Below are 144,179 nucleotides of genomic sequence, written 5' to 3'. Positions count from 1 at the left end.
CCAGAGAAAGGAAAGGAAAGACAGATTCCCATTAGAGAAAAAGCTTAAAAGGCTAAAAGAATCCAGACAAAATTCTCAAGGATTCTAAAATGACATAAAGGTACAAACACACATTTGGTTCTCACTATATACCAACCTAAGATTGTGATTTAACTAATTATCCTGACATTTCTAATATGGACAATTATTTCAAAAATTTTTGTAGAGTGTGGGCATTTAATGAAGCTTCCTTGAAACGTCTCCCAATTAGAAAGGTACCTGCTCCAGATGGATTATTTTTAATCAAATGACAACTGGTGGTTGGGAGCTGAATGTACAGTGAGCACTCAGCTGGTCACAGATAGGTGTTCTCTTTTCACAAGAAATACTCTTTCAGTATTAATGAATTTCGATTGCTTTTTAGTTGTAATTTAACATTTTAAGTTTGTTTTTGCACAAAATAACATCTAAATTGGTGTTCTACTACATGCTGTGAACAATCGTTCATGAAGACCAGCACCAAGGGCCACTCACACTGTTTCCTGCAACTGTGATTGTTTTTAACTTTTTTCTCTTCTACTGAAATAGCATATTGCTTATTTTTTTTTTAAGATTTTATTTATTTTATTTGAGAGAGGGAGTGAGAGAGAGGACAGGAGAAGGAGGGAGAGGGAGAAGCAGACTTCCTGCTGAACAGGGAGCCCGACACAGGGCTCGATCCCAGGACCCTGAGGTCACAACCTGAGCCAAAGGCAGACGCTTAACAGACTGAGCCACCCAGGCGCCCCGCATATTGCTTATTTCTAATGGCATTGGCTAATATATACTGAGGGCCGGTTATGTGCCAAGATCTTTAGATATATTATCTCTAATCCTCACAAGGTAGTATTATTGTCCTTAATTTTACAGAGGACAAAGCTGAGGCTTGGGGAACTAGTAGGGAGCTGTGTTGGGATTCGGTCCCATCTGGTCACAAAACTCATGCTCACTCTTCTATTCCACTCTGCCTACATGAAGAACGTTTTTTAACTCAATCAGGCCTTTAAAGAAAGGGAAGTAGAATGGTGCCAAAGATTACATTTCCCTATGCTTATCTGCAAAGAACTTCAGAGTTAGCCAGTTTTTTCATCCCTTTTGCGAAGTCCAAATGAATTCTTGCAGCAAGCAGGTGACAACACAAACATACATATAAATATACACATTTACACACATCTCCACAGAAGTAAGTTTTCAGAAGTAATAAATAACTAGGTCAATAGATGTGTGATAGCACGGGCATTTAAGGAAAAAGCGATTTTCAAGTACATATGAAGTACTCAGTACTGTGCTAGGTATTATGGCAATTAAAAACAGATGTAGACATCACAATGTGAAACTGATAACATTGACAGGGACACACAAAAAATCAAAGGACGTGCAGCCACATATGCAACTTTATCTTGAGCAAATGCTAATCTTAAAGAAAGCACAAACTCACAGGGCACATGAATTGTGTCGTATTAGTAATGGATGCAATGTGAATCACAGATGCTGCATATTTAAACTTTGTGGAGCAATTAAAAAAAAAAAATCACATTCTTTCCAGGTATGTGGGAAAGACTTGGAGAGAGGGGTATACTATTCAAGTGTTCTTTAAATGGGAGGAGAGCCGTACTCTGGCACAGAAAGGGAGGCAGGTAGAAAGTACGTTCTGAATGAAGACACTGAAGTTTGTGCGTTGAACAGACAAAGTGGGTGGTGAGGAAGTCTGCTTGTTAAGAAGTGGAGGAGGCATTTATTATAAGCAAAGGATATGTCAAAATTACCCTTTTTAAATAGATGAATTAATGTTTAAACCCATAAAGGATCCAATTTACTGAAAATTATTGAGTCCCGTATGGAAAGCCCATAGTGATTACAGCGGAGAGAGCGGTCGTTCTCTAGCCTGGTACATATGTGCCATATGTGTTTATCTTTTCCACTAGCCTACTTACATGCGATAATACTCCAGCAGCTCTCAAGATGAACATTTGACAAGCCAGCTCTCCGCCGACTGACACCTCCATTTCAGCTGGCCTGACATATATAAAAAGAAATCGAATGTTTATCCGTGTGCTTTCCGGATTTGACATATGTGCCATGTAAGAGTCACAGAAGGAAACTTCAGAAAAGAAATTAAGGAATGTACTTGTCGGTTTATTAATCAAAGTTTACCTGCTTCCCATTACACAGAGACAAATTAAGCTGGCTACTATGGTACTTCGAAAACATCTGCTAACATAGTCAGAAGTAATGATAAACAAACGAGTTCCCTTTGTGGTTGATTTTCATCCAGCTGCATTTAATTATAATAACGCTATCAAAGAAAGCTCCCCATTAGCTGCTAATTCAGAATGACTTCAGAAGAAACTCCCAGAGCCTCCAGTGATAGCCTTCCAACTCCAGCAACTTCCTAATCTCTGCCAGTGTTTGTGAAGAGCCATATTAAAGAAGTTTGGTTATCAGTTCCGGCTGTTGCTGACTGCCAAGGTAGTGGGCGCACTTTTTTTCCCAAGACTACCTCTGTAATAATGTGACCAATTAAACCTTAAAAATGACAAAATTTATGACATCCATATTTTGTTCCAGCTTCAGAATAAGATAACGAACTACCACAACACAGGAAGGGGGAAAAGATCTTCTTTTAATGCATATTTCAAGCAAAATGCAACCTCAGCCATGTTATTATTTATGGACCTATAGCCACGACAGCTAAAACTAAAAGTGACACTGGTTTTTCAGACTCCGTTAAATTGGTGTTTGAATAAAGAAGTATCCAAGGACTCTCAGGAGAACACTATTTCTATCCAACTCAGCAAGGAATCACCGTCAAACCTGACTTGTTGATCGGCCCTGGTTCTTACACATTCCCAGGTATATATACTTCCTTTGAAAGTTCCTAGCCTGAAAGCTCCACCCAGGCAGGAGGGTGGAAATACCAACACAGCACTGCTCTTTCTCAGGCTTTTCGAGTACAGATATGAGGGATTCCTCGCCCAAATCTGTCTTCTGCATGGCCAGGAAGCAAACACAAAATCAAAAGCTTGCATGTGCAAACAATGCACAGCGGTCTATGTGCTTTGCCTCCCCAACCTGAAAGCACACTGCATCTCATTTTTTTGTCTTGGGGTGACCTGGTGAGGTACAAGTTAAAAGTGAAAATGTGTAACTTGGGCAATGAATCCACATTCATCCAGTACTAACCTCTTTCACAAAGCACCAAGCCACAAGTAGAGAAGTTTCATGAAGAAAATCATAAATGTGAAGTAGCCCCGATTGGGAATGGTAGGCATTTGCCAGGGTTGGATCTGGCCAACCTCCAAGGACCCATGTCATAATATATTTTCCTAACACCTGCAAGAATTTATTCCATCATGGAAGGTGCATGAGACTGGGAGAGAATGGAAGAAATTTCTGTTCGCTGAAAATGTTGATACATTTGGAGGGTTTTGTTTGTGTGTTTGTCTCTTTGTTTTTCAAGGAAGAAAAAAATATCTCTAAATTAAACTAATTTTTAAACTTCTGAGCCTCCTTTGCTATTTCAAATCTTCAAGAAGCCAGTATTGTTTATGAGAGTTTCTTGACTTATCAGAAGGAGAAATGGAAGTGAGAGAGGACACCACTGCTTTTAAGTGTGCTCGGTGGAAACTTAACTTCCAGTCATCCATCGGAGTAAGCATATGACATTAATTTCATCCTTGGCACAAAGATCAAATGATGTTGCCAATGTCATTGTTCTGTTTATAACAATATTTGTGATGACTTGAACACTGCCCTCCTCTAGTTGGCTTGAGAACAAGCATTATTCTTCTGTGCTTGGTTTCACAAAGCTGGGGTATGTCCTATTTCAAAAAGAATGTGCAGGAAGGAACATGGATTTTGGTGGTAGTCGATCAAAACTAAGGATTTTCCAAATGTTGTTTTGCCGGAAGCGCATCAATGTCTACGACCGTTCTTCTACTCTAAAATTCTCCAGGCGGAGAGCCGGAGCAAATGCAGGCATGGGACAATCTTTTAGAATCAGACTTCTCGTATCTCTTTCCCTTTCTTTTAGATAACTTGACAAATGTTGCAGTGAATAAACATTTTGGGGCATGGAAGACCCTGTAGTATAAATCTTACTACCTTCTAGTGTAAAGGGTCTTCCAAGTAAGCTAGCACGTCAGTTCAATTTCTCTATCAAATTCACTGTCTTAATTTAAAGAGTATTTGGTACTGGAACTCATATTCTCCTCTATAGTGTAGATTTACCCACAGGTCTTGGCTATTCTTATAGCTTATATAAACCCCTGAGTATGCAAATATACTCATAAGGGATTTCCATTTTAGAACATTAATAAAGTCCCTAAGATTTCACCATTATATAAATACATAACTAAACTAAAAAAAAAAATGTTCACAAAATTTTCAGAAAGCTCCAGCAGGCAAACAAAAACAAAAGAAAAACAAAACAAAACAAACCTTAAGTACAAGTACATTCGCAGATCCAGGATGATGAGTGGGCCAGCTTATGTCCCTGACCTTTCTGTGCCTCAGGTTCTTTATCTTTAGCTCAGGAATTACACTTGCCTAAATCTCATTCTTGTTGTTTTTTAATATTAAGTGAGAAAATGGATTGAAAAATACATTTTACTCTTGGCAAATAAGGAATTGGCCATTGTAAAACATAGACTCTGAATACAGAAACAAATAGAATAGGTGGTCCATAGCAGAAGCCTTCTACTTGTATTATGTGGATCCGTAAATGTCTAGAGTCAGTGGCAAGTGCTTCAAGGAAGCAGAAATTGCAGCCCAGTATCCCTGAGGTTCAATGCCGCATTCAGCCACAGCAGCTCCAGTTTTATCTCTTTTTTTCTATTGCAATTCTGAATGATAATTTATTTGGGAAAAAATGTTTACTGCTAAAAAAAAAATAAAGTCTACTCATCCAGTTATACTCTCAGGGAAAAAAAAGGAAACTCAGACGTAAATGACTTGCCTATATTCAGTATTTACCAGCAAGAACTAGAACATGAAAAAAATTAGTATGTCTTCTGTCTGCGAGTTCAATGCCACCTGTTTTGTGGTAGCTAAAAAGAAAGAAAGAATTTCTTATTATATTTGACCCCACAACTAAATTGTATTACTGCCTATCATCTGATCTTTCTCTAATTGTTGGGCACCGTCAACCATCCTGCTCTTCTTGTAAATTATCTTCTCGACTTCACAGCATTCCACATGTATTTCTAGTCAATCTGTTTCCGGACCTCACAAAATCGTAAGGTTGCAAGTTGCTCTCAGAGAATGGAGAACAATTCCTTTAACTTATTCGGCATGCTGCTCCTCACATCAATATGTAAATGCGATTGCTTAATAAATACCACTTATTGATGTTGACTTCATCTGCAACTTCCTTTGCAGTTTAAAAATCAGGCTTAAAATTATTCTAAGTTGTGAATTTATTTTCACAGTAATATTCACCCAACAAATACTTCCTAAATTCTTCCTGTGTATAAGTAACTGCTAACCCTCCTGATTTTCACATGGCACATGGGAAATATAGGGGCACAATTATATGTAAGTGTAAATATCAATATGTTATTGGCGTCCAAGGGAAAAGAGCTAATTTCCAGCTAGGGAATATGGGAAGAGGCAGGTAAGCATATTTTGTAGAGGTAGTGACTTTATAACTATCCCAGAAGACTGGGTAGGAATTTCAATGCCAGAAATAGAAAGTTTTCCAGGTGGTGTCTAAGATGGGTCAGCGATCTTAACAGCTAAGGCTGTTGGACTCAGTGTAAAATGTGTCTGCAGAAATGTTCCAGGAACCAAAACATCTCAATGTTCCATCTCCCATCCTTTCTTTGAAACCTATGCAAGATCTGGTGTTCTCGTCTCTCATCCTATTGGCCTCTACTTGGACTCTGTCTCCCTCCCTTTTGTATTGATGCCTCATCTAGACTGAGTATCAGGCTTTAAATTTTAGTTCCACTCATAGACATGGTCTGCCAAATCACCCTGAGTCTGGGTTCCTCTGGCTGTAGGCCAGCCTAGACCCCATTCATGTCAAGCCCAGGTCCTTCAGCCCATCTTTCTAGTGCCCTGTTCTTCAAATATTGTGGGAGAAAGACAAATGAAATAGACAAATGTATTCAGGAATGGTCTCAATGAGAAAATTCTTTATTTTTCCGTTAATCACACCATCTAACCACACTTGGTAATCTTTCTTTCTTTGTCCTCTGAAGAAAAATCCCCTAGACTTCTGATTCCTTTCAGTATTCAAAATATAGTCTAGATCCAAATATTAATTTAATATCCAAGTTAAAGTACCTCTTGCCTCCTATCTGAATCTTGGCTTGTGATGAGATTTCTGCAACAGTGAAGGACAGCATAGTTTTCTTTTTCACTCCTCCCCCCACCTTTTTTTTTTTTTTTTTTTTGGATTTTCACTGCTTCTTTGCCTTTCTGCTATTTCTGATTTCTCTTGCATCTCAACATTATTGGGCTGTCAAAGGGGATACATGTGAGGTGAAAGTGTGAGGGGCAGTTATCCAAATGCTGATCCTTGAAGTTTTTGTGGGTTCCTCAGGGCTGCCATCTCCCAGAAGTTTCCTAAGATGGATGATGCATTCTACGGCTGACTTCTGTTCGCTCTCATCTCCTGCTCCTGGCTGTCTGCCCAGCAGTTTCTTACGGGTGCAGTTCCCATGACACAGGAGGGTCATGGGATACTCACACACTCTTATCATACAAAACACTGATGGTACAGGCTTCCCTCATGCTTCTGTCTCTTCTTCCTCTGTGTTACAGATGCTCTAACTATTTCTGTCTCAGAATTCTCTGTTTGCATAACTTCAAGCAAACTCCTCTAGATACATGTGAAGCTCCCTTTCAGAACTTTTACCTTTATCAGAGTGGAGAACTTTGATGTCTGTACCAGCAATGGCCTCATGAACTTCTAGGACTCAGCAAGCTTTCATCAGGAGAGGAAGATGTCAATCTTTCTTTTGGTAGATACTCCAATGCCTATGAGCAATTTTCTCATAGTCCTCAACAGGCTTGGAAGAAGAGGGAGGTGAGAAATCAAAATGTTCTCCCTCTGTGCCTATAGCTTACCACTCACTCAATGCATTCCAATATCTACTCATCTGCTTACATCAGTTGGATGAAGAGGGGAGCATGCCCTCTTTTGGAATATAGAGCCACTTGCTGCCTCTTCTTTTCAGCTTTGGCTCCCCATACAAAACTCTGAAGCAGCAGAAGAAATTCCATTCAACGTTGTTTACAATAATATTTGTGTAGGAGGATAGGGACACAAAGGCTGCAGGGAGGTGCCAGTTTCTATGGAGATGGAATTTTATTCAAGAGGCTATGAAATAGAAACAAAGTTTTTCTGAGTAAGGCAATGCTATCATTACACTACAAAGTTTAGTCTTTCATGCTTTACTTAAATATGTAGATTCTTAAAGTTGAAAAATCATTTTAATAGTTGTTTTAAAAATTAAAAATTATTTTGCTTTCTTATAAATATGTAGTCATTTTTGCCATTCACCAAATATTCCCAGTCTCTTTCTCAGCAGAAGGTAGAATTGGATTTTTCTGCCACCTTCAAGATAATATAGCCACACAACATACTTTAAACTATAAAATCTTAATGCCAGCTTAATCATACTTAATGGTGAGAAACTTCAAGGTTCTCCACTAAGATTAGGCACAAAGCAAGGATGTGCTTCTTTTCAACATTGTACTAGAAGTTCTAGCTAATGTAATAGAACAAGAAAATGAAATAAAAGGGTATTCAGACTGAGAAGAAAGAAATAAAACTGCCCTTGTTCACAGATGATGTGCTCATCTTGTAAAAAATGCAGAATAAAAAAAAAAGGTAAAAAAAATTCTGGAGCCATTAAAGGATTGTAGCAAAGTTGTAGGATACAAGGCTAATATGCAAAAATCAATCACTTTCCTATATATCAGCAATGAATAACTGAAATTTGAAATTAAAACACAGTACCATTTACATTAGCACTCAAAAGAAATTGAAATATTTAGATACAACAAAATATGTACAAAATCTATATGAGGAAAACTACAAAACTGTTGAACAAAATAAAAAACTATATAAATTGGAGAAATACTCCACATTTGTGGATAGAAATATTAGATATTGTCAAGAACTCAGTTCTCCCCAACTTGATCTATAGATTCAAAACAATCTAAACCAAAATCTCAGTGAATTTTTTAATGAATACTGATAAATTCATTTTAATTTAATTTATTTGGAAGGGCAAAAGACCCATAATAGCCAATGCAATATTAAAGAACAAAATTGGAGGTCTCACATTACCCAACTTCAGGGCTTATTATAAAGCTACAGTAATCAAGACAATGTGGTATTGGTGAAAGAATAGATAAATAGATCAATGAAACAGAATAGAGAGGCCAGAAATAGACCCACATAAATATAGTCAACTGATCTTTGACAAAGGAATAAAAGCAATGCAATGGAGCAAAGATAGTCTTTTCAACAAATGGTGCTGGAACCATTAAGCATAGACATGCAAAATGAACCTAGACACAGAGTTTACCTCCGTCACAAAAATTAACTCAAAATGAGTCACACACCTAAACATAAAATACAAAGCTATAAAACTCCCAGAAAATAACATGGGAGAAAACCTAGATTACTTTGACTATGGTGATGAATTTTTAGATATAACACCAAAGGCACAATTTATGAAAAAAAAAAAAATAGATGGGGCACCTGACTAGCTCAGTCAATAGAGTATCTGACTCTTGATCTCAGGGTCCTGAGTTGGAGCTCCACATTGGGTACAGAGATTACAAAAGAAAGAAAGAAAAGAAAGAAAAGAAAAAGAAGAAAGAAAGAAAGAGAGGGAGGGAGGGAGGGAGGGATGGAGAGAGAAAGAAAGAAAGAAAGAAAGAAAGAAAGAAAGAAAGAAAGAAAGAAAGAAAGAAAGAAAGAAAGAAAGAAAGAAAGAAAGAAAAGAAAGAAAGAAAGAAAGAAAGAAAGAAAGAAAGAAAGAAAGAAAGAAAGAGAAAGAAAGAAAGAAAGAATTGATAAGAATTGATAAACTGGAAGGTGGACTCCATTAAAATTTAAAACTTTTGCTCTGTGGAAGACAATGTCAAGAGAGTGAGAAGAAAAACCACAGACTGAGAGAAAATATTTACAAAGCACACATCTAATAAAGGACTGTTATCCAAAATATACAAAGCATTCTTAAAATTCAACAATAAAAAAAATACCCAATTATAAAATTAGCCAAATATCATAACAGACACCTTACCAAAGAAGATCTACAGGTGGAAAATAAGTATATGAAAAGCATATGCAACAAATAAGAGATACTACATAATATGTCATTAGGGAAAGGCAAATTAAGATAATAATGAGATACCACTACAAAACTATTAGGCAAAATGGTGCAGTCACTTTGGAAGACTGTTTAGCAGTTTCTTATGAAAATAAAAATATTCATACCATACTGTCCAGCAATTGTGCTCATTGGTATTTACTAAAATTAGTTCAAAACTTACGTCTCCAAAAAAAACTTGCACAGATATTAATAGAAGCTTTATGCATAATTGCCAAAGATTGGAAGCAAACCAGGATGTCCTTCAGTAGGTGAATGGATAAACAAACTGTGGTCCATCCATTTACTTAGTGCTAAAAATAAATGAATTATCGAGCCATGAAAAAACATGGAAGAACTTTAAATACATATTCTTAAGTGAAAGAAGCCAATCTGAAAAGGGTACATACTGTATGCTTCCAACAATATGACATTTTGGAAAAGGCGAAACTATGGAGACTGCAAAAAAATCTGTGGTCACAGGATTCAGAGGAGGAGGAATAAATGGGTGGAACACAGAAGATCTTTAGGGCAGTGAAAATAATGGATAAATGTCATAATACATTTCTCCAAACTCAGAATGTAAAGCACCAAGAGTGAACTGTAATGTAAACTATGGACTTTGGGCGATTATGATGTGTCAGTGTAGGTTGATCTATTGTAACAAATATACAATTCTGGTGGGGGATGTTATAATGGGAGGGGTTACTTATGTTGGGGCAAGGACTATATGGTAAATCTCTGTACCTTCCCCTTTGCTGTGAACCTAAAACTGCTCTAAAAAAATGTAAGTCTTTAAAAAATAAAATTTAAAAAAATGTGTTCTTTATGTATTTAGGATATTAACCCCTTATTGGATATGTCATTTACAAAAATCTTTTCCATTCAGTAGATTGCCTTTTCATTTTGTTAATGGCTTCCTTTGATGTGCAAAAGTTTTTTAGCATGGTGTAGTCCCAATAGTTTGGTTTTGCTTGTCTCCCTAGCCTGAGGAGACATATACAGAAAAATGTTACTAAGGCTGATGTCCAAGAGATTACTGCCTATATTTATGTTTAGGAGTTTTATGGCTTCAGGTCTTACATTCAGGTCTTTAATCCAACATCAAAATAATCACCACCACCATCATCATTATCATCAGCAACATCTCACTAAAAAAATGGGCAGAGGACCTAAAGAGACATTTTTCCAAAGACACAGAGATGGCCAACAGACACACGAAAAGATGTTCAACATCACTAATCATCAGGGAAATGTAAACTGAAACTGCCATGAGATATCTCTGCACATCAGTCAGAATGGCCAGTATCAAAAAGATAAGAAATAACAAGTATTAGTGAATGTGTGGAGAAAAGTGAACTCATGCACTATTGGTAGAAATCTAAATTGGTGCAATCACTGTGGAAAACAGTATGGAGGTTCCTCAAAAACTTAAAAAATAGAAATGCCATATAATCTAGTAACTCCGCTACTGACTATTTACTCAGAGAACACAAAAGCACTTATTCAAAAAGATATATGCACCCCTATGTTTACTGTAGCATTATTTACAATATCCAATATGAAAGCAATGAAAGTGCCATCAATAGATGAATTGATAATGAAGATGTGGTATAAAGATGTGGTATGTATACACAATGGACTATTACTCAGCCACAAAAAGAATAAAATCTTGCCATTTGTGACAACATGGACTTACCTGAAGTTTATGATGCTAAGTAAAAAAAGTCAGACAGACAAAAACAAATACTATATGATTTCATGTATATGTGGAATCTAAAAAACAAAACAAACAAACACACAAAAAAACAGAAACAGACTCATATACACAGAGAACAAACTCGTGGTTGCCAGAGGGAAGGTGGTGGGGTATGAGTGCAATAGGTGATGGGGATTAAGAGGTACAAATATCCAGTTATAAAATAAGTCATGGAGATGAAAAGTACAGCATAGGACATATAGTTAATAATATTGTAATAATATTGCAGGGTGACAGATGATATCTACATTTATCGTGGTGAGCCCTGTATAATGTATAGAATTATTGAATCTCTATGTTGTAGACCTGAAACTAATATAACATTGTATATCAGTTATACTTCAAATAATTTTTAAAAGGACAAATAAATAAAATGCAAAAAAAAAAAAAAATGTGAGTGGATGTGACCCATGGATGCTTTAAGAGCCAGCGTACGATGTGTAATGAGCTCTCTGCTTTTATGCCTCAGTAACCAGAGTGTTCCAGAGAATGGCTGCTTATTCTGATGCTATAGACTGAATGTTTGTGTCCCTCCAAAATTCATATGTTGAAACCTAATCCCTAATGTAACCCTATTTGGTGGTGAGGCCTTAGGGTGGTGATTAGGTCCTGACAGTGGAGCTCTCATGAATGAGATTAATGCTCTTGTAAAAGAGATCCCATAGTATTCCCTTACCATGTTAGGACACAGCAAGAAGACAGCTATCTATGAACTAGGAGCAGGTTCTCACCAGACACTGAATCTGTTAATGTCTTGATCTTGACTCCAGACCCCAGAACTGTGAGAAATAAATTCTTGTTTCAGCCACCCAGTCCATGGTATTTTTGTTATAGCAGCCAGATTAAGACCAAAGCAAAGACCACACAAAGCAGAATCTCCACCCACCCTATAATTCATAGTCAGCAGGAATGAGAAAGAAACCATGCCATTTCAACCACTGAAATTTGGGGACCATCTATTACTGTAGTAGCACTCACCTTTTCTTGCTGATGTAATGAATATATAAATATTAGTGCACTATGGCTAAATTCTCCAAATTCCTTAAACTTCTCTACACTATTTCCAGCCCTATACTGCTCAGAAAAAATAGATCTCTCTCTGTCTATCCTATCAACTGTTTAAAATCATGCTGTAAATTAGTCTCAGTTTTCAGCTATATGTCTCATATAACTAATGTCTATTTTTTTAAAATTTTACTTATTTATTTTATTTGAGAGTGTGTACGCACGTGCACACTAGAGTTGGGGGGAGAGGCAAAGGGAAAGGGAGAGAATCTCAAGCAGACTCTGTGCTCAGTGTGGAGCCCATCAGAGCCCACTGAAGGGCTTGATCTCATGACCCCAAGTCATGACCTGAACAAAAACCAAGAGTCAGACGCCCAACCGAGTGAGCCACTCAGGTGCCCCACAACTAATGTCCTAATTGTATTTATCATTATGTCTTAATGTCAATTAATGTCATATACAAATGTTTGGTTTTCCTTAAGAATAGGATCTTTAAGAGACTAGTTATGGTAGAAAGGTAGAGCAGATGTTGGACTCTAAATTCATAGATCTTGCAGGACATGAACAAGGAATGAGCATAATAAAGAAATTAGCATTGGAAGGGGTAATATTCAACTACTTTTTTGAGATAGGATATAAAGAGAACAAACTAAAGGGATCTGAAAACAAATATGTACAGAATAGGACAATAAATATTTAGGTAATAATCTCAGTTAAATTAGAAGCAATCTCATCTCTTGTGAGTCTTAGATGGGGACAAATGTTTTAAGAGGTATCCTCAATTATACCTATAATTAGTGAGTAGTGTTAATGATTGTAGGCCTATTGAGAATTAAATTATGTCTAAGTCAGTCCCTCCTTAATAGGAGGGAACATCTTCCAGAATGGAATATAGTAAAGAGAATAACCATACAGTAAGTACATCAAGAGTAACTCACCTCCTAGAACTCAGTTTAAGTGTGAGAGATAGACAACTTTTAAAAAGTAAAGGTAGGTCTGTATGATTAAAATGAAACATTTTATAACAAGAATAATATGAAGACCATGATGTATTAGTACTCCAATCAAGGGTATCTATTTTTAAACTCAGTGAATTTCAAAGCAACACACATTTCTGGAAAAGCTGCTATGTGTAACTTGCTGTGCCAGGCCTTGTTTCAAAATGCTTGTCATCATCTCAAATACCATTTACTCCCCACTTTATTCACCAATTTAGAGAAATTTGTTACTTAAAAAATCTTAAGCCTAGCCTTCAACACTGTGTGGCAGATGAATCCTTCATGCCTCTCTATATTCAACTATTATTATTTTACAGTGTGTTTTCCATACACTAATCAGAACAATTGTGGCCCTCCCAATAAATTATCTGATGAACTCTACTTCTATGCCTCAGCTGTTGCTGGCCTCTGCTTAGCTTCACCTGAAAAACCTTCTTACTATTTTCTTTTCCCTCCACTAATCTTTTTCCCTAATATACTTCAAAACCATGTCCCAAACACGTGTCTACTGGGATGTCTTGCTTAATTAACCCAAGCCAACTCTGGTCACTGTTTCATTCTGGATTGCATCACTACTTACAGAATTATCCAATTTTGTTGCTACAAAGACATTTTGTAGGTGAAGAAACTGAAGCCTAGAGATGTGAAGAATTTTGCCTAAGATCAAAGTTATTTAAGGGAAAGTCAGGTTTCAAATCTGCATCCCATGTTTCCATCCTACCAATGACATACTTTTGTACTCTTGATTGACTATAAGTTTGATATTTTTCTCAAGTTGATTTATAGAGTAATTTTTTTCTTCTAACATAGAATATAGTAATTTCAGATGTATTTTTAAAATAATAGTAGTAAGAACTATCATTTATTAGGAAATGTATATTAGGGACGCCTGGGTAGCTCAGTCGTTAAGCGTCTGTCTTCAGTTCAGGTCATGATCCCAGGGTCCTGGGATCGAGCCCCATATCAGGCTCCCTGCTCTGCGGGAGGCCTGCTTCTCCCTCTCCCACTCCCCCTGCTTGTGTTCCCTCTCTCACTGTGTCTCTCTCTGTCAAATAAATAAATAAAATCTTAAAAAAAAAAAAAAGGAAATGTATATTAACACATGTGGTCCTCAAACAATCCAATAAAACAGGTATAATTATAATTATTATTTTATAAAAGGAAATTTTGAAAAAGAAGGGGCTTAAATAACTTTTCCAAGACCACACAGAGGCTAACCTGGGATTCAAGTGCAGGTGGTCAAGCTCCAAAGCCTATGCTCATAACCACATTGCTATAGAGAGATATTTTGTACCCAAATAAACCAGAATATATCTATCCAAATAAGTGTAGACTCTTTCAAGTCATTCAACTTGGAATATTACACATTTATGTCAACGATACTGTTATTTTCCCAGAATATTTTCAGAGCTGAGCTTCTGGAATTAACATGAAAATATTTTGTGCTCTCATTTTGAATATTGTCAACAAGAGCAAACCCTTTTCCTTGTGTAGACAAATGCTATTCTGGAACTAGTCAAAAGTCAGTCACAGCAGAGCTAACAAGTGTGATGGCTAATTAAGTTTTATAAAATCTTATTCAATAAAAAATGTACTGGGAATATAGAATAATAAGACTATTTTTGGAGGAATGATTGCTTCATAAGCTTTCCATACTAAGACAAGAGTTCCAGAAATATCTTGAGTAAAGTTAGCATCCCATAGTGCCCAAACAGACTCTCATAGTAAACATTTGTTTTATTAGCATATACTTCCTTCTTCTTCCAGCAACAGTCCCTATTCTCTTTGGAAACTTCATGCAGTCTTGCTGATGCTCTTTGCTGGAATCCACCAACGGGCATGGGACCCAGCATTAGGGGAGGTAAGCAGTCACTCAGTGGCACAGCAATTGGTTCAGAGGTGGACACGCGACTGAAGCTTACATAGCTAGGGTGGCTCTTAGCCTCGGGGTTCTTGCAACTGCTTGCAACATGGAGTTGTGAGGCAGTGAAATTGTGGCCGGAGGAGCCAGCCTGCTCCAAAATGAAACCTGAGCATGAAACCAAAACATAGAGAGGAGCAGGGTCCAACTAAGGAATTAGGAGAGACCAAGTCCTTAGAACTTGGTTTGAGCCCCTGTACAAAACTAAGCTTGAAACAAACTGTACCTCTGGACTTTGGGGTCATGACGGTGAATAGATTCTATTTTCTGGCACTTGCAGAAAGTTTTAACTAATGTATATCTCAAGGTGACTACATAAAAAAATACCATTCACTGGCTGTTTCTATGACACCTCATCACTCTGTAGTCACCCCTAGTGGCTATAGTATCATTTTTATGCACAGTAGAGATTTAGTATAAGTCTATTATAATGTAATTCTGGAAAATTTTTATACCAAGGTATTCTATTTTCACTCAAATGCCTGAAAAAACATCTGACTTTCAGGAGTTTAATCTCAAAGTCATATCCACATAGCATTACCTTTGTTCTTATAAGACAAAAGAGGCAGAGGAAGAGCAGAAAATAGGCAGAATCTTAGCCGTAAGATATTTTTCTGAACTATACACTAATAAATTAAGCTTGAATACAGGGATGCGATCACAATGCCTTTTTAAAACTATCTTTAAGTTTATAAGTGAGAGCTGTAACTGAAATACTCAAATATCACAATTGTTGATTTTGCAAGTCAATTCATCTGGGTAGTCGGAGACATACTTAAGCATCTTCATCTGATTTTATGGATGTGATTTGAAAGTCATCCACAACTGAGGCTGATCATTTGTATCTTGCAAGACAAAATTATATGCAACCAGTCATTTTAAAGAAACACCAATCAAAATTAAGTAAGGCAGATAACATACAATAACTAGAATTATTATTATATTATGTGACATAAAATTTAAAATGTCAAAATACCCACCATATCTCTGAGAAGGCTAGAAATATCACCCAATTGCTGCCCAACATATACCAAATTTACCTAAGTATACTCTTGTTTCTTTTTTAAACTGAGCACTCCAACTTTTGTAGATGTCTTCATCCACCATCACATTTCTTCACCACCTCTAGTGATGAAAATTGCACTGCCCTGTGGTATTTAAGCTACATTAAATTTAATTTTCACACATCCACTTGAGTTGTATTAACATAGATTTTTTTCTGAATTTGGTTTCTATTTCTTTAAAAGAATGCATTGAGGACAGTAGCTTTCAAATGAGAAACAATTTGATCAAAGAACAAACTGATATGAATGATTTAAAACTATGTTAATAAAGTGATACACTTTAGAATTGAGAATATCTGTGTATGTGAATATAATATAATACATATAATATGAAGCAGTAAGTAGAATTATCAGCAAAAATAGGAAACTGAGATAAAAAATTTCACTAAGAGATATAATTTTCCTTGCCATTAATGTGATATTCTTTTTAAGTAAAAAAAAAAAGAAAAAAAAGAATATAGGACAGGTAATTTTGGATATTCTGAATAAGTTAACTTTCCCTTTATATGTAAAACTTTTGCTTCTAGCCTCTGAATTAAAATGATTAAACAACTTCTTTTCTCTTTACTAACAGAACCAAAATCTTCCAGTCATACCCATTGAGCACTATCATCCCAATCCAAATTTCTAGTGAGGGGCCTTGAGTAACCTGAGCCCAGCAGTAGAACTAAGTGGACTGTCATTGCTTGCCACAGGTTGGGCTCAAGAAGGTTGATATAACCAAGTCTAGGCCACTCGTGGATGCATGCTTCCCTGATCACCATAACCCGTTCATCGGGGACAGGTGACTTAAATTGGTTCAATCAGAATACACTTGAGATTTCTGTCCAAGGTTCACAAAAGACAAACACTTCTCTTCCTAGACTTGAACAAGAAAACTGGAATTTCTTTTCCCCAAATACTGTATCCACACAAGTTTACCAAATGCTGCACTGATTGGGATTTTGCTAGTATCTATACGGAAACCAGCAAAGTGAGCGTTTGCTACTTCAAAGTGAATTTAAAAACATAGATAGCCAACCCAAATAATTAAATCTTAGTGAAATTTAAAAAAAAAATAATTTGTTCTCTACATGTCTTAGGACTGTGTTACAGAGATCCAGTCAAAGCATCAGAAAGACCCTTACTAGTCAAACCTGTAACAATTACAAAATTAAAAATGTCTTTCTGGTACTAAATATTTAAATAATTTGTTATGTTTGTAAACAATCTTGTGTCTTCGTTTTAATACAGTAGAAAGCATATCCCATGCAACCATAGGCACATATTAGGTACTGTGAATATTCACAAGTTCTGTGAAGATCCCTGACAAGTCTTGAAACACATGAATTCCAGTTCTATTACTATTAAGTGAAATCCCTGGCTATCATAGGGTGGGACACAGTTTACAAAAGTAAACATTTCCTGGCAAAGATAGCACTTAAAAAATAAAGCCATCAAGGTAACTGTCAAATATGTTGTTTGGCAACAACGAGAATATTGGAAGGTGTACGATTTCAGATGCTCTGCTCTCAATACCCTAGATTTTCGCTCACTTTGTATAAGATATACCACTCACATCAGAACAATATTTTAGGTCTCCTTGATTTTTTCAAGATTATTCAACCACCTTTAATATCACCTCTCCATCTCACAAAGCACAAAACCTATTAGCTTTTCCCCCAGACCTCTCTCATTTCTAGAATAATCTGTACTCTTGACAGATACAAACTACTTGAGAGTTTGTGTTAATAGGCACCTGACATCATTTCCATAAGGGTTTTTTATTTTTTTTTTGACACTATCTTTTAATTAACAGGATGGAGACTGAATAAGCCTGTCGGATGTTTCAACAAAATAAAAAGGAATATATTATAAACCCACAAAAGTGCATTGATTGTGTCTACGAAGATATATAATTAAAAAGTATAAATCAAGGGCTGCTATTTTACACTTGACTTCAGTTATTTTGAACATTTGTGGTCTAGTAGTGCTCATTGTTAACGATATGATTTTATGTGTTTAGAGTAAATCTGCAGTAAGCAATTTTATAGTTTAATGAAAATAATTACAGTTTGAGTGTAGTATGAAGTGTATCTGATGCTACTTTCCCCAAAATAAAGCTCTGATATAAATAATCATGATTTATTATGGTTATTCTTCCAGTTATGTTTGGAGTAGATTCTAGCAAGTAATGATGATTCTAAAATTGCAAAAAAAAAAAAAAAAAAAAAAAAAGCATTTCAAGCTATTTTTCTCAGATTTCATCTTTAATTTCTCTATAAAATGGATACGATTCGCACTGTGACACAGTACGTGCCACTGTGAAACTGGCATTAATGTGCTGTCAATTTGACGGCTTACTTTAACTTACACCATTTGGTGAAAGAATACATTTTTAAATCTTTTTTAATATATCATATGCCACTATTGCTACTTGCTCTTAATTTTTTAGACTATCAAACACTAATGCTGTGCTCTAATGTAAAGCTATGCATGTCCCTGCTTACACTCTTCCCAGCGGCTTCAACTTTAGTCTCCCTTTTAGGTATGTTTTTAACTTTGTATCAAATCAGAGTAATTGATAATTTTCTTTTCTTTTTAAATTTAAAGTGTTTTTAGCCCTGCCCATAATTTACATGCACTTGAATCCACCCAAGTGCTCCTTTGAGAGATAAAAAGGGTTTTGATAGCTCATAGTCATTCCGTGAGCCACCAGATGATTGGAAGTAAGGCTCGTATCACTCTACACAAAGTCAGGAATCTGATTAGAAAAATCATGGCTCGGTTCCACACTTTAAGCTCTTCATTCCACTAATCCCATCAATTCATTCTTCCAACAGACACTTACTGGGAACCAACCAGATGTCTGACCCTGCACTAGACACTGGTGAAAATGACCCGGCCGTGACAGAAGATGTACAATTAGACTGACAATGATACTAGAACATAATGAGTGCTACAAGAGAGCAATGCGCAAGATCCTACCGCGGCTCGAGGAAGGACGTCTGACACACGACGTCTGGGAAGTTGAAATCCCAATGCCACAAACCAAGTATTTGCCGAAATAGATTCAAAATGTCCCAAAGACTAAACATTGATAAAAAACATATACATTTTCATATAACAAAACTGGCAATATCACTCCTTCTCCTTGCTTGGAGAATGTTCTGCTCTTTGAATTTCATTTTTAGAGCAAAGTAGGTCTATATTGTCTTAAGGTTATAGAAATATTGCAGGTCATTTGGATACCTCTCTCCTATTTTTTCCTAAATTTGACTCCAAGGCTTACCTGAAGGTTTAAATTGTTGCTCCTTAAGGACTTGCCCAACCGTTATTTTCAGTACCTTATTAAAGGAGTCAGATATTCTTCAATACAGAAGTCTGTCTTGGTTTACTGTGATGATCCCATTCATTATAAGCACATGAAAATTATGAGCAGGAGTATACAGAGCCTCTCAAACCCAACTGCTTAGAGAAAATATATTTTTTAAAGATTTTATTTTTTTATTTGGCAGAGAGAGAGAGCACAAGCAGGCAGAGCGGCAGGCAGAGGGAGAGGGAGAGGGAGAAGCAGGCTCCCAGCTGAGCAGAGAGCCCAAGGTGGGGCTCGATCCCAGGATGCGGGGATCATGACCCAAGCCCAAGGCAGAGGCTTAACCGACTGAGCCACCCAGGCGCCCTGAGAAAAATTTTTTTAAAGCAACTTCATTTTCTTACTAATCAGAGTTCATATGTAACAGAAAAAAATGGTTTTTTGTTTCTTAAAATGAATACTTAACCAAAAAAAATTTTTTTGAAGATTTTATCTATTATTTACTTGTTTGAAAGAGAGAGAGAGTGGGAGGAGGAGCAGAGGGAGAGGGACAAGCAGACTCCATGCCAAGCGCACAGGACCTGAGATCATGACCTGAGCTGAAACCAAGAGTCGGGCATTCTAACCAACTGAGCCACCCAGGCGCCCCCCCATTTTTTTTTTTTTTTTAATTTTTGTCTGTCACTGATTATTGCCAGGAGTAGTGTTTGTCAGGGTATTGATGCTCACTAATTGTATGAGCAGAAGTTTAGAGTTACATACACCTGGATTCTACTTCAGTTCCCATTACTTTACCCGCTATGTGATTGCAACTAAGTTATTTAACCATCTGAGGTTTTGGTTTCCTAATTTGTAAAATAGAGGCAATATTTCCCACACGAAAGATTGTTGTGAGGATTAATTATATAGCAAAGAGCCTAGAAATTGCTCTGTATCATTAACAAGTCGTTCATAACATTTGATACTATTGGATACCAAGTACCAAACAGGGGATAAGAAAAAGTCATTTTCTAGGTAAGTCATGGCCAGGGAAGGTCTATTTAGCTAACTATATACCAAAGGGGAAACAATACTGTTTTTCTTTTATTATGTCAACATTTTCTAATTACTAACATTAGCATCAGTTTTGCCACCCATTGGTAACTTGATTCACTACACACAGCGAATGATAATGATATCATTAGGATTAATGGGAAGCTTTTAAGGAACTCAGGTTCCTGGGTCTCGTCTTAAACCAACCAAATCAAAATCTTCTGAGGTGAGGCTAAGAAATCTATGTTTGAAATTGCTCCGCAGGTGATTCTGATGCTCAGCTAAGTTTAGGAAACACTGCAATAAATGACCCAAGTCAAGGTTAAGTACAGTAATACAAAAAATACCTTCCTGTTTAACCTACTTCTACGATTTCGGTACAAAAGACTGACCTCGATCTAGCTGAAGAGCAATTAACTCCTATCTGTCTTTATTCATCCATATAAAAAAGGGCAGCGAAAGATAACACTGGGTCAGTTAAGCACCCTTTTCATAAAGCTCTTCTTAATGTGCTATTTTTATGTCAATTTGCCATCATCTAAAACCTTAGAAGCATTTTTCTAAAAAAAAAAAAAAAAAAAATTAGGATATGGAATTTAAACCTACCCGAGGTCAGAGGTTCCCTGCCTTTTTTACATGCTGCTACCATGGAGTGGAGGGGAGGGAGAGGGTGGTTAAAATACCGATGTCTGGAACCCACCTTGAGCCAATTCTCATTTAATTGGTCTGGGTGCTCTCTGGGTATCCAGATGTTTACAGTTCCCTGGTGACTCTAGTGTAGGGTTCCGACAAACATCACTGCTGTTGTGAGTAACTGCTCATCCTGAGAATGAATGGTTTCACCAGCAGTACTCATCCTCTATCCACCAGTGTGGCTTCCAAACTCCACCGGTCCTCAGATTCACTGGGGAACTTTATAAACACTAGCAGTTCCCAAGAGGCCAATTCAGTTGCTATGAAATAGAGTCAAGGAAAGTGTATTATTTAACATTTCCCCAGGTAACTTTAATAATAATAATAATTACAATAATATCCACTGAGCACTTAAATGCTAGGGAATGTTCTAATCCCTTTGCATATATTAACTAAAATCTTCAATAAAACCAGTGAGTAGAGGGTCATTGTCCTCCTTTCACACTTGATATTCCTGAGGAATTGAGAGAGTAACTTGCCCCACATCACAGAGATCAAGGTTTGAGCCCAAGCTGTGAGATATGAGGTATGCTTTTAATTCATATATTTTTTAATGAGATAGATGCACATTAACCTCATTTTATTGGTGAGGAAATCCACATAGAAAAAGCAATTATTTGAACAGAACTTCAAACCAAACCTATACTTAAATTATTAGTAGAACTACCGATTAATTTCTGTAGCCATAAAACACCTATATCTTCTAAAAAGGTGAACTCATTTCACTGGGAATCCCTCTTGTCAGACTCTAAAATCTTTCCTGCCACAAAAGCCAATTGTTCATAGTTGGACTTGGTCATTTTTTTTTTTTTTTAAGATTTTATTTATTTATTTGAGAGAGAGAGAAAAACAGCATGAGAGGGGAGAGGGTCAGAGAGAGAAGCAGGCTCTCCACTGAGCCGGGAGCCCAATGTGGGACTTGATCCAAGGACTCCGGGATCATGACCTGAGCCAAAGGCAGTCGCTTAACTAACTGAGCCACCCAGGCGCCCGCCCGGACCTGGTCATTTTCTAGATCAACTTTTTTATTGTTTTCCTTTTCTTTGCTGCACTGGTTGCCTTTTATATACACACATAATATATTCGGCATTGAGCGAGCTGGGATTGCTGGTTCTTCAGTCCCTTTGAATATCTGTCAGTGTCCAGGTTTTTTTTTTTACTTGAGTATAATTGACACACAATGTTACATTAGTTTCAGGTGTACAATATAATGATTGGACAAGTTTATATTATGCTCACCGCAAGTGCAGCTACCAATCTGTCACCATGCAACACTATTATAATGCCATTCAGTACATTCCCTATGCTGTACCTTTTATTCCTGTGACTTATTTATTCAACATCTGCAGGCCCGTATCTCCTGCTCCCCTTCACTCATTTAGTCTATTCCCCAACCTCCTCCCTTCTGGCAACCATTAGTTTGTTCTCTGAACTTATAATTTCTCTGTACCTATTAAGTCTGATTCTACATTTTGTTTATTTGTTAATTCATTTGTTTTGTTTTTTAGATTCCACATATGAGTGAGATCATATGGCATTTGTCTTTCTCTGACTTATTTCACTTAGCATAATACCTTCTAGGTCAGGCCATGTTATTGCAAATGGCAAGATCTCATCTTTTTTATGGCTGAGTAATCTTCCAGTGTGTGTGTGTGTGTGTGTGTGTGTGTGTGTGTGTGTGTATACACTACATCTTCTTTATCCATTCATCTATTGATAGATGCTTGGGGTGTTTCCATATCTTGACCATTATAAATAAAAAATAACGATAATCCTGCAGTAAACGTAGAGTGCATATATCTTTTCAATTTAGTGTTTTCATTTTCCTTGGGTAAATACCCAGTAGTGTTGATGCCCAGTTTTAAAAAAACTTGTCTTTCTCTCTTTGAACATACATGTGGGCGTATCATGGACCAATGGACTCCACAGACACCATATTTGTGCTTTTATTTCTGAGTATATAATGCAGTTCAGAGACAGTAGCACGTAACAATATTTGTTTATTGCAAATAAAATTATGAAGCCAGGAAACCATATCTCCTTAGCTTCACCAACCAACAGATTTGAACATCCCTTCTATGCTACCCTGTGCTCTAATTTATCTAAGTAACATATTCCCTTACGGCACTTATGTTCTTCCCTAATGAAACTGCCCCTTCACTACATGACCGAAAATTAACGTACGTCAGTAGGACCATTTTCTTTGGAATTCCTGGCCATTTTAATTACACTGGTTACTAGCCAATCAATCACAATTCTGTGTGTGCTACTTTTGGATTCCCAAGGACTCTAAAGCTATGCTGTCCCATATGGTAGCCACTAGTTACATAGAGCTCCTGAGCACCTCACACGTGACTAGCTTGAAAAGAGATGTGCTCTAATTGAAAACACATACGGAAATTGGACAGTATGAATAAAATAAAGTAACTTACATCAATAGTAATTTTAATTATTGTATTTCGAAATAAAAATGGATACATTTAATAAAATACTTTATTGAAATTAATTCCACCTGTTTCCTTTTATTCTTTTGAATGTGACTAGAAAACATAAAAGGCTTGCATCTGTGGTTCACATACATCTATTGGAAGGCATTTCTCTACAATACCAATGATTCTTCTGTCAGCTCCTATACTGTGACTGGACCACTTACATAGTTGGGTGACCTTAAACACACTCCCTAGTTTCTCCATTCCACAGTTACCTAACATGCCCAATAATACTATTTGCTAGACTTTTCTATAGGAATGACATGCCATTATACTTTCAAATTCCCAATATAGAACCAGGCTTCTCAGTGATCTTTTCATACTACCACCCTCTCACCTACCTAGCCCCAAATGTAGCCACAATTTGACAGCCAAGAACAATGCATTCTTCTCCGTTAGAAAAGGGACAACTCACTGTCGGTGAAACTGCATTTGAAAAATGTTAATTTTTCAACTTTTCCTGCCCACTTTCTACAGGGACCGTTTATAAACCACTTACAAACTCCTTCAAAGATAAAAATTGGATATATGCCAGTTTACTCAAATTTCTAGTTAATAACTAGCCAGTGATCAGGTGATTCAATCAAAATGATTGAACCAAGTGTGTTGAAGAAGCATATGTTAAACTGAAATCAATCAATCAATCAATTCCTTACAGCATCTTTAGGTGGTGGAATTTAAAAGATACAAATGAAAATTAAATTATCACTCTAAAATTGTTAACTTCAAATTCTAAATAAACTTTCACCATCTTATAGTGTTTCATGTTAAACTTATAGCAGCAAAGATGTCATTATTTTTAATCAATTGACAGAACTAATTTTAGGATAAAATACCGAGCACCTGACAAAAATAACTTAAATTTATTTATGATCTTATTCATGTGACGATTTTCTCTTTACCAGAAGTTTTCTCATCTGTATTACTCAAAGAATTTCATACTTTTGATAGGTGTTGTCATTTATAATGTTTGATATTAAAATCCAGAATGGAAATGTGTGAAATTCTACATTTTTATAGATTTTTTCTACATCAACAAAAAATTAAATTAACATAAGCACACATACATACTAAATGTTTCTTTAGAAAACGCCTGAAAAATAGGACCCATATGTCCATAATCTTTTAAAATAGATTCAGGTAAAATATCCCTTAGTAGTAAAACTTGGTCATTGGTTGCCAGGTTATATGGTGAGAAGTGGGGGACAGTGGTGCAGGGTAGGGACTGGTGCTAAGAAACAGTCATCTTGGAAATTTACTCATGTTATTAGTAAGTAATAACATGAGTAAACATTAGTAAGTAATTTTGTTTATTTTTTTTTTTAAGACTTTATTTAGCAAGAGCAGGAACACAAGCAGGGGGAGTGGGAGGGGGAGAAGCAGGCTTCCCGCGGAGCAGGATCGATCCCAGGACCCTAGGATCATGACCTGAGCTGAAGGCAGACGCTTAATGACTGAGCCACCCAGGCGCCCCTATTAGTAAGTAATTTTAAACGAAGACATTTATGCATGAGGAAATAATAAGGTAAGTGTGTACCTGCTCTTTGCATTCTCCGCAAATAAGTATCTAAACTCTTCTACGTTGTAGGATCTTAACACTCTCATTTCAGTACTTGGTGCACAATGTGCTCACATGCTGGAAAGAAGAATTAATTGACTGGCATAGCTTTATAATGAAATAATGCAAAGACGATTTAGCAAACTCAGTTATTTCTATATTTATCAAAGATGGTCTCCATGTGTTATTCAGTTGCAGGCAATTATTACAGAAACAATAATTCATGTACCAAAACTGTCTGTCTGTTTAATTCAGAAAGGCAGCTATTTGGACTTTGTTTAAAAAAGACACCTATGAACTTTTTAGGAACTGCATTTTGATAAATATTTAATGGAAATGTGGTTTGCATGTGGCTAAAGAGCAAAGAACGATCCCCATATAAGACTCTAGGGCAAAAATGAATACCTAAAACATCAGATTAGCTTGAAAAATACCAACAAGGCTACCAAATTACTGACCAAAAAAGGAAACAGACAAGAAAGATCTATATTTTCATTTTCTTTACATACAGGTAAAATAACCTGATCTGCTTATTCAATGACTTTTGAATTGCCAATTTATTTTCTAATATGTATGTGATGACATTTTGAGAGCTATAAATTGCTTTTCTGGTAACTGAAAGATCAAGACATGTCCGCCTAAATCTCATACACTATAGGGCATGTATACCTGCTAATTTCACAGGTTATTAGTGTGCAAATAGAAATAATTAAAAGAACATTCTAAACCCACAAATCTCTGAACAAAAACTGAGAGGAGGATATGAGTATAAGGGATAGTTCAGGGGTTTGGGATAACGAAAGAACATATCAAAACTTGTCCCTGCCTTAAAGAGTGTGGTTAATACTACTGAAAGCACATTGGGCCCCTCTGTATTGCCTGATATCAATCATGAAATCCCCAAATACTCCAAAGACTCTTCTAGCAGCACTTTCAGCCCATCAGAAACTACCAAGTAATGGACTTTTCTGAAAAAGCCTGTCTTCATGTGATTTCCAACTCTGTTTCAATACCAAATAGAACTGAATGCTTATCAGATCTAATCCAAACTGCCACAAGCTCAGAATTGTGCCCATCTGTCACTAGGTTATTGGTTCAAGACAATATTAAGACAAAGAACAAGAGACAAAAATCAGTTGGAAAAAATTTTTTTCAACTTTCTACCCTTTTCTTTATTGTCTTTTGAACAGCAAGCTATGTGCTTCCAAACTGACTTGAAGTTGAATCCGAAGTTTCACATCCACCAGCTTGCCTCCGAAATGAGTTACCACACACAAAAAGAGGCTGAACTACTTTGGGATATTCACTCAACTCTCTCCTTTTTTCTCCCTTCTCCTATCTTCTCCCCTCCCCCCGCCCCCAACACTTTTCCTCCTATCCCATGACTTTGGTGTGAAAGAAGTGCCAAAAAGAAACATAAGGGAACGCGCAGGAGTCTAAGATCTCTCCCGATGTAGACTGTTTCACGGAAGGAAAAAGACAGGGAATTTACATAAAGTTAAAACAAAGTTTTATATGAAGTGTGCCGTTGTATTTGCAGAATTAAAGGACTTCTTTATTATAATGTTCTTTTCTATCACTTTGTGTCATTAAAATATAGGACACCAGCAATGAAACAGAGTAAATGTGCACATCTCCTTATCCAAGTAGGGAAGCAATAAATCTCCCTCCCTGAGAGTAGCTGTACTATAGCTATCATTTGAATAGTGCAGCTGCTACACCAATATCACATTTTATAGCTAAAAAGCAGTCAAAACTTTAATGTTACAGTGGAGGTAGATATATATTGCACTATAAATAAGCATTCTCTCATGAAGAAATGAAGCATGTTTATTTTTTTTTCCTAGACATACCATTGAATAACATATATCTCACCTACTGCGATCTGTCATAATAGAACTCATTATACTTGAACATCTATAATGCAAAACTGATTTATACTAATTAGGTTGGCTTTCATTGAGACATATGAGAACTTGAAAACACTTGGCCTGAGAGGCAAACTTTACTTCTTTCTTTATATATATATATATATATATATATTTTTTTTTTTTTTTTTCCACTTCTTGCTTCAAAATGCAAGCCTAATGGATCTTTGGAAGGAATTGGTGCTCTTCTCCTTCCATATATTTTAAACTTGTGGGTTTGATTGACAGAGGTGAGAGTTACATGTCGTTTGGGGAAACTCAATTTGGCAAATGCTTAAACCTAAAATGACTAGCTGTACAGCAGGCTTATTCAGAGCACTGTGATCTCAATCTAAAGATGGCATCACGAGGATTCTCTGATCTCTCCCCAAGTGCCTTGTGGGATGTAGTTTTTGAGCTGGTCACTAAGCTGCCAGTACAAAAGGTTAGCTCTCCACACACATTTTGATGAGATCAGCTTCCTCTGAGGGAGTAAAAAGGGATGTGGATAAATATACAGTAGTCCCCCAGCCCCATATCCACAGGGACTATGTTCCAAGTCCCCCCGTGGATGCCTGAAGCTGTGGATAGTATTGAACTCTCTCTATATGTATATACTGTTTTTTCCTATACATATGTACCTATGATAACATTTAATTTACAAATTAGGCACAATAAAAGAGTAACAAAATAATTAATAATAAAATAGAACAATTACAGCAATCTACTGTAATAAAAGTGATATGAATGTGGTCACTCTCTCCCAAAACATCCTATTGTACTATACTCACCCTTCTTGTGATATGAGACAATTAAATGCTCAGGTGATGAGATGAAGTGAGGTGAATGACACATGGTGTTAGGCTACTGTTGACCTTCTGATGATTCCTCAGGAGGAGGATCGGTCAGTTGATATCAACTAGGCTGCTTAAGTAAGTATGGAGAAAAACACGAAACTCTGCAACTCATCTTTTGGAATGTATCAGATCTATCCATTAATAAGCAAGGACAGTGTGTCCTAGCCAGTCTTAAAATTCTGATAAAGGAGCCCACCGCACCTTTGGAAGTCTTGTATTTTACAACTCTTTTGGGGGCCTGTCACATCACGTGCATTTATATGTGGCCACACCACAGGGACCTACCTTAAAGGGGAGCACTCCCCTCTTCTGTGCCACAATGGGGACACTGGGCATCAGAGAAGCCACTTGAAGGGCAGTGCCCCTCGCACCATGGAGGTTGACCCTTTGGCCCATGGCATTGCTGTCTGAGGTGCAGCAACCCGGCACCAAGACTGCTACAAAGGAAGCTGTCAGTGTACAATCTGCAAGCTCCAGGAAAGCCGGTAAATGAAGTTCCGTGTCTAGGCTTTCGTCAACTTGCCAACTGGACTGTGGTGCTGTGAAAACATCATGCAAACCGAAACATGTTGTTGGTGTATTTCATATAGCAGCCCTCTTTGACAGAGTCTGCCCAAAGGTGGAAACTAGAAGCACTGACTGTGTAGGACATGTTGCAGTAAGAATAAACTTGGTGAATGGAACTAATTTCAAATTCAATTTGGTAGTGGTCCAAATGATCCAAGAATATATACTGGGACATTTGGCACATTGATAATTTGGGACAGGCCATTTTAACAAATATTTTTGAAATTTCCACTAAGTCTAGAGCCCTGAATGTAAGTATTATATATTTATATAGATATAAATAATGCTCAGTGTTTCCATAAGACCTACAAGGTATAGAAAAAGATTATGCATATGGATGCATAATCAGAGGCTGAGTATTTTAAGTACAACATGTTTCTGGTTCTCAGAGAAGAAGTAATAATTAAAGAACACCACGACATTTTACTAGACAGTATCACACACACTCGCTCTCAGTGATTGTCGTAACTGCCACAAAAAGGGGATGCTATAAATTCCCCATTTCGCACATGGAAAACTGAGGCTCATTTCTGCTACTTGGATTGGAGAAAGACTTGAAGATGAGTGGGTTCTCAATACTCCAGGAGAGTGAAAGTGATTTCAGTCTTAGAGATCATCACAAGCAGAAGTCTGTAGTCATGAAAACCTCTGGGTCCTGGTGCATAGCAAATGTGTGAGCAGTAGGTGCCGAGACACAGGGTAAGTGCAGCAGAAGAACAGTGCAATAGACTAAAGCCCGAGGCTGCTACTTCATCTGTCTATCAATCCATTTGGAAATGGAGCCATGGTCTAAAGGGAAAATAAATACAATTGAGGTCGGGGGAATGTTTCAGTCGGTTAAGGCTGCTATCTCGCACCACAGACTGGGTGGTTTGAAGAACAAACATTTATTGCTCACATTTCTGGAAGCTGGAAGCCTAAGATCAAGTTCTGGTGAGAGCCCTCTTCCTGGCTTGTAGATGTCTGCCTTCTCACTGTTCCTTCACGCGGTGGAAAGAGAGATCATCTCTCACGTATCTCTTCTTATAATCCCACTTAGGAGGGCTCCACCCTCGTGAACTAATTACTTCCCAAGGCCCTACCTCCAAACACCATCATGTTGGGGATTAGGGCTTCAGGATATGGATTCTGGGAGGATGCAAACATTCAGTCCATCGCAGGGAGAAAGTAAGTACGAGATGTTAGGATCTATAGCTCAATAAATTTCAAAATACTTCTTTCCCTTCTGTCTTATTCCTGAGATACTGTTTCTACTTCTGCATATAAATTACTAGGTACAGCTGCATTTTCTATGAAGTGAGCTATTTGAAAAGGAAATGCTAATGTATACATTAATGTATGCATATAATGTGTGTGTGTGTGTGTGTGTGTGTGTGTGTGTGTGTGTATTTTCTGTTATCTTAACTCTAGGGTAGGAGTGGCCCTTCTGAACCAGAGCATACTATCCCACAAAGAATAAACTCAGAAATGAATGACTGTATGTGTTTCTGTACCATCCTAAGATAATAAGCACCTTTGAAGGAGCATTCATATTTTTTTCAGACCCCAGAGACCCCATGTACTGCCAATAATATTCCCATTTATCCCCAGGATACCTGGGAGAATCTGACTCACTATGCAAAAATATCGTAGAGAGCTTTAGATAAAAAGGAGTAATAAACAACAAATCTATAGAGGAGACAGCTCTCTGCAACCTCACAAGCAAGAAAGACTCTGGCACAGGAAACAATTTGCTTTCTGTATTTTGATAATTTAACAGTCAACGAGGTCACAATTTTGAAATTAGTCTGATTTTCCATGGACTGAAATGCTCATCTGTAAACAGGGAGTCTCAGAGAGAACTTGATGGAGATAAGAATGAGATACGCTGGGGACACACCTCATTCTGGCCAGTAGGGGGGCTGTTTCTAACTTCAAGGAAATCGTCCAATTAGAATTTTAAAAATTCAGGCCCATTGTCAGAGAGCCTGATGTGATAAGTCTTTTCATTCCTCAACGTACTTTCATGGGAAATACCATGGCAAAGAGCAAATATATCCAATAAGCTTTGCCAGATAATGACAGATCTCCACCCCCTTTTGTCACATTACAGTCTAGGTTGCTAGTTTCATATTTACAAGCAAATTGTTACCTCAAAGTATGAAACGTTGGCATTTGGAGAAATACAGAAATTACTCACTTCCCTGGAATCCTGCATGACAAATGAGTACTATGCTTTAACTCTAATAAATGTAGCTGTAACAGTTTTCATAAACATTCTTGAGATGTTCTTCTGGAGTAGCTTTATTTTGGCACCCTACTTTTCCTGCTTAAACAAATGAAAAGGTTGGCTGATATTGTCAAAATACAGCACTTCTGGTGAACCAAGAGCCATTTATTAAAATAATGTATTGATGCAGTGTCATAAAATACAAAATCATATTTCTGCAGGAAAAACCTATTACCCTAAGCCAAGATTATTTTATTTTAAAAGAAAAATTATTGGAGTTGTGGATTCTGAAAGTAACATGACGTGGTTCAGACCTTGGCCTTTCATGGTGGTTTTGAATGCACCATGATACGTTATGTAAAAAAAGATATTTGTATAATTAACAAGTCTTGTCTTTGTTGAAATGCATCAACTGAAAGTAGATTCTGAATATCTTATGACTTGAAATTACTAACTTCAGAACACAATATGATTTTCTCTAGTTGTAATTTAAACTAAAACATAGGCAAGTATAACAACAACCAAAATATAAACACACACACTCCTCTTGCAAGTGTAACAACAACCAAAATACACACACACACACACATACACATGCACACGCACCCCTCTTGGAGGGTCAGGGTTCTCCAGAGCTGACCATTTTCCTGATATCATTTTAATCTTGTCCTTTGTCACAGCACTGCACTTTTTGCTCTAAAGGTTTCAGCACTAAAAAGTGGGGAGGTGAAGACATAGTTCAATTCAATTTATTTTTATATTGCCTTTCATACAAAGTCTCTCAAAACGCTTTACAGTAAGAGATAAAATAATCATATAACACTTGCCCATATTCGAGACAGCAGCGATCACCCAGACAGCAAGGGGGAAAGCCGTGCACAGTCATGGGTCAAAGTCCCTGGTGAAACACCCCTCGTTTAGAAGCCATATAAATGAACATTTCAGCAAAGTGACTTGGCTATATAATACCACTCACCGGGCCCCACATTCTCAAGGGAGAAGTAAGAGGCTTCATTTTTCTTTTTTTTTTTTTTTTTTTTTTTTTATTTATTTGAGAGAGAGAGAATGAGAGACAGAGAGCATGAGAGGGAGGAGGGTCAGAGGGAGAAGCAGACTCCCTGCCGAGCAGGGAGCCTGATGCGGGACTCGATCCCGGGACTCCAGGATCATGACCTGAGCCGAAGGCAGTCGCTTAACCAACTGAGCCACCCAGGCGTCCCGAGGCTTCATTTTTCTATTCAAATGAAGCATTATCTCTCCTAAACCTGTGGTGATCTCAACTAGTTGACCAGTTTCCCCTCGTATGCAAAACTAAGAGCCAAAGCACAGGAACATGCTTTCTCTCTATTGTTGCCAATTACTTTAATCACACATGATTTATGGCTTCCTGGAAAGTAGTTGTTCTGGGGCACCTCTTTTCCTAGTCTGTGTCCCATATTTTGGCCCCAAGAGGTAAAGGAGAAAGGCTGGTGGAAAGACTAAAATGGGTGGTCTTTCTTTTAGTCAACCTAGAGCACACATGCACACACACGCACACACAAAGGAAATGCTTACACTTGAGACTTGAAAACTCAGAATGAATCAGTGACAGTCTGGAGCAGGAAGGAGGAATAAGGGAGGATGATGGAGAAAGAATTTTTGCTAGATAAGGCAGCCCAAATTAAATAATAATTCCCACTGGAAAAAAAAAAGCCAAAACGAATGTCTGGAAATGATAATGAAAAAGCCAATCCTGGCAAAAGGAAATTAGGTCAAATCGATATATCAAGTTTGTGTAGCACTTTTAATTTACAGAAGGGTTATTCTGGACTTGATGTAAGGAAATTGGAGATGTTACTATTCTCTGAGAGTGATAGAGTTACCTAGCATGGGAAGAAAAGACAGTCAGCAGTTGAAAGCTACCATATTTACAAAGATGTTCTGTTACAGAGCAAATAGCAGTTTGAAATTACCAGACCAAGTGAAAGTAATTCTCAAAAAAGAAGCTTCTCTTCCAACCCCCACCCCCACCCCCATCACATAGTTTTTCAAGTAGGGAGACACGTGCTCTCTATCAAAAGCATCTTTTTTTTTTTTTTTTTTTTTTCCAAAAAGTGCAAAAATCAAAAGAAGCCTCTGGCTTTAGGAGAATTTGCAGTATTCATATCAGTAAATAATCCAAAATTTGTTTAGGAAGCATGTTTCTGGAAGGATATGAACCTTTTCTATCCTCTACTTCTTTAATGGAGTCACATCTTTATAATACATAATAACAAACAGAATATATTGTAACTCATTTCTTGACCTTTTAATATTTCTGTCACTGATTGTCAGAGTTGAGAACTACTCTATATCCTGAGGTGATGGATTATTTAATTAACCATTGACCTTTTCCCAACATTTGTTGACAATGAGCACAGTCCCATGAAAGCTGCCTGCTTTGGATATTGGTCAATTCTGTGTTGTTTATCAATAGGGGAATGCCATTTTTCATAACTTAGATCAAATAACTGGAATTACTTTTTGCCATTTATTTGTCCAAACCTATTTTCAAATGGATTTATGTCTCTTTCCTTTTAACTATCTATTAGAAAAGAACAATAGGTTTATTATACCTTTTCGACACAAATCCCATGTCAACAAGCAAGCATGTCTGATGGAATTTAATTCAGTCAACCTACAAAAAAATCATGTTTTCTAGTTATGAATCTTTTGGAAGAAGTTGCAGGGATTCATTGTTAATGATATACACCTCTCCAGGTTCCCAGTTTCTTCTAGAAAATAAGATCTCCCAGGGGAGTAAGGCAGACCCTTTGGAAAATTCATATAATTGTTTATAAATTCCATTCATTAGTAAGGGAAATGTCCCTGCATTTTTCCAAGGCTATTTTTCTTCATAGAAGGTCAAAAATTTTGTGGAAGATTTTGGCTAATTAAATATTAAAATTAGAATCTTTCATTTGGATGACTGGCTTGTTTCTGTACTTGTAGTAAATAGCATCTTCCTGGACCCCTTCCAACAGTCCCACACTTACCCACTTTTCTTCTAGAAAGGCTTTATATCTTGGATGCAGGGCTGAAGAGAGAACATTGCAAGCCCAGGCCAGAGTTTTCATGGAGAAAGTTTCATTTCTGCAGACATCTGTACTCCCAAGATCAAGTAATGGGATAGGAAAGGGAAAGTTTTCAGAGGGTCCGGATTGGCCGTTTTCTCTGTTGGCATTATTACTATGTATTCAGCTCTCAAAGATTAGTTTGAGTCCTAGAAGTTTGATTGAGGGCATAACATAGTGCAAAGGAGTCTGTAGCCAGATAGTCCTGAGCTTAAAATTTTCGTTCTTTCCCTTTCCGGGTAATATTGTGCACCTCATTTATTTTCTCGGTGCCTCCACTTCCGCATCTGTAAAATGGGAATAAACATAGCCACCTCCTTCACTTACTGTAAAATTGAATGAGATAATATATGCAAAGCTTTTGGCAAACAGTAAAAACCCAATAAAACAAGGCTGTTCTAATGTAATACTGAATTTTCCAGTTTGTCATGTAGACATGGCCATTATCTCTGCAGAGTGGAATACAATATATTAGAGATGTTTCAGCAACAATTGAAGTCCATTTTCATCTCCCTGGAGTCTACAGTGTTTAAAGACTTGACATTATGGAAGTATATTGTCTTCATTAATTTATGTTAATTTTTAATGTTAGTGTGGCAGTACGGTATAATATATAGAAAAGCCTGGATGTATGTGTGTGTTTGCTTATATATACGAGCACATAGGCACATGCACAGACATTGCAGGGTGAAAGAGTTCTGACCCTAAGAAAGCAGATTTTCATTAAAGCCTAAACCTAGGACATAATATAAAGCAACTATTTTTTTGGCCTGACAAGAGTCAGAATTTTTAAAATGAAAGATGTTTTGAAATTAGCAAAAACGTAGTGTGTCTATTGATCATCTTTTATGAAAATGTTACCCAGAATTAAACTGTAGAGCTTATAACTACGTCCAAGGAAACAGCGCACGCAAGCTACATTTGCGTTGCTTTCTTACATATCTGTTAATTGTGTTATTTCCCTCTGGCATCTATCAATTTCCCTTCGACGCCAAGAGCTTATCTCCCATTAGAACAGAACTCCATGGGCCTATCATCGGATATCTAGATGGCTAAGTTGTACGTTTGATACATGGGTGACGTTAATGTAATATTATGATGGATATCTATTAGCATGTACATCACCGAAATACAGACTCTCTAACGTCTTTGACAGCGGCTGCCCTTTCCACGTCAGCGTCAATCCACGCCAGAATCACAGGAATGAACAAATGTGACAGGAGAGGCTGTACCAATTATAGATGAAGGGATACTATCTACTCCCACCATTTGATGTGATTTATTTGGTGGTCCTTCTGCATTTGTAGGCAGCAGATTGGAGCTGTTTATGAAGTGACAAATTGTACTCCATGACACTGAATGACTCCTCTAATCAATTTGACTTGTCTAAAAAGTGGTCATGAATCGTACTATAGGTTGAATGTTAGTGGATACAGAAGAGTTTGAATTTTTTGCCCTAAAAACATATATTCCAAATATATACACAGAAGAGTGAAAGAAAGAAGTAACGAAATCAGTTTTTTGTACTAATTTCTTTCAAAGAAGTTTAAAAAAAATAAAACACGTTTTATAAGTTTTTTCATCAAGGATTTTCTCTCAGAGAAGCGGTATTTTTTATTAATTTGAGAGAGATGCTCTTTATGTTGGTCAGTTTTATTTTGGGGAAGGGGTAGCACCCGGTTATCTGCATAAACGCATAACTCTCTGGTGGAAAGGTAACACAATTTAACTAGGGTTGTCAGTGAAATAATTGAGGCCGCTAATATATAAAAAGCCTTTGGGCCTATGAGTCCAGATATTGACTAAAGTTTTCAATTATTATTTAGCCCTTTTGAACAAAACTATTTTGGTCTAAGTGATTTCATTGACGAATTTATTGAATTAATTACAAAATTAAAAAAAATAATTACCTCTTCCGCACGGGTTTGATCGTACAGGCAGAAGTCATTTCCTTCAAACACGTGAGAAATACAGAGATACATACGCTTTTCAACTCACACGGGCTTTTGTCCCGCACATAGAGCTAGTATAATGGAATCAAGTCAGAGGCCCGGCTAACCTCACCCAAGTGTATTTACATATTTATTTCAGTTTATTAGACATAGGTAGTCTTTTACATACTTAATTCAAACCACTACTGCTCTAAGCCAAGAATGATTTTTTCCTATCTCTCTATTATTCAAATTTATTAAACAATATTTCACATTTGTTTGACACCATGTCAAACTCAGGACTCCTAAAGCACGGCTGCAGCTTTGGAACTGTTATGCTTTCTCGGACTTTAATCATTTTTGGCAAGGCTCCACTTCCTGTCAGAAAGTGAAACAGCTTTGGAATGTCATTTTCACGAAAGAAAACAGAGAGAATCCGAGAGGAAGTTCTCCTCCACTCCAGATCCCCTAAGATACTCAAACACGCTCGCAGGAGGGCTGGAATACATCAAACATGAGCGGAGGGAAAAGGACACAATTTTCCCACATTAAAAATACATGGATAAAGTTGAACTTCTGCTAAAAATAGTTCCCATGACTAATCCTATTAAGTTTAAAAAATTGGGCAATATCTTCCTTGAAGCAGAATTACGCTCTACCACCACACTCTGCTGCTGCCTGAACCCCCAGAGCCAGCACCCCTCAGTGTTAGGCCCTCGTCGTCCCCTTTGTAATCACATTAGGGGAAGAAGGGAGAGAGAAAGAGATCGGACGGTGCCTTTTATTCAGGTCTCAGATATCAAAGGAAACCAAGAAGGAGATATACAGATCAAAATTATCTCGAGATACCAAAACTTCTGAAGAGCAATAGACTGTCCTTCTACATCTGCAATGTTTTCCCACTCAGTCTTGGACGCCCTCAGTGTCCCCCGGGACCAATGAGATTGCAGAAAGCAAATTAAGATTGCTCTGAATTATGCCACTGCGAGGCCTAGGCAATGTTGGATGCGGGAATTGAGCAGCAACCGGTGAAAAGGCTGTACGATTTTGGACACGCAAGCCCCTGATTTTAGCCTCATGTGGCAAGCACGTCCACGAGATAGGGAAGAGGAGAGGGCGAACACGGATCACGGAAAATGCCTGACAAAGCTGCAGGATTCTAAACCGAGCGTGAGAGAGGAAGCCATCAATGCTCCCACCGTCCCGCAGTTCACACTGATAATCAGGGCTACTTTGGTGTTTTAGAGGGGAGGTATGGGAATACGAAGTAGTCGCTGCAGAAGGAGTCATTAGGTGCCATGATATTGGCATATGCTAGCTAAGTGATTAGCAATGGTGAGGTTCAGCTGCAATGAAACCTAAACCCAGCTGATGCCATTAACACGGTGGATCTAATGAACCCCACAGACCACATTAAAGCAGAGAAAGCAAAACGACAATTGGAGAATGGCTTTTAATGAAATCATCAATCCAAAAAAGGAAGGGGGGGGATAGATGTCATTTAAGAAGCCTTTGTGGAACCACTGGACAATCACTTACTCAAGCATTGGTTTTAAAGGCTGGCAGGTAACCTATCCCTGATTGTTCAGGAGATACTTTGGAAATCTTTTTTTAAAACAATCGGTTCAGGCGCCTGGGTGGCTCAGTCGTTAAGCATCTGCCTTCGGCTCAGGTCATGATCCCAGGGTCCTGGGATCGAGTCCCACATCGGGCTCCCTGCTCGGCGGGAGGCCTGCTTCTCCCTCTCCCACTCCCCCTGCTTGTGTTCCTGCTCTCGCTACCTCTCTCTCTGTCAAATAAATAAATAAAATCTTTAAAAAAAAAAAAAAAAAGAAAGGCAGGCTGGTGTCCTGTATTCATTTAAAAAAAAAAAAAAAAAACAATCGGTCCATCTTTTTAGCTTTGTGTTCGCATGCAGAAAATGAATTGCCCAGCTGATTTAGATTTTCCCACATTGTTGCCATAATGTACAAATGTCTATAGCTGCATAAGTCATAAAGAGAAGATCCTTTGTTATAAGTTCCTAATTGCATTGTACGTGTGTAAGCTCATCCATAACTCACAGCCACTTAAACATCGGCTATTTCCCTTTATAGATGCACTTCTTTAAAAACCAGGACTTACAACTCCATCTATGTGTAGTTCTGTCCAGAAAGGATTCATTCACCTTCAAGCTATCCATTTTTCAGTTTGCCTCACACGTATAAAAGGTTCTAGCATAATAATTACCAAAGCAATTAAGAGGGAAACTTTTGTGAAGTTTCCCAAAGGAAAGTAACTGTCAGGCTAACAAGCAGCACAGTGAGTAGTAGAGAACATGGGTGCCAGAGCCACGCGGCCTGGATTGCACTCTCAGCTCTGCTACTTACTAATTTTAAAGTTGCAATTTCTGGGGCAATGTTGGGCCAGCAGAAAAAGGAAAAAGATACATAAGGAATTAAGACAGACAAGGAACAACTGAAAGTAGCAAAAAGTGGTTTTTCTTCCTCTTTTGAGCATCAACCCTGTAATTTCCACAATGCTGAACTTAATATCGTTAGTTACTTACTTACTTAGTGAGTTTATGAGTTAACGAGTTTTAACCACGGCCTTCTATGGATATCCATGGTTTGTCCTCTGCCTGAACCATCTAACAACAAATCTGCATCACTCTCCCCCTGGGGACCAGCAAGATCCAGAAGGCTATGAATTCAAACTTTCAGAAACTGTGTACAAAGCTTGTATGTCAACAAACAGCAACAATTAGCAAAGATTAACCATTATGCTTTAAAGCAGAAACATTCCACATCTAGAAAGGTTGCAATTTTATAAGCCATTTATTAAGTTTCAGGGCAGCATGACCCAAGCTCAGAGAACTCCAGGTTCCTATTTAAGGAGCCAAGTAACAATAGATATTTTAATTTTAAAATTTTAAATAGGCAAAGGAATTGTCATTTTGCAACAAAGAGTATAAGCCCAAATCTCAGCATGTGTGGCTTAAAGGTTTCTCTGTGCCATGTGAAAATATAAGCCTATTTCTCTAGCCTTAGGGGTTCAAGCTGTGATTCAGATTCTTATGTTCTAATTCTATTTGGCCACTAACTATGTAGCTACTTAGTTAATCTCTCTCTGCTTCAGTTTTTTTTTTTTCCCCCATGTAAAATCAGGACAGTAATCATGGCTACCTCATGAAGTTATCGTAAGAACCAAATGAGATCATACACATTGAGCATGTAAAACACTGCCTCCTACACACAAAACCCACAATAAACTTCAGCTGTTGTAATTTGTTGTGCTAGATATTATTGTACATGTTTATCATGTTATGTGAAACACTCTCAATTCCAGATTCCCGGGAATCAATTCTCCTTCCTTTGTGCCTATATGCACATCGGCTAACCTCTGTTGCAAATTCCAGCATGAAAGATTCTTCTCCCGGGACGCTTCTCAATTCCTCCACATCAGTAAGGGCCCTGAATCTTAGGAATCCAGTGAAACCATCATCTCTTGTTCTTCTCTTTGCTGCTTGCTCTGGCCTGCTTCTCTCCTAATTGCTTTGATGACTGTGAGTCTTGGTGGTCCCTAAACTCAACAGTCAGGCCTTGCAACCTAGGAGAACCTTTCCCACAGGATAAACATATCTAGCTTTTTTGGCCAGCTGAATTCACCAACAGATGATTCCAGTCGTACCCTTACTTTTCATGGTTGCTTTTGTGTTGGCTTCTCTGCAAGCCCAGTACCATGGCCTAATCCCAGATTGCTGAAGAATGCCTGTAGGGGAATAGTCACCAAAGATGGCTCTGATGAACAGCTTGCGGCAGCTCTAATGGTGAGACATATAAAATGCATCATACATTAAATTTAATGTTGCCTCATTAGTCTTAATTAGATTCCTACATTACACCAGGATTATGGTTGCTCCGTGTTTATGCTTTCTCCTAAAAATGAATCTACCCCAGATAATACTTCAGTGTACTTTTTAAACCTTTGAATAAAAATGTCCAATAATGGATTAATATCAATAATACTCTTGATCTTATAAACATAATATCAAAAGAAAGGCAAACTAAATTATTATAGGTCTTACTAAGGAGTTTCACGTCATTCATAAAGCCTATAAAAGAAGTCTTATAACTCAGGAATAAACCTAAAAACTGCAAACATTTGTTCACTAAGAAAAGTAATTGGTCTATTATTTCTTTATTCCCCTTTCTATCATTATGCATAATATGGAATATGTTTTTTTCAATAAAAGAATAGTTGTCTCCCTCTTCCTCTTCCCCCATTTCATGGTTTAGCTTCTCCTTTTATTGGTATCTACTGTGAAGACATAGCACACTCGGTGTCATCATATAGCTATTAAAGAAGAAAGGGACCTGAGAAACCACAGAGTGCAACCATTTTTAATAATAAAGAAGTCACAGCCTCGAAGTTTTGGACACTTGTGGTGGCAGAGAGATAATGGCAAATCCATGACCAGAAGTCAGGTTTCCCAGCCCACAATTCATCATATTTGTGATCAGCTCCATAATGCATCTAAGAATACATTCTGCTGCCATGGTTCAGTGCAGGCCTCCCAATTCCTGACTCTGAGTTCACATGTTCATGTAACTGCACACCTGAATAGACTCTGAAATACCTGTTGTTTGGCTGCATCTTTACCAGTAATCACACACACATGAGATGAAAAACCAAGGGAAATACAATGTAAATCAGGTCTGTCAAGAATTCTTCAGTTCTCTGTCACTGGATAGTGAAATGTTGGTGGTATGGAAGTCTTGAAAGACTACATCTCATTCGCATCTGCATGTGAGTAAATTAAGGATTTTAACCGACATTAAACAATGGATTAAGAAATTCAATCCTGCTGTAGTTTTGCTTCCTGTTGGACATGGACATCATTATGTCTCATCTTGTTCTCATCCTTGTGTCTTTGGGTTACCCACTACCCTCCAGCAATTGCTGAGATCTAGTCAATGCCACTGCACAGTAAAGTTTCATCTGGGAAGAAAATATCAAGCAAGGAAAGTATTAAGATTCAGGGGCTGAAGGAAACAAGAGAGTGAAGAGAAGAATTAAGAACCAAACAATAGGGGCACCTGGGTGGCTCAGTTGGTTAAGCGTCTGCCTTCAGCTCAGGTCATAATCCCAGTCCTGGGATCGAGCCCCACATCGGGCTCCCTGTTCAGTGCGGAGTCTGCTTCTCCCTCTCCCTCTGCTTCTCTCCCCAGCTTATACTCTCTCTCTCAAATAAATAAATAAAATCTTAAAAAAAAAAAGAACCAAACAATATTCTTGTACAGCTTGAAAACACTCAGTTTAGCATGGAAAATATTTAAAGTTTGCTAGTCCCTTGAAGCTGTGAGCATGAGTAACAGATAGCCATGGGGAGAGCTGGGAGGCTTGGAAAGAACCAGTGAGCATAAGAGATCAAAGCACATTTTAGGCCAGATAGCTTTCAGACCACATCTTTATATTCATTTCTGTAATCTACAAAATTTGGAAATAAAGACCTATTTGCAAAACTAGCCAAGTTACCTATATGTTTGTCCAGGAATTATACCTGACCATCATGAGTCACTTTCCACCATTTTATGCTAACTGGTTGTTAATTTAATGACCCTTATAATAGCCCCCTGGATACATATTCTAAATCCTGGAGTTCCTTAAAGTTTTTTTTTAAAGATTTTTGATTGATTTATTTAACAGAAAGAGAGAGAGATCTCAAGCAGGGGAGCAGTAGACAGAGGGAGAAGCAGACTCCCCACTGAGCAAGGAGCCCAATGCAGGACTCAATCCCAGGACCCTGGGATCATGACCTGAGCTGAAGGCAGACACTTAACCGACTGAGTCACCCAGGTGCCCCAATCCTGGAGTTCCTAAAAAGATTTTAAAACTACTTCCAAATCAATGTCAACATTTGCAAATTAAATAAACCAATTGTATTTTGGTGAATAAAACTGCTGATAGTGGAATATGTAGGTAAAGGATATCTGAAATTTTTCTGAAATATAGAAAGAAATTTAAAGAAGACATGTGGTAACTGCTCATGATTTAAAATCATATAATTCATTATATAGTCATAGCACTTTTATTGTTCATATTCTATAAGAATACAATTAAAAGGTTAATTGTTAAATACTCAGGAAAAAATGTCTCATGAACTTTGAACAAATTTATACTGGGAGAGCTAATTCTATAGTCATGTAATGAAATGGACAGTAGCTTTGCTATTAAACTTTTGGTTTAGTAGCAAGCTATCAAACCACCCACAAAATGTCAAAATATTCTATACACCTCAGAGTTAGAGATGTCTAACTCTCTATGATTTATGGAAACATTATTTAAAATGTATTTTCTGTTCCTTTCTGTCTAGTGCTGCACCTTTTATAAACCTACTGATTAATATCAAACAGTGAACAAATCTGACAAGCAGGATTACCAATCTAACAAAACTGTTTATAGTGTGAATGAAAAAAGCACACCATTTCCAGGCAGTGTACTTAATAATAAAATCCTGTTGTACTTAAGTGGTGAAGGGATTACTTAACTGTCACAGTTCCTTTAACTGTTAAGAGTTGCCACATTAAAAACATGCTATTCAAAAGCACCAGAAGAATATTTCATGCCAGTTTATTCATCATTATCATATTTTTATATTTACATATAAAATAATTGATGTGTATAAAAATAAAATAAATTCAACTCTTTGAAATTAAATTAGCTTCCCCTAAGGGCATTTTTTATGGTAGAGAATAAACAAAGAATTATTTTCTTATACAGATTTAAACTCACTTTTTATAAATATTATATAATTTTGTCAAATAGTACGATATCAATATATATTATGGTTTATGTTTGAACACTTTTCTTTTAAAAAGGAGCTTTTATATCATAAACCTCATAACTTCTGTGAGATATTTCACAAAACCCTTTCTTAAATTTTGAAAAACATTCTAGTCTACTTCTTTAGTTACTTAGATAGAATTAGAGAACTGCAGTTTATAGAAAGAAAGTAAAGTTTTTAACTCAATAATCATTAAGAACTATTGGTACATCAGCAACAAATAATTTGTATGACTAAAATCAATTATCAGAAACAAACAAGTCTGATAGATAAATGAAGAGTTTAATGATACTAGCCTAAAACTCTTTAAGACTATAATATTCCCAAGATAACAAGAAGAAAATCATCACCCAAAGGTTTATTCCTGCGATAATTTCAAATTTTGTTTTTGTTAGGATAAGACCGGACATTTTTAAATCTCATTTTAACATGACAATTTCTGTTAAATTATTTTTAATGAGCTTAAATGTTAAGTCTATAGCAGCAAATGAAGCTATAGAAGCTTTACAGAGTCCAAAGCATTAACCATTATTTTGCATCTACATTTGGATCTTGAGCCTATGTACATGGAAATCATAAGAGAAAAGATTTCTGTAAACTGCTACAGTGGGAAACAAAAAGGATGTGAGGAAGTAAAATCCCAGGGCCTAATTCATTTTCCCTCAAAGTGAATAAAATAATAGCTGTCAAGGAGAAACATTGCTAAAAATGGTGGAGTAAAGAACTCCATAGATCCATCCCCCTGTGGAAGCAGCCATTAAGCTGGCAAAAACTTTTAAGAATTAAATCTTTGGAACTCTGAATACCAATACAAAATCTTACAACAATCAGGGAATGCTTAATGAACACAGAAGTTGCTAAATTTTGGCATTTAAGGAAATCGCTGTTAGGTCACTGACTGATTGCTGAGATAATGGGAGAAAGATTTCAATTACCATACATGACAAAGGATACAGTCTTGCAAGAGTAATTTGGAAATGTTACTAAACAAATGGACAACTGTAGTCCACAACAAGTCATAATAGCAAACTCTGGGGAGAGACTAAAATCTGATTTCCAGAGTTTCCATGTTTTAATATGCAAAATGTTCAGTTTTAAGCCAAAAGTTATGAAACATGCAAAGAAGTAGGCAAGTATGGCTTACTCACAGGATAAAAAGAATTATGCAGAAATCATACTTGAAGAAGCCCGAAGATTAAACATACTAGACAGACTCCAAATCAACTGTCTTCAATATGCTCAAGGAGTTAAAGAAGCCCATGGACAAACAACCAAAGGAAACCAGGAGAACGATGTCTCAACACATAGGAAATATCAACAAAGAAATAAACATAAATAGAATTCAAATAGAAATTCTGAAACTGTGAAGTATAGTAGCTGAAATATAAAATTTACTAGAGGGATTCAACACAGATTTGAGCAAGCAGAAGAATCAATGAACTTGAAAATACATCAATTAAAATGTTCTAGTCTGGGGGCGCCTGGGTGGCTCAGTCATTGAGCGTCTGCCTTCGGCTCAGGTCATGATCCCAGGGTCCTGGGATCGAGCCCCGCATCGGGCTCCCTGCTCAGTGGGAGCCTGCTTCTCCCTCTCCTACTCCCCCTGCTTGTGCTCCTGCTCTTGCTATCTCTCTCTCAAATAAATAAATAAAATCTTTAAAAAAAAAAAAAAAAAAAAAATGTTCTAGTCTGATGAACAGAAAAAAAAAGAATGAAGAAATACCAGTGGGCTGTCAACAAGTACATCAATATACACAATATGGGGTTCCCAGAAGGAGAAGAGAGAGAGAAAGGGGCAGAAAAAATATTTGAAGAAATAATAGTTGAAAACAGCCCCAATTTGATGAAAGATGTAAATCTATACATCTAAGAAACTCTACCAATCCTAAGTAGGATAAAAAAAAGGAGATCCACACAGGAACACTTTACAGTCAAGCTGCTGAAAGGCAAAGAGAGACTTTTGAAAGCATTAAGGGAGGGATATGACTTGTCATGTACAAGAGATCCTCAGGAGTCTAGGAGCCAATTTCTCATCAGAAACCATGGTGGCCAGAAGGCAGAGGAATGACAATTAAAGGGCTGAAAGGAAAAAAATAAAAACAAAAAACCTGCCAATCAAGAATTCTATGCCTGGCAAAACTATACTTAAAAAATGAAGGAGAAATTAAGACATTCCCAGTTAAACAGAAGTCAAGATGGTTTATCACTAGTAAATGTTCCCTGTAAGAAATGTTAAAGGGAGATTTTCAGGCTGAAATTAAAAATCATTAGATAGTAACTGAAAGCCATAGGAAGAAATTTTTTACAAACATCAGTAAATGTAACAACACAGGAAAATATAAAAGCCAGCATTATTATATATTTGGTTTGCAATGCCCTTTTTTCTATATGATTTAAAAGACAAATACATAGAATAATAATTTCAAATCCATGTGAATGGGCACACTATGTAAAAAAACTTAATTTGTGACAGTAACAACATAAAATGATAGGGAATAGAACTATAAAGGAGCAGAGTTTTTGTATGCCATTGAAGCTAAGTTGGTATTAATGCAAACTAAATTGTTACATATTTAAGATATTAAATGAATTCTCAAGAGTAATCACTAAGAAAGTGACAAAAAGAAACACAGAAAAGAAAGTGAGAAGAAAATCAAAACAGGACACTAGAAAAAAAATCAACTAAACAGGAAAGAAGGCAATAATAGAGATATTGAGGAACAAAGAACATATAAAACATGTAAAAATCAACTTAAAAGTGGCAGAAATAAGTCCTTCCTTATAAGTAATCACTTTAAATGTAAATGGATGAAACTCATCACTTAAAAGGCAGAGATCAGCATAATGAATGTTTTTAAAAAGGAAGCATGATCCAACTATCTGCATTTACAACAGACTTTAAATACAAAGAGACAAATATTTTGAAAGCAAAAGGATAGAAAAAGATATCCCATACAAACAGTAACCAAAAGAGAGCAGGAAGGGCTATATCAATATCAGACAAAATAGATTTTAAGTCACATATTGTTACAAGAGACAAAGAAGGACTTTACATACTCATAAAAATTCTAATACATCAAGAAGATAAAACAACTGTGGGCATTGCTACAAGATAGCAGAATTTATGAGACCCACATTTCTCTATTTAAAATGCAATATTAGCTACCATTTTCTTGATGGTAGCCCCTAAACTGCCAATGTAAACCACTTAAGAACATTTTTCTATTTGTGTTGATCTGAAAGAGGAAGATCATATATAGAAGCAGCATTTCTCTGTTTTCTTTTGTTTTTTCTTTTTGTTTCTCAAGCCTTATACCACAATTTACTCCCAGAGGTATCACCCAGCCCCACATAATCCTCTAGCCTGGAATTTCTCGGTAAATCCACCCAAAGAGAAGACTGATTTTGACAATTGAGGTTTTCTTTAATTTATTTCATGATTTTTAAAAAATCGTTCTACTTGAGAAATAGACCATAATATTTGTCATATTTACTAATAGTGATCTTTGTACTTATGCATTGATAACCATAGAACTAACCTACATACAATTTTTAGCATAATTTGTCTAGTAAGTCATTTTATATTTATTAGTAGAATATTCACAAGTGGATTAATCTGAATCAAATAGAGGATGTAATTAAGTTATTGATGAAATATTCCATCTCAGTGGAATTGCCAATTAAAAGAATAACTAAGTAATTTTACTTTTAGTGAAGTTTACCTTCAGTTAAATTTGAATTTTGCTTCATTGTTCCTTGTCATTTTGTAATAGATTCATAAACATTATATCACTTGATTTCCTCAAATTTCTTGGACAAGTTGCCTGACATTTTGTTTCATTTTTTCTTTTCTTTGAGCATACTCATTAAAAGCTCTTGTAGATGACTAAAGAAAAATAAAATCAATCCTCCCCAAAAAAGAATCATATTACTTTAGGAAATATTATAATTTAAATTTGAAAGAAAGCTTAAATTTTTCAGTTTTAATTCTGAAATGTTTGGACTCCTTCTCCACTTCGATGGAATACATACATGGCATTTATAGTTTGCCAGGTTCAGGGGTTGGCAAATAATATATTTTGATTAGTTCTTATGCTTGTCTTAAATAAGCTCAATTTTATAATTTTGAACACCTCAGTATATAGACTATCCTACTCAATAATATATACACAGTAATATACAGTAGCCAAAACCACTTGAAAATCATATCATGCAAGTTAGGATTAGAGAGAGAAGCTGGGAAGAAGGTATGTCATGCAGCTTTGTTGTGGTCTTTCTCCAGCTGTAATCAAACTACTTCTCCAGAGCCCAGGAGCTTCTGGGTCTGGCAGGCATGTTGCTTCTGCAGGTATAAGAGATCTGTGGACCACAGAGAGAAGAATTGGTTATGGCAAGATGGTTGCCCAGAACTAAGAGAAACCAAGAGTTGCTAAACTTAGTTCTCTATACCACTGAGACTACAAGTCCAAACTTCTGCTATAGAGAAGACTAAAAATGGAGAAGCTTCCTTTGCTGCCCTAAAGGAGACCAGAATTCACCAAAAATACACCACAAGCTTGCAGATGTGAACTACACACCCCACCATCATGTGTAGGATTGTCACTGTACAAGGCAGCCAGAAGTCAAGCTGGCACCAAAGGATGAGGAGAATAATAACCTCGCAAAGAAAAGTTACAGTGTTTCTCAGAGACCACCAGCTATAGGGAGAGAACAAACAGAGCAACCAGAGTAGGCAGCTCTTAGTAAAGCAGAATTACAAAGGAGACTGATGTCTTTATCCACCACTAAACAAACTGTAAGTGTACACAAAATGATTCAATTACATTAGGAAAAAAAACAACCCAACTAGGAAACAAGGTTATTGAATTTTAAAATTCAACACGAAAACTGAAGGTTGGTATGTTACTGAAATTTGAAAAACTGTCTTGGGAGATTAAGTACAGGAAATATCTCAAAACACAGAACAAAAATCAAAGACATGGAAATCCTAAAGAAAAAGTTAGCAAACTCAGTGGATTTCCCCAGGAAATATAACATACAGATAATGCTATATAAAATACATTCCATATGAATTAGAGATTTAAGTGTAAATATAAAACAATAAAAGTCATAGAAAAAATTTAGAATGCTATTTTACATAATGTTAGGCCAAATGGTTAAAAGGGGGGGGGGTATTTGACTATGCAAACTTATCTTAGGTTACATAGCAAAAGATAGCATAAATAAAGCCAATATTCATATGTTAAAGTCGGAAAACTATCTGCAAAGAATATGAAAGTTTATAAATAACCATAATGTAGCAGTTGTAAACTGATGAGAAAAATGTAAGAACCCTATATGTAGCAGTTATTTGTTGCTGCATAACAAATTGCCCCCAAAATTTAACTTAAAATAACATTCATTTTTTGTTTTTGTGGGTCAAGCATCAAGGAGTGCCTTAGCTGGATTCCTCTTGCTCTAGGTCTCTCATAAAGTTGCAATAAAGCTGTCGACCATTACAGGCTCATGAAGTCTCAGTTAGGGAGGAGAGCTCTGCTTTCAAGCTCATTCACATGGTTTTTGGCAGGTTTCATTCCCTTGTGACATGGGCCACTCCATAGGGCTGCCCCATGGCATTCCAGCTGACTTCCCACAGGGTAAAAAATACAAAGTGAGCAAGAGAGAGCACTCAGAAAGAAGACTGCAGCCTTTTTGTAACCCAATCTCAGACATCCCATTGCTTCTTCTGTATTCTATTTTTTAGAAGCTAATAACTAAATCCAACCTGTACTTAAAGTGTGAAGTTTACACGAGGGTGTAAATATCATGAGGCAGGAATCATGGAGGCCATTGTAGAGGATACCTCCCATGCTGTAGAAAGATGGGCAAAGGAGTCATGGGCAATTTACAGAAAAGTGAATCCAAATTGGAAAAAAAAAAAAAAGTAATAAATATATATATAAAGATTTTCAAAGTACTAATTGAAGAAATGCATATTAAAGTATTTAATAACGAGGGCGCCTGGGTGGCTCAGTCGTTAAGCATCTGCCTTCGGCTCAGGTCATGATCCCAGGGTCCTGGGATCGAGTCCCATATCGGGCTCCCTGCTCCGCGGGAGGCCTGCTTCTCCCTCTCCTACTCCCCCTGCTTGTGTTCCTGCTCTCACTATGTCTCTCTCTGTCAAATAAATAAATAAAATCTTTAAAAAAAAAAAAGTATTTAATAACGAGTTATCATTTTACACCCATAAAATGGCAAACTTTTTAAAAAGGAAGTATAGTTCCTACTAGAAATTTGAGTTTTAGAGGAGTATGTGCAAAGACATCATTTGTAATATCTCAAACCTGAGGTTGGTTGGGAGTGGGGTAAATGATTATTTATAGGAGCAATGGCTAAATAAATTATGATTCATCTTTTTCATAGAATATTAAGTAGCTTTCTAAAATAATTAGTTAAGGGGCGTCTGGGTGGCTCAGTCGGTTAAGTGTTCTACTCTTGCTTTCGGCTCGGGTCATGATTTCAGGGTTGTGAATTCAAGCCCTGTGTCAGGCTCCATGCTCAGCAGGGAATCTGCCTGAGATTCTATCTCTCCCTCTTCCTCTGCCCCTCTCCCCTCTCTAAAATAATAAATAAATAAATAAATAAATAAATAAAATAATAATAGTTAGATATGCCAGTTGTCTTGGAGGGATGTTCTGATAAAATGATTTCATTGTTATAAAATAAATGCAATAATATCTATTATCATATAATTATATAAAATCAGACATATAATTATATAACTATGCTATATATAAATTATATAATATATAATTGCATTATTATATAATTATATATATATATAATTGCATGTATTCTTATATATATTTATTATATGAAAAGGAAGAAATGTATGGAGGGATAAATACTAGGTTGTTTACATTGGTAACTCCTGGCAAAAAGGAAAAAAAAAGGTTGATTTGGAAAAGAGAGTGGGGTAAAGCCAAAAAATAGCTGTATTTCACATATATATTTCATCAACAGAAATTTTATATGCATGTAAGTATATATATATTTAACAGTATATATTTAAAGTTAACAGAAATTTCTTAAAGTGTGTCTGTGATTACATTTATATAAAAAGAGAGAGACACAGATAGATAGATGTCTATGTATCTATGCATATATTTGAATGTGTACGTGAACATAGAGAAACAGATGAAAGGATGGACAAAAATAAGAACATGTCACTCTTACAAGCTCCTTAGAACCTAAAAAAGAAAAAAGCAAGAAAAGTTGCTGTGTCTACCACACTGTCAGTCCAGCAGCCCTTCTTTGTGACAAGCACCTTAAGCAGGGGAGTTCAACCATAAATCACATGTGCACACGCCATCAGAGCTAGTACTTATTGAGTGGGCAAATCATATCCGAGTAATGTGGCTGAGAGACCTGCAGCACAGATCTGAGCACATTGCCCTTTTACCAGATGATAGTTCCCCACAGTTTTCTGCATTCTTTTATGCGAAATCACGCCAGTGTGTTTTGGCTTATGAGCTGATTGATGATACGATTTTTAGAGTAAACCACACTTGATAAACAGGAAAATTGTAACAGCTAGGAAAGGTATGATTGTATTAGGCAAGCGAGAAAAGAAAATACAAAACAAAGATATTTCAAATCCATATTGTTGCTTTTTCTCTGGAGAAGTGAAAGTGTTTTTTTAAATCACATGTAAGAGGAACCAAGGTTATCCACACTATATAGCATAGATCCTCATAGCCCAGCCATAAGTAAAAAAGACCTAATATCTTGTGCTTCATGTTAATTAGCAAATAAACTTAAGCCACTTAAGGGATAATTTCAAAAATTTATTTACAAAGCATGTGAAAGCTTAAAATAAATAAGGAAAGGTAAAAAGATATTTCTAAATAGAAATCTAACCTCAGAAAAGTTTCCCTGAACATGTCACATTCAGATTATCTTAGCCATCTTTGGAGAGAGGCTTTGAAAACCACAATGCTTTGTAAAACGCCAAGAAGTAAATAATATTTTAGCATCCAGCTAGCCATTAAAAAAGAAGATTTCCATCTTAACATATTTCAAACTCCCATTGACTCAAATGAAAAGGGCCTTTTTACTGGTGCTATTGTGGAAGCAATTCCCCAGTCTCAATTCATTCTTGAGCAGTCTGCTCTTAAATGCTTCTACATTATGCTATCTTCTTTCAACATGGCCTATTTGCAACAGAAACAGAGTATGGTAACCAATTCCTGGATCTTTCTCAGAGACAAAACATTCTCTCTACACAGCTTCCCCTACACTTGACACTACATCATGCAGCCACCATTAATGACGGGTCACACCTAACTCTTTCCCATAGACCACAGTTCCCCTTGAATTACTGTTACTTCACACTGCAGATGAATGGAACAGCTAAAACTTATATGCATTCTAGACACCACTTCCTATGCATCCATTCTTCAGGAAGGTTTTCAGAGTTGTTAAGGAAGAGTAAAATGAGTAAGTATTGGCCACGTAAAAAACTTCATTACATAGGTCATGCACTAATAAAAGTTCTAGGAGATAAGTGTAACCCCCCCCCAAAAAAAATTTCCTAAGTAAATGGAAAGATGAGTAGTTCCTAAAGACCTTGCAAACTCAGAAAACTATCCATCAATGATTAGGAGATTTAGAAGCAAAGCCTAAGTAATAGAGAGGGAAAAACTGTAAATTTTAAATTTACAAAAGTATGGTTAAGCACAAGTATTAATAGGAAAAAGGATTTGTGGTACCTCAGAATGGAAGATGAACTTGTAAATAATATTTTATTTATAACATTATCTAGATTTTTAACACAACAAAAATACAAGATATAAAAAATTATAAAATATACAGAGAAAATTCCTTGTTGAGAAAAAAACTATAGAATGTTAATTCTTAGGTTTGAAGAAATCCTGGGACGTGCTGAGAATTGAGCCTTGGAAATGATAAAAGTATTAAATATGTCATACAGGTAGCAAATCACAGAACTAAGATTCAAATCTGGCTCTGCATTCCATGCTCTTAACCACTCTTTCACCTTGCTCTGACCTTTGGGTCCTGCCAACAAATAACTTGCAATATAGTAGGAAGATAAAATATGGCTATTGATTTGGATTTATTAATTTGAATTTCTCAATAAAGGAGGAATAGTAGTTTAGGAGAATTTTAAGATTTTGAGCCCGGATGAGTGGGAGAATTTTAACTCCATGAAAGGATAATAGAGAAAAAGAAGTGATTTGAGTAAAATGACCAACTGCTTTTTTTCCCTCACTTTGCATAGGCCCTCTGCTCCCTCAAATACTGGCAATCACTTTTATACATTCCATGCAGGAGAATAGAAGTTATCTCTCTGGGAAATATACCAACTCAGAAGAAGACTTGAAGATTCTGATATTGTGTTCCCCAAAGAAATGTCCCAGCCAGATAAGCTTATAGAAGGAACCAGAGTCAACAAACACCATCCACATACTCAGAGCTTTCTAGAAACCATTTAGTGCCACATTCTTAAATATTAGCAGATAATTAAAAATATCTGAGCATCTAAAGAAATAGTCTTACATGAGAGAGACTGAAATAATAACAGAGAAGAAAAGTGGAAGCACTTGAGATTTTATGCAAAAGGAATTTTTTTTTTAAATTTTTAATCAATATTCTCAAAGAGATAGGAGATACTGCATTCATGAAACAATAATAAATAGCTATTGAAAAGGAACATTAAAAAGGGATATTCAGATTAAAAAGTGCTCTTGAAAATTAAAAATGTGATAGTAGAAATTAAACAAAAAGGTGTAGAAAACAGTTAAAGAAATCTCTCAGGAAATAGAAAAGGACAGAAAGTAGGGGAGAAAAGTAAGAAAACTAGAGGGTCAGTCCAAGTGATCCACTATCCAAATCATTGGAGTTCCAGGAAAAAAGAGAACAAAAGGAAGAAATCATCTTCAAGAAAATATTCTTAAATAGAAGACACGAGTTTCCAGATTGAAAAGACCTACTACATGCCCACCATTATAGATGCCATTAAATGCACAGCAAGGCAAACCACTACACTGCAATGGGAACCAAGGTAACGTTCTAATGCACCCACTTAAAAATTTTATCATTAAACTCCTCATTGAATTTTCTGCCCTGAAACTGCATACGATGGGGTAACGAATTGCTTGGTTAAACTAATAGCACAAAAAATGAAATACAAGCCCAGTTTATAACCACTTCAACTTATATGAGCCTCAAAACAAAAGCCTTGAGGAGTCAAAAGCCCTCCAATACTTAAGAAACTGTAACTGGTATGATTTGAACATAATTTTTATTTTAAAACATTCTAGGAAATAGTAACAGCACTATTTCAAGAGGGTAATTAGAAATACATAATAAAATGTTATTTATTTGACTAAAAAAGAAATGTATGCTCTTAACATTACTCAAAATGCTTTTATAAACTGTTGATGGATTCTAAAGGCAGTCCTCTAAGATAGGGGATGTAAGACAAACATTGCCCTGCCCACTTATGGATGGTTTTCCCTCTTTGCCTGAGGTCCTGGGCTAGTCATAAGAGCCAGAAGAAGAACCAATGGCCTGATTTCCAGCCCAGAGCTTCTACCTCTGGTTGGAAAATAGACTTTTCTCCAAATCTCCAACCAAGATGCTTTCTCTATTCTTCAAAATATGCTATAAATTTGGAAAACAGAAATATAAAATGCATGTGGAGGGCACCAATTTTATTTTATGAAAAGCTATTATAATACTAATACAATAATAATAAATATTTAATAAAATAAACAGAAAATAGAAATTAATAAATAACTGTGTAGTATACAGTGATTCCATTCTGAGTGATATCATAGAAATACAAAGAACACAAAAGATACAGATTAAGTGGGCTCAATATTTTATACATGCATTTAGTAAAGTCATGAGAGTTTAAATACATCCAAAACTAATATTCTCCACTTTTGTAACTATTGAATCTCAGAATAACCTATTTTTTTCTGGATAATAAATCTTTATATGGAGAACAGCATTATTTTAAAGAAACTTAGTATTATGTGTAAAGATAGAAAACCACCAAAAAGCCGTATATCACTGATTTAAGTATATTTGTGTCTTTCAGGGAAACTATAATTCACTATAACCTTCTTTAACTCAAAGTGGTTTAGTATTCTTTACTTTAGCATATGCTTTTTTTGAATTAGTAAAGTGAAAGCATAAGAAAAAGAGATTGAGATGGTTAAGTATTTTGAAAGTAATAGTATGCATCATTTTAGCAATTAATAACCTACATTTCAATTTATACTATCATATCGTGCTTTCCAGAAACAACTCAAGCTCTAGAGACTTAGAATGTAAAGGACATTGAGGAATTAATCTATAGTATAAAACCAAAAATATTTCAAGAGTACATTTAAAATGTGTTTGAGGGGTTTGATAACTAATCAATACTGTTAATTCCCCACATTAGGAATTTCCCACACACACACACACACATGCCTACTCGTTTTCGATAAGTCTTTACTATGATTATTGCACAATAGAAATTGTAAGAAACAAAACAGTAATATCAGTGAGAGAGAATTTCACAGAAAATACTGATTACATTTGATATGGTTTGAAAACTGGCTTTGAGTGAGTATCTGCTTAGAGAAATGCTTGGAGAAAGAATGTCCTTGGGAACAATCATAAACAGAAAACTCTATAGACTGGATTTACAAAGAAATAAATATATACATAGTCTATAAAGGCAATGTCTTGAGAGCTATGCTGGCAATTTTCCAAGAGCCCTGGGAACATGCCTAATTTCCATCTAAATTTGCACACATCTTTATTGCAATCTCATACCCTGTGAAGATTTACTCACTCTCATGTCCTTTGGCACAAGGGGAGAAATGAGATGTTTCTCTCCCTTTCTTTCTCTCTCTCCCTCTCTCTCTCTCTCAGAACAGTCAAATCAGTGATGTCCTTGTAGACCATCAGGAGTCTAAATTGCATTCCTTAAGACCTCTCCTTGGCATCACTGATATTTAAAAAATGGAAAAAATGCAGTCACTGCACAACTGGGAATAACAGCAAATAATCTCCATGCTGGGAATTGAAATGTGCAAGTGAATCACTGAATGAGGCTACACCCATTGTAATCTCTCTGTAACTCATCCCACCTGTGCATGAAAAAACCCATATTATCAAATAATTTTGTTATGAGATTGCTAAAGTTGACATCCTTTCAAAAGGACCACTTCTTCCATGTCCATTTGAAAGCGCATTCCACTCAGTTATTCCTATCTTCTCTTCTACTGTGGCCTCCTTCCTCTCAGAGTCAAATGCTCAATTCTAGAAAAACCCTCTTGGATTAATCGCCATTGCCTCAAGCCCTCTACTCTCACATTTACTGCTAAGTTTTTGAGAAATACTTCACGGTTTCTTTCTCTACTTCTTTGACTCCTCCCACCCTCTTATAATCTGTTCCTGTCCATAAAGGATGGAAACTACTTACTTAAATGTCACCAAAAACTTATGAGTCATCATTCCAAGTGTGTCCTTCAACTCTTATCAACAATGGTGATGGTGAAGATCATGCTGATGCTGATCACAATGATACTGATGGCTGACCTCAGTGAACAGGAACTGAACGCCTGGCACTCAGCATTTTCCATGTGTTAGCACATTCGTTCCCACGATAACCTTTCCTTTAACAACATTTTTTTAAACAGCATCTTGAAAAAAATTGTACCTTCGAGAAATGGACTGATTTTCCCTGGGGTTGCCCAGTGAGTAAGTACTTGACTGCTTTGCAGCATTTTGTATAGTTTCCATTTTCATGAAAAATTCATAGTTTCTTCCTTGTCACATTCCAACCTCTCGCCCTGTCCTGCCTGGCTATCCTCCTGGCTCATTCTCCTTCTGTTAGTTCCCTTCTTCCATGCATCCTTCTTATGTAGCCTCATCCTCTCCATGATATAATCATTTCATACCATATCAATCATCTCCTACTAAGGAAGAGTTCCAGGTTTTGGGTTCTGGCCAAGACTTTCCTCCTATTTGGGGGCATATGGGACAATGATGCCCTTTTTCTTTTCCCTACCTGTCCACAGATCTCTTGCTCTCTCTCACTGTTCCCAGCCAGCCAATCTTGGAAACACACAGTTTCTGTATAAACACACAGTTTATACTATGTCTTACATCATCTACCTTCCTTTTCATTTTAGTTGTCCAAGTGAAGAATCACATTACCTTTCACCTGATTAATAGCAGTTCCCATATGATGGAAAAAAACTTAAAACCAAGAACTTAGAAAGTCCTAAATATGAACCACAGCTTGGGCACTTACTGTATGTTCTTGAACAAATTATTTTACCTTTCTATATCTTAGTTTTCCCCTTGGTAAAATGCAAATAATACAGTGTTGTTGTGTGGATTAAATGAAATCATAGATGTAGCACAATATAATGATTCTGAAAAAAAAGCCTTTATTATATTAATAACCTCAATTCTTGACCCCAGGTTATTCCCCAACCCACTTGTCACAAAGCAATTCAAAAAATTTTCATGACTTCTTTCATGACTAACTTCCCTTTAAGCTTTCATGATTTTATCCCAAGCCTTCTTCTCTAGATTTACTTTCCATTATACTGCCTCTCATTTCTCTGTCCCACCAGCAGCGCTTAATCCCTATGGCTCATTTGACACGACTTCTCTTATCCCTCCCAGCCTTTTCTTAAATATTTCTCTCCCCTCAATAGTTCTTTCAATATACTTTGACCTTAATATTTACAAATCAAAATTCAATCCTTCCTTTATGATAGAGATAAGATTTCAGACAATCGAAATTACTGTTTCCTGGAATCACCCAGCTAAGATGAATTTGTCCTTCTGTGTCCACATATCAGCCTAAGTTCTATTTATTAAAATCTGCCTTTTATTGGTATTACTTATTTAAGTGTCCATCTCTCCACAGACAGGAGTACACAGACATTGCTGGTCTTGTTTCTGTTCTCTCATTTTACCTATCCAGTGCTCTGCACAGAGTAAGCACTTGATAAATATTAGATATATTTAAATAAGTTAAATCTTTTCAGACTTAATATCTTCTACAAGAAATGACAGGGAAAAAAATTCAATTTTCTTAATATCAGAATCTCCTCCAAGAAGACTTTGGTCTTTCTGGAAGGTCTACTTTGCTGTGCTTATTGGGATGAGGCATCCATACAAGGAGTGCAAGACACATAAGGGGGCATATTTGGAAAAACCAACAGATGGTCTAAAAACTGCTTTCTAAGGATAGTTGGTTAGGCTAATTGCAGCCTTTGTCAGTGATTGGGGCATATGAACTTGAAAAAGGAGCTGAATTTCTTATGACAACAGAGTAGATTTGACGGAAAGAGGATTTGATGTTGAGGGAAGACAAGGAATCTCTCTCTCTGGGAAGAACAGAGATGTCTAATGGGCATTTTTTCCACATGTTGCCTGGTGCAGTCAAATATAAATTACCTTTCCAACATGCCCCCCGACCCACCCACCATGAAATTGTCAATAAAATTCCACATTGCCTCCAAAGCACTGTAAAGTTCAAACTGGTTCAGGAAGTATGTGTTGATGAACTGAGGTCTTCTTCAAAATGGACACAGGATAAGAACTTGAATGGATCAACCATATAGGGATGATATTTATATAATGTTCTATAAATATACTGTGTTTCCAGGAGATGGGGATATAATAATTTAGTGTGATGACCATCGTCTGGTTTCTTTTTTTACTTTATGCCCCAAATCCTATATTTGCCTGAGTAAGTATCACCACCTAATCAAACATTTATGGAGAGCCAGCAGAAGATAGTATTCTATAAAGTAGAAAAAAAAATCCTACTATTTTTACCAATAATATCTTCCACTGACAATATGCCAGGTACTTTTCTAAAAGTTTATTATCTCATTTAATCCTACCTGTAACTCAATATTACTAGTATTCCCATTTTACAGGCTTAGAGGCTTAGAGAGGTTGAGTAATTTGCCCATAATCCCACAGCGAGTAAGAAATGGGGTTAGGGGTTAAGTCTATTTTCATCTACTTTAATGCCGATGTTTTCAACCACAGTATTTACTGCTATTAAGGGGTCCCAAAGGTGTATAATGTATAAACCCTACCACCAAAATGGTTACAACTTATTTAGGGGGATTAAATAAATACTCCTTGAATGATAATCCAGAATATTTGGATTTGAGTTCCTAATTTCAATTTTCAGAAATAAAAAATAGACACTTGAGACTTAAAAATTCTAATTGTCTCAAAGTCCAAAGGTAGCAAGTATTTTCAACGAAGCATGGTGGGCCTGACCATCTTTAGACAAAAGGTATGCCAGATTGACCACTGTGCTGAACAGCACTAAATAAACCAAATAGATTTGTTGCTGTGGTGAACCATGTAAAGGCAACCCAAACAGATACCCATAAATGTTACTAAAAAACATTCTTTGGATCTTTAAAAATTGCTACCTTATATCCTTGGCCTTCTAGTAGCCTTTTAATAAATATCTTACTAGATTTAGAATACTTTTTCCCCCATTGCCCACAAGTAAATACACTATATAGTCTAATATAATTTTTAATTTCCTCGTCTGTTTTGGGTTAAATGGCTATTATATTTTCACAATTTCATTTCGAGGTAGTCCTAAATTGTAAGCCAGTAAATTGTTGTGTTTCTACATTGTGAATTTCCTAAGACAAACATCATAATTGTGTTTCTTTTCCTACTAAAAAAAATCACAGTTTATTCTTGGGAATCATTTAGATGAAAGAAAATCCCTAGGAATTATGCAGAAGTGAAGTTAAAGTTGATGTTGTTCAAGCAAAGGAAAATCAGAAATTTTTATTGGAAATTAGCACAAGAATTGCTCTCTCAACAGAGACTTATAAATAATATAAATAAATAAATATTAATTTAAATAAAGATCAGAGTTCTATGAGAACACATAACAAGAAGTTCAAAGTTAATGTAGACATTAAATATTGCTTCAGGAATAAAACAAAGGCCAAATGATCTGAGATAAAGGAATGCCAGTCACATACTGAATTTTTAAAACTAATAATGTCCTCTTATTCAATCTGTACCAACCCTAATTACATAATAGGATTTAAATTTATGTGACAGACATAAGTGAATTCACATTTTTTTTTTACCTTGTCACTTTATTCCATAAGTTACTATGGTTTCACCTGAAGGAAAGAAAGTTACCAGAACGTACTTTTGGAGAATGCAGTCCTTTACATGAGAAATCTTAGTGGTTTATATTAGGTTCTCAATATGTTGGTATAGAATATAATTACATGATTAGGTAGGTTTGTTTCTTAATCCTCTTTTACGTGCCCAGTAGACCAGAATGTCTCTTTTGGAGGTTAAGATACAAATTACCTAATTAAGACTTACATTCAGTGTAATAAAATCACATATATGAAATTTATGCAGTACATAGATGGTTATCCTAAGTATTCCATTGTTTTGTTTTTTATAGAAGGAACAATAAAGTAACATTTTGAGAGATACTCTACCAAATTGTGCTTTTTATTTTGAATTTTAATCTAGTTTACTTAAAAATATATACTTTTATGTAGGAGACATGCACCTTAAATATATATTACATATGAGAATATCTCAAGAACATTTGTGTGAGTGCTAAATATGTAAGGAGAATGTTTATATGGGTATGAAGAATTAAGAAAAAATGATTTGCTTTATGTTACCATGAAAATTTTCTTTCCTCCTTTATTTGAAGGAGAGAAGTAAATACTTTATAAAGATGATGTTTTAATTGTAATCTGCTTCTGAAAAACAGTCTAGCTCTTTATCCCAGTCTCTCACCCTACTCTCTTCATCATACCCTCTCCATTTATTTCCTTTTCCAAAACTCTATCAAATAGCCTTATGTCTAAACTTTGAGCCAAGCATATCAGCTATTGTCCTTTTGCTTGGTGAGGTATTTTGTTTCCACAATTCTGTCATAAATGAATCTATTTAACAGAAGTCATTATTCCTTTCAGTTACTTATAGCACAAATAAAAGCACAGCTGCTATGTATCAGATTCGTTCTAGGTTCTAGAGAGACAGCAATGCATATCAGATAGAAAGATCCTTGCTGTCACCCATCTTGGTTTCTCACTGGCAATTGTGTCCTTTGAGATGGTCAAATAAGCGAAACCTGCGTCTGCACTCCCAGTTCTAGCTCTCTGAGTGGGCCTCATGGATTCTGGTGGAGAATTGATTCTGACACAGAGAGAGAACTGAGAGCTCCTCATGGGCCGGCCCCGATAGTATGGAGTTTTGCCCTGGGAAACAATGACCAAGGATATACATGTGTGTGAAGTCAGACAAGGAATGTTCTCGAATCCCACCATGTGGCACCACTGTGGGCTTTGCAGGGACCTCGACAAATGGGGCCTAACTAGAGGGCAGGTAGAAGCCTCAGACTTTTCACTTCTCTCAGCAAAACTTTGGGAAGCGGGACACCGAATCCACACCACTTTTCTATCAGCCAAGCCCCTGGGGTTCTTGAACAATTCAGAAGGTAGGAGGAGGCCTCTCCCTACAGTAGACTTCCTGCTAATAAGCATGTGTGGGGGTGGAGTGATGTACTGAAATAAGGAAATTATTACCAGACTTGTACTTTGGGATATTGAAAAAGTACATTCAGGTTGCATTAAGTTAATATCTAATTAGTATTTGTAATTTGTTTGACATTCTTTATATTTGCCCTTTATACTGAGGATGAGAAAAGTTTAAACAACAACAAAAAGATGCTTAAATTCTGAATTTGAAAGGGAACATCCAATTTGAAATGGAAGGTTTATAACAACTCTTCTCCCTGACCCTATAAATATAAGCCAAGACAGAAAAAGTTGAAAAAAAAAATGTGCTGCTTCCTGGCTCTACTCAACTTTCTGCTGCATTTTACATCTACTCCCCACTGTGCTATCCTCAGAGGAGATAAAGGAGAGCTGTTTATTACCAGACTTTTCCCAACCTCCATCTTCTTATTCCCTTGGGTCCATATACTTGAAGATTGTAATTGTGTCTTAACTGAAATAAATCTTATACAGAATATCTAAGTTCAATAAGGAAGCTAAAACACCACCACCCTGCTTTTTGATAGAGGAGACAAAATAACTTCTGCCTCTGAGGACTTCTAAATGGCAAATGGGTAAGAGTATCTAAGACAACAAACTCATTAACACTGCTTTCAAGGTCCTGCAGGATCAGGTCCCTACCCACCTGCACTCTATCTCACTCCATTTTCCTGCACATCCTTGACTTGAGGTCCTTGTACACATTATGCTGCTATATGCCACAAAAACTTTCTCCACGGTCACCTCTACACAGAAACTTCTCCCTTCACCTTTTTCACTAGTTAACTCATCTTTCAGAGCTCAAAGCAATTGTCCTATTTTAGAGACAGATCAAACCCCCTACTGCATGTTCTTATGGTAGGAGAGGCTTCCGTCACAGTTACTATTTTGCATTATGATTATATTTTAATCCCCTCTCCTCCCTCAAGATTGGAAGTTCCAACAGAGCTGCTAAGATCCTTATTTTCTTGTTCTCCATTGTATATCTATGCCTTGTACAAAGTAGTTATTTAATTAGTATTTACTTAATGACCAAATGAATGGAGGAAGTGAAGATCTCAATAACCTGTAATAATAGTGTCAGCTATAGCAAAATCAAGTGTTAAATGAGTAAATTCAAATTCCAACATTTATATCCATAGATCCAACAACACAGGCATGGAAGGGAGAGCATGAAACATAAGGGTAGCTCATATAAAGATATGTTTCAGTGTTCTAGTTAATTACAATTTTCCTATGAATCAACAGTATGATGAACAAAATCACTAGGAGTATAATGCCCAAAATCATAGGAGATTTTCCCTTTATACTCCAAATTGATTTGCATGTATCAAGAAAACTGCAGAATGATATTTTTATAGGAATGCCAATAAATTGGAGCATATTCAGAGAAAAGAAATTGCCATGAGGAGAGATGGGAAGCCATTGCAGTCACTGAAAAGAACTATCTTGTTTTTGTTTATACATTCGTTCACTCATTGAATTCATTCAATGAACATGATTGAGGGTATCATACCTGGCACAAATCTGGACAGTTGGATATATCAGCAAGCAAAGTAGACAATGATCTCTGCCCCATGTAGCTTGCATCCTTTAAGGAATGACAGACAGTAAATATAATAAACAAGGGAAGTAGAAAGTTGAATAATTAAAGGGATCTGGTGTGCAAGGGTGGGAAAAGGATGGGGTGACAGGTTAAAGCATTAATACTGTGATGACGGTTGGCCCTATTGAGAGGTGATATTTGATCAAAGAGTGGAAGGAAGGAAGAGAGTCAACCACAGGGATATTTGGGGAAGAATGTTTTAGCCAAAGGAAACATCAAGTGAATGTCCTACTTCAAGATGGAGATTGCCTGGCATGTTGGAGGGGCAATCACAAGGCCAGTGTGGCTGAGGCAAGAGCAAGTCAGTGGGGAGAGTGCAGGAGAGGCTGCCCGAGAAGTAGCGGGAGGCCAGATCACAGAAGACCATGTAGGCCATTGCATGGTATAAGTGTTTACTGTGAGATGAATCACCCAATGAGACTGGGTAAAAATCTATGTAAAATGTAACTCTACTTTAAAAGCATCACTAAGAATTAACATCATGAAAAATAGAATGGACTATCTCACCATGGGCCAAATTATTATTTTTTAATTCATAACTTTAATAAAATGGATCTTGAATGTACATCTTTTAATCCATGTCCAACTTATTTATGGAAAAATGGAGGCAAAAGACAAGAAATACAAATGGAATGAGATTTCAGGACCTCATAAATTCTATGTAATTTTTCATTTTATCATATTCCAATGCAGATATTCCCTCGTGGTCCATCAGAATTTAAGGGAAAAGTCCCCAAATAACAGAATTTTAGTGCAGGTAATGTCTTTTAAATAACACATAATACTATATTTTAAATATTATGCGGGGCACCTGGGTGGCTCAGTCGTTAAGCGTCTGCCTTCGGCTCAGGTCATGATCCCAGGGTCCTGGGATCGAGCCCCGCATCGGGCTCCCTGCTCGGCGGGAAGCCTGCTTCTCTCTCTCCCACTCCCCCTGCTTGTGTTCCCTCTCTCACTGTGTCTCTCTCTGTCAAATAAATAAATAAAATCTTTAAAAAAAAAAAATATTATGCTAAAATATATAATTATATGATTATAACAGGAATATATACACTCTATATGAACATATAAAAATAGATATATTACATAAATATTAAATACTGTAATATTAGTATATAATATCATAAACACTGTATCACAAATGTGAATATATGTCATTTAAGACTGAGCATGATTTGCTTTTTACCATTTTTATCCTCCTGGAGCAGGTCTTGTTATATAATGAAAGCAGTAAGATTTCCTTTCTCATTCAGAAGATTTTAAAAAGTTGAGATTTTGAAAATATATCTTCTGAAAAATTTTTAAATTATTTCTAAGTGTTACATAGTTTCTATTTGTTATCCTAGTTGAAAATAACTAGAAGAATTTAAGTTGACAAAAATGCACCTCAATACACCATTCAGCCTTTTAAAAATAAAGCTACTTCCTATATTTAAGCAGTGTAACCATACTGTGAATTCTTTATGAGGGAAAAAATATACAAAAGAACACGCACGCGCATGCACGCGCACACACACTACACACACGTGCCTGCGCACCCCCACACACACATTTTCTTAAAAAGGTTTCCATTGCTCCTCAGAAGTCACCAAGTAGCAAACCTGTATGATTAGACTAACTCATCCAGTTCACTAGTCAATTTAGAAAGAGGAGGTCTTCGGAGTGAAGTAAGTGGACAGATTGAAGAACAAGGAGGGGGGTAATGTTTTCTGGAAGTAGCTCTTAGAAATCCTGTTCACAGCCTGGAACTGCATAAATTTTCTCTGCATATGTTATTGCTACCTTGGGGGCCATGATAGCATATGCATTTTGGTTTTTTCAAAAAATAGATATATGTACATGAATATGTGTTTAATGCATAAATATTATGATGATTTTTCTTTCATGGGACTCTGTAGTCCCTTCAGACTGTACTATAGTATATACAGTAAATAAACAGTAATCCATTGAGAATGCGTATATTTTTTAAGAAACTACAATGTAGGGTTGAAAGGGGGCTGAATATTATTGCCCAATTTAGAGTATCTCAGAAGTGAAAAATTATCAAGCGAAACAAACTCAGCAAGACAATACAGACATTTGGTGGCAACAGTGACTCCAGCAGAAGAATAAATATGAATATATAAACTGGAACACACAATCTTGGAAAAGCAGGAAAAACCACACTTATGCACTAGTGTAACAGCTAGGAAAGTTAAAAAAGCAAACTAACGTATTGTTACAATGTATTATGTAATATGCTTAGAAGAAAATATAACTGCTGGTCAGGTGACTTTAATAAAACCAGTAAGTTTAGTTTCTTGAACACCTGTAGGTTATTATTGTAAAATGAATGTTATTATTTGAATAAAAATTTAGTCCTTGATGTATTTTGTTTTTTCACAAAAGGTATATGTTCAACGTACTTAGTCTTACCATTCTTTGTATACATGATAGAACAAGATGATAAAAGCAAATGATTGTAATATATTTGGTTTTTCAGTAAGTTTCCTCAAACACAGACTGACAAATCTAATATGAATCCCCAGAAATTCAGTTACTTCTAAGCTTCGGTACTCTGGAATACATAAAATAAATATATGATCAATGAAATGAAATATGACAAAATGTTTCATATTGATGTTTTCTTCTTTCAAAAAATGCCTTTTTGGTTAATGCCCCAAGTCACTTTTTCCATACATTTTCTTTTTCACAATGTATAGATTTCCTAGTTCTGATCTCAAGTTCAGGGAGCCTGGGGAGAAGTGGGAGATTTCTTCAAACCAGGGCTGTTCCTCAGCCTTTCACATGAGAAAATTGTTAGGAGCATTAAAGTATTTCTGACTATGCTGCATTCCTTTGTTCAGAGTGAGTTTTGGGAACACATCCTTTTCTCATTATATTTCCATAAAATATATTTGATCTATTCTATTCTTAGAATACCTCTGATGTGGTCTGTGAGTGGAGCACAGTATAAAAATATTTCTTTTTTATATGAGACAAAATGTTTCCATTTCTTAGACACATAAAAAAAAAATTCACTATATAGCACTCTAAGAAAGTAAAACTTGTCCGATACATTTTCGTAGTGCTCAAAACAGACCACAGAGGCCCCCTCTTCTCTCTTGTTCAGAATCTCACCCAAGGCATGGAGCCCTCTGCAGAACAAAAGGAAATTGGGAAGAAAAGAGGAGCCAGGAGAACCGGGAAAGATCCTGGATAATCCGACTAAGAAAGCAAGTTTATATTTAGAAGAAATGAAATAAGTTAACCCTCTTCCTTTAAGACTAAATGAGCTCAACTAAATTTGTATTAGGAACTAAAACACTGTCAAAAATTTTAAGTTTAATGTGAACAGTTAACATTTCCAACTGGCGATGAATAGTTGAAATGTTTGCTTGGTTAATTCAATTTAGAAACCACTGGAAGCCAAACAAGTCTTTCTTGCAGTTTTCTACCACAAGCCCTGGGTACACAGCGCCAGGCCACACATCTACAACATGGCCTGATTAGGGCTGTTGATCATTCCAGGAGCAAGCAATTCTTTTTGAGAACATTTTCTTCAAATACGTCTTTGGCATTCCCTTCTAAGAGAACAGCTATCTAAATCTAGTTTGTCAGGGTCCATTTGAAACTAAACGTTAATCCTGAAGGACTGCCACCCACAAACTCACTCCAAAACCAAAGACACAAGAAATCTACCGCTAACTCTCTTTGATTACTCATGTGATTGCGCATTTACAATATTGATGGTAAATATAAAGGTCTATGAGGGCAAGACTTTGGTGTCTCTTACCACAATATCCAGCACGTGTAGATCAGTGCATGATACATAGTAGTTACTCAATAAATCCTTGCCAAAAATATGAATAAGTGAATGAGTTGGGAAACTGAACCTCATTCTCTAGTCCCTTAATTGCTGAAAGGAAAATATACAAAGTGACAATAATTGGTCCAGTTAAACTGAGAACTTGCTGTTATCCAAGAAGACCTTATGCTTCCCAGATGAGATGATTGACTATGTATTTGAGAAACAATGGCTCCTTGCAAAAGATACTAAAATTGCAAAAGTTACAGACATGTCTGAATTCTTTTTATAGGAGATAAGTGCAATGTTTCAAAAATTCTAAATATTTCTGTACTGTAATAAAATAGTGAATACTGCTACAGTGTTAAGCTTTCATATAACCTCCACGGTATCATAGATTTAACATCACTGGTATTATTGCTATAATGTCTGTATAAACAGACATATGTACAGTGAGTTCTGCTAAGTTGAGATAGATGCAAAATCATGAAATAAAACAACAGACTCATGAGGAAAATGGTGTTGGGGCACAACACCCAAAAAGTTTATCAGGGATTCAGAAATCTAATGAAAATGGTAGCATAGTTTTACACATGATCAACGGTTAAGAAATGCATAAATACTATAACAAATGTCAATGTACCTTGAAAAAGACCTGAAGTTCGCTTGTGGAAGTGAGTCTCAGAAGGGTTTAGCTCATGTCTTATTGGGAGGAGGTGAAAGAAGGGGTACATGAAATGAGACAGAAGGGTGTGGTTCCTATTACATGAAGCAAACAAGGTGGCCAGTAGGCATGTGAGATGTGTGTGTGTTTTTGTGTGTGTTATGTGTATTCCTAAGCAGCTTGATTCTACTGCTTGTGGTTTTCTATGTTTACTCACCTTGTATTTCTCATAGACAAAACTGTGCATAAGCAAGAGCGACATTTGCATTATGCAAATTGTTCCCTAATATATTAATCACATTGGAACGAATTCATGTTTTCAAAATGAATGTTACAGCAGAGTTGCCTCTACCATATTCCAACAGAATGAAAAGAGAAACTCTGACATAAATCTCAGCCTAATCAATACCGGATTATTCCAGCACAGTTTGCATTTGACTCTTACACCCTAAATAAAATCTATTTTATCTAGATTTTAAACTCTTTAAGAGCAACAGATATTCAGTCATATAGCCAAGAGATCTTTCTCCAACTACATTTAATATACTTAGATTCAATAAAATATTGTTCGGTGAAAAAGCCAGAAAAATCATTGCAATATACTACTCCAATCTGACTACAAAGGTAGCAGAGGTAAAGTGTAGAAATTATAGTATAAAACAAAGGCAATTTAAGGTCATCGTGGTTTTAAATGGAGTTTGGCCCTTGAGACCTCAAAACTGATATGCACACATATGTATTTAATAAATGACACCCCAGCTATGGATCCAATAAGAAAATAGGTGATGTTAAGTTCCCACCATTCTACATAATATTGAAATTTACTGAATCTTAACTTTGAAATTCTTTTGAAAGTTGATTAACCTAAACTGATACTTTCCTTCCCTGCTTGCTATAAGTTAAATGGATGTATAGATCTTGACATACAGTTTCACATTCTGATTGAATATTCTGACTATTTAAACATGGGTCTGCAGAAGGGATTGCCCAAGAATTAACCATTTATTGAAACCTCCAGTATGTGAATCATTGTTCAAAATCATACCCAGTATATTGTTTCAAAACCTGCTCCTCCTTTTATGTTACCTATTTTTGTTAATTAAGCCATTCTCCACTATTATTGAAAAGATGAAAGTCATCTTCTTTCTTCTACCTTAACCACTGTTTCTTCCATTTTCACTGAAAATATATTTACTAATTTAAATAGAAAGCATCTGACTGTCCCTCACCCTCATCAAGTTGACAAAAAGAAAGATGCTATCTAATTGAGACAAAATAAATTTTATCTACATGCATACAAAAGAAATGTCAACTGAAAACAATATTCAGAGACTTCAAATTAAAGATGCAAGAATAGGAAAGGTACTTGTAATCAGAAATCCCAATATTTCATAGAAAATACTCTTGAAATCAGTTTATGCAAGCATTGTTTAAATAGATCATTAAATCTGAAAGTATGGACAAAGTTCAAATGAGGTCATGGAAGGTCAGTAAAATTGTGGATGTTTTCTTTTTTCTTTATATTCAGAGACTTTTTCTCTAGTTATACATGATAGTCTTTAAGTATGAGAAACTGTGTATTTTTGCCCAATTCAGAGCTTACCAGATTCTTTTTACTACATGTTAAAGAAGTATGTTTTGCTAACACAATTGTATAGAAATTAATAGAATAAATAAATATTTAATTCTTCAGAATTTCTATTTTTTTACAAAAAGGGAGGAAATAGAGTTGGTTCTTCAACATGGTAAAATTTGTTTCCCCAACTTCAGTCATTTTTACCTTCCCTTGTGTGTTTTACTTCAAACCCACAGACCACTGTGTATTATTTTCACAAATGTTTTCATATCTTCACATCACCCACCTTGTTATTTACTTAATGTTTTTCTTTAACTATTGGTTCTTAAATAGATTCTAAAAGTAAACTTCACATGACTGTGACAATGGAAAACCAGAATCATATTTCATATAAAGGGAATCACTGTAAAATTTGCCTCAATGAAACCAAAAAATTTTATTAAGTTCCATCTAGAAGTGGTGACCAACTAAAAAGGCTTAGTGCCTGAGTACTGATTGCTTGTTCACTATTTTCTTTCAAAAAGGATATTTGCAATTGCCAGACAGGAGTTAAAAATACACAGTTAAAGACACAGTAGCACCAAATAGAGAATTTTTCTTCTGTAATCAAAAGGAATGAAAGAGAATTGAAAAGAGATTAATTTTCTCTCCATGTGATTCATTAGCGTTTAAGGTAATACATCACACCTAAAATCACCTCATGATTGCCATTGGTACACATTCCAGATTTGGGAAATCACTGGTATAGTGGAAAGAATATACTACTCCAGGCACCAGATATGGACTCTGGAATCAACTCCGTCTACCTAATTTGAGACTACATGCAAACACTATGATTTCCATGGGCCTCATATTTCTCAATAAAATTAGGAATTTGGATTTCGTACCAAATGGGGTGGGCTAGGCTATGCAATGATGACAAACCACCACCCGATCTCACTGGCTATATTGGTATTTGTTGGTTGTATTTGTAGTTGTTGTTCAAACAGCAAATTTAGTTTTCCCTCCGTCCTCTAGTTCTGTGCAAGTCAGCAGGGTCACTTTCCTACCACTATCTGGAATAGCACTGGTTACAAGAAAATCATGCACAGCCTCTTAAAGTTTTTGTCCCGGAATAACATTTGTTACTCTGCTCACTTTTCATTGGCAAACACATATCATGTGGCCACACTGAGTTCGAAGTCCATAGGGAATTTGACCTTCTACTATGGTCTGAGAAGTAGAAAGTGCCAAAATATTTGTGAATAGTCATAGCAAAGTCCATCAACTTAATGTTTTCTACAGTTCTTTGTATTGATTAAATTCTATACTTATTAAAAAAAAAGGCAATGTATGAGATTTCTGAAATTTGTCAGATTATTTAGTTTGGAAGTTTTTTTAAACATAAAATTGATATTATAGCAATGGACCACATTTTATTCTTCAAAGATCCACTATTAATCACATTAAAACTTTCAGGAGATTAAAATCTGATAGAAACTATCCAACCAGGATTTTAATGGTTAAAAGTGAAGAAAAGATTTTTTGTTTTGTTTTGGTCTTGAGTGCTACTTAGATAACACAAAAACACATGACCAAAATCAGTTTGATGCTAGTAGGAATTGTGCAGAATAAAAGAAAATAAATGTGTTTAAAAACATGTAAAGGTTAAGAAAGTTTTATAATCATTAAATAGCTGTCTGAGGTTAGCAGAAAAGCATGGTATGATCTCCATTAACGTGCCCTCGTTCTAAACGTACAGGCTCACATGTCAGCCATGGGCTTGCCATGCCTGGTTTGATTTGTCTTCTTCAGTTACCACTCAGTTACTAACATAACCAGGCTCAGTGCCTCCTCCCCAGCATGGCTTGGCCGTCACATGTAAAAGTGATCTGGTTTGTTTAAACAGAATATTTTCTTACTGTTCTCCTTGTTATTATATATCATAGCAGAAAGCTTTCAGTTAATAAACCACTGCCCACATGTCAAAATAGGTCACAGAACCTTCAAGGGAACATCAAATCAGAAGATCGATAATATCACCATAGTTTGTGCCATACACTCTGGAATGTGACCACTCTGCCTTTTGGTCCATTGCCAATATATTCCGTCTTCTATGAGTCTCATATTCTTGGAGTATTAGTCTTCTCTCTCCCACTTGATTAAAAACTTCTTGAGCACAGAAACCAAGCCGTGCGCTTCTTTTGGGTCAACCACAATACCTAAAACAGCGTTGAGCACATAGTTAAAGTCCCCAAAGCTTTTTTTTATTTTCCTGGTGACACCTACGGGGAAGACAGAAGACTTTTATTTCTTCATTTGAAAAAATATGTTTGAGCAGCAACCACATAGCCTGGACTGTGTAAAGTTTGGGTAAACAACAGAAAACAAGCCACAAACCCTTGTACAAATCCAGTCAGGGTCAGTTTTGTCTCCTACGGGACACTTGGCAATGTCTGGACATAGTTTTGCTGGTCACAACTGAGGTGGGGGTACTGCTGGCATCTGGTGGGCAGGGGCAAAGGATATTGCTAAACAGCTTCCAGAGCACAGGAAAACCCCTACACCAAACCAGTTCCCCAGCCCAGGATGGCGACTGTAGCCAAGGGGAAAACAATTTTAATACAAGCTTACTAATAATGGTACTGCCTTTCCCCCCAAAGCTCGTAGTGGCAGTAATTTCAATATTTGTATCTCATTAAATAATGTGACACTGAGAAGGACAACTCTGGATGCGGCCACTTGACGAAACCTGCATAAAGGAGTCACTAAGATGACTTGGTTATTGAGAAGACTTTTGTGGATGGAGATAGAAATAGTTGTTTCCAGTATTGCCTTAGCATAGAATTAGAATCTAACTCATTAACAGAAAAAAAGATAATAGTAGGTGAGGTGAAGTTTAGAAAAGCTATATTTATATTACAGTTGTATTTCTGAATCCCTGATAAGTACTGTGGCTACTCCACAGCTTGAGCTGTAGTTAATGGTCTAAGACTCAAATTCTCTTTGCTCAAGGGTCTTGAGAAGAAAAATAATTTCCTATGTAACAGTAAATACATAATGCAATAACAACATTTCAAATGGATAAGCAATATCCAGTTCACATACAAGGATTTTTTTTTAACCAGATAAAGACAAATCATCATAAAGCAGAATCATTGGAATTTTGCAGCCTCACCTTCTTGCCAGTACTCCAAAGTTTAGTTCCAAAATCCTGGGCTCAGTAGTTTAATGCAAACTCACATTTGTTTGACAGTAAAATCTCCACCAGGACAGGGCTAGCTTAGAGTTGAGGAATGTCCTGTGTGTGACCTAATTGTATCTAACCTGGGGGCAAGTGCCAGAAGGCAATGCCCCATTTATGTCTATTACCGCAAAACTTCAATAAAATGTTAACCCTTGCCCATCAGAGCTCCAAAGAATTATAGCAATAAAAAGTTTCAAGGATATCCATCATACCTTCTTTCCTACATGAGAGCTTCTAGGAAACCTATTTTTCTTTGCAGGTTAGGGTCTGTTTCTTTTCTCACTCTCTCTCTCCCTTACTTTCTCTCTCTCGCTCTCTCTCTCTCTCTCTCTCTCCTCTCACCTCTCTTTTTTCAAATGTCTTGTAGAATATAGTCAGATGGCATAATCTGCTCTTTGTATCTCTTTTTCTTTTCTACCTCACCTAGAGTAGAATTAGAAAACTCCTCATATCTCTGTCTTTATATTTGTTGATCTGTTACTGCATTTTACCCTTTTTTTGTTCTTTAGCTATATGTCTTTTTCATTCAATTGACCTTTCTTAAGAACTAAACAGATGCCTTCCTTGTTTTAGTAACTGAATTGTTTTCCATTTTAAAAGTTCATGCATTTATTCACCCAATTCTTTAACATATAATTATTGAATACTTAATTATATTCCTGGTTCATGTTAGGAACTAAGAATATGATAATTAAAATATACACTGCTTCTTTTTTTTTTTTTTTTCATTGCTTCTACCCTCACATGTCTTATAGTCTTTGGAGAAGATAGACAAGCAACCTGGCAATGATACCACAGTGTGATAAGCTCTTTGATAGCGTAAGTAGAGTTCTATGAGAGAAAACCGAAGAGGTAACTAAACTGGTTCTAAACAAGCTAAGTCTTGAGGAACAACTGCTGGAGGTTTTGACATCTATGCTCAAATGTGAGGGATTAGGCAAAATTACATTACTGACAATGGAAAAGTGGTCATTCCAAATGGTGGGAACAGTATACAGACAGTGACATGATCAGATGTGTATTTTCAAAATATCATTCTCTATTCCATACAATACTATAGTAGGGGCAGGATTGGAGACAGGGAGACCCACCAGGAGCCTGTTGTCATCGTCCCTTTAAAAGTGATATTGGCTTGCAATAGAAGAGAGACAGAAGAAATTGAAAGAGATGAGTATAATTATTGTTAGTTGAGGATAAGCGTGGGAGAGGTGAGGCTCATGTCGAGGTCTCTGACTCGGTCAATTAGTAGATGCTGGTACCGTTTCTTGAGCTGGAGAACCAGCAAAAGGAGTGGGAGCACAGAAGCTTGAGAGGACACAGAATAGGTTGAGTTTAATTGTAGCCACATTCCACATTCCGTTTGAGTTACCTAGGGGGCTTTCTCATGGGGGGATGGGGGTTCAGTTGGCTATCGGAGTCTGAAACACGGGAGCAAAGCAAGCATGGTAAGGAAACTTTGGACATAAGATTTTTTCCTTAATGGAATGAATACATTGTGCATATATTAAGGTGATCATTTCCAGTATAGATCGAGGACTAAAGGCTCTCTAGTCCAGTTCTTGATAACTATCATCAAAGGCTTTGGCCATTTTTGCTTATCACCATACACCTGCTTTACTTACTGATGTCTTTGTCAGCACGTTGGATCAAAATAATTTTATTGATCTCTTATATTTGTATAGACTTTCACAGTTTACTGAAGTTCTTTCCCATAAAGCTCTGGACAAAGTCTCAAGTCTGTGAGCTGGCATTGTCAGAAGCAGCCTAGGGCCAGGAAACCAGGATAGAACCACAGAGCAGGAGTTCTAATGAGGTTGCTGCAACTATTTATTCTGGGGTCACAGCCAGTGTTCAGAACCAGAAGTCACAGAGTTAACCAAGCCAAGGCCCAAGTTCCAAGCCAAGAGTCAGAGCCAAGGCTATGGGCAAAGCCAAGAAGCAGTCACAGGATTAGCACATCGAAACAAGCCCCAGAACTGCTGTTGAACCCATGGTCCTCCCTCAGGCCCTGTGTCCTTTGGAGGCATTCTCTTGCCACGGACTGGCACTCTCAGAGGAATTCCATGGATGAAGTGGGAATGGGAGAACTGAGGATTTCCCCTGCTTCTACAGGAACTTCACCTTAGAGAACACAACCAGAATCCCATCGAAAGCATCTTGACTACCTTCTGCACATTCTCTTAAGACAGGTAAGGTTATTCAAAACAAAACAAAAACTTTGAGTTTTATTTATGAATTTATTAAAATTACCAGATGCAAAAAAACCCCAACACATTATTTTACATTAAATTAAAATCGACAGGAGAAAATAATCTAAGTTTGGTTGGACTTCTTTCAGAAAATCTTAAAAATAGAAAATCCCAAACTCTAGTTTCAGTAATTTCCCATGACATCTTATGCTAGGTCTTCCTTTATTTGCCCTCTTCTGAAGAAATTCAAGCATAATCCCTAGATTATTTCCTTTATGTTTGTCTCAGCTTTGATGTAGCCAAAAGACCCTACAATACACCCAGGTAAGAAACCTAAACTATTACTGAATCTGCATTTTCAGAAATAAACTCAGCAAAATAGATGCCTTTTTAAACATAATTTTAAATAGAGAATACAGTCAGATGGGTCAATAATTTGAAAAGTATACAGTGAAACTTCCATTCTCAGCTCGCCTCCTCTGTTTAGTTGCACACCACTGCCCACAAAGGTAATCACTGTCATTAATTTCTGGTTATTTCCTTAGAGCTTTGTTATGAACATCTAAGCAGAAATAGACATGTGTTCTCATTTCTCCCCCTTATAAGCAAAACACAGCACACTAAGCACGTGGCTGTGAACCTTGCTATATTCCATGTAAGTGCAGAAGTTTCTCATTTCTTTTTAGGGTTGTGTAGTATTCTATTGTATAGGTGTACCATAATTAATTTAATTAATTTAGTTTAGTTATTTAGCCTTATATAGCTTTATATAGACACTTGTTTCCAGTCTTTTACTATTACAAGTAATATAGCAAAGGGGGTGTAGCTCAGTGGTAGAGCGCGTGCTTCACGTGTACTATTACAAGTAATATAGCAATGAATAATCTGCTGCCTACCTCATTTTGCATATATGCAAATACATATGTAGAAAAAATTACCCGAAGTGAAATTGATGAATTAGGTGTTTACACTTAAAATTTTCATAGATACAGCTAAATAGCATTCTATAGCACCATCATTTTCACCTTCCTGAAGCCTCACCAACAAACTTTTAGATTTCTGCCAATTTGTAAGTGAAACACTGTGGCCCTTGATACGGTTTAGTTTCTCTCTTATTGTGGGTGTTATTGAGCATCTTTTCATATATATAAGAGCCAAAGGTGTGTTTCATTTTCACAACCTTTGCCCACATGTAAGTTGTTGGTATTTTTTAATCATTGATTTCTAGAATATTTTTAATTGAGATATAATTGACATACAACATTATAGTAGCTGCAGGTGTACAACATAATTCAATGAATGTATATATTGGGAAATGATCACCACAATAACATCAAGGATTGCATATAGTTACATTTTTTTTCTTGTGATGAGAACTTTTAAGATCTAGAATATGTTTATGGCATTTGCCCTTTTCCCACAGTGTGAGTTGTGAGTACTCTTCCCAGAGTTTTATCTTTTGACGTTTATATATTGTTTTTGGCCATGCACAAATTCAAATATTGTTATGTGTCAAATCTATTAATTTGTTTTTGGCTTCTAAAATAAAATAGGAATAAAAGCATACTTTAACATGATAAGAATATATCTATTTCTTCTCCCAATCTAGCATCATACTTATGCATTCTAGTGAATACACTAGATATGGGCATAAAACAAGAATGCCCAATATCACCACTATGATTAGCATTGTATGAAAAGTACTGATCAACAAAATAAAAAAGAGAATGAAAATGAAAGTTAAAGACATACCTAGACATAACCAAAAAAATAATTTGTAAGACTCACATGAAGAAATCTTGTAAATGCTACTGAATGACAAAGAAAAGAAGACTTGAGCTAATGGAAAGACATACCATTTCCTTGGACCGAAGACCCAACATCATAAAGACACCAATTTGCCTTAAGTTAACTTATTTCTTTGATGTATAGCCCTCCCCCCAAATAACAACTGGGTGTTTTTGTGTTTGTTTTTGTTTGGCTGGTTGGTTTGTTCTATCTTGTTTCTTCTTGTTTTAAGAAATAGACAAGACAGGAGCACTGGCTATTATACGCAAACAATGAATCATGGAACACTACATCAAAAGCTAATGATGTAATGTACGGTGCTTAACATAACATAATAAAAAAAAAGAAATAGACAAGATAACTGTAATATTCATATGGAAAAATAAATACAAAAGAATATCCAGGAAACCTTTGATACAGAAAACCAATAAAGATAAATTAGCTCTACAATATTAAAAATATATTCTAAATTCTTGATGATGAAAAAAGTATGTTAGTATCACATGAATACTAACAGAGTAGTAAAATATTATAGTAAACCAAAAATAGACCTAATACATACAGAAATGTAGCTTCTGATAAAGAGGGCATCTCAAATCAGTGGATAAAGGTGAACTATTCCATAAAGGCTGCTGGGACACCTGGAGAGTCATCAAAACACCATACTAGATCTATACTTCATACACTCCAAATACCAGGTAAATTCAAAATGCATCAATATTCATCAAAAGAAGAAGGAGGAGGAGGAAGAGAAGGAGAAAGGAAAGAAGGGAGGGAGAGAGGGAGGAATAAAGCACTAAAAATACATCCTAGGTGGTTTCTTTTACAACCTTGAAATGGAGATTTCTATCTATGAAGCAAATATACATTTCAATATTTTCCTAAAGTTTCTGTACAATTCAAAAACCTTAGGGAGAATTTTTTTCTTACATAATGTCAACTGATGTCAAACCCTAGGCAGACATTTTTGAGAAAACAATGAGTAATCTTTTTTTTCAAGCAGAAAGATATATACTGGAATGTCAAAGGACTATAAACACAGGGAATAAGATTTTAAAGTTGAAATGCAGAAAAAATTCTGAGTGATCTCTCAAGTTAAGTATGTTATGCCCTTGTGTATTTTTAAAAGAACATGGATGATAGTGGTTTAGAGTCAGAAGATATAGGCTTAAGTTTCTATTCTCTTTCTTACCAACCATATGACCTTGGAAAAATTACTTAATCGTTCTGAAATTTAATTTTCTAATTAGCAAATGGAACTAATAAAATAATTCCTGTCAAAATCACCAAGTTACTGCTTGGATCAAATAATCTTCTCTGAAAATACTCTAATCTGTAAAAACTATATAAATGTTCATTGTTACTTAATATGTTATATATTTAAGCACTGCAGATGTATATCTATTTTAATATAAGAAATTCTGAGTAATCAAGCATATGGAGATACTCTATACAGCATCCTAGCAGTCTTGGAATTTATAGGGTACAAGTTAGAACAAGTTTATTACCGTCTATGAAACTCCACTTTATTGATTTGCGCCTTACTATTTAAAACTAAATTGGAAGAATATGTAGAAAAATCATTGTTCCAAATGGTATACTGTCATTTGCCTGAGGTCAATGGATAGAAGCAATAGCAGGTGTCATGAGGAATTGTGGCAGAGGCAAATTCATGATGCCCATCCCTGAAGCCAGTCCACACAGCAGAGCACACAGCAGAGTCTTGGCAAGGACACCTGAGCTCCAGAAGAAGCAAAGAAAGCAGCATCTCTTCTCATTCTGAACTACCACCCTTGTATCCAAGCCTTTCTATCAATGGAATCCAAAGGGTCATGTTAATGGCAAAACAGAAAATGATGGCCTCTTCTTCCCTCTGGGTTTTTATAACACAGAGAATAGAACTTTTAGATACAATGTGTGACTTATATTTCTGACAAGAAAAAATTATTTTTAAATAAGGATGCTGGGAAGGGGGAGTGACTTTGGTTTTGCTTTAGAATTTTAACTCTTATAGGCAGGCGGGGCCAATTTAATCCAAGAAGCCCTATGTACAAATACCCAGAGGGACTCTTTAATTTTAGAAAATAACATGATTTCCTGAGAATGATTAGTGATGAAAATGATTAATGATGAAAAAGGTATATAGGTTGTTAGAAATAATTACATACTATAAAGGACAGATAGTATATTCTGATCCCATTGTCTGTTCTCAAGAACAAAACAAATTAAAAATCAAAAAATAAAAACTTTCCCTTCTCCTCCCCTGTAAAGAAAGAAAATAGAAGAAGAAAATGTTTTGTGATCAAGAAAAATATTTTGGGGGGTGCCTGGGTGGCTCAGTCATTAAGCATCTGCCTTCGGCTCGGGTCATAATGCCAGGGTCCTGGGATCGAGCCCCACATCGGGCTCTCTGCTCAGCAGGAAGCTGCTTCTCCCTCTCGCACTCCCCCTGCTTGTGTTCCCTCTCTCGCTGTGTCTCTGTCAAATAAATGAATAAAATCTTTAAAAAAGAAAAAAGAAAAAGAAAAATATTTTTTTGTGGAGAGCCTGGGTGGCTCAGTTGGTTAAGCATCCAACTCTTAATTTCAGCTCAGGTCATGATCTCAGGGTGCTAGGACTCTGCATTCAGCGGGCGTCTGCTTGTGATTCTCTCTCTCTCCCTCTGCCCCTACCCCTGTTCATGCTCTCTCTCTCTCTCTTTCTTTCTCTCTCTCATATATATGTATATATACAGTTGTCAAAATCTGAAGAAAAAGAACTAAGAAAATTCAGGAAAGTAGACTACAGCTGGATAACTGTTCTTTGAGCCTTGGAGATGGAAGGTTCTTGCATTTTGTATTTTTTTAAATTATATATTGATACTCCAAAAACATCTACTTGATGTTATTTCTCTCCTTAAAATATTAAATATGAACAGGCTTTACTTTTTAAGTAATTGGTGATAGAAAACTGTGTTTGCATCATGCTTTAGAGTTGCTGGGTACATTCATATACACACCATCTCATTTTTATTTTGAGTTACATCAGCCTTAGAAATATCTGGCTATTTTCTTCACAAGCGATTACAGTGTATATTCCCTCATCTGCAATTTGGAGATATAAAAAGTTTTGAAAATCAAAAAAAAACACATATATATACACATATATATAAAATATATATATACACATATATAAATATATATATAATATATAATAAATAATATATAATAAATAATATATACAAAAACATATATATATAATAAATAAATCTTAAATCGAAGGAAGGAAGGAAGGAAAATTTTTTGGCCAAACTAGTCTGAATCCTTTTCACTGTTTCTCAGCTTTCACATCACACAGATTGTGCCTTTCTTTTTGGTCTACATTACTAACTTTAGAAAATTTTTCCATGTTTATTTACCCAAAGATGGCTTTCATCAAGTGTATTAACTGAATGGTCATCAGCAAAATTCTATATGAGATTAAGCTTTTCTGAATATGCTCCACAGGTTGTTCATGGCTAAGTTTCCACCTAGAATGATTAGATGTAGCCCTGACCTGAGCATTTTGCCTCTTGGTTCCACCTACTGCTGGTGGTATCTGGAGTTGGCTTGCACCACTTGCCAGAGCTGATTATGTACATCTCTTCCCAGCCCTGAAACCAGGGAGATCATGGTAGTAGCTTGAAATTGGCTATGGCAGGAATATTTACACCATGGAATTAGCTAACTCTCCTCCACCTCAAGAAAGCCACCGTTAGTCATTTTCCAGCACACCAGACTATTATGTTCTCTCCAGGAGACTACTGTTCTCTGACCAGTGTGATGAAAGAGGGACCTTAACCATCTTTTGGTAGAATGAGTCGCATCCTACTTGCAATACAAACTGAAAATGAGTGCCTACTCATACCAAAACACAGGAACCATGTTGAGCCAGGTATAATACCATTTGACATCCCCCCAGAAACAGGGCCTTGAGCTGTTAACTATATAATCATGTCACGGCACTATTAGGAACCTACTCTTGACAGGCATTCATATTTCTTGCCTACACAAATTGACTCCAGTCTTTTTTGTAGTGAGTGGTTTGGTTTTTTAAAACTTCCCCAGTGCACTAAAATCATCAGGATTTAGTGGTAGCTTGCTTAGGCTGAAGTGGATTGGCTAAGTGAGTACAGCCAGATATGAGAAAGTAGCATAGTGTGACTGTTTTCCATGCCCCATTATTTTCAGCAAACCAAAAGGTTAAATGATAACTTTTTAAGACTTAGAGTGTGGAGGGTGAGGAGAGGAAGGGGGTGAAGGAAGGACCACTGCTGTTCAGTGATCAGCTCATGAATTAGGAACCATCACTCCGGGACAACAGTATAGGGGAAGTGTTGGTACAGAGAGGATTCTTTTTCTCGTATCTTACCTCCTTTCCCTGCCTCTGGCTTTCAGCAAATATGGTGGTAGGATGGCTCAAACCACTTTTCCTCTCAGATGCCAGACAATTTGAAATCTTCTTTCAACAGTTGTCCCATAGCCTTGCATGAACTGAATTTTGGCACCCTGCAAATTTATATGTTGAAGCCCTAACCCCCAATATGGGGGACTACATTTGAAGATAAGGTCTTTACGGAGATCATTAAGCTTAACTGAGGTCACAAGGAGGAAGCCCCAATCTAATAGAACTGGGGTCATAAGAAGAGGAAGACACCAGCGATTTCTTTATCTCAGCACATGTGGGGATATAGTGAGAAGGTGCTATCTACAAGCCAGGGAGAGAAACCGTATCAGCACCTTGCCAACAACTTGATCTTGGGCTCCCAGCCTCCAGAACCATGAGAAAATAAATTTCCGTTGTTGAAGCCGCCCAGTGTGTGGTAGGTTGTTATGGCAGCCCTCACAAACTTATATATTCTTTCTTTGCATGTTTAATGTTGAATAGTTATCAGAGCATCCATATGTGAATGCAGTTACCTGTGAGCCTCAAACAAAAATGAATTTGGTGGGGCACCTGGGTGTCTCAGTCAGTTAAGCCTCTGACTCTTGTTTTCAGCTTGGGTCATGATCTCAGAGTCATGAGATAGAGCCTCACATCAGGCTCCAAGCTCAGCAGGGAGTCTGCTTGAGATTCTCTCTTTCTCCCTCTCCCACTCCCCCACCAAAATAAATAAATAAATCTTTTTTAAAAAATATGGAATTGGTGGGACACCGGAGTGGCATAGTGGGTTAGGCATCTGATTCTTGGCTCCAGCTTGGGTCATGATCTCAGGGTTGTGGGATCCAGCTCCACACCAGGCACCACGCTGGGTGTGAAGTCTGCTTGGGATTCTCTCTCCCCCTCCCTCTGCCCCTCCCCCCCATACTCATACTCTCTCTCTCTCTTTAAAAAAAATAAGTAATAATAAAAAAAAGGAGTTGGAGAAGAAAATAATACCAGTTTGTTTCCCCAAAACTTCAAGTCTATTTCAAATAAGAAATGAATAAGAAAAAGGTTATAATACTTCACTAACCTATGGTTTTCAGCTTCTAAAGCCTTCATTCCCCAAGTTAGAAACATAAAGATTAGAGGGACATTTAGTTCCTGGTAGACAGTGACCCTAAAAGAGGCTGCCTATTCTGCTCATGAGGCATAATTCTTCACTTAAGTCACCCAGCAACACAGTCATTTAGGGGAAAACACGGACACTTCTTGACCACTAGGTTATCATGTGGTCTACCAATGTCAGAGTCATCCAAACGTACGGTGAGTTCCTATGATGCCCCCCTCAGACTCTACACTCTGGAAGACTCTCAACTGGATCAGGCCTGGCACTGTGGAATAAATTGGGAAGAGAGCTTTACTGGCTCTGTCTTCTTAGCCCTCCTATTCCTACCCTTCCCCTTTTCAATCCTGCCTGTACGTTGGGAAGTGACCAGTGTGGATGGCATCAACAAATTACCTTTGCCCTCCAGCTTCTGGTTTACCAGCAGAGTTTATCTAAGGACTAGAGGAGAGTGAAGCTAAGGCATTTATTCCTCTACCCCACCTTCCAGATCACTGAGGATGGACTGTGTTCCTTTACTGCAGACCACAGCTCCAGCAGGCAGCGCTCTTCACTCAAGTACCTTTGCTGAGCTCTGTAACCTCTCTTTCTAGAAGCCTAGTTGTAAAGGTTCCCTCTTCTTCCTAGTGACTAGGTACTACAACAATCCTTGTTTGCTTCTCTAAAGACTGCCCACAGGTTTGTAAACAATCCCCTTACTAAATCCTCCTAAATGAATCGGTTTGAATGAACCATCTTTTCTCTGCCAGGACTCTGACAAGTTGTAGAGCCAGGGTAGGTCAAGGATGTAGCTGAGCCAAATTAAAGCAGCAGCAACTACAATAACAAAAAAAAGAAGTTTCTGCATAACCCCTTCCCAAATGACTATCTCTAATACATTCCCACCCCTCAAGTCTTGGTGCTTAGTGTTTTCTCTTCCAAAGAGCTTTTTCCATTTCTCTTCATATGGTTGGTTCCATCTCGTAATTTCAGAGTCTTTTTCTGTATAAAAGAAGTCCCTTGATTTCTTTGTCATTGTTCTATTTCATTTCCTTCTAACATTTATCAGAATCTGAACATATCTTTATTTAGTTTATTGTCTCTCGCCCACCTCTATTCCACAGGCTCCAAGAGATTAGGGATCATGGCTGTGTTATCACACTTCTCGTGCCCACAACTGTCTGGGATATAGTAGGCTCTCAATAATTACATACAACCACTTATCAATAACTCCCTATTCCCTCTTTCTCTTCATCCACACAAATACACACATCCACACATATACTTTTGTGATTATTCATAACCCATTTTTGATAGCTAATTTCTACAGGCTGCCTTGGATACTATGTTAATTGGATTGTATATATAAGAACTGTTGAGGATACTACATGGTTGCACTAAAATCTAGGTCTTTTAGGCTCCCTAGAAATATCCTTTGACTCGGGCAAGGAGCAATAAATTGTTATTAATATGAAGTGTTTCACTCCCAGGGAGGGACTTGGGCACTGGGGAGAAATAGTCTCAATCATTGGCTCATTTGGCCAATTTCTATTTCTTTAAATAAAAATTGGTACATCAATAGAAAGTTTAAGGATCATGATAGAACACTTAATATTAAATGAAAGAAAATCCGAAAAGATGTGGATGAGATTTGAAAGACTTTGAAGTCCACATGAGGAGGGATTTGGTCTTTTGCCTTCCACCTAGAATATATAATTAAAATGACTTTGGCTCCAAGGGGGCACATGGGGACTGTAGAAGGATTGAGCATTTTAAGGATTTAGAACATGTCTACAGTTGTCTCTGCCTTAATTACATAAGGGGAAAGCTTTTATTTTAACTCTGTCCAAGGAAACCCTAGTCATAAAACTGTTTTTATTTGACGAAATGTTTACTCTCACAGGAAAGAGGCAGAGCTGTGCACAGTTGATGAGCCAACCCTGAAGTGGTTATACATGAGCAAAGGGAGAGATCCAAGGAATGGGCATGGAAAAGTTGCCAAACTTATCATGACATCAGGGTCATAGATCAAATCCATGACCTTCTTGCAAATCTTGGGAAATTCGTGTTTACAAAATACATGGCACAATCGTGAAACTTCTAAAGACTATTCTCCAAACAGCCATATATTCTAAACTGCTAAAGTGTACATCGCAATGAATAAAATGTAAATGTTTCAAAGACTTTGAAAGCAAACATGCTTCCATATGCAGATTTCAGTTATAGAAAAATCCTTGTTCTAAATCAACTCTGCATACCGTTTTTGGTACAAATTTTGCCAAATAAATTGCAGCCAGGCAGCTGAGAGATAAAGACAAACACTGAGAACAAAGCACAGCGTTAGAGCTAAGAGAGGCGGGATTCATGTTCTGAGTGTCCATGCCACTTCTGACCGCTCTGGGGTGTTTACTGTACATGAAGGACAGAGGGAGTGCACATCGATTATGAGCTCACTCAAAAGTCTCTCACACCCAATAAACTGTGTTGCATTTAGGAGATCTGGTTGGGAATGGCTGAGACCTTCCTATCAGTATGACTCCTCTGGAACTTCTAAAAGAATCTTGCGTGGTCACAAATATTATTACTTGATCAATAAAAACCTCATTCTGCAATGCTAGATTGATGAAGATAAATAATACATGCACAGTTAATGACCACGGCAAAGGACTGGCATTCAACAGCCTTGAGGTCTAGCCTCAGTCCATCCTGTTTTACTCTGAATTCCAGGACACTTAAGCTTTTTCCCTCCATTCACTGATTCAACTTCCTTTACCACCATGTACCAGCCATTTTGCTAGAAGATGAGAGATACCAAGAAAAATAAGAAAGTCACCATGCAATAAAAACTTTAGCCCAGTCACAGTAACATAAATAAATACCTACAGAATGGGAAACATTAGGATTAACTCTGTAAGGAGTCACCAAGTTTTCAAACTGAGTGAAAACAAAGGATTCATATGTCTAAATCCCCTGTGTTGAGCTCATGGGAGATAGTACAAGCTAAACATTTGTTCTTGCTCTTGATTTGTATTAATTGATTTCTCACATACGCTTGACCCTTCGTGAGAACTGAGTTTTTAGCCTTACGCAAAGTAGTTCTACAGAATACCAACTTCGATTTCCAAGAGGTATAAGCCATACCATTTCTGGAGGAAATAAAATACGATTGAAACTGTACAGCAAACAACACACTTATGAAACCTTGTCAGTTGGTATTTCAGCATGGCATTTAGAACTTTGTACATCTTTCACTTATGTCCCCAAATATAAATTCTTAGAAGACAAAAGTCTGAGATTTACACTGATGGGTTAATAACACCCAGCACTGAAAATTAAACATCCGGCATGCTCCAAAACCCTTTTCCATAGTGTTGGATTCTCATGTGAACCCACACGCACCCGTGCAATCTCTGATTAAGGTGAAAGCAAGAAACAGTGTTAAAGTAAGTCAAAAGAAATTTAATGAGGGTGGAAGGGGAAATTAATTAAACATTAAGAAACAGAAGAATAAAAACCCTGAATGGTGTTTATATGCACATCCCTGGGTCTTCAGCACCTGGAAGAGTGGCACCCTTTAAGTATTCGTTCAGTGAGTTAACGAATTTTAGTCTCCCTCTATGACAAAATGGTGAACATAAGGGGCCTCAGATACCAAGCAGTTTGGCCACGTCCCATGAGAGGAATCACATGATCTGTTTGGCTCAAAATGACAATATGAAGTCATCCAGCCCTCATTCACATATCTAGAACAGAGGGTGAGTGATGAGGGGAAGCACATGGGGGAAAAGAACAAACTTCATGGAGAACTTATTATGTGTCAAGCCATATGCAAGGTCCTTTATACGAAAGGTCTTACTTAATCCTTAAAACATCCTATAAATTAGATACTCTTATTCATTCTATAGATAAAAAACCTGAGTAATAAGTGTCATAAGCAGACTCATTTAAGAGAAAAGGGGAAATGTAAAACACAGTGTTTTTCAGGTCAGGGATAAAAACCATCAGAAATTAAATTCTTTTTCCAAGTGTTGAAATATTAAGTTTTATTAAAAATAATAATAAGCAAAACCCTTACTTAAGAAATGTGTGTGTTTGCATACATATGTACATTTCTATTGGATGATAACACTAAAGCACCCCTTGGAAAAAATATAATAACAAATCCAGAAAACTGTTTTACCAAAACCTTCTATAAATGATCTCAGTTCTGTTTTGGAAGGAACTGCTCTCTAAGGAGAAATGAAATAAGTTTTAGTTTCAACATTCACTGTCTTTTGGTGCTGTTCATGAATAAATTGGGCTAATTGTTAGATGTGAGAAGTGATGGTTTTATGATACGTATTACTGCCCCCAAATTATTGGTTACTAAATTCGTCATCTTTAGCCAACCAGTTAGGCTGAATCTAGAAGACAGAGATAATCCTTAATGTGGAGTCCCCTAAGCAATTTGCAAGCCCCACATGAATCTGCAACAGGTAACTCCGTTATCGAGCACACAAACTTAAAACACTGAAGGAGTTTCATATATCACACAGCATCTCAATATTTAATATGTATTTTAAGCATATCAATTTCTGCATATAAAGAGTGACTAGCACATCATGCATTACATTGTCATACTAGTTCTGAGGAACAACGGCTTTCAATTTAAAGAATAAAACACCCTCCAGCTGAAGAAAATTCTCACATTACAATATGTTTAAAAGAATCTATTCCAGTTGTGGTTGGTTGTCTATGAGAAATCTTTTTCATAGGGGGAAAAATTGAACATTCCCATGTGAAAGTCTTTCTTGCAAGAGAAAAAAACTGTACGTTGCATTTTATACAAACTAGGTGAATTCAAAATGATGGATCATTTCAAAAATATTCATTATACTATTTACTTACATAAATGTGGTTGTATAAAAAGTAAAAAAGGAATGCATTCACAATTGGTTTAAGTAATTTTCTCTTGGCAAACCACCATATAAAACAGGGGCGTCATGGCGCCACAGAATTCTGAATTGTGGTGGAGCATCATCAGTACACATGGCATTAATCTTTGTCTCGTTGCAGGAGACACCCTTGCTTGCATTAGCAGGCTGCCTCTTAAATGTAAGATGGTGTAATGTAACTCAGGTTTAAATAACACAATAAATAAGATCTATTTCTCTTTAGTCCTTCTCACCAATCCCTTCCAAGCCCTCTTTGTTAAAGTGCTTCATTGTTTACAGATTTTAATGTAAATAACAACTGTGGGGGAGGGACTTTTCCAAAAGAGCATGGTAAAGGAAGAAGCTCAAGATGTTAATATCAATTTTTTAAATTTAATATGGTAAGCAATTAAAAGACTTTTTTTAAAAAAATCAACATATGTATGTGAACATAGCATAATTATTTACCCTACTTTCTTACTTGTCTTTTAGCAAACTGACAGTTCCAATATTTTGGAAATCTCACTGTTTTATATCACTTCATGCTCCCCATGACAAGGGGAACATTTAGCTGTCTTTAATGTCTTCTAATTAAATATTCAAAGCATTCTTAAAGTCTTCTTTTTCCAAATATAGATATATTTTAAAATAACAGACTTTTCCAAATGCATTTTTCTATTGAACTGAGAAGCTTTCAGAAACTGTCCCCACTGAATATAATGACTATTTAAGGAAACAAGCTATTTATGTGGAAATATTAAGAGGGATGATTTTGATAACCCACACTCAAGGCCAAAATAAGGATCATTGGGACTTTTACTGAAGAAGTTAATGGAGGCCAGGCCATTGGCAAATGACCTTGAAATCCCTCGATGTAGCCTCAAATTGGCTTCAACACAAGCTTATTATTAATGCAGACAGCTAGTTTATACCATGAAAAGCACATGGTATCTCTCTTCGAAACCATAGCTGTCACTCAGGCACCCCCAGATAAAATGTGAGCATCACTGTGACAGCACTTTTACAAGTTTCTAAGTAAATATCACAAATTTATTAATCGGTGCTTTATGTTAAGAAAATTAGACCTCAACTGCTTAATTGCAGCCTTACATATACATTAATGAATTATTATATAAAGGTATTTAAATGAAACATAATTAATACTTGAATTGGATTCTAAATGGCATTTTCCTCTCTGATTTGTAATGCCCCAGAGACGCATATCCAAAACCTTTATTTTAGATATCTCAACATGTTAGAAGTGTTTTCCCTAATGTTTTTGAAAATTGATATGATATAGTTGAGAACTTGCACACACACACACTCACTCTGCCCAGTCAGAAAGGAACTGTTTGCCTGGTTTGCAGATATGAAATCATTAGGGACTGGCTTTTACTTTGGGAAATTTGAGTACCATGTATTGTTAATGTAAAATAAAGAAATAAAGCCTGGGAAGTTAGAGGATTATTTTTTTTGGAAATACATGTTTAGAACTTAAAAAAAAAAAATCTAATGGTAAAGCATTAACAAATACTTTTTCATATGAATAAAATCTGTAATCAGTTAGATAAGAGCAATGTGCCTTTTTTTGGCATTTAATCAAACAATGAAATCATATACACATTTCCTGACACAAAAGACAAATGATGTAATAATCTGAAGGAGTTTCTCTATCTCCTTGGAACTTTGCATACTTGACTTGTTTTCCATATTTTGTGACTTTAAATGGTGGGAAAATTATATTAAAATGCTTGTAGCAGTTCCTCTAAACTAGCATCCTTTTTGTTTTATTGTATTTAATATAAAAGCAGCAATTATTTGATTTCAAAGTTATGAAAATATGTACCTTATGAGAAAACAAGCAATTTAAGCTTTAATTGGTGTCATTTTTCACAGAACTGGCAAGATTCTTGCATCCCTGGCACGTTGTTTTTCTATAAAACTGCAGAGCTGCCTTCAATGAATGTTTTACGAACGCAAAAGTTGTTATATGAAGGTATATGCATAGATGCCTGGAAATATAAGATTTCTGGTGGGAGTTATTTACAAAAGATGTATTTCATTTGTTACTGTGCGTGTAACAACTCCTATTATTCTAAATGTTTCTCTCTTCTCAATAAGACTGTTCTCAGCTCATGTCTATGAAACGTGGGGGCTTGTGTCTAAAGTAGAATAAAAGGCAAGGCTTTGATGAAGAGAAAACATAACACTTGTGAGAAAAGTAAAAAGAAAAGATCATTTTTAATTGAAAAGAAACCAAACTATAATATATCGAAAGGCTAATTCTGGTTTCAATCAGAAGAAAAATGATATAGAATATACAATGGGAGGCTTGCCTTATATAAATTACATACATGAACCACAAAACTTTTATTTTCTGAAATGTTGGCTTACCATAAATACTTTGACTTATTCGGCTCAGATTATACATTTCCCACATTTTTCAAAATTATGTTTTGCTCTGAAGGACAGCAGTTTTATACATATTTTTGAGAGATTTTACAACCTACCTTCTCTGAGGATGTTAGTGGTTTTCACACCTGGGGAGGTGTCTGTCTGTCTGTTTGTTGTATTCAGTGCAAATTCCCAGAGTTACAGCCAAGGTTTTCAGAAAATCAGAAGAAAGATAAAGACCTGTATTTTAAAAAATGTCTAAATGGTTCCTATGATCAGCCAGATGTTTAAGAAAACTGCAGATTAGTGTACTTTATGCAGGAAGTCATTTTTTGGGTAACTGAAGATTAGGATAGACAAGTATTCTTTATATTCTATTTACATCTTTGACTTTTGTTTTATATTGGCAATATTTATTGATAACAATAGCTAACATATACTAGGTGTTACTATCTGCCAGGCACTGTGCTAACCTAACCACCTTACATGGCCTGCAACCCAACAATCCTATGAAACAGAGATAACCATTCTCTTTACAGATGAAGGAATTCTGTGCCAGGGAGTGATTTAGTATGGTAGACGAACAAGTAAGGACAAGCAGTGAACAAGTGGGAACTAGAATCCAGGTCTGTGTGACTCCAAAGGTCACTTTCCTAACCACTGCTCTATGGTTAGACGTAACCATAGACATAAACAGGACTCTGAGTGTTCTGAAAGCCTTTTTCGGTTGGCTGTCCCAGTTAAGTATTAATGCCACTAGGGCTGGTGTGACTGGTACTATTGACATCCTTCTCATTATTATCATTATTGTTTTGGTTCAATTTTTATTCAAAATGAACCACCCAATGTGGATTGAATTGCATCAGAACAAGCCTTCCATTGCTGCTAATTTCTATGAATATCAATATTAAAACGTTTTGAACAGTGGCCCAGTGGGAACAAAAGCATGTTCACCCCATGTGTAATAGCCATCTATTAACTCACTAATTCATGACTGCATCAGAACTCTACCAAAACATGACCAAAAGTACTGGCAGGGAAGCTATAAGGACTTTTTTCTTGGAAAGCCACAAATTCATTACCAAATGGGTCTCAATGCATTGCACACCTTTGCGAGATGTCCTCTGGTCCTGCAAGCCTCCAGTGACTCTTCTGGTTGGGGTTATAGGTGCCTCTTTGGTTCCTCCCAGCTCTCTGGGCTCCCTCCTATCAGAGCACTAACCTGTGAACCTCTGAGGTACACGGCTTCTCATGTTTGTCTCTGCATCTCCAGATGGGAGCATATTGTTCTGGGTGCACTCCAAGCCAAGGTTGACAATTTTTTTTTCTATAATGGACCAGATAATAAATATTTTAGGCCTTTAGAATTGTACAATATCTGTGGCAACTACTCAACGCTGCTATGGTAAGGGAAAACCAGTGATAGACAATACGTAAGTAAATGGGTGTGGCTGTGTTCCAATAAAGCTTTATTCATGGACACTGAACTTTGAGTTTCGTATAATTTTTATGTGACACAAACTAATATTCTTCTTTTGATTTTCTTCATTTTAAAATGTAAAGATATTTTTGGCTTATGGGCCATATAAAAACAGCCAGCAGGCCAGATTTGGCCCATGGGCCATTGGTTGCTGTCCCCTACTTGGCAATCAATACACGTTTTCTGACTGGTTGAATGGCTAGATAATTGTGGGAAATTAGTCTCTGTTTAGGCTGAACACACAGTGGGGCTATGCATATGATAAATGAAAGCCTGTGTCATGGCACTCAATTTCTGATTTAGAAATAATTAGAAAGGACTAAAAAAGTGCTTCTGAGGTAGTAATTAGTAGGCATAGACAAAGTGATGCAGGACCACATAACTCATACCAAATTAAAGATTTCTGGACAAACCCAGGTTGCATGTAGACTGACACAACATAAAACTATTGCCAAAGGTGAAGGGGAGCCTGAGGCAATGGAAGAAGTGGGCACACATTATCCTTGCCTGCTTTCTGAAATGCCTAACGTCATCGGAAAAAAATCATGCCTCAGACCCATTAATCCTTTTTTAAGACAATTGAACAATAAGACTTTATATTAATGCATTCTATGACATTCTAATATGGGATTCTTACAATGGCCAGTCCTGACGGGCACAATATCCTTTTCTTCTGACATCATTGACATGCTTAAACATCTAGGAGATGGACCGCCAAGTCCCTGGCCCTTTCCCTGTTAGCCAGGCCGGGTCAATCCCATGTGCTCACATGTCATCACTTCTCTGCAACCTTGATCATTCAAAAGCAGAGAATGCGTGGATACTTACTTTGTTTACTAGTTAGGAAAAATGATGTGCCTTATTTTAGAAGTTGTTCTTTGAACTTTATGAACTGACATCTGACTTTGTTTACAAATAAAACATTTGATCTCTGGCCTAAAAGTATTGACTCCAAAAGGAAATGGTGGATGGCACTATGACGCAGAAGATTCAAGAAAGGGTCTCATAGCAACCATCATAATAGGTGATCATAGATTTATTTGCTGAAGTACTTGTTTATTGTCACCCTCACTAGACTGTGAGCCCCACAGGAATGAGGAGAGTGCCTGCTTCCACAACAGTGCAAAGCAGGGCCCAGTATACAACAGATACTCAATTAAAATGATATTAAGCAAATAAATTAAATCACCAAAAGGTAGCTGACAAATGATCATAATTGTTTACTTGTAACAGAAAATACAAAGACACTTTCAATCCTACACATCCCACAGTGGCAGGTAAAACACTCAATAAAATCCCTGCTTTAGTCCAAGGGCTACTCTTCTCTAGCACACATTTGTCAGCTTCTGCTCAACTTGTCCTGTGTGTGATTTTGACCTTCTGCTCCATCCCTGTCATATTCCACTTTCCTTATCATGTCCACACTACCTCACTGGCTTCATTTTTCTTCCTACCTCCATCTTTAGGTACTTCTATAGCTCCCTTAAGCCTAAATAACACCTCCTGCTCCCCGAGCTAACACTTCTATGGTGTATGCCGTAGTGAGGACATTACTAGTCATCCTAACTGCCATTTCTCTTAGCCTAAATAAGGAGGATAATACACGCACACACGTACATATGTATGTACGTACATATGTATGCATGTATCTCCCTCCCTTTAACGCTGAAATAACGCTGTCACCTGATGGAACGTGCGTGCCAGCTAGATCTACCTGCTTCTGAACATTGGTCTCAAAGTCTAAATATTCTGTAATGTGACAGGAGATCAGGAGTACTGAGAAGTGGTGAATGGATACTTGGGGAGCTTATGAATGTCTACATTAAAAAAGCGTCCATACAAAAATGAGGGTATAAATACAGGGTAGATTGTAAAGGGAAAAAACACTATCATTTGCCAACCAATTTGTTACATTACATGAAAGTAAATTAGTTAAGACACTATGCTCAACTGTCAGAAACCCAAATCTAATTACCTTTTACAAAAACATAAACAAAAACAGTTTATTATAAGGATACTAGGCTGTCCTGTAAAATCCAAGGCTAGAAGCATGGCTCAGTGTCAGGGAAAGGATTCAGTCAAGGCCTCTGTATTTCTTGCTCATCTCTCTTCTCTGCACACATGTTCCATTCTCTGTTTCTCTGCTCTCCTCAGTTTCTTACCATATGGCCTATTTTAATGACAGTAGAGAACCTGCTCCAACCACTTGAGGTTCTAAATCTAAATTTCTGAAAAGAGATTTTTTAGTTGAAGTGTTTATCCCTGGACTAATTCATGACTAAACTGTAGGCATGTGGAAGAGGGTGGATGAGTGGAGGAAAATTTCTGGAAAAGGCCCCAGGTGTGTGCTATCTGGCTGACAATCTCAAGAAGGGTGTACTACAAAAGGATAAGGATGAGTTAAATCTGCCTCCCAAACCCCTGAATTTATTATAGAATTCCTCCTGTGAATGAAAAAAACTAAGAAACAGAAAAGGTTACAAGGGACAGACGTATAATTCTCTCAGACCCATGATGAAGTGAAGGGGAGTTCCTACATCGTTAGTTTACTCTAAGGTATCAAGAATTGTTATCAGATGACTCATTAGATTTTTATGTGCTATGTCCTCCTCTCTTATCCTTTTCTAAGTGAAACCTTGAAATGGTGGAGAAACAAATATTAGCTGCACTAAATGAATAACACTGAGTCAATCTAGGGAGCTTCTCATTGTGTGTTAAACTAGACAATCAACAGATATCATTTATTGATTCCCCCTTTATGTACCATGTTCAGGCCCTGTGCTAAGGACTCTGCATATCAAATTAAATAATATGAAGCCCCTTCCCTAAAGAATCTCAAGTCAAAAAAATCTATGAAACAATGTTATAGATATGAGGAAACTATGTGTACAGAGTTATGGGTTCATGATGGAAGGCAATTTAACTTAGGTAGACCATCTAGGAAGACTTCATAGAGGAAGTGGCATTTCACTCAAGCCTTTGCAAATGAGCAGTAGTTTCCCAAGAAAAGACAAAGCTAAAAGACAAAGAGGAAAGATAGTCTACGTAACTCGGTGCAACTCGATGTTTGACAATATCAATGCTTTCCAGTTTTGTTCACTCTGGAGACCCAAAACTTGATCAGGAATCATTAAATCTGGCCCATTTAGGGTCAGATATCAATCCGCCAGAGTTGTTAGCACTTTATGGTTGATGAAAATGATTGAAACAACTCCATGGATGAACCACAAAAATATATACCACTCTCTCAATCACTGTTTTATACAAAAATCTCTAAGTGTTAGCCTGGCTTTTTCGGCATGAATGCTGGAAGACTTATTCCTGTTCCAGGCTGGACATGTCTGCTTCCACCTACCTGTTCAACTGCTGCTGATCCTGTATGAACCTCCAGTTATTCTTGACCCTCGCTAATATGCACTGGTCTTGTTATCATTTGTTGTTACTTAGAGGAAATTTCTTATTCTCTGCAGTGCTCACATGTCACCAAGTGGATCATTGGTATATTAAGGAGGTCAGGTTTCTTCTGAGACATTGTGGGAGTGATTTGGCCCTAAAGACAATGTCCCTCTTTTGGGGCCACCCCCTGGGGCTCATCAGCTCTGAGTCTGTTTATCGTATCTATTTGCTCAGGCAGACATTCTGTGCCCCACCTTGAGAAGGCAGACTCTGTTCTTGCTAGTCTGGATTTTGTTCCTTTGTGCTCTGTGGCAGTAAGTTCCCGAAATGAAATCAAAACTCCCATTAGGCAGAAAGAGGACTGCCACCTCATTTCTGGTTAAATACTATTAAAAATGCTACCTGACTGCTACATTTCAGCAGTGTATTTTATTTATAGTCATGCCTCCCCCTTAAAGGTATAGGAAAGGGATGCATACACATGTTTTGTGGAAAAGTGAGTAATTATAATAATATCTCTGGGTGTCTGAGGTGCCAGAAGAAGGGGGATGTTCCAGGACGGGCAAGAGAAGTAAAGGATGTGAACACTGATATTTAACTATGGAAATAAGGGATGGTGAGAGGAGACTTCCCACTATCTATAACATGCTCAACAAACATACGACCAGAATTGACTAGCTCTAAAATTAGATGAGAGGCACCTGGGTGGCTCAGTCATTAAGCGTCTGCCTTCGGCTCAGGTCATGATCCCAGGGTCCTGGGATCGAGCCCCACATCGGGCTCCCTGCTCTGTGGGAAGCCTGCTTCTCCCTCTCCCACTCCCCCTGCTTGTGTTCCCTCCCTCGCTGTGTCTCTCTGTCAAATAAATAAATAAAATCTTTAAAAAAATAAAAAAATAAATAGATAAGAAAAAATTCATGATTTCTGTGTGTGTGTGTGTGTAGGTGCACATGTGTGTGACCACAAAGAAAATTTTTTTTTAATTTCAGAGAATTTTAAAATAATTTCTCTTTCACAGGGAAAGTTCTCATTTCTCATTAGATGATCCATAGGTTAAGAGGAATATGTTTTAAATTTGACATTAACACTGTAAAAGAATTCCATGAGAAAGAAGCAACGGACTGAAAAGCATTACACTGAGATTTAAGAGTAGGAAGAGATTTGGGCTGAATTCTGTTTTGTTGTATTTTTTATAGTCATTCCTTCTCTATAATCACTGCCATGAATTTGTGTGCATCTACGAGTGAAATGCTGTATATTTTCAAAGCACTAAAAATTCCTCGAAATAGCTCCAGTGGTTCAAAATATGCATGATGATCAAAATAGCCACCTATAAATACTGTGGGTCTATCACGTGGTAAATAAACATTATCAAATATTTGTACATTCACATATGTATATATATGGAGTGGAAAGGAGAGAAAGCAGAGAGTGAATATTTCTGCTAATGCTTGCAAGTAGTTGGCAAATATATACTCCACAATATGACTACATTGCACGGGACTTACGGGAATATGTCTTTCTGTATTGTATACATACACATAAACGTTGAAATTGGAATGTTCACATGTACACATGCATATATATTTTAAATAACATTTTAAATGCTGTTTGAAAATACATATGTATATACATACTCACACACATGCTGAAATGCCATCATTCAACATAATTCATGATGTGTATTGAAATGTATCAAAGCAGAAACACATTCCAGAAAGAAATACTCACTGGTGCAATTAAATCATAAAGGAGTTTAATTTGTTCGCTTAGTAGCTAAATGTTTATTTCAACATTTTGGCCAGCAGTTTCTTTAATGACAATGTACCTGGAATGAATTAAATTTGGTTATTATTTAAGCTCATGAGTTAAAGTATTTCTTCAGGGAGTGCACTTATACTTTGATGCATTTCAGTGAATACTGTTCTTGAAAAATATGTTTCAACTACTCTAAACTTGAAACCTGAAAATCCTCATGATAGTCTGGTTTATGAAACTGATCATGAATATCTGTGGGATACACAGGCAGGATTTGCAACTCACTCTTTTTTACGTGACAGCATTATTGAGATATAATTCACATATAGAATTTACCCATTTAAAGTGTACAGTTTAATATTTTTTAGTGTATTCAGAGTTGTGCAGCCAGCACTGCAATCAATTTTTGGACATTTTCATCACTCCAAAAAGAAGCCCTGTACTCATCAGAAGTAATTCCGCATTTCCTACCACCTCACCCCACCTGTAGCTATGGGCAACTTCTAATCTATTTTCTGTCTCTAGGTTTTCCTATTCTGGACATTTCATATCAATTGAACCATATATTATGTAGTCTTTTGTTCTTGGCTTCTTTCTATTAGAATACTATTTTTAAGTTTCATCCATGGGGTGGCATGTAACTCTACTTCGTCCCTTTCTTTTTTTTTTTTCCCTGAATAATATTCCACTGTATGGATTTATCACATTTCATTTACTCATGTATCAGCAGATGAACATGTGTGTTGTTTCCATTTTCTGGCTATCATGAATAATGCTGCTATGAACATTTGTGTACAAGTTTTTGCATGGACAAGTTCCTCTTGCGTATATACCAAGGAGTGGTATATACCCAATTGCTGGGTCATATGGTAACTATATGTTTAACTTTTGAGGAACTACCAGACCATTCTTCCAAAGTGGCTTCCCAAATTTGCTTTTCTACCAGCAGTGTATGAGGATTTCAATTTCTCTGTAGGTAATTTACTCTTCCTAATTCATCAAATAAATGTGTTTCCTAAATGCTGGGCTCTGTCCTCTCCTCTGTCCTTCCAGTAAATGTACGTGAGTGTAGCCACACAGATAAGATATGACCTCTCTGATTTACTACTCTTGCATGCACAGCCAAAGCATTTTTGTAGACACAGAAATATCAACCCTCCTTCAAGCACACCATTAAAGTTGTCCCCAAAACACTGTACAAACTGTTTTAGCAACTGCAAAATGAGGGAGATTGGTCTAGAGTGAACGAGGCCACTTCCATATTTGTGGAACTGACTGCTTCCATTTGAGACCTATTGGGCACATCCAGCCCCATGAACAAGCCAGGTATGTAAGGAGGCACAGATACTATTTTAGATCAACTTAGTGCATTTTAAAATACAAATTTTATTTATTTATTTTTTTAAAGATTTTATTTATTTATTTGACAGAGAGAGACACAGCGAGAGAGGGAACACAAGCAGGGGGAATGGGAGAGGGAGAAGCAGGCTTCCCGCGGAGCAAGGAGCCCGATGCGGGGCTCGATCCCAGGACCCTGGGATCATGACCTGAGCCGAAGGCAGACGCTTAACGACTGAGCCACCCAGGCGCCCCATTAAAATACAAATTTTAAAACTACTTAACCAATAACCACTTGAGAAATATATCAATTCAAAGAGGGAAGATAACCCTATAGGTTGTTTAGGTTCTTTTGAATAAGTACCCTCCAGTGTTCTCAAAAGAGACTTCAGTCTTCCACTGCTAGAGTAATTTTAGATGCACTGTTGTTCTTTCTTAAAATTATCATGTGGCACATGCTTTAAAATTCTGAATGAATTATAACTTACTGGATTATGTGAATGTTCCAACTTGTGTGGCTATATCCAAACAACCTTGAATAGGGCCTAATAAGAGAAACACTAAAGAAGGTCAATAAATTTAAGTTACTGAACTGTTCATTTTTTCATGTTTTTAGCACACTATAGACACACAATCTTAGTGAATAATGATATATATGTCAATCCTTACCATAGTGAAGAGTGAGGGTTAGGGAGTTCATGGCAACAAGAACAATGATGATGATGATGATGACAACAGTAACATCCCAAAATGCGTAGTGTGTGCCAGGAAACATGCTAATTATTTTACATTTATAATTCAGCTTCATCTTCATAACAACCCAATAAAGTAGTTGTCATTAAATCTCTCCAATTTACAGACGAGAACACTTAGGCTTGGGAAGTTAAGTGACTCATACTTTGTTAGGCATGGAGTATGCTGGGCCCTGAGCAGAACCCAGGTTTATCTGATTCCAGTGTAACCACCAGGCCACACTAGATCTAAACGCACCCCCATCCAAGATAAAGAGAGACAGTTCTGAAATATATTTTCTACAGCTGCAAGGTTCAGCATATTAAACCCCATTGAAAAGCCCATTATTTCAGCGAGTCACTGGGAACAAGAAAACAAAACACTGTATGTTAATAAAATGGTATATCTCTTACACATATTATTTTTCAAAAATATATAGAATATTTTATTTGGGTAAATTCAAATTCACTACTAAATTATACTAGACTTAATACTACTACATAATATTTCAATCAACAGATAATGAAAATGTAACTATCAATATGGTAGGATCTAGAAAATTGTATTATATTAGAAAAAAAAGAGCTTAAAAATTGAAAATACTAATACCTATAGGGCTAAAAAGTTTTCATCACCTTAATGAATGAAATGTACTTCTAAGCATAAAGACGTTATATATGTCCATTAAGAGTAAAATGTTATAAAAAACAACTATAAAATAGAGCATGTGCTTAAAAATCACTCAGTTATTTCCATTTTATATATATGAAATCTAAAACTAAAAAACTACATTTTCTTGGCATTAACAGACAAAAAAAATCATTGTCATAACACTCGCATTCACTCAGAGTCCAGCTCCTGGAACATACTAGAAACTTAACCAATATTTCAAAATAATTGTCTGATTTGTGACCTACATTCTGTGCTACCCTCCAGATACCTTTTTATTTATTTTGCTAAAACTCAAGTGTCTTTCAAGTTTGCTAAATTTAGAGTACCAGTATTAGCATTGTCCTTAATTAAAATTCAATAAAACCCCTTAATTTAAAAGTTATTGTGGTCAAAACTGTGGGTGAGCTACAGAATCCAGAGATAAAGGCAGTTAAAATAGATTTAACCACCTGTGAGGTATAATAATCATGCTGAAATGTGTGGCCTGGAGTGTTTTCATTGCTATTATAAAAAGAAATGTATACATAAAAGTAAGGGAAGAATTCAGATATGACCATTAGTAAATAATTATCACATAATTGACAGTAGATAAGGAATCATTTAGTAATCTAATGTTACCCAACATTTAAAAACAAATCCAAAATTATCTCTTAGAAAATGCATGAATTTATCAATCATATGCATATAAGGATGCTATTATCTCAATAACACATTCTCAATATTAGAAGTAAAGGATCTAGAGAGACCATCGGGCCCAGAGAGGACCCGTATCTGAATCATTCAAAGGTATGTCATGCAGAATATAAGACTTGTACAAAGATCAAACTTTATGTATTTCTACATTTTATTTTAAAAATCATATTCTACATAATTATTATTACATAAATTTAATCTGTTGATAGTCACTCATCAAATATAATTTTATGTCAGATACACCCATATTCTAAAAATACCATACTCACCCTTGAACAATATTCCTTGACTAACAAATATTTATTGAAAACATATAGTATACTACTATAAGGTGAATGGTGCTTTGAAAGACACTAGCCTAGAATCTGAAGGTATATCTCCGCACCTAGCTAGTTCTGGGTATTCAAAACCTAAATTTGTTATAATTTGATTTTCTCATGTGTAAAATAAATCAATCCCACACATCTCATAGGGTTATTTCGAAAATTAAATTAAATGAAAAAATGTAAGTGAAACTATCTTGTAAACTGTGAAATAAATCACAAAATTGGCCAAATCAGTTATTTGGCATCTATTTACACGAAAAATATCATTGCCTAATTTTTAAAACATTTTTTAAACATCTATTTTGGCAAGCATAAACCCAAATATATTCTCAGTAAGACAAAATGATTACTATTTATAAAAAATATTAAAATTTATAGTCTTAATTCATATTAGTAGGGAAGAGTGTCTTTGAATCAGGTAATTCAAGCCAAAATGTGTCTTGAGTATCCTTGAATACCTACTACTACAAATATCTTATATGACCACAATAGTATGGATATTTTCTTAACTTTTCCAATTTTCTTTTGTTTACATCATATCAAAATGATCAGTTGTTTCTCTCATTACACACAACTAGGAATAATAAATTAATTTACCCTCTGGCAACTGATGACATAATTTTTATGAGACTCCATAATTCTAGATTACTAAACAGAGTTGTGAAATCTTCTCCAGGGCTCTCTTCAGTTTCTTATTTTCTATGAAAAAAAAAAAACTTTCCTGTGTAATTGATAAGATATGACTAAGCTGACTCAATCTTGAGAACAATTAAAATGTAGAATTTCCAAGTGCCTTTCCAGATACCGTCTTCTGAAAAAAAGACATAGATGACCAAGAACTACGGGCAAATGACAGTGTTTGTAAAGAAAAATTAAGCAATTAGAATCATCTGCAAAACTCATGTGAATGCATTTAAGATACACAAGTGTTAAAACTCTGAAGAGTATTTATTAATTCACTCAACAGATATTTGAAGGTTTTCATGCATCAAGCCATGTGCTAGGAGCAGTGGGAATATAAAGGTAAATCTTATCCAGACCATGCATGTAAGGAATAGGGGTTGAATAATACAGCCAAGAAAGACACATCAGATATAGATAGATGTGATAAAAATACAGATTCAAATATAGCTCTATGTGAGAACTATACTATAAGATAGAAATTGGTGTGCCACAAAACATGTACAGATATAAAAATTTCATAAGTGATGACTTAAGTAAAACAATCAGGGAAAATGTCTTGGGTCAGCATGGCACCACTGAACATAACAATGGGAAAGAAGGCTTATTAGACCTAGGACCGGTGACAGCAAAGACTCGAGAGTGGGAAACTATGGCTTGAGTCAGGACAATAATGAGGCCATTTGACTAGAATAAGGGAGCCTAAAAGTCATCATTTGGAGATAAGCTTGTAAATAAAGTGGAACCGTATTATAGGAGGGCATTGAGTATCAAGTTAAGGATATTTGACTAATATCTGGTAAATTTTTGAAACTGTTAAGAAGGGACATGCCATTGTACATTGTAGGTAAGTTTCATTGGGAATATTAAATTGGCAAATGTTCACAAAAGGAATTAAAATGAGGAGAGGCTAAAGAAGGGAAGACTAGGAACTACCGTAGCAGCAAGAGGCAATGTAAATGACGAGTGGGAAGTTAAAGAGGCCCACACTTAGCTACAAGAATGAGAGAGAGAAAGAATGTTGTAAAGACATTTTAGAGACACGATTGGCAAGCAAAAGTAACCATGTGGATTTAGAGTTAGAAATTCTATTTTTTTTCCCTTTGGCAAGTATTATCTGGCATTTATCCTGTAAATTTCCATGTCTGCTAGAGCTATTGGGGTAGAAGTATAAGGAGGAGAGAAGGAAGGATGGTGATTTACCCATTCTTCTCCATCTTCTTAAGCAGTATTTGATAGGGTGTACAACCCCAGAATGTCATGTGTTCATAGTCCATTTAATTTTCCATCTATAAACTGACTACTGACTATACTCCCCTTCTCCTTGATTTAAAAATATCTGCTGATGAGCTGGTGTTCTAGAATCCCCAGAAAATGAATAGAGGAGGGGTTCCTGCAGCTCAGGTTAAAACACAGGAGTTTGCAATAGCACCAATAAGAATTTAAATGACATTTTTTTTTTTTTTTTGAGAGAGAGAGAGAGAGAGGAAGGGCAAAGGGAGAGGAAGAGAGAGAATCTTAAGCAGGCTCCACACCCAGTGCAGAGCCCAACATGGGGCTGGAGCTCACAAGCCTGAGATTATGACCTGAGTCAAAATCACAAGTTGGACACTTAACCAACTGAGTCATCCAGGTGCCCCTAAATGACACATTTTTAAAGTACATTGTATTAAGTCATGTTTACATTTTAAACTGAATAATGAGTTGAGGACAATGCAAGGCTAAACAAACAAAAGTCACCAAGTCAATGAGAGGAAAAGAAAAAAATAATATGAAACCCCACAACAGTCACTAAATTTGGCTAAGTTTCAAATTAACTTCATTATATCAGTGCCCCGGTGCCCTGCATGTGTGCTATCCGCCATGTTTCCAACTCACGTTTCAAAACGTTTGGATCCTTCTTTTGCTTGATACTCAGTCTAATTCTTTCGTGTGTTCTAATTTCCTACCACTTATCTCCCACTCTGCACTTAGTAATTCTTTAGACTGGGATTGAGCTATCATTTCCACATTTGTACTTATTCCCCATGTATTCCCTTTCGAGTGACTCATTCCAGATAGGGCTATGAACACCTGAGCACAAACAGCATCAGTGGTTTTCACCAGTGATGTAAGTGATCAAGGTGCCAAATGCATGGTCAGTGTCTCCTAAGGTCTAACAGTCTTGATGTCTTCCAGGTCCTCTATCCTCTCAGGTCCTTATGTCAGAGGGTTTTCATTTTTTTTTCTTGGGAAATAGTTAGACTTCATGGTATTTTAAATCTATCCCTGGGTTCAGAGAAGACTAGTAAAGTCTAAAAGATATACTGGCACTCCAGCATAATAAGGAAATTAGTCATCCAAATTGATACATGAAAACTATATCTAAAAATTAAGAGGGAAAATGTGGAGGGGCAGAAAAGGGTAGGGATAGGCATGGTGGACAGGAGAGAATTGTATTCTATTAAATCTTTCCTAACAGCGCATCTTGTTTGGATCATGTGATTTGAGCAGAATTTGGGGGTCAGTTTTTGTTCTCTTCTCTCCCATTTTTAGAATCGGTTTGCCCAACATTATGACACACATGTTCTCAGTTACCATAATAGACTACATATGTAATGTTAACTACATCATTTCAGAGCTCCATTTGCAGATTCTACATTTTATTTGACTCATACTCCCCCCACCCCAAAGGAGACAGGCTGTTAATCCCCATCCTCTGTGGGAAGTTTAAGCTATGGCTGGCAGAAAGTGAGAAAAAAAGGCTCTGTGTTCCAGTTGCCATGTTAGCTGCGTACACACACATAATACATTTGATCTCCAGTGTTGTTCTTCATTAATTCATTTTGGAATTCACAATGCCACACTTCAGCATCATCTTAGGGAAGCTCAGAGCAGATTTTTCTAGATGTGCAATGCACTCCCTTTTACAGTGGCGTTTACAGCTGTAATGAACAGGGGTATCTAAATTCGTACTTTTTAGGCTGAATCTTAAACTTCTGATAAGTCTTGCCTGGAAACCCAGGCTCAGAACTTGTCAGAGAGAATTGGTGCCTCAAAGCACTGAGAGGAATGATTAAAAGAGATTGATTCTTTCCCTCTACATATCTGATGTAAAATCTAGGTATAACAAGAAAACAGGAAAGTTTAAATCACTCGAATGAATAGAGGCAGAAACTCATTCATGGAAAACACCACATTATAATTGCATATAGATACTTTCTAGCTATGTTAAAATTACACATATCTTTCTTGGTGAGAGTAGAGAGTCAATGAAAACAACTGCTTCTTTCTGTATAAAATTTGATAAAAAATTGTGGTTAAAGAGACATGAATCAGGAAAAGGGAATATCAAAGCAAAATGATTACTGCAGCTATGACTCTCACATTAAAACTTCGGCATTTGGGGGGCGCCTGGGTGGCTCCGTAGGTTAAGCGCCCGACTCTTGATTTCAGCTCAGGTCATGATCTCGGGGTCATGGGATTGAGCCCAGCATGGAGTCCAGCATCAGGCTCCAGGCTCACTGGGGAGTCTGCTCGCAGTGGGGAGTCTGCATGAGATTCTCTCCCCCTCCCTTCCCCCGCCCACTCTCTCTCTGTTTCTCAAATAAATAACTAAATCTAAAAAAACCAAAAAAACAAAAAAACAAAAACCACTAGCCCTTTGCATTTTGGTACTTTAGAAAGATATTTAATTTACAAAATAATCTTAATTTAGCTATTTTTATTAGGGCTTTGTCCCAGAGGGGGGGAAAATGCTTCATTTATGACTTCTAAGAAAATTTATACAAAAATGGGAAGAGTATAAAGAAAAATTATTCAAAAGAGATTTGCTCCTCCAACTAAGGACAGCTATGTATATAGTTTATGCATATGAACACTTCAGTGGAATTAAGGCTTTCATATGACAACAATATTTCAGATATAAGTGCAGTTTTGTAAGAAAAAATTTTTTCATAAGACAATGCTTGCATGTTTTTTCTCTAAAAACTTATAAAAGGATCATCAATTATTTCCATCTTCCTTTAATCTTTTCTTCCAAGTTCACCTTTAGAAATTCTTTCAAAGTACAAAAATGACTGCTTTCTTTTCAAGTAGAACTGTTATAATTTCTAAGTTAAAAAATACTCTATTAATATGTAATTGTAATTTGATATAACATACTGAAAAATCTACACTTTCTCCACCTACTTTTGCTTATTTCTTATAAGACTCAACAAAGAAATCATTACATTAAACAGTATGATTTATGAGACCTTGAGAAACAAAAACTAATTTTTTTAAAGTTACAAATGTTACAATAGACACATAAAGAATACTTTTCATTTAAAAGTGACAATAAGTGATATATAAAAACACTGAAGACAGCCTTTAAAATTTTAAACATGAGCAAAATTAAATAGTAACTTTCCAAGGAAAAATAAAAACTAGAAAACATGATTGTAAAATATCAAATTAAAAACACTAATGAAAGTACTGAAAAATTATTTGAAGTTTATTGGATTATTTTTACTTTCAAATTTGTGTATACAAACAAGAAAAGTAATATAAATATATACACAAAGTCACAGTTGTCATAAGTTAACTTTCCTCTCGAAATGTATGTATAACTCTAATTTATAATATCTGATCAATTTCATGTGCACCAAGAAACTCTTATATTAAAGATCATATTATACTCTTTATTTTCCAATGCTGCTTGGAGATTGATAGAATTCCATACTGTACTATCCATACCTTAGATCTATCACTCTCATCTATCACTCTGCATTTCATATCAAATTGATTTTGACACATCACATTTGAATAAAACAGTGGTAGAACATGCATACTCATTTACACCTCAATATTAATTGTTACACTTTTTATGCACTAAATAAATGTACATAATTGGTAAAATGCAAGGGAATCAAGTCAAATTAGCCAAATATGCATTCCAAAAAAAAAAAAAGTACTTCCCTAGCGAATGCATTATATATCAAGATATACATATAATAAGGTATATGCTAAATACTGGTATAGAAAGATTTTACATCTTTGTGTAAAATCATTTAAACAAATATTCTCCATAACCTGGTAAAGCAGAACAAACTTTCATTGAGATTAGGTGGGCATTCAGAAAATATAATTTATCTTTATTCTAAGATTGAAAGAATTGATTTCCTACTTCGAGCCCATTTAGTGAGGAGGTCAGAACTGGGCACTTCTTAGAGTTCATGCAGCCCCAGCCCCTAGCAGCAAGATTCCCTTTGGGGTCAATGACTTCTAACTATTGGAAAACCTACAAGAAGGGGTAAAGAAGTAGAAGATTACAGTTAATCAAGTGGCTTTCACTAGAATCTCCTTCAAAAAGAATTATGTCACTGTAGACCTTTTACCTTTTTGTTGCTCAAAATCAAGTTTCCCCGAAGAATGTTGTTAAGAAAAAAAAAAAAAAAGCAGGGGTGAAAGGCCTAGTTGGTCACCAGTTTTCCCAATACTATCAAATCACAGCAGAAAAGACTTAAACAATTAGCATATGATTTACACAATTAGCATAAAAGTAGTTGTAAATAGAAATTTGAAATCCCTTAGAAATATACTACATAACACAGCATTTATACCACAGTGAAAAACCTTTAATGTGGCAATAGCATTTGAGCCAAATAACTCCAGAACAGGAAAAAAAAAAAAAAATTGCAAGCTGATCTTCCTTAAAGGAAAGTTGTTTGTGTGTGCACACAGGTGTTGAAGACCTTAATTAAAGTCAAATACTAAGGTCCCACCCAGCTGGAGGTCAAAGGACCTCAATCCATGAAAATAGTTTTGTTTTTGAGAAATAAATGAAACTGGCCCCTGACCTTACCAATGAACATGAACCAACACACACTTTTTTTTTTTTCTTTTTTAACTTTAGACAAAGTTCCCGGATCCTCCTTTAGAACTCTTCACTTTTTCTGCAATCCTAGAACAGTGTTTCTAAACCTGGCCACTGTTGACGTTTTGACCCAGGTAATTCTTTGTTGTGAGGGTCCGGCCAGTGCACTCTAAGAGGTTTAGTAACCTGACCTCCACTCACTGGATGCCAGTAGCATCCCTCTGTAAATTGTGACAATTAAAAATGTCACCATACATCGCCAAATATCCCCTGGGGGAACATTGCCCCTGTTGAGATCCGCTGTTCTAGAGAGAGGGGAATAACCTTTGTTAAAGGCAGGCCCACTGAGGAAAGCAAGAAGTAACAGCTAATAGCTTTACAGGCAAGGAAAAGATTGAGAAATGAGACACAACACTCACAACTAGTTGCAGAGCAATCTGGAGTCTTTTAGTATAAGGACTTAATCACTATACTAAGTATGAACATCACTACAATAAATATGAATAGCAATTATTTTATTCTGCATTAACACAGAGATGCCCTACCATGAGAGCATCCCTAAGTTAGTGCTGAATAAGATAAATTATGTTCACTATGCTGATCCCAAGTTATTAAGAAATTGTTAGAGTTTCTTCAATGTACCTCATCAAAGAAAATAGAAAAATATTAATACATTTGAGGAAGATTTCTAACAAAAGGTTGAACTTTTCAAGATTCAAACTGATCAATATTTACTAGAAAAAATGCTTCTGCATAGATATATATCTTAGATTTTCCAGACAATGTTCATTTGGAGTATTTCCTTTCCTTCGCAGCTGCTCCTTAATTGATGGTTCAGAAAAAAAAGACATCACCTATAAAGGTATTCCCGGTAAACCCCTTCTCTATTATGGTGTGAGCCTGTCTGACTCACAGGTCTTGCCAAAGATGAATGCTGCCAGCCCCTGCCAGACTAGGGATTCCCATGAGAATGTTAGACAGAGGTGTATATTTGGGTGAGAACTGGCCAGTTTCCAAAGGCCGGGTCAAAGAAATCTGTATTAGTCTGGGTACTCCAGGGAAACAAGGGAGGTAAGAGATGAAATGGCAATGCGTAAGTCAAAGTCTTATTTTGCAGAAAGTTTTAGAATTTGACATACCCATGGGAATAAACAAATAAATGAGCCAGCCCAATTCTAAAGTTTGGATGACAACTTGAAAGTAGATCACGGGAGTTAGAAAAGACCTAGGACAGGTGTCAATCCTTTCATCATGATGTCCAGGAGACCTCACTTCTCCCTGAGGCCATGAGGAAAGGGTTAGGATAAAGGGACTCCAGAAAGAGCAGCAGAAGGGATTAGAAGGAAGTGAATAATTACGTTCTCTGTTTAGTTTTGTCTTAAGTATTAAAATCAACCAGCAAACATTCATAGAGACAAAGTTCAGTTTGGAACCTAGCTCAATCACTAATAGCTATGCAATTTTTGGCAAGTTAGTTAACTTCTCTGATCTTTAGTTCTCATAGACGACACAAATACACAGATGAAGTAAAACCCTAATGAAATGAGCATTCACATTTGATCACCCTCCTGGTGACTGCCTGCTAGTTTTCACTTGGTTCCCTTTCCCAAATGAAGGTGGGCCCAGTAGGATTGGGATTTCAGAAGTGATTGCTTGCCATCATTTGGGACTCTCTCAGGTCAGGGTGCTGCCCCTTGTTCACAGTGTATGTCTCAGTGTCTTACATTTGGTGCTTCTTTTGTGACAGAACAGACCAATTTAAAAGTATCATTTTTCATTAACTTGGCAATGATACAACCCTGTATTTTCTGTGGTTAAAGTATCTGAGTGCACTTTTGATGTTATGGCAATGTTTTACAATATTTACCTTATAGGGCAAGGCAAGGCAGGTCTAGGCTCTGTGGGTCTTGAGGCTTATACCATTTGGAGGATCTTCTTAAAGGAAAAAAAATTATATATATATATTAATATTATATATTATATATATATTATATATGTATTATATATTAATATATATATAATATATATAATATATATATATATTATATACATATAATATATATATTATATATATATATTGCAAGCTGATCTCCCTTAAAGGAAAGTATTTCGTGTGTGCACACAGGTGTTGAAAACCTTAAAGTCAAATACTATATACACACACACTATACAGATACCAGCACCAAGAAATATTTCTGAGAGACCATTAGCAAGTATGGCAGACCATACTTTGCTCAGATTGTTGTGGATGCTTTAAGGAAATACAGTTGAGGTTGGGGGCGAACTTGAAATCACAAGCCAGGGAAATCTTTAACCCATTTCAGAAGAGAATCATTCCTTCTTAGGACTTGGGATTGACTGGCCATCATTAAGGCTAAATAAATATTCAGAATTAAACATTGCAGCAAATGAGAAGCTGGAAGTTCACACACACACACACACACACACACACACACACACACATATATATACACACATACACGCATACATACACACACACAATTAGGTATGAAAGAATGTTTATTATGTTTATTTAGAATGTTTATTTAGAATCTGAAAGAGAACTATGCATTTTTAACAAGCAATTTAAAAACAGGGCTTTCTTTGGAAGGAACCCTTGTAAGTGAATAGCCCTGAAAACTTAAATTTCATTAGCTTCACAAGACATCTACTTCTGGGGCTGGATGAGAATTCAAGCAGATCATGAATGGAAATACTCAATACCTGGTATTAAGAACTTCTCTTCAGCAAATGTTAACATTAGTATTCTTACTACTGTCAAAGCAATCAATAATGATTATCTAGCAGCTAGTATCAAGTGACACTTGAGGGTGTGAGAGGTTTGGGGGGCTGTTGGTGATGGATCATAGCCTTCCCACATCATCTTCTTTGTCCTCTCCCTACGAGAGCTGCTCTCTGCATCCTGGCAGGCAGTAGGAAAAGATGTCATATGCAGAAGTATCAAGTAAAGAGAGGCATCCCAGCCCCCTGGCTTAACTACCGGTCAACCTTGTGAAATCAGATGTCAAAGCTACGCAGGGCTAAAAAGATAAGAAATCGACAATAGAACCATTTCATAGGGATAATAGCCATAAATATAAGTATAATACAATATAACTGGCAAAATATGCATATAAATAGTTATGGAAGTACCAACAAAATGAAAGTAAGGAATTAATTCTGTCCAGTAGCATTAGAGAAGGCTTCTAGAGGAAGAGACATTTGAGTAAAATTCTAGACAGGAGGAATGACACACAAAAGGAGGTGTATAGGAACAAGTGTGGGCCAAGTGAGACAAGTAGTACCCTGAACTTAGGTAGGGTGACAGGAGATGGAACTGCAGAGGTACCTTGGACTGGAGTTTCCTACCATGTTAAGGTGTTTGGTCTAAGGGAAAAGGGAGCTAATCAGGCATTGAGTTTTATGAGCTTTGTGAGAACAGCCTTAGGGAAGTTGTGCAAGGGTCACTCATGGAGGGGTAAAGTCTACTGTGAGGGAGAGTACCCTTGTGTAAGGCTGCACAGGCCATGTACTGGACAGCTCTATGGGAGTATCATTCTTATAGACTATGACAAGAACTCTCTTTGAGTTTCACATCACTCACAAGGACAGTAACCCAGATGAGAGATCATGAAGAACCCAACCAAGTCAAGGATACGAAAAGAATGAAGACCAGATACCAGCACCAAAAATATTTCTGAGAGGCCATTAGCAAGTATGGCAGACCATACTTTGCTCAGATTGTTGTGGATGCTTTAAGGAAATACAGTTGAGGTTGGGGGCGAACTTGAAATCACAAGCCAGGGAAATTTTTAACCCATTTCAGAAGAGAATCATTCCTTCTTAGGACTTGGGATTGACTGGCCATCATTAAGGCTAAATAAATAATCAGAATTAAACACTGAAGCAAATGAGAAGCTGGAAGTTCAGGCTGTTTCACATTGAATGCTCAGGATACTTGTGAGCACTTCCCCACCCAGACACTTCTTGTTTGGAAAAACAAAAACAAGACAAAATAAACAGACGAACAAAAACATTTGTTTCCATTTAGAGAGAGTTCAAGAAAATAGCATTTGTCTTATTTTTCTCACCAGTTTCATTTACTACAGATTTATGGAATTCATGTTCACATTACCTTTAGGGCCCAAAGAAATCCACAAACATAATAGAATGCCAAAACACAGAAGGAAAGTATCAAGTGTCTGTGGAAAACCATTCTGCCTATTCAGTTAAAACCAGTCTTCACCTCCTTCCTCTTGATCTATTTCTAGTCACCAGTTACCTGGACTTAACTGAACTGCTAACAAAGCCCCAAAGCTATAATATGTCACTGACTTGAGATTTTCTTGTGACATTTATATCAAAATGGAATTCTCTTGTCTTTAGCCATATCACCCAGACTCAAAATAAGACTAATCTGTTTATCTCTAATCCCCAGCAAGTTCATGGTTCATGGTCTGTCATTTCTTCCTTATCAGATCAATTATCAACAACCAGAAAAGAGTGTCAACTGCTTGAAAACATTGGTCTTTTTACCTCCCTATCTTACAGCCTTTATTCTCCTATCATCACATGGCTCTCTGATATTTGGAAGACCTAATAGAGGTTGCCATTTATATTGTAATCTCCTGGGAGCTTTTCAGAGATACAGGACCTCAGGCTTTCCCCTAGACCTACAAAATCAGAATGTACATTTCCACAAGATTCCAGAGGCCTCTTGCGCACAGTAGCATCTGATCTGCTTCGTGGTAAATGAAGCTACCCAGGCACAAGGCTGTTGAGCTGCTTTAGCAAAACCACCTTAAACACACACACACACACACACACACACACACACAACTAATAAGCCAAAGAGAGTGTACAAGTTTTCCAAACAGAAATAATTTGGCCACAGGACAGTTCAAAAAAAGGATGAAAAGATGAGCCACTCAGAAAAGGAAAAAAAGACCACCAAGAACATGGGAAAATGCAGGCTCCAATTAGAAGCATTGAAGTTTCCAAGTTTTGAGGCTGATTCCAATAATTCAACTCTTAAAGACTGCCCACAAAATACAGAGAATTTGGTTCCTTCTCTTTATTTGCATAAGTAACTACCTTCCAATGAGGGCAATATTCATCTCGTATCATATTTTAAGATGATTATAGGCAATCTCAGGTGGTTAAAGTCATTTAGCCTTCAGCCTTGTACCTTATACCCCACCTGAGGCATGCTGAGCTCCTTGGAAATGGGCTGCCTGTTGTGCCTTACTGCTTAATTATTATATTAACATACTGAAGCTTCCTTTGAATTAGCTCTTCTCTGTGAGTGTGTTTATTCTATAGAAAAGCCCTTCAGTGATTTGCAATGAAGGTAATTTTTCTTGTCAGCTTACTTCAAAAATCCAATAAGTATAAATCCAATGCAATTTGAGTTTTGCCAACATTTTGCTTCCATTTCATTCTATTTTGTTTCCTTCACATCCTTTTTTTTTTTTCTTTTTTCCCCCAAACACCAAGTGCAAATCTTCGTTGTCTGAATGCAAAGCAGACTGCAACCTTTCTCAGAATACACAGCGCTGTTTTGCTGCTCTGGTTCCTTCGTTACTGGGCACCTTTGCCCACAGTGGGCAGAATCCAGCCTGCCTGGTAAGACTCCGTCAGAGCACACTGTGAACTTTGGCCCGCTTGGCAGAGATTTGCTCATCAACTAATTGAAAACTGACAAACGTTCATATCTGTAAGTATAAAGCAAGTGAATAAAAGCTTTTTTGGAGCATTACACATATAAAACTGTCATCCCCAAATTCATAGTCATCTTTATACCTGCTCCCTAAATCTAAACCTGTGGGGTGCTGGCAAGAATATCTTAGTCAGAAAAAAAAAAAAAAAGAGAGAGAGAGAGAGAGAAATGGAGTATTCTGTGGCATGGCATTCCACGTCAACATCCACTTCTCTGGTGAGAGCCCTTACAAGTATGAAGTCCTGTTTCTAATTATTTTAGCCACACCCCCACAATGCATCCTCCTCTTTAAAAGTTTAGCATATGGTAAGGACTAAAGTTAAAGTATAAATGTTGATTTTATTTGAGCTACATGCATACCCTCACGATTTTTTTATTGTTTAAGATTCAGGGGGAAGAACTGTCCCCCCACAGGCTGTACATTTAGCCAGAACAGGAATCAATTTTTATTCATCTTGGTAGCCTCCTCCCCCAAGTACTCGGACTGGAGATTGGTACCTCATCTTGTGCTCCAAGCTGCTGAATTGTGAACCTACTACCAACTTTGCATCAAGATGTTCAAGTTTCTTTTTAGCTGTCTCTGACAGGAGAACAGCAACAAGGAAAAAGGAAAAAAAGAAAAACATCACAACAGCAAAGACCTCTACCCCCAAAGAAAGGAGGTATTTTAGCTTATTCATCTACACCTGCCACCCAAAAAATCCCTTCATAATCATTCTGTCCTAACACTGTAAAATGTTTCCAGAAATTTCTCTCTGTAAAAATGCCTTCTAAATGAACTATAATCTTTCTAAGATCATTTATGTGTAGGTTTTTATTTTTTTTTTCAGTACTTTATCTTGTTTCCTTTTCTGAGCATTACAAACTCAGCCCAGCACCTCACCCACATGGGACAGTGCTTCAGATGCACGATGTCATTTTTCTGACAAAGGGTGACTGTCAAGTTAGACAAAACGACTTTGGTAATGCAAGATCTCGGGGGAGAAAGCAGAAGATAAATGAGCGGTGGCTACAGAACCACAACGTAACCTCATTTTAATCACAAGTGTTCACCCCTCAATGTGCCAGGCTGATAGGTTGGTGAGCAGACTCAGAATAGGTCAGCTCCCCACCAAGCTCAAATCAAGTGGTGGCAGCTAGAGATATGGTGGTGGAGTTTGGTGGTTACAAACACCGGCTTTGAACTCAGACAAGCCTGTGGTCCCTGGGTTATCTTGTGTGGCACTAAAAACAAAACACAAAGGATATTAAGAACAGAACCCTCAGGAAGGGTTATTCCAATAAAAGGCAATGAGAGAGGTAACAAGCATCAGGGAAAGAGGAAAAATCAGCAACAGGATTCATCATCAACCTGCATCTTCAACCTTCAGGTTTCAATTCTCTGTTAACTATTTTTTATCCCTATTTCAATGCAACTGAATAATAATCGAATGCCTACTTTCTGTTAGGCATTAAGGTCTCTGAGCTCCACACAATCTGACTGGGAACACAGGTCAACTTAAATAAAATAACTACAGCAAAAGCGAGACAAAACTTGGCAGAGATGATATGCATAGAGTGTAAAACACAAAGATGCAGTAAATCTGACTCTAAAGGAAGGCCACATTCAAGGTGGGCCTTCAAGCAGAGGAAGAGTTTGCCAAGCAGACAAGGAAGGAAAAGGATTCCAGGGGAAAAACTAAAAACAGAGCCTGAGAAAGGTCAGGGGTTAGCGCCGTAACCCCCATGTGGTTCCAGGGTCAACTGTAATTAATTCACATTTAAATTTAAATAGCTACATGTGGCTGGTGGCTATCATATTGGACAGTGCAGGCCTTAGATTAACATTTATTCTGTCACTTTGTTTTGGTATAGCCCTGAAACAGAATTTTTTTTTTTTTTTTTAATGCGATCTCAGGACAAATAAAGAGCTCTAGAGTCAAATTACTTGAATTCAAATTTAGGTTCTTCTTTTACAAGTGATTTGACCTCAGGAATTATGTTTCACTACTCTTTGCCTCGGTTTCCCCAATTGGCAAAATAAAAGTACTTACCCCTATAGGACTGTGGGGAGGAATAGTGCCTGACATATAATATTTGTGGTACATGTTGGCCGTAATTACGATTTGTGAACATATAGTCTCTAACACCATGCTACTGTTTGTGAATACATGCAATCTCCAATATCAGGTATTACTTAGTTTAATGTGAATAAACACATAAAATGAATCTTCACAATCCTCTAACAAAAAATAATGTAGTCAGTATCACTAGTGCATTTCCTACACCGCAGCTTCACAAGAAGCTTTTTCTTTGAAAATAGACAAGCCATTAGCTGGAACATCTTTTTCTTCCTCCAGTTTCACATCAAAGTTTTGCGGGGATTTTTTTGCAATATTTCAATCATAACTTTGATGATCATTATCATGAAAAAGACCAGGACAGTGGCGTTAACTAAATGTGTAAACTTTGCGAGTGTTCATCCAAAGCTATTGTTACTTGAAAGATGAGAATAATACGGCCTCGTTCCTAAGGAAAATAAATGTTTCCATCCCCTACCTGTGAGTATGAAGATATTTTATTTGCCCAGGCTACACCATAAACTGTATTAGTCTCCTCTGGGGGAATAAGTGTAGTTTAGTTGCTGACATTAAAAGTAAAGCAGTCTTTTCATTTAATATAGACTGAGATAAATTCAGATTAAGTATATATTGTGTAAATAAAAATGGTTATAACATTTATTACAAGAACAGCACACAAGACTATGACTTTTCTGCACTTCCACCATCACACACAAATATGAATATGATTTTAAATCGGGGACTCAATTGAACATGATACAGCATATTTGAGTTATACATCTTCCTTTCCAATATATTATTGATCTACTCTCACTATAGTTTATTTTCTTCCTCAGGGGAGACTAAGAACTTCCTTATCAATTTGTTCAAAGTTTTAATGACTACCATAGCTTTGTCTGACTTTAATATAACATAATATATTCTAACACATCAATCCATAGTATCCTGCCCATCTCTGTTCTAAATATCACTCCTCTTCATAATATGATTCAATTTAAGGAATCTTTCCAAAGATCGATCTAAATAAATAACAGGTAGGTTTCAGGCAAACAAATGAATTTGCATTGCTTTATATTCATCATAAATTTTTCTCTTAATTACCAAGGTACCTTGTTCAGAAACACAAAAACAGCATTATAAATTAATTGGCACTGTCCCTGCCGATTTTTTGGAACTTTTGTGGAATGTAAAAGCCAAAAGTAAAAACAGCCTGCAGAACCCAACCAGAGCACACATTATATTTAAACACTAAAGTCTACAAACATGTCATAGGATTATTTGTGGAACACATTTTGAACCACCAAAATCTTGTCATTGATAGGTGGGACCCTATTTATTTTCAAATTCAAGGTCAAAAAAACCCTGCTCCCTTTTGTTTCTTTTGTTGTATATGACCCAAACAGACAAAAACCCATATTCTCTTGAAAGCAATTAAAGGACATACTTTTCCTCCCATTGGAGAATAATAAAATTGTAATATTACTAAAATGTGACAACATATTTTCAAAAATGGGGAAGGTCACGGACATGAAATAAATGTAGTCTCATCACATAAATATTACAAAATCCGGCATTCACTGTAAAAAATTTAAGTCCATTTATTATTAACCAAAAGCAAAGGTAACACATTTTTACTTAACTACTTGTAACTCTATAAAAAGGCTCTTTTCTTAAATTATTACTTCCAAATAATTGATAATTTTGTAATATTTCTTTTTTTTGTTTTTTTATGGATACTTTTTTATTTTTTTAATATTTTTATTGTTATGCTAATCACCATACATTACATCATTAGTTTTTGATGTAGTGTTCCATGATTCATTGTTTACGTATAACACCCAGCGCTCCATTCTATATGTGCCCTCTTTAATACCCATCACCAGGCTAGCCCATCCCCCCCCACCCCCCTCCCCTCTAGAACTCTCAGTTTGTTTCTCAGAGTCCATAGTCTCTCATGGTTCGTCTCCCTGTCCGATTCTGCCCCCCTTCATTTTTCCCTTCCTACTATATTTTCTTTTTTTTTTAACATATAATGTATTATTTGTTTCAGAGGTACAGGTCTGTGATTCAACAGTCTTACACAATTCACAGCGCTCACCACACCACATGTGCTATGGTGATAATTTTGTAATATTTCTAAGTGGAAGTAAGGTACCATCAAAGAAAATAGTAAAAGTTCGTAATTTCTGAGCATAAATCTAAAATAGCAAAGTGTCTAAATTTTATTAAATAAATCCATAGTAGTTTGTGGAAAAAAATGAACTTAAATGTAATTCCTACAGAGCATGTGATATAAATACTAAATTAGTTTCCTAAACTTAATGCTAAAGTTCATTTTAAATGTATAAATTCTTCAGTATGTATTATTTAGGTTTTTGTCAAATCATTTTAATTATACATAATATCATTATTTTAAAAAATTGAACTTTTTCATTATTAGACATTAAAGTATCTGTTAATTCTTTTACTGAAATCTCTGCTAAAGCAAGTTGTTTTTATTCTTGGTGAACTAACAACAGCCTGAAGGAATTAGAGCTGAAAAGAAAAAGTCAAGAAAAACAAAAATATTTTGTTTGACCAAGTAAAAAGCACCAAAAGTGGTTTGGTTTAAATGATGTACTAATTCGTAAACTAGGTCTAATTCTTCCTGATTTAAACAGCTGGGATTTTTTTTTTTTTTTTCCCTGAGTAGCTGAGGAATCAGCTTAAATCCCTCTAATGCATACATCATATCTTCAACATGCCTTTTTTGGCAATACTAGTGTATTTTTACAAAAGGAATATAGGAAAACAGAATGCTAGTTACATGAAAAAAAATTATAACATGGATGCTTTGTATAACATGTGTCCATGCATTAGAAGTGAGTATATGGGCAACAGTCCAATGAAACTAAGAAGCAAATCATAATCTCTTTTCTGAATTGAGGACTGGGGCCCCTGGTCCCTTTCTTGATTGACACATCTGAACCTGCTGAAACAAGAAAGAGTCGATTGGTAGATTTCTCAGCTGCAGTTCTTGGTAGTTGACCCAACTGACCATTGGTTGGTCATCATGCTGACAGTTTCTGAACCATCTTTCCTAGGCATATGTAGAATTAAAACATTTAATAAATGGCTAATTCATTTAATTAACACATTTCCAGAGTTTTCTAAGTAGTCACTATGCTCTGCTCTCAGAAATATCAGAAGTACATTCTGCGCCCATATCTTCTGACCTCTAATTCTTTATCCTGCCCTGTTGTGTGTTTGGGCAGGGGCTTCCATTCTTTCCATGGTCTGTATAGTGTTGCTCCATAAAATCAAAGTCATTCTGCCCTGACCTTGCTTCATTTGAGGTTGCTGTTACCCTTCCAGTTGTTTGTGGTACAGAATAGTCTGCCATAACAGGAAAACACTGGAATCATACGTGTGTGTATGTGCATAAAAAGACTGAATAAGAAGCTAGAGATAGGGGCGCCTGGGTGGTTCAGTCATTAAGCGTATGCCTTCGGCTCAGGTCATGATCCCAGTGTCCTGGGATCAAGCCCTGTGTCGGGCTCCCTACCCCGTGGGAAGCCTGCTTCTCCCTCTCCCACTCCCCTGCTTGTGTTCTCTCTCTCGCTGTCTCTCTCTGTCAAATAAATAAATAAAATCTTAAAAAAAAAAAAGAAGCTAGAGATATTTATACTAATGATTGAGATAATAGGTATTTCAGACTATCACTGCTACAAAAACGTTAACTGTTTGTAATAAAATTTTACACTACTCTTTAATTCTAATGTGTTTTCCATGTTTACTGGACTATAATCTAACCTAAATAATTGACAGAGATGTTAAGTAATGACTGACAGACAAGATAAGTAATAATCTTATTGAAAGGAAAAGCAATTAGCCAATAATTGAGCTATCACATTGACTATAAGGAGAAATTATGGATTATTTTCCCCTGAAAAGTATAAAAATTGGAAGCTACGTTATAAAAATATATATTAAATATCTATCTATCTAGATATATATATATATGACCATATATATATTTGCTCATAGCATAGGTTGTTAGAAGCAGGAGTATATAATATAGGATATTTCATATTTCATATTATCTGCTCCTTTAGTATTGTTGAGCCTTTGCCTAGCTCCTTGGTCAACATGTGATTTCTGGTTCAATGACAAAGCACCACCAACCAATCCCACAAACTTAATGACATTCTACCACCTAACCCGGATCCTCTGCTACTCAGAAATATTCCCATTCATCTCTTCTGCACTGCCTATAACAGTCCCATGTAGCTGTTCTGTCCCGTCTGTCTTAAATCTTCAAACCCCTTCGATTCACTTCATTCTCCTTACTGTGACTCTAGTCTTCCTTTCCTGAGAAGAATAAGCCTATACAATATGTGCCCTTAAATTCCATTTCCTCCACCTCAAAACTATCACAGTGTCATTTTTTTCTCTCTGGACTCCATGTCTGCAGTTTTAAGGGGAAAAGCATAAAATATTTTTTCTCAAAATTCAGTTCTGTCTCTTGTGCTTTTTATCCATCTAATCCCACATCTTCTATTCATTCAGTCATTCATTCATCCAATCAGTTGCTTACTAGGTCAGTCAACAAATACTTACTAGGTACATATGTAGTACAGCAGTTTGAAGCCAGTGGGTTCTTATTTTTTTTTAAGATTTTATTTATTTATTTGAGAAAGAGAGAGAGAGAGAGAGTGGAGGGAGAGGGACAAGCAGACTCCCTGTTGAGCAGGGAGCCTGACATGGGGCCCCATTCCAGGACCCCTCGAGATCATGACCTGGGCTGAAGTCAGACACTTAATGGACTGAGCTACCCAGGTGTCCCCAGAGGTGGGTCCTAATACCTCTTCTATCATTTTCTAGCTACACCAGTGCAGGCAAGCTTCTTAATCTCTCTGGCATTCAGTTTTGCTCAGCTATAAAATGAGTAATAACTTCATCATGTACTAGCATGAAGATGAAATGAGAAATGGCAGATTAAACATTTAATACTATACTTAGCACATAATAATCTTTGTGGCAAGCAAAATGCTAGTTTCTGTGGGTTTATAGTTGAAACACGTGGCTCTAATCCTTGAGGATGCTTTTTTTGATATATATGTGTCTATATGTCTGTGTGTGTATGAATATATACACACATACATACATTCATACATATAAAACCTCCTCACAGTTTGAGTAGTGCAATATAGTATGGAATACATAAGTGGAATAGACAAGTGGCATAACTATTACAATTGAAAAGTAACATTTATCCCTATTTGAAGACTGTACACCTGGCAAATTCAGAGGAATCAACTTTAAATTATAATTAGTAAAGATCTAAGCTGAGATGCCAAGTACAAATAAATTTACAGAAGTTTATAGTGTTTCTGTATTATTTAATGCCCACTTAGAGATAAAAAGGATTTTATTTATGATTATTAGAAAAATATAAAATACATAGGAAAAAATTTGACATGAAAAACAGACCTATATAAAGAAAACAATCAAATTTCGCCAAAGGATATAAAAGTTTGCAATAAATTGAAAGATAGCCCCCTTTCCTGGGTATTATAATAGCTAGAATATCCTGTGGTCAGAACAAAATCCCAATGTGATTTGTTTTATACTTAAAAGATAAATTCGAAAATGTATCTGAAAAGATAAATAACACGGGAGTGAAATTGGAAATTTGAAAAATGCAGACATATGATGGGAAACTTTTCTTACTAGATATTAGGAGGTATTATAGAAGTATGATAATTAAAATAACATGGAACTATCCCCCAAATCATCGGACAGGAAATGGAATAGAACAGATATCTCAGGAGCAAGTCATAATTCATAGGCAAACATTTAGGATACAAGAAAGGACCTAATCCGTCAATGGAGAAAAATATAATTTAATAATTATTTCACTATCTGGGACTTTTTAAACTAAATTATATATTTATCTCATCAATAAAATTGACCATAAAATATTTTTTAATTCTTACATCGACTATCTCATATCAAATAACACAGAAGGCAAGAAATAAGATGTAAAAATATTTTATACATATCAGTTGTGGTCCTAGAATATGAATGCTTCATGCAAATCAATAAGCAAAACCTAAGACCAAATTACAGGAATAATCAAGTAACAAAAAGAATACAAAGTGCTAATAAGCTTCTGAAAAACAATGTATAATCTTACTTACCACAAAGGAAAATGAACTGTAAGATACCCTCTCTGCCTGTCAAAATTAGAATGAAATAGGAGTAATACAAGATTCCATGTTTGTTATGGTAAAGCCAAACTAACACACTATTGTTTGGAGAGTAAATTGGTACATGTACCATTTTATTTGTTCATTCATCTATCCATTCAACAAATACTTTGTGAGCATTTACTCTTTATAAGGAACTATTTTTAGTAGTTGAGAAGTTTTTAAATATTTCCTTTTTCTATTGTAGGGATTACATCTACTAAGTCAATCCTAAAGAGATAAGCAATGATGAGCAGAAGCATACCTGTAAAAGATATTTATTATAGTTTTAATAGCAAACATTTTAGACACATATTTAGACATGATTTTCAAAAGCCAACAATAAAAAAGATTACATGAATGCTGATATCTCCATATAGTTGCCTGAATACTCTTTAGGAAAAGTCAACATTTTTAAAATGTGAAGGGCTTCAAGGGTGATTGATGGGAGAAAAAGTTGCATATAGTATGAGCACAACTTTGTGATACAACAAAGATTAAGAGAGGTTGTCACTGGATGGCAAATTACAGGCTGATTTTATTTTCTTTCATATGCACTCCCTATTGCTTATAATAATAAGCATGTACTAGTTTCAACATTAAAAGAAATACTATTCATTTTTAAATTCAACAGAATAATAAGGAAAGAAGATAATTATTTTCATCTAAAAATATGAGAGGGCATCCAAGGCACCTTTCAGACTTTGCTCCACCATTATCTCTTCTCTCTTGCATTTTTATCTTTCCTTGGCCCACAAGTGAGCTCCAATCTCTCCTATTTAGAAATTATGTCCTCCTTTTCCTTTGAGCTAGCCTCTATCTTCCCCACCGGCTATTATTGCCAAATTTCTTGAAAAAGCAGTCAGTATTTCTTTTCTCACTTTGTTTCCACCCATATATCCTTTTCAAAATGTTTCCCACTCCAGTATATTTATTGACCCAGCTCTATCTCAGATCACTGGTAAGTATTCCAAATTCAGTTTTCTCCATCCTTGCCATAATTCTTCCTCTATATACATTGTTTGATTTTTTATTTTCTCCTGATAGTCTTCTCATCAGTACTTATTGGTTTTTCTTTCTCTTCCCACTCTTTAAATAGATGCTTTTCTCAATATTTCATCCTGAACCTTGTTCTCTTCTCAATTACCTTCCTCAAAAGTCATATCCAATTTCACATATTCAGTTATCACATCTATGCATCTAACTCATAAATCTCCAGTTTTCAATTTTCCCTTGAACCATGTCTCCCCTTCTTCTCAGCTGTGTGCTAAGGGTTGCTACCTGGATATTCTTCAAACACCTCAAGCTCAACGCATCTAAAATCAAAATATTCACCCTGCCCTTAAAATGTATTTCTAGACATGACTTCTCTATTTCTATTTACTGTCTCGCAATTTTATGCATACTGAGCTCAAAATCTTAGACTACATCTTTGTCTTGTTCCTCCTCACCCAATTAGTTGTCCATGGTATACCATTTTTTTTTGCTTGCTTTTTAAATAACATTTCTTTTCCTTTTTCATTCTTTTCAACTCCAATTTAACTACCCTTACCTTAGTGTAACTTGGTCTTCTTCCATAGGAATAATACCCTGGTCATTAGTCTTAACTTCTTCCACACTCTCCTGCTGCACAACACGTGGCCAAATTTATCTTCCGACAGTACTGCTGTGATTTTATCAGAACCTACTCAAATGGCTTCCAACCATCTCTTAAAGTAAATGTTCTTTACCTTGGCATTCAAGAATCTTTTCAATCCAGACCCCACCTTCTTTTTTTCTCCACTACTGTAGAGATTTTCTATGCTTTGACATGCACCACTTTCTATGTATGAGTTGCCCTTTCTGAAACCAGTAACACCTGTCCTAAAAGATCGGCACAATATAACCATAATAGCACAGTCCTCCCTGGCTATCTGCACTGGCTCCTTATTTTAATCACTCTTATGGCAACTACTGACTTCTATTTGCTATTATTCATGAAAATGCCTTTCTTCCAAGCTACACTGTAAGGTCCTTGAAGACAAAAATTGTATTAAATTTACTTAAAATACACCACAACACCTGACACAGTGTCTTGCATATAGCAAACACTCAAATACTGAGGTACAAATTCAAACATTTACAAGCAGCAAACTAACACTTTCTGGTCATTCCTGTACTCATGTATTTCTGTTAGCAATATGATTTGTTGGTCTCCTCTATAAATTCTTAGGAAAAAGAGTCCTACCTGGCCTTTAATAACAGATAATCCATTGTTTAAGTCATGGAAACCTATACAAAAAGCAATTTTAGCAGGTGTTATATTCCTTTACCCGTTGCTTTTTTTTTAAGGAGGAGGTATATAATTTAAAAAAAAAAAAAAGAGCATATTGTTACATTATGATTTGTCAGGGATTATTCCATAATTAAATCGTGATTATTAGGGTGACCACTAGGGTTAAAGTTATTTCTTGATCCAATTAAATCTTTGCAGGAAAACATAGGTGGATGCACAAGTTCTTACAAATTGGCACTATTAGATACCCCAGTGGTATATGAATCAGGTAACTCTTATTTGGCAGGTTTCTGAAGGGAAAAAAAGCATCGAATGACCAGTCATCTCCCTGAGCGCCTCTCTTATTCTAATAGCTATTACTCTCAATCCATGCTCATCTCCCCTGAGATACTGTGTTGGATTCTTTTCCTGGATAAGCCTTTCAAAAATTAAAGATAAATACAAGTCTCAGAATACCAACAACATCTCTCTCTGAGACATTTCGTATATGTTAAACCAAAATGGGATGACATTAGAGCCCAGTCTTGCTCAGATCAGGTGAAACTTTCCCTGGGTAAATCTATTACACAAGACCATTCCCTCAGCCCTGAGCCAAAAGAAACAAGAGTAAAAGCACAATAATATGGTAATATCATTCCAAGATCCCAAACGTATCTGTAAAACCTCAGCTGGAAGTTGGTTTAACCTCTCTCGTATTGTCATGTGACCCCCGAGGTGGTACCTTCCCTTCTCTAAGTGAATAGAGCGATTACCATTACCCGTGGAAGCCAGAGTTCCCCAGTGACTCGGAAGAGTCTTGAGAAGGGATAAAGTTTCATAGCTTATTGCAATTCCTCCAGCACTGAAATCTCCTGGAGCTGAAACTCATTCAGAAATGATGAGGCATCTGAAGCTGCCTGAAATAAGGGCTCTCTACTAAAGTGACTGGTTAGTCCATATCCCACCTGAGAAAATGATGAAAAATCACGTTCGGAAAGAAAGAAAAAAAAAAAAATCCATCCCTACAATGGACCAGAGACAGTGGTTATTAAGCTGACTTTGATTCAGGCTTGTTGAACTCTTTAGATTCCTAATAGCCCATCTGCACTGGAGGTTTTAAATGCCGCACTGATCTTTTAATTTCTCCCATCTGATTCCTGTGATAACTCCTATACTCTGGATAATTAGGGAACTGAGCAAACAAATCGCCACCCTTCCAATACCAGGGTAAATACACTGTTACAGGTTTGTCAACCCTTCCAGAAAGCCATCCCGCCATAGTCCCATGTCACCATCATATCTCTCTCCCAGCAGTTCCCCACATTGCAGAGCAGGGGGTGGGGGAGAAAGTTAACATGTGGGGACTTAACTGAGGCTAACCCAGAATTTGGCTGTCATCCCACAAGAAGCAAAGCAGGAATGACAGGACCCCTTCACATTCCCAAAATACTTGTTGCCACGTCTGAACGGATTTTCAAGTGCCATGGTGATCATTGGCTCAGGAGCCTCCTTCCCACTGGCTTCATCGGTTACATGCCGCGCATATTTTAAAATGGAGCATCCTTTGATCAGGCTGGGGATGGTAGCGTTCTGTTCAGCACACTTACAGCCACAGGACAAACTGTCGGAGCTGGGGGAGACTCTCAGCAGAGCCCGTGTGTTGGGGTGGGGAGCTGGGCTACACACAGGGAGAGAGACTTGCAGCTACAACAATGGAAAAGAGAAGAAAAGAGGGACATCTGCAGAAGAGGGAAACGAGCAACTGACTCACACAAAAATGACAAATGAGAAAACTAAACTTCTGGAAGACGATTTACCCAGCAATTGAGAGTCGCCCAGGTGGGGTGGGATGACAGAAGAAGGCTAAGGGAACCACTTGCTCGCTGAGAACGTCTCTGAGGGCTTACGTGGGGAGCAGCCCTGCTCCAAAGAGAGGTGCTCTTATGTTAGTTTGCCCACTGGAGGTAAGAAAGAAAGGCAGCAACAGGAAATGGATGTTTAAGGCAACTTGTAAGCCCACCTAGGAAGCAGGCCGTCCCATTGTTGGCTGTCCTGCTGCCTTCTCCTGGCAGCCCTCTGTGGGCACTGTCATTGTGGAAACAAGCAACAAGCTGCCGCCACGAAAAGAGAAACATTTTAAAAGAAACACAGAGATCTGGCGATTTTTTTTTTTTTTTAAGAGCATAAATGCAAAGGACAACATAAATGAGTGAGAGAAGCACAGCCCACTTTTTCGGAACTGTGAAATGAAGGGCAGGGGGAGAGAACACAGGAGAGAGAAAGGGAGGAAGAGCTCTCGAGAAAGAGGAGAGCCTACTAAAGAAGCCAGCCCCCCTGTACAGACAGCCTGACGCCAGATGGCTTCTTCTAATAAATATTCAACCTTAACTCTGTTCCCATGTAACTTTGTTGTAAAGCTGCCAGCACACCCACACAGATCTGGGCCAGCAAAATGATTACAGTAGTACAAACAAAATAGCGCAATAGAGGAAACAGACAGACAGGGTCCTGTCCACAGACAGGCAGGGCTGGAAGACGGGAGCTGATGGACCTTTAGATTTAATGCTTCGGAACTCCTAATAAGTAGCACGGGAGGGGAGGGGAAACTCGAAGGAAGAGAAGAAATATTTAACTCATCTTCTCCCTGCTTCAGGTTTCAGCACCGAAACATAGACATTTTCTTTAGAGATTACATATGTGATACTGTAACTCAAATATTATTTTCCAATATAACCTCTACATTGAGAGTAATAATAACTTTCCTAAAGTCCCTCCTTTTTTTTTTAATTGCTGCAATAGATGGGATTTTTGTACTTTAAGAGTTGCCAGTTGGATTAAAAATAGATGATTCCTCATAATTTTATCTTTATAAAACTTAGAAGCAATTCTCTTTCGGTGTCGACTTCTTCCCTCCCTACTGCTCCCCACTCCTCCCCTCCAGTTATTTTGTATTAAAATTCTATTTAAATATATAGACACCTCTTGATTCTGCAGGGAGGGGGATTCAGTATGCGTTCCAATGTTTCTTTGGGAGATCATTTGAAAATAATGATGCCAGAAGACAATGCCATTTTACTAGAGTAACCTATGGAAATTTTTGAACCAAATAATGCCAACATTCAGCCTAAAGAAATGGTGATATGGTGAAATATTATTTTAGAAATGTATATTTTGGAGTACAGTAAAATGTGATGTTGGATACAACTAATAGAGAACTATATCAAGCTTTTTCAATTTCAGTTTTCCAATGATATATATGAACTTCTTCTAGTTAGAAATGGACTAAACCAACATAGCAATAAAATATGGCAACTTGGAACAAATCATCTAAAATGGTTGGTATAAAAATGAGTTTCTAACTATATTTTACTTTCTATTTATTGATCTGATATCTAAAATTGTCCAGGAAAAAAAAAAATCCCTAAAAGGGTTCACCATAAGCCAAGGTTCTTCTTACCTAAAATCAAGAATATATTTCGTACGGTTCTTTGATAACACTGTGTGAATGGAGACGTAAGAAAAACCAACAAAACAAAAAAATTAAACACTTAAAAGAGCTAGATAAGTTTCGTTAAGTGCATACTGTTGTTTTGACAGTTTGAGAATCTGCACAGATTTTACATTTTATTACACTGACATCAAAAGCCGTATTGATAGGAAAGGACCATGTTTCTAACAAAGAAAGACAGATAAAAATTAGCATTTATCTTCTGGTGATATTGAGCTTTCTAAGGGTAAGCCATAGTTTTTTTTCCCCCTTCCTACAGAGAACTGTCTCAGGGAAGTGAAAATGCATTAGAAGGTTAAGCCTTCCCAGTTAAGGACACGATGGAGAGAAAGCCTTGAAAAGACGTGTACAAATTGCACACATGAAATACAAACAATGCAAATATATCCATATACAAAATATGCAGTTGTGCATTCAAAAGAGGTAATGGCATGCAATAATAGGAAATTATTTGAACATCTGTTTGCACATTAATCTGCATATTTTTGCACATGCAATCATTCATTTGCATTAGCATATTTTGCATGTCGCATGCACACGTTAGACACCTGTTATTGAAAACTGGGTCCATAATGTGCTGCTAATTCCCTTAAATATAATTCCACTTTCATGAGATTTATCATAGAATCCGAAAGGTAGTACTTTTTTAAGTGGCCAGTACACACGAGCACAGTAGTGGATAGTACACGCACTTCTTCCTCATCTATGCATAGGCAGTAGACTTCAGTGTTCAGAGAGGAAACCAAAACAGTAGGTAAAGAAAGCAAGACAACGTGGCAGAGGTGAATGATGACACAATCCAGTTCCTTCCTTCTGATAGAAAAATGATCAACCTCTGAGGCATAAATTGAGAAATCATGCTCATCGACTGTGCCAAGCGCCATGTTTACCTAGCACATAGTACACAGTCAATAAATATTTGCTGATTCCTTGGTTAATAAAGGAATGCATAATTTAATTTAAATGTCACATTCAACTAATGGTTTCTGAAGTTAGATGATATATCAGACTCTATTCTGATAGCTTTTGCAAGCCTATCTCATTTAATCCATATGGAAATAGCCTTTGAGCAAATACTGTAAGACTGAGCTAAAAAGACTAGGCTCTGTTATTAACCAGAAATGTGATCTTGGACTAATTTCTCTAGTAACTGATTTTGTAAAATGGGAGACTGGGTTGAGTCGGCAAATATGAAGTACATATGGTGCTACTAGCCCTTCTTGAACCGCAGTAGACATAAAAAAAAAAAAAAAAAAAAAAAAAAAAATCCATGCCGGCACGCTTTCCCACTGAGAACGGACTTAGCCATAAATTCTTTCTTAACACAGCACTCCAGGCAACCACAACCAACAGATCAAATTTGGCACACAAGATGAATCTATTTTCTATTCCTGGACTATATTATCTCTAAAGGCCCCTTCCATAAACGGAATCAGGAACTCCTACAGAACACTAAAATCCTATGTTTTTAAGGAAACTATCCTAACTACTTGCTTTTTTTCTAATTACAATGTATCAAATATGCTCTAGAAAACTAGTTGACCAAACGCTGGCTCTATGTAGAATTTCACCGCAATAGTATTCTAAGTGGGTTTAACCCATAAAATATGCTAAAGCAAAATAATGTTCAATCTATTTCCCTCTCTTGGATTATCCGTGAAGTACTTTCTTCTAGGCAGTTATGCAAAGCGGATCAGCACAGCGCAGCCCAGCACAGCCCTTCAGGATGGAAGAAAGACGGCAGCCGTGGTCCCAGCTTCTGCCAGACAGAGCGTTGGTGGTGTGACGGAAAGCACAGAAACCTGGAGGCACGTGAAAAGGACATACTCAGACTACTCCAGTGATATGGAAAGATGGGAAAACAAATGCCGCTCTCAGGGAGGATGGGTTTTTGAGAAAAATCCTGGGAAATCCTTCAGTGTGATAAGCATTGCAAACAGCTGAAATGAATCCATCAAAAGTATATCCTGAGTGTTTGCTCTGTGTCCAGCACTGCGCTATATTCTTAGAGAAGTACAATAAAAGACTATAACATAGTGCCTGCCTTTGGAGAAATTGCCTTCTAGTTGGAAGAAATAAAACTTATAGATAACATTACAAAACAGCTCATAAGCCAAGGATACTTTTTTTTTCCAGCCACATCTATACCCATATGGACAACATTTCAATCAACTGTATCACTTTGAATGGCAAGGCTCCAACAAGGAATTCCCAGAGTCCTTTTTATGACGGAGGAAAATGCCCCCTGCTGTGATTTTGCCTCTTAGGTCATTTTCCTAGCTATTTACTGTGTCATGCCTCTTCATTTCACGATGGTGGTAGCATGTTCTTTTTGCCTGCATATCACATATAACTCTTGCTTCTAGAACTGTCATCCAAATTTCCCCCAAGGAATCACCTTTCTCCCACTTCCAGTCTTTGAGGATTGGGTGGGGCCGACATTCACACCCTAGCGCCAAGCCTGGGCGCATGATCCAAGATGGAGTATCACAGTGAGTCCTAGCATTTGTTATGACTATGGTGAAAGAGAAACTCAGGGTACGACTGGACTAGCTGGTGGCCACAGATAGAACCTGACTGACAATAAAACCCCTAAAAAGGAAACAGAGCTGAGAGACGGAAATAGACAAATCCCTAGTGGCATAGTATGAGCACCGTTATATAGCAATGTTTGATTCTAGCTGTATTCGTGGACTTCTTGGTTTTCCAAAGGATGAGATTCTTCCTTCCCATCCTCCACCCAGCTCAAACCATTGTAAATTGGATTTCGATCACAGGCAATCAAAACAACTTGGTAAATTCAATCCACATCACTGGCATGCATTGAGGCAGTCAGTTGGTCCCATTATCAAAATATATGCAAAATGAATTTAAATCACTTTCCCAAAATCCCATAATGAAGGTCAACAAAAAAATTACAGAAAGTAATTTAAGAAGAAAATAAGTTGAAGCACCACATTATTATAAACTATTTTCTATAACTATTTTCTTGCTCTTGTAGGGACTGATAACCTGGTCCTATTTCTCTTCACATTGCCCAAGACCATCCTAAATATACCCTTCTGGGAAATATTAGGAAATAGATCACCACCACAACTGCCCTTCACTGTACTCTTCACTTGTATTAGGATTCTTTCAAGTTGCTAGTACAGATCCTTTATGAAAACAGGGTATCTAATTATTGGGAAGAATTATCAGAATTCCAAGAAGCTCACTTCAGGTCTATTTATGGAACCATTAGTGTTAATTCTCAATTTAGAGCCCCTTCTCCTCCTTCCTATTTCCCCTATGAGTCCAGCCAGCCCTCACTGGGTCCCTCAGAGAGAAATGCCTAAAAAAAATACAAATTTCACCTCAGAATTTAGGGTAACACCTAAGGACAACAGACAGTGGTCACTCCCAGGTCATCCCAGGATCCTGGCAAGACAGTAATGTATTTTTGCCTGACTCCAGGAAGTACTTTATGCAATAGAATTATCTAGCTGGTACAAATAAGTAATAGAGAAACAACCAAGAGGAGGAGGGGTTAAGTTTCTCCCACATAATATCAGAGTAAATCCATAATAACTGCGTAACTGAACCACCGAGTCATTAGCTCATTGTCTAACCTAAGAAGTTACCCTGCTGTTTTAATGAAAGTTAGCTGTGGGAATATCTCCATCACAGCATCCCTACTACTGGTATCACTTTTAAACTAAGCATTTGTTCTTTTTAGTCTACTTCTTGTTTAGAAACAGCTTCTATTTTGAGTGGTATGTTTACTTTTTCACCTTTTTGTAAGAATTGCATTTTATTAGCTAGAATTCAAATACAGCTAAATGAGGAAAACCCAATAAAGGGACTAAAAAAATTTTCTCATCCAATAAATTTGCTGTGAAATGCCAAGTTTGTGGCTGTGCCTGCAGTCATTTTAGTTATAAGACACATAGTAGGAAACAGTTTTGGGATTTTCAGCCATTCGTTTATAAATTGAATAAGATCGATGTGTTCATTCATATGAAGTAATGTAATTTTTCTTGGGAAAGTTTAATATTATACAAATCCATTAGCATATTTACAAATTAATCTTCCCTTAGGAAAAAAAAAGATTGAAGATTTACAGAAGGAAGGGCTTTATTACTTTTAAAACTGCATTTTTAAAGAAAATAAAGGAAAAATAGGAAAATTATATTGAACTATAAATGCCTTTTTATGACTAACAGTTTTGCAATACCAAAATTTATGAAAGGAGAGGAGAATAGCGTATAACGTAGAAAGCGTTTTCAAGGAGTTCACAGAAATTGCAACTCCTATATCACCAATTGCAAACTGCTATAAAATTAAGACTGTTTATGTGAATGCAAGCTAAATAGCATTAAATTCATTCAACACTTAAGGCTATTATTGTGAATTTCTCCTGATTTTTTTTTTTTTTTGTCTAAAATCTCTAGCTACTTGTTCTAATTTTTGACAAGGTGGAATTTTCAAACTTCACAATGCCAGTGACAATAACAAAAACCTACGTTCATTTAGTTTCTTCCTCAAACTTTCAGTGACTTGTTAATGTTGAGCAAGTAACTGACAGCATAATGAATTCCTAACAATCCACTGTCATAAAATAGACTTTCCTGCAGAGAAAAACTTGGACTATAGGGTAAAGGAAGTCTCAATTTACACACAAATTCCTGACATATTATAAAAAGGAAGAGAAGTGATCTGCTTTTTCCCCAGATAGTCTCCTTTTTGCTCATCCCTAGCATTTATTTCTAAATGTCTTTTTTTTTTTTTTTTTTAAGGAAAGGCTAACTGGACTTTCTACACAAAGAATGCAGCATGATACTAACAGCAGTCTTGTAAATAAGATGCAAAATTTAATGACTTATTAATAACCACTTTTTGCAATGTGTCTAACTATGGAAAAAATCAAAGTATTAGTTATATTAAGATATTTTTCCTCAGGAAAAATCTGCTGCAACATTTTTTGAATACACAATTCTTTAGGTTGAAAATCATATACTAATAATTAAAAATTAAAAATAAATGGCTACTATTTACTGATCGCCTCTTATAATCCAGGATTGTACTAAATGCTTTCAGTGCATTATCATATTTAATATTCACAGCAGCTCTATCTGATAAGTACTGTGAACATTTACATTTTACAGGTGAGAAAATTAAGCTTAAATATAATAACTATCCAAAGAGATCCAACTAGTAAATAATGGAGCTCGCAATGGAATTCCATTCCCTCTGATTCCAGAGTCTGCACCATTAACTTTATTCTATACCTTGAAATTCAAGTAATTAAATTTCCTTCCCAATGTTTCCAACTTATTTAATAAATGAACTATTAATATCAGCTAGAATAATTTCAGTGACATGGACCTCACTACTATAATTTAGCAACACCAGATATTGGAATGTTTCTTTCTCTTATATTCAATCAAATTCTACTTTTATAATGTATATGCACTGGTTCCGTGTTGTTTTTCATCATCTTTTTTTGGTTTTGTTGTTTTTCTTCTCTGGAACATTATACTACCACTGTGCTACCATGGATCCCATAAAGCATCTGATTTCCAGACTAAACATCATCTTGCAATAGCAGTCCCCAAAAGGTAAGTCAGGTTCTCTCAATACCTGTTCTTCTGCCCCGAAGCTCACTGTTCTTCCCAGTCCCTTTACACAAAGGGTACCTCAGCTGGGCACAACCCTCCATAAGAACTTGATCATCGGGAATAGTAAGGCTTCCAATTCTTAGTTCCAATCTCTTTCACCTCAAAGTTCTAACACTATGTGTAAAGCCATGGCAATTAGATTCTGGGATCAGTGAGAGGTAGACTTTACCAAAAGGAAACAAATAGTATTCTGAAAGGACTCATTTTTTTTTTTCCTTTTTGGATGACTTGCCAGGCCAATGATTCAGTAATAGTTCTGAATAGGAAAGAAACTTCTGGGGCAATCCTGCAGAGCCGAGACAAGAAAAGAAGACCCTTCTTTCACAATCCTTTAGTGATGGTCCTGAAATCAACCAGAAGCCAAAAAAGTGGTCTTTCTGTTTGGAGTCACCCAAACAAGTTTTACCACAGTGATAGACTAGAAGCCCTTCCCCATCCTATGTATGTGGAAAAGAACTGAATTCACCAAATTTCACAGGAAAAACTTGAAGATAAGTCCAAAAGGACCCCCAGAGAGCCTTTTTGCCCCTCTTGAAATACCACATTCCTTTGACAGTGGCACACAGTTATAAGCATGTAGTACAATGTATGTTTGCATAGCATTTCTGCCTTCAATGTATCCCTTCATATTAATAGGCAAGGTAAAAAGGGGACAGCTGTTGGTTCTCTTCATTCAAGAGAGAAATTGAGAGCTGGGAATGCTAAATAGCTTTTTACATTTCACCCAGTAAATGGCAGTGGAGCTGAGAAAAACAAGATTGGCCTTCCAGATTAATGCACTCTTCAAACTTCCTCTCATGAAATGTGCTGCAGTCCATCACACTTAACCTACACTTTCCACACCTCCAGAAGGAGATATCCATAGATATACCTATTTACTTTGGCATGAGCTCAGAGAAATAAGCTTGCAAAGCTGGTCTTTTCTTTGTGCATTAACTTTAATTTCGCCTTTCCTCACATGCACTACACGAACATCAGGTAGATCCATTTACTTCCACCCCCTTATCCCACTGCTCCTCCTAAAGTGACATATTAATTATGGCCCGTTTGAAATTTTCTCTTACAAATGTAGGTTCAGACTTCAACACCTAAATGAATTATATATACACCGTGCAAGCCTGTTTGTTCCAGGTTTCTTAAAAGAAGAAAATGAATGCAGTGTATTAATCATCAAACTGATGTCCCTGATTGAAAAATAAATTATTTAAATGAGCAACACTCCAGGTTTTTTAATATGCTACTTTCTAGATTTTTTTCAACATGCAAAGTGGGAAGAATGAAAGAAATGTTAAAGTTAACTACCAAGATGATATAGGAACCAAATTAAAACTGTATATAGGCTACACAATAATGGTCAATTCAAACTGTTGGGTCTTACTATCAAATGATTCTGCAGTGATCCATCAAATTTACTGGATGGCATTCCAAATTAACTTTTTAAAAAGTCTAAAAATCCAGGTTGACAACTACAGACCTAAATACATTTTATCCCTTTCACACACAGAGAACTAATGCACCCCCTAACATAGATTTCCTCTAAGTTAAGAATCTTAACTTTCAAATGTATGGAGTAGGGAAGACAAGTAGAATAACCATGATACGTGTTTAGCCAGTCTATATTCCCTCTGATTTAGCTTCTTAGAGAGCAAATTCCTCATGTTCCCCATTTTATTTAAAATTATATTTCAGATATACCACACACACAACTAAAAGTTACAAGGATGAAACTACCAATAAGATCAAATACAAGAAGAAAGACATAAAACTCAAGAAGGGAAAAAACACCTTGAATAGAATGTAAGTAGTCTGAGTAGTCATTGAAACCACCACATAGAGTGTGCATGAATCAATGAAAAAAAAAAGAATACCCAGTGAGCACAATTTATTAAACTCAGCAGGTACAGGGAAGGCATTCAAAGATGAGAGTTATATTAGTCAGGGGAGGCTAATTGCTTTAAAAAAAAAAAAAAGAAGAAGACTAAAAATGTATAATGGCACAAAATCAAGAGAGTTTTTGTTAAATAGTGGCACTGAGAGGAAAAATGCTGATGGAGCCCTCCTCTGTGTAGTTACTCAAAGACCAAGGCTGATGGAGACTCCGCCATATTCAACACATGGCTTCTAAGGTCACCATGGGGATTGTCTCCCTTCTAGCCAGCAGGTAAGGATGAAAAGAATGGAAAAGTACTGGTAGTGATCTTTAATGAGCTGGACCTGGATGGAAGGCACATGGCTTCTACTCACATTCTATGGGTTAGGCATTGCCACATGACTACAATTAAACATAACAGGGACTTTGAAATGTTGTAACAATACGAAGAAGAGAAGACTATGGATTTCTTTCCTTTTTTTTTTTTTTTAATTAGTGGTTTCTGCCACTGTCTGCCCTTCTGGTCACCATAATCATGTTGACCCCTCTTCCCACACATCGAACATTCAATAATATCCTGAAAAGAGACAATACACTTAATGCATCCAGCTCAAGTCCATTGGCCATTGAGTGATTGTATTTCTCTCTATTCAAATGTCAGGTGTTTTTCTGTGGTCCTGTGAGATATAAACTAAGAAGAAAAGTTCTTCCTCTCCCTTATACATCTCTCTATCAATAGTACAGTAACTCCAAATGAGGTAACTCTAATAAAGACTCCAAGTGTGAAGGGAGGAAAATAGTAGGCACACAGTAATCACAGAGCCATAACAATGATGAAACTCTGGTGAGTAGGTATAGTAAGACCGCAATTCCTGGGAGTTGGACAGGTTCCAAAGACCCTGATTCAACTCTCTAGGACAAGCTACAGTGTCCACTGTTCTTCATGCCCTAGTTGCACCCACTGGTATATTTTTCCTTGCCCATTATCCTACATGGCCATATCCAAAGTGAGCACTAAAAAACGTACTCACTTTCAGAGGTTAAAATCATCACCGTCCACTTCCTGCTAATGTAAATTTGAGGAACTGAGGGTTGTTTTATAATCACAGGGTTTTGTAAGTCTGGAAATGTTTTATTGGCAATACAATTCCCTCAAATTCTTAGTTGGCTTCTAATTTATTTGTTTCTAGTCAGTTCCATGAATCAGTAACAATCAACTAAATTATTTTTCAGATTTAAGACTTAGGTCTCTTTTACTGATTTATTGAAATGTTTTGTTTATCAACTTGTTTTGCTTTCTTGCTTTCATGCCTTTCTCTCAATCTAATGGCACTCTAAATGGCACCACTCTGGCTCATCTAAAACAAAACAATAGGCTTGAATGAGAAAGTAAGCCACTTAATTGTTTTGAGATATAATTCACATACTATACTATTCACCCATTTAAAGAGTACAATTCAATGGTTTTTAGCCTATTTATAGATATGTGCAAACTCATGGCAATTTTAGAGCATTTTCATTGCCTCATAAAGAAACTTCATTCCCTTTAGCTACCACATACCTACTCTTCCATTCCTCCAACTCTCAGCAAACTACTACTTTCCACCTCTAGATTTGACCTATTCTGGATATTACATAAAAATGAGGTCATAAAATATGTGATCTTTTGTGACTGGCTCCTTTCACTTACCATAATGTTTTCAAGGCTCATGCATGTTGAAGTATGTATCAGTACTTCATTCCTTCCCTTTTGTGGCTGAATAATATTGTATTGGAAATGGATATATCACATTTAGGTTATCCAACTATCAGTTCTTGAATATTTGAACTGTTTCTAACTTTTGGCTATTATGAATAATGCTATCACAAACATTTATGTACAACTCTTTCTGTAGACATGTTTTCATTTCTTTTGGAGTAAAATTATTAGGTCATATAGTAACTCTACGTTTCACCATCTGAGGAACTTCCAGACTGTTTCCCTACGTGGCAGTACCAATTTACATTACCAACAGTGGTGCATGAGGATTTTCATTTCAGCACATCTTATCCAACAATTTTTATTATCTGACTTTTTGATTGGAGCCTTCCTAGTGAGTGTGAAGTTGTATCTCATTTGTGGTTTTGATTTGCATTTTCTGATCACTAAAGATATCAAGCATTTTTCAAATACTTACTTACCATTTGTGTATCTTCTTTGGAGAAATGTCTATTTGGTTCCTTTAGCCATTTTCCAATTGGGTTGTTTCACTATAGAGTTGAAAGGGTCCTTTATACATTTTAGATACAAGTTCCTTATCATATATATGATTTGCAAATATTTTTTCCTATTCTGTGGTTTCTCTTCAAACATTCTTGAAAGTCAATTTTGATTAGTTTAATTATCCATTATTTTTGTAGTTGTTCATGCTTTTGGTGTCATATCTAAAAATCCATTGTCAAATCTGAGATCATGATCATTTTTGGCATTTTTTCTTCTAAAAGTTTTATGGTTTTAGTACATACATTTAGGTCTTTTATCCATTTTATGTTAATTTTTGTATATACTGTGAGGTAAAGATCCAATTTCATTGTTTTGCATATAGCCATCCAGTTGTCCAATGCACCACTTATTGAAAAAACACTTCTTTCACCATCAAATGGACACACTTGTCAAAAATCAGTTGACCATGGAAACATGTATTTCTGGACTTTCAATTTTATTCCATAAATCTATATGTTTATCCATATTGTCTTGATTACTCTTGCTTTATATTATGTTTCAAAATTGGAAAGTGTGAGTCCCCCAAATTTGTTCTTCCATTTAAATATTGTTTTTGGTTATTCCAGTCCTCTTACAATTCCACATGAATTTTAGGATCAGCTTGTCAATTCCTACAAAGAAGTCAGTTGGGATTCAGATAGAGATTTCATTGATTCTATAGATTAATTTGGGAGTATTGACTTTTTAACAATATTAAGTCTTCCAATGCAAGACCATGTGTGTTCTCCCATTTATTTGGATTTTCCTTAATTTCTTTAACAATGTTTTACAGTTTTAAGAGTATAAGTTTCATTAAATTTATTCCTACACATTTTATTTTTGATGCTATTAGAGAATGAAATTGTTTTCTTAATTTCATTTTATCCTATTCATAGCAGGGAAATAGAAATACAATTGATTTGTGTATATTGACTTTGTATCCTCCAATCTTACTGAACACATTTCTTAGCTCTAAGTGCTTTTTAGTGGATTCCTTAAAATTTCCTACATACAAGATTATGGCATCTGTAAATAGATATAGTTTTACTTCTTCCTTTCCAATATGGGTATGTTTTATTTATTATTCTTGCCTAATTGTCCCTGGATAGAATCTCTATACAATGTTAAAAAAAAAAAAAGTGCAAGAATGGATATCCTTGTCTTAGTCCTGATTTTAATCATACTATTAAGTATGATGTTAGCTGTGGGTTTTTCATAGATGCCCTTTAACTGGTTAATGAAGTTCCCTTCTATTTCTAGTTTGTTGAGTGTTTTTATCATGGAAGAGTGTTAAATTTTGTCAAATGCTTTTTTCTGAATCTATTGTGATGATCACGTGGGGCTTTTTTGTTTTTCTTATTCTATTGATATGGTATATTACATTCATTGATTTCCAGATGTTAAATCAACCTTGTGTTCCTGGAATAAGTCCCACTTGGTCATGGTACAATTCTTTTACATATTACTGGATTCAGTTTGCTAATATTTTGTTGATGATTTTTTTAAATTCATATTCATAAGAAATGCTGCTCTATAGTTTTCTTGTGATGTCTTTGTTTGGCTTTAGTATCAGAGTAATACTGTTTGTATGATATATTTTTTATATCCCTATACTTTAAATCTATTTGTATCTTTGCATTTTAAGTGTGTCTCCTGTAGATAGCAAATAGTTCGTCTTCAGCTAGGCTGACAATTTCTACCTTTTTTTTTTTTTTTTAAAGATTTTATTTATTTATTTGACAGAGAGAGAGACAGCGAGAGCAGGAACACAAGCAGGGGGAGTGGGAGAGGGAGAAGCAGGCTTCCTGCCGAGCAGGGAGCCCGATGTGGGACTCGATTCCAGGACCCTGGGATCATGACCTGAGCCGAAGGCAGACGCTTAACAACTGAGCCACCCAGGCGCCCGACAATTTCTACCTTTTAATTAGATTGTTTAATCTATTTGTATTTAGTATATTATGATATAGTTAAATTTAGGTCTGCCATTTCACTTTTATCTATATTTCTCATGTCTTTTTTGTTCCCCTATTTCTCCTTTTCTGCTTCTTTCACACTAAGTGAACATTTCCTACTGTAACATTTTAATATCTTTAATGATTTTTTTTTTTACTTTTGTTTTTCATTATTTCCTTAGTGGCTGCTCTAGGGCTTGCTATGTATCTCTTTACTTAGCAGAAATAGCTTCAAATTTACTAACTTAATTTCAGTGAGATATAGAAATGCTACTCCTATATAGTTCTATTCTCCCATTTTGGGTGGGGATATTATTGTATATCTTACATCTATAAATGTTATAAACCCAACAATACATCATATCTTATATAATTTTTTGTTCTTCAAAGAACCTAAATGGAGAAAAAAGAGTAAGTAAGCATTTATAGCTTTTGTTATATTAATCTTGTTATTTCTGGTTGTCATCATTTGTTCCTGTGAATTCAAGTTACCATCTGGAGTCATTTCCTTAGCCCAATACAGCTTTGCTCCCACCCACCTCCTTGTGCTATTATTGACAAATATATTACATTTCTATATGTTACAGGCCCAACAACACATTATATACATATGGCTTTATACAATTGTTTTTTAAATCAGTTAAGAGAAAAAATGAGAATAAATATGCATTTGTACAGTCTATTAAAATTATATCATTTCCTGTACCAGTGTTCTTTTTTGCTTTATTTTGTTTGGATTCTAATTACTGTCTAGAGTCACTTGCTTTCAGCCTGAAGAAATCCTTTTAGTATTTCTTATAAGTCAGGTCCTCTAGCAACAAATACCCTGATTTTTATTTATCTGCGGGAATCTTTATTTTGCCTTTATTTTTGAAAGATGGGTTTGCTGGATATAGGATCCTGGGTTGGCAATGTTTTTCTTCAGGCATTTAGAATATGTTATTCTACTGCCTTCTGGCCTCCATTGCTTCTGATGAGAACTCAAGTGTAAATCTTTTCAGAGTTCCCTTTTAAGTAATGAGTCATTTTTCTCTTGCAGCTATCAAGAGGTTCTCCTTGTCTTTGCATTTCAGCATTTTACTATGGTGTGTCTATTTATAGATTTCTTTGTGTTTATCTTCATTGGAGGTCATTGAATTCTCTCGATGTGCAGGATAATTTTTGTCAATAAATTTTGGAAATTTTTAGCCATTATTTCTTTGAATATGTTTTCTGCTACTTTCTCTCTCTTTTCTTTCCTGGTCCTCCCATGAGGTATATGTCAGATATTAATAACATCCCACATTTCTCTGAGGCACTGTTCTTTTTCCCCCCCCACTCTTTTCCTCTCTGTTCTTTGGATTGCATAATCTCTAATAATCTAGAAGTTTTTAGGTTGTTTCTTCTGCCAGTTCAAATCTACAACTGAGCCCCTCTAGTAATTAGTTTTATTTAAGTTATTATATTTTTCCCAACCCCCAAATTTTCATTTGGTTCTTTTATATATATGTAAAAGATAAATATTTTTTCTATTTTTTTACTGATAATCCATATTTGGTGCATTGTCATCATATCCTCCTTTTAAATTTTTAATTGTGGTTGCCTTAATTCTTTGAATATATTCATAATGGCTATTTTGAAATCTCTGTTAAATTCAATATCTAGTTGTTCTCATAGATAATTCTGTTCCCTGCTTTTTTTTTTTTTTTTTTTTTTTTTTTTTTTTTTTTTTTTGCATATGGGTTATACTTTCTTCACTATATGCATGTCTCCTTTTTATTGTTGGAAACTAGACAGTTTAGATGATATAGCAAATCCGGGTATTTGGTCCTCCTCCTTCGGGTCTTGTTACTAACTTGTTTAGTGACCGGCTGGATTATTTCAGTAAAGTCTACTCCCCCCCCATAGTGTGAAGCCCCTGTTGTTGCTCCTCAAGACGTATAGTCTTGGATATGTCCTTGGGATGCCCTGAGATGGCAGTAGTTTTGGCAAAGCTCTCTTTGACTATTTTTGCCCTGATCACACTCTTAAACTCTACTAATTGCTGTCTGATTGCTCTACTGTTTTCAACAATGACCTGGGGATAAACCGCTTCACAGACTAACACAATGAAGTTCAGACTCTTTTGAAGGGACAGTTCCTAGGTCAGTGTTTGAGATTTGTTCTGACATCCAGGAGGGCTCTTCCCAGCTGTCTCTTTCCCTATTTCTCTCCAGAAAACTAGCCAGCCCACAATTTAGCCTATATCTCCAAGGAATCTATCAACCTCCTCTCACCACAACTTCTACTCATCTCAAGAGTGCCCTTAAACTTGAACCTCTCCTCACTCTGTTGCAAAAAGTCAATTTATTGGAGATAAAATTTGAAGATATCTCTTTAATGGCTTGCTTCTTCTCCCCCCAACATGCAGCCCCTAAGAAAAGCCTCTGAGCCATGGCTGGGATGGAGAGGACAATGACAGGCTTCTCTCTGAATAACATCACTTTAGGAAAGCAGCACCCAGTAGAGGTGTAGGGAGCAGCAGCCCAGGTCTTTTTAGCTTACCTCTTTCATTGTGGAACCTCCCACTGCATGAACTAGGACAGGCGATCAGGGGCCCTAGGTTCTTGGTGGTGCCACACTCAAGGTGGAGCCTCCAGCCCAAGAGTGGCAGTTGGACAGCGAAGGATTCATTTAGCCACACTTGCTGAGAACTTAGCTTCACCAACAGGTAACTGGAGCAGGATGAAGAATGCTGATGTCCTGCCCTGCCCAGGAAGATAGCCATCCAACTGGGAGGTAGGAGGGAAAGTCTATTCTCCCCAGGGTGTGAACCTTTTGTTGCTGCCCTGTGTTCTCAGCTATAGCAGTCTGGGGTAGAGTTTCTGTCTTCCTGAGCTGAGGGGCAAAGGGAGGATGTGGATCTTGGTTCAAAGACCACATACTCTCACTGATTTTAATAGATTTTCTTGAATAAATATTTCTTCATTTGCTGTACGTCCATAGTGTCATTTTCAGAGACTTTAACTTTGTAAAAATTTCCTCAGTTTTACTGGGGAGAAGATCTGAGGAGCTCTTCAGACTGCCATACCAGAAGTAGAACTCCCAACCCCCTTAATTTTGTCTTTGCTATAATGGTGAGTCCATTTTTTAAAATGAGAAGCATTATTGGGACTTTGACAGTCAAAGTCTTTTTCAGCATTTTTGCCTACTCTTTGGAGTACAGAAGCAGCCTTTACATTCCTAGGAGATCATGTATACTTACAAATCAGCCTGTTCTTTCCTGATCTCATCTCAACCTTGCAATACCATGTTAAATATAGCAAAGAGCAACACACAAATAGTCTCACCCTTTCTAACAACTTCTCCTAAACTAGTTGGCTCACTATATCTGCCTTCCAGGTTGTTGCAGGCAATCATTTTACCGAATGTTTAGCCACTACATAACAGATCTCCAATATCTTTCTGTTCCCCAATATTTGTTTCATTGCTTTCTTCAGACCAACCATTATAAACCAATGGCCCATATTTTAAGTTTTTGATGTGGCAGCAACATACTTCAAAATACTAATTTCTGTTTTAATTAAGTAAGGCAGACCATTAAAACAAATAAACCCTGTGAAATGTATTTCTTGCTCATATAATAGTCCTGGGCTGGAATGTCCTGAATCAAACTAATATAGAAATAAAAAAATAGAGAAATGACTTTATGAGTAATCTGCAGAATATCTTTGAGGCAACACACAATCTAAAATATATTTCTGTCTTGCTTAAAAGTAGGAAATTCTATAAAACCTCTCCATTATAGACTTAGAGATTTTCATGAGCATTTACATGCACAAAGCATTATTAACTTGAAAGATTTTTCTAAGGGAAATTTGCAAGCAGGTTGAGAAGAGCATTTACAGAACATTAAAAGAAAGTTTCATTTCCTGAGCTCCTTGCATTTTACACATTTGTGGGAGATAAGATTTGGGGAGAGAGATACTGGTTCCCCAATTCTCATATTTTCACAGAGGGGTGGAATTTCCACTCCACTCTAGAAGGGAAAATTAATAGGGGAGAAGGCATATTAAGCTTCTCTCTGCTACACACTCAGTCCCATGGTGTTATGAGCTGAATTGTACACACGTACACCTCATTCATAAGAAGAAATCCTAACCTCTCATTGTCTCAGAATGTGACTGTATTTAGAGATAGGGTTTTTACAAGGGTAATTAAGGTAAAATAAATTCATATGGGGTGACAGTCCAATATGACTTTGTTTTTATAAGAAGAAATTAGGACACAGATAATATGGAGCCTGAGAGACAACCATATGATGACATAGTAAGAATGTGGCCATATTCAAGCCAAGGAGACAGACCTCGAGAGAAACCAACCCCATCAACTTCTTGATCTCAAACTTCTATCCTCTAAAACTGTGAAAAAATAAATGTCTGTTGTTTAAGCCACCCTATCTGTGGTATTTTGTTATGGCAGCCCCAGTAAACTAATAAACATGCTAAGAGGAATAACATACAATTGCTAAGTTTGAGAAGTAACGGGGCACACTTCATATCTTCCAACAGTAAACAGCAGCTAGTGAGCAAGACACTTATTAATTTATCCAAAAGATAGCTATTAAGTAAATATTACAGAATGGGTGCTGTGTTAGATGCTGCTAATTAAGCAGTAAAACATTCAGATATGGTCCCTGCCTGCAAGAAACTTAGAAGCTAATGGAAAGGGGGAAAAATGAAGAAACTCTGTGTATAAAAAAGACCCCAGAATATGGAGAAAAGCTGGGTAGCCCTAGGGAAATCTAAGGAGCTGACGTCCATATTGATCTACATTGGGTAGCGGGAGCTGGGGGGAAAATGGAGACTGTGGGTCAAAGCAGTCAGCCAAAAGAATCTTTCTGATCTGCTGACCAGATCCTTTTGATCCAATGTTGAGGGGCAACCTACTGGATGATAATTTATTTAAACAGATGGAACAGGACTTGGATATGAGCCACAGAGACAATTACTGCCTAAGGGTTTCTCCTGTTCTCTAGTGATTGACTTATGACTATCACCAAAACCTTACTGGTTAACCAAAGTATACAAATATATAAAGCAAACTCTAAATAATGCATGGTCAAACTTAGCACATTTCAGTAATTGCATACATTTATTTCAGAGTATGAAGAATAATAATGAGGAAAGCACAGGCTTTGGAACTGGAGTCAATGTCAAATGAAACATATACATGAGCACTAGGGAAGTGCCAACTACTGCTAGGTACTGAGGAGAATGTAGTGAGAGAAAATAAACAGTTGTGGTCCCTGTCACTAATGAACTTGGGCAAGTTATTTAATCTCTCTGAATCAATTTTCTTATGTGATGAATCAGAGTTATGATAGCTATTTTGGAAAGCTCTTGTAAAGTAAAGAATAAATGAAAAAATAAAGGCATTTAAAAGTATTTAGCACAGAGCCTGGCAAATAGCTACATTTTGAATGTTATTTCTTTCTCAATTCTCTCCACCTTTGCTCTCTGCAAAAAGTACCAACTTAAAGAGTCCCTTTGGGTATTCTTCAATGAGTTACCAAATATCGTAATCTTCATAGCCAAAATCTAAAGCTTAGAGAAAGATAATGAAAAGAGGCTGGATTTTGTTTGAGTAAACCAGCCCTTGCACCATCACGGATAAAACTTTTACAATCTTAAGTATATTCTTCTAAAAGGTATGTGTGTGTGTGTGTTATTTCTTCCTTATTTTGCCAGTTGTCTCATCCTTATCTTTATAGTATTAAACTCAGAGCAAAGAGCAAAATCATTTGTTGAAATAGAATAGAAAGAGAATGTCACAGAGAATAATCTGCAGGCACTAAAATCAAAATAATCCACCCTCTTAAAGCATTAAGAATAATCTTATTTTTTACATGCAGAATACTAACATATATATATTCCATAGTATATAACTATCTCCTCTTTCTCCAGAAAAAAATAAAAGCAATACAAGAAAGAGTATGAATCAATCTCTATAATCTTCAAAACAATGCTGAAAATAGCAGAGAACATACAGTTCAGATAACATGTCAGTATGGCTGTGTTATCTCTATTGTATTGAGCCAGATTCTCCATGCACCCAAGCAAGTGCCAGTTTGCTTAAGCACTCTAAGAAGAACTGCTCCTTCCTTTTCATAACTTCAGAGAGTAGCCTCAAATATACACAGAAGCTAGTTTACTTAGTCATAATCTCAAAAGTTTTAATTTGGTGCACTATGCCCCCAAATTACTCTTAAATCCTATACTCTTATCTATAACTGTGAAGTCAATAGGTTGCAAACTCTAAAGGCAATGTATTCCTTTCTCTTATCTCTGTCATCTTTCCCTCCAGTTAATCCACATCCCGTGAATCGGAAGAATTTTGATTTGGGATAAAATACTAGCTTTTTCCAATGGACTTCCTGCTTTTATTTTATTCCCAAATTCTTCCCAAACATCTTTGCTAAATTTGTCCTTGAAACAAAATTGGGCTGTACTTAGATTTAATATATTATCCATCATAATGATCAGTTATTTTACTTTATGGAAGGTACCATGTTAAGCTTTTTAGGGATTGCCAAGATATAAAGCACCAGCGTAATTGTTACACTCAGATATAAAACCGTACAATAGCCACTGAGGTGCCTCGGTGGCGCAGTTGGTTAGGGGTCTGATTCTTGGTTTCTGCTCTGGTAGTGATCTCGGGGTCGTGAGATTCAGCCCCCTGTCCCGCTCCATGCGACTCTCTCTCCCTCTCCCTCTGCCCTTCCCCACTGTGCTCACACTCTCCTTCCCTCTCCCTCTCTAATAAATAAATAAGTCTTTAAAAAAAATGTGATACCAATTAATAGCCTCTATACTTTCACCCTCTGTACATAAATTTATACTCCTTTCATTAAACTATAGTGGCCTATGACCAAATAAATAATGCTAAGAAAACCTTTGTCTTTAACTCATTTGACTGTATGTAAAATATCCATAGCTGTGGTGTATAATGAAACCACCCTCTGTTTAGAGATCCCTACAAAATCTGCATGCAGTGAGTTCATTTAAAACAGAACATTCCCACAATTTGAACACAGTGTTAGCAATATAATAAGCAAAGAACAATCTTCTGGGTAATACCAAAGTTTACTTAAATAGATTGATAATGTGCTCACCAAAAAATAACAGGCACTGTTTTCATGGTTTGTTCCCTTCTGTATGACTTACCCACCAAGCAATAAGTACAATTACTGAATTTCATTGTAAATGCCCAGACCCCCTGATGCGTTCTGATAGGAAATCATCCAATAAGAGCAATGCCATTTCTCTCCGTATCTCACAGTTTTTGTGGCTGTCAGAAAATATATACAGTTCATTAAAATCAAGAAATAAAGTGGGTACATGTAGAGAAAACAAGGTTTTTTTAAAAAAAAAAAAAAACAAATACATGGTTATTTTCTCTAGCCTTAATATTTTCCTCTTCCCCACAGATCTCTTTACAAATCCTTCCCTTGATGCTCATTGATAAGCTTGGCCAATCAAAATGTCTCAACAAGAAGTTACGGGTCCCACAAAACCCAACATGATTTCCGTAACCACAGCCATGACCTTTTACTTTTCCTTTTTGGTTACAAAGCTGCCTTAGTGGTCATTCAAATCCTGAAAGTGTTAAGTGAGAGTCGTCATAAATCAGCATTTTAAAGTCTGCTGCCAGTGTGAACTCCATATTTAAAGGAGGAGGGGGAGATTTAAGGTCACACTCAACAGGACTTCACAGTTGTTAAAAGTCAGCATTCTGGTGATCTGGTAACTCTGAAATATGAAGATCTTTCTTAAAAATCTAGCTGTCCACATGTAAAGCATATACAGATATAAACAAACACCCATGAAGTATTGGAAATAACAAAGTGAAATACTTACCAGGTGGTGAAATATCCCCAAATAAAACACCATTTAAATTTGAAGGACACTTAAGTACAAGATTTTATTTGGAAATACTTATGTGTTTTTTTCTATGTATAGAATTAGATATCA

At 36.4% G+C, this 144,179-nt stretch overlaps 1 long non-coding RNA gene across 2 annotated transcripts; it reads left to right on the top strand.

Annotated features, from left to right (window-relative positions):
- The first annotated feature begins 72,968 nt into the window (after window positions 1–72,968).
- On the top strand, window positions 72,969–111,214 carry LOC118537893 (uncharacterized). Of its 2 annotated transcripts, none has more exons than XR_004918328.2 (3): window positions 72,969–73,204; window positions 110,193–110,412; window positions 110,801–111,214. It is a non-coding gene; the product is annotated as an uncharacterized LOC118537893 (long non-coding RNA). The 2 variants fall into 2 exon arrangements; XR_013446749.1 differs by lacking the exon at window positions 72,969–73,204 and adding an exon at window positions 87,339–87,386.
- Window positions 111,215–144,179: the final 32,965 nt, after the last annotated feature.

Source organism: Halichoerus grypus, chromosome 4, assembly GCF_964656455.1.
Source record: "Halichoerus grypus chromosome 4, mHalGry1.hap1.1, whole genome shotgun sequence".
NCBI lineage: Eukaryota > Metazoa > Chordata > Mammalia > Carnivora > Phocidae > Halichoerus > Halichoerus grypus.
Note: the sequence above shows the minus strand (reverse complement) of the source record. Positions and strands in the feature narration are given on the sequence as shown.